We start from the raw sequence: 140,412 nt of genomic DNA on the forward strand, positions 1-140,412 counted from the left end.
GTTCTTGTCTTCTCCTTGTGTCCATGCATTCTGCACTACGCTTCTCTCTCATTCTTAACCCTTGATTCCTAGGGACATTTCGTTTTTCTCTGTTTTTCCGATGCTACACTTCAGCATTCTGTGACGAACAGAGTGGAAGGGAAAAGCCCCTCTAAGAAGGCAGCTAGAAGTTCCAGGAGCGACACACGTTGTGCTTTCAGAGAGGACGTTACAGAAAGTCGAGAGATGTGGATTCTTTCCTGCGGAGAAAAAACCACCTGTTTTCAGGAAATGCAGTATTCTGAAATCGCACGTTCTCGGCATAGCAATTTCGCTATTTCGCTCTCGTGGGTGGACGGCGCCACTCTCTGTTAACCGCTTCGGAGAGTTTGCAGTTGCTGGCCGTTAAATCGCGGTTCTCCCCGAATGCCGCTGTGTGCCTTCAGCAGCGGGCTCGTCTCTCTCGCATGCCGAGAAAGAGCGACTTCAGCCGGATGCTTTTCTCGGACGAGCGGCTTCTTCTGCGCACATCGCAAAGGAGCGGTTCTTGTCTTCTCCTTGTGTCCATGCATTCTGCACTACGCTTCTCTCTCATTCTTAACCCTTGATTCCTAGGGACATTTCGTTTTTCTCTGTTTTTCCGATGCTACACTTCAGCATTCTGTGACGAACAGAGTGGAAGGGAAAAGCCCCTCTAAGAAGGCAGCTAGAAGTTCCAGGAGCGACACACGTTGTGCTTTCAGAGAGGACGTTACAGAAAGTCGAGAGATGTGGATTCTTTCCTGCGGAGAAAAAACCACCTGTTTTCAGGAAATGCAGTATTCTGAAATCGCACGTTCTCGGCATAGCAATTTCGCTATTTCGCTCTCGTGGGTGGACGGCGCCACTCTCTGTTAACCGCTTCGGAGAGTTTGCAGTTGCTGGCCGTTAAATCGCGGTTCTCCCCGAATGCCGCTTTGTGCCTTCAGCAGCGGTCTCGTCTCTCTCGCATGCCGAGAAAGAGCGACTTCAGCCGGATGCTTTTCTCGGACGAGCGGCTTCTTCTGCGCACATCGCAAAGGAGCGGTTCTTGTCTTCTCCTTGTGTCCATGCATTCTGCACTACGCTTCTCTCTCATTCTTATGCCTTTCCGTTTATTCCTAGGGACATTTCGTTTTTCTCTGTTTTTCCGATGCTACACTTCAGCATTCTGTGACGAACAGAGTGGAAGGGAAAAGCCCCTCTAAGAAGGCAGCTAGAAGTTCCAGGAGCGACACACGTTGTGCTTTCAGAGAGGACGTTACAGAAAGTCGAGAGATGTGGATTCTTTCCTGCGGAGAAAAAACCACCTGTTTTCAGGAAATGCAGTATTCTGAAATCGCACGTTCTCGGCATAGCAATTTCGCTATTTCGCTCTCGTGGGTGGACAGCGCCACTCTCTGTTAACCGCTTCGGAGAGTTTGCAGTTGCTGGCCGTTAAATCGCTTTTCTCCCCGAATGCCGCTTTGTGCCTTCAGCAGCGGTCTCGTCTCTCTCGCATGCCGAGAAAGAGCGACTTCAGCCGGATGCTTTTCTCGGACGAGCGGCTTCTTCTGCGCACATCGCAAAGGAGCGGTTCTTGTCTTCTCCTTGTGTCCATGCATTCTGCACTACGCTTCTCTCTCATTCTTAACCCTTGATTCCTAGGGACATTTCGTTTTTCTCTGTTTTTCCGATGCTACACTTCAGCATTCTGTGACGAACAGAGTGGAAGGGAAAAGCCCCTCTAAGAAGGCAGCTAGAAGTTCCAGGAGCGACACACGTTGTGCTTTCAGAGAGGACGTTACAGAAAGTCGAGAGATGTGGATTCTTTCCTGCGGAGAAAAAACCACCTGTTTTCAGGAAATGCAGTATTCTGAAATCGCACGTTCTCGGCATAGCAATTTCGCTATTTCGCTCTCGTGGGTGGACGGCGCCACTCTCTGTTAACCGCTCCGGAGAGTTTGCAGTTGCTGGCCGTTAAATCGCGGTTCTCCCCGAATGCCGCTTTGTGCCTTCAGCAGCGGTCTCGTCTCTCTCGCATGCCGAGAAAGAGCGACTTCAGCCGGATGCTTTTCTCGGACGAGCGGCTTCTTCTGCGCACATCGCAAAGGAGCGGTTCTTGTCTTCTCCTTGTGTCCATGCATTCTGCACTACGCTTCTCTCTCATTCTTAACCCTTGATTCCTAGGGACATTTCGTTTTTCTCTGTTTTTCCGATGCTACACTTCAGCATTCTGTGACGAACAGAGTGGAAGGGAAAAGCCCCTCTAAGAAGGCAGCTAGAAGTTCCAGGAGCGACACACGTTGTGCTTTCAGAGAGGACGTTACAGAAAGTCGAGAGATGTGGATTCTTTCCTGCGGAGAAAAACCACCTGTTTTCAGGAAATGCAGTATTCTGAAATCGCACGTTCTCGGCATAGCAATTTCGCTATTTCGCTCTCGTGGGTGGACGGCGCCACTCTCTGTTAACCGCTTCGGAGAGTTTGCAGTTGCTGGCCGTTAAATCGCGGTTCTCCCCGAATGCCGCTTTGTGCCTTCAGCAGCGGTCTCGTCTCTCTCGCATGCCGAGAAAGAGCGACTTCAGCCGGATGCTTTTCTCGGACGAGCGGCTTCTTCTGCGCACATCGCAAAGGAGCGGTTCTTGTCTTCTCCTTGTGTCCATGCATTCTGCACTACGCTTCTCTCTCATTCTTAACCCTTGATTCCTAGGGACATTTCGTTTTTCTCTGTTTTTCCGATGCTACACTTCAGCATTCTGTGACGAACAGAGTGGAAGGGAAAAGCCCCTCTAAGAAGGCAGCTAGAAGTTCCAGGAGCGACACACGTTGTGCTTTCAGAGAGGACGTTACAGAAAGTCGAGAGATGTGGATTCTTTCCTGCGGAGAAAAAACCACCTGTTTTCAGGAAATGCAGTATTCTGAAATCGCACGTTCTCGGCATAGCAATTTCGCTATTTCGCTCTCGTGGGTGGACGGCGCCACTCTCTGTTAACCGCTTCGGAGAGTTTGCAGTTGCTGGCCGTTAAATCGCGGTTCTCCCCGAATGCCGCTGTGTGCCTTCAGCAGCGGGCTCGTCTCTCTCGCATGCCGAGAAAGAGCGACTTCAGCCGGATGCTTTTCTCGGACGAGCGGCTTCTTCTGCGCACATCGCAAAGGAGCGGTTCTTGTCTTCTCCTTGTGTCCATGCATTCTGCACTACGCTTCTCTCTCATTCTTAACCCTTGATTCCTAGGGACATTTCGTTTTTCTCTGTTTTTCCGATGCTACACTTCAGCATTCTGTGACGAACAGAGTGGAAGGGAAAAGCCCCTCTAAGAAGGCAGCTAGAAGTTCCAGGAGCGACACACGTTGTGCTTTCAGAGAGGACGTTACAGAAAGTCGAGAGATGTGGATTCTTTCCTGCGGAGAAAAAACCCCCTGTTTTCAGGCAATGCAGTATGTAGAATTCACACGTTCTTGGCATCACAGTTCCGTTATTTCGCTCACGCACGTCTAAATCGGCTCTCGCGTTGAACCGCTTCGGAGAGTTTGCAGTTGCTGGCCGTTAAATCGCGGTTCTCCCCGAATGCCGCTGTGTGCCTTCAGCAGCGGGCTCGTCTCTCTCGCATGCCGAGAAAGAGCGACTTCAGCCGGATGCTTTTCTCGGACGAGCGGCTTCTTCTGCGCACATCGCAAAGGAGCGGTTCTTGTCTTCTCCTTGTGTCCATGCATTCTGCACTACGCTTCTCTCTCATTCTTATGCCTTTCCGTTTATTCCTAAGGACATTTCGTTTTTCTCTGTTTTTCCGATGCTACACTTCAGCATTCTGTGACGAACAGAGTGGAAGGGAAAAGCCCCTCTAAGAAGGCAGCTAGAAGTTCCAGGAGCGACACACGTTGTGCTTTCAGAGAGGACGTTACAGAAAGTCGAGAGATGTGGATTCTTTCCTGCGGAGAAAAAAACCCCTGTTTTCAGGAAATGCAGTATTCTGAAATCGCACGTTCTCGGCATAGCAATTTCGCTATTTCGCTCTCGTGGGTGGACAGCGCCACTCTCTGTTAACCGCTTCGGAGAGTTTGCAGTTGCTGGCCGTTAAATCGCTTTTCTCCCCGAATGCCGCTGTGTGCCTTCAGCAGCGGTCTCGTCTCTCTCGCATGCCGAGAAAGAGCGACTTCAGCCGGATGCTTTTCTCGGACGAGCGGCTTCTTCTGCGCACATCGCAAAGGAGCGGTTCTTGTCTTCTCCTTGTGTCCATGCATTCTGCACTACGCTTCTCTCTCATTCTTAACCCTTGATTCCTAGGGACATTTCGTTTTTCTCTGTTTTTCCGATGCTACACTTCAGCATTCTGTGACGAACAGAGTGGAAGGGAAAAGCCCCTCTAAGAAGGCAGCTAGAAGTTCCAGGAGCGACACACGTTGTGCTTTCAGAGAGGACGTTACAGAAAGTCGAGAGATGTGGATTCTTTCCTGCGGAGAAAAAACCACCTGTTTTCAGGAAATGCAGTATTCTGAAATCGCACGTTCTCGGCATAGCAATTTCGCTATTTCGCTCTCGTGGGTGGACGGCGCCACTCTCTGTTAACCGCTTCGGAGAGTTTGCAGTTGCTGGCCGTTAAATCGCTTTTCTCCCCGAATGCCGCTGTGTGCCTTCAGCAGCGGGCTCGTCTCTCTCGCATGCCGAGAAAGAGCGACTTCAGCCGGATGCTTTTCTCGGACGAGCGGCTTCTTCTGCGCACATCGCAAAGGAGCGGTTCTTGTCTTCTCCTTGTGTCCATGCATTCTGCACTACGCTTCTCTCTCATTCTTAACCCTTGATTCCTAGGGACATTTCGTTTTTCTCTGTTTTTCCGATGCTACACTTCAGCATTCTGTGACGAACAGAGTGGAAGGGAAAAGCCCCTCTAAGAAGGCAGCTAGAAGTTCCAGGAGCGACACACGTTGTGCTTTCAGAGAGGACGTTACAGAAAGTCGAGAGATGTGGATTCTTTCCTGCGGAGAAAAAACCACCTGTTTTCAGGAAATGCAGTATTCTGAAATCGCACGTTCTCGGCATAGCAATTTCGCTATTTCGCTCTCGTGGGTGGACGGCGCCACTCTCTGTTAACCGCTTCGGAGAGTTTGCAGTTGCTGGCCGTTAAATCGCGGTTCTCCCCGAATGCCGCTGTGTGCCTTCAGCAGCGGGCTCGTCTCTCTCGCATGCCGAGAAAGAGCGACTTCAGCCGGATGCTTTTCTCGGACGAGCGGCTTCTTCTGCGCACATCGCAAAGGAGCGGTTCTTGTCTTCTCCTTGTGTCCATGCATTCTGCACTACGCTTCTCTCTCATTCTTAACCCTTGATTCCTAGGGACATTTCGTTTTTCTCTGTTTTTCCGATGCTACACTTCAGCATTCTGTGACGAACAGAGTGGAAGGGAAAAGCCCCTCTAAGAAGGCAGCTAGAAGTTCCAGGAGCGACACACGTTGTGCTTTCAGAGAGGACGTTACAGAAAGTCGAGAGATGTGGATTCTTTCCTGCGGAGAAAAAACCACCTGTTTTCAGGAAATGCAGTATTCTGAAATCGCACGTTCTCGGCATAGCAATTTCGCTATTTCGCTCTCGTGGGTGGACGGCGCCACTCTCTGTTAACCGCTTCGGAGAGTTTGCAGTTGCTGGCCGTTAAATCGCGGTTCTCCCCGAATGCCGCTGTGTGCCTTCAGCAGCGGGCTCGTCTCTCTCGCATGCCGAGAAAGAGCGACTTCAGCCGGATGCTTTTCTCGGACGAGCGGCTTCTTCTGCGCACATCGCAAAGGAGCGGTTCTTGTCTTCTCCTTGTGTCCATGCATTCTGCACTACGCTTCTCTCTCATTCTTAACCCTTGATTCCTAGGGACATTTCGTTTTTCTCTGTTTTTCCGATGCTACACTTCAGCATTCTGTGACGAACAGAGTGGAAGGGAAAAGCCCCTCTAAGAAGGCAGCTAGAAGTTCCAGGAGCGACACACGTTGTGCTTTCAGAGAGGACGTTACAGAAAGTCGAGAGATGTGGATTCTTTCCTGCGGAGAAAAAACCCCCTGTTTTCAGGCAATGCAGTATGCAGAATTCACACGTTCTTGGCATCACAGTTCCGTTATTTCGCTCACGCACGTCTAAATCGGCTCTCGCGTTGAACCGCTTCGGAGAGTTTGCAGTTGCTGGCCGTTAAATCGCGGTTCTCCCCGAATGCCGCTGTGTGCCTTCAGCAGCGGGCTCGTCTCTCTCGCATGCCGAGAAAGAGCGACTTCAGCCGGATGCTTTTCTCGGACGAGCGGCTTCTTCTGCGCACATCGCAAAGGAGCGGTTCTTGTCTTCTCCTTGTGTCCATGCATTCTGCACTACGCTTCTCTCTCATTCTTAACCCTTGATTCCTAGGGACATTTCGTTTTTCTCTGTTTTTCCGATGCTACACTTCAGCATTCTGTGACGAACAGAGTGGAAGGGAAAAGCCCCTCTAAGAAGGCAGCTAGAAGTTCCAGGAGCGACACACGTTGTGCTTTCAGAGAGGACGTTACAGAAAGTCGAGAGATGTGGATTCTTTCCTGCGGAGAAAAAACCACCTGTTTTCAGGAAATGCAGTATTCTGAAATCGCACGTTCTCGGCATAGCAATTTCGCTATTTCGCTCTCGTGGGTGGACAGCGCCACTCTCTGTTAACCGCTTCGGAGAGTTTGCAGTTGCTGGCCGTTAAATCGCGGTTCTCCCCGAATGCCGCTTTTTGCCTTCAGCAGCGGGCTCGTCTCTCTCGCATGCCGAGAAAGAGCGACTTCAGCCGGATGCTTTTCTCGGACGAGCGGCTTCTTCTGCGTACATCGCAAAGGAGCGGTTCTTGTCTTCTCCTTGTGTCCATGCATTCTGCACTACGCTTCTCTCTCATTCTTAACCCTTGATTCCTAGGGACATTTCGTTTTTCTCTGTTTTTCCGATGCTACACTTCAGCATTCTGTGACGAACAGAGTGGAAGGGAAAAGCCCCTCTAAGAAGGCAGCTAGAAGTTCCAGGAGCGACACACGTTGTGCTTTCAGAGAGGACGTTACAGAAAGTCGAGAGATGTGGATTCTTTCCTGCGGAGAAAAAACCCCCTGTTTTCAGGAAATGCAGTATTCTGAAATCGCACGTTCTCGGCATAGCAATTTCGCTATTTCGCTCTCGTGGGTGGACGGCGCCACTCTCTGTTAACCGCTTCGGAGAGTTTGCAGTTGCTGGCCGTTAAATCGCGGTTCTCCCCGAATGCCGCTTTTTGCCTTCAGCAGCGGGCTCGTCTCTCTCGCATGCCGTGAAAGAGCGACTTCAGCCGGATGCTTTTCTCGGACGAGCGGCTTCTTCTGCGCACATCGCAAAGGAGCGGTTCTTGTCTTCTCCTTGTGTCCATGCATTCTGCACTACGCTTCTCTCTCATTCTTATGCCTTTCCGTTTATTCCTAGGGACATTTCGTTTTTCTCTGTTTTTCCGATGCTACACTTCAGCATTCTGTGACGAACAGAGTGGAAGGGAAAAGCCCCTCTAAGAAGGCAGCTAGAAGTTCCAGGAGCGACACACGTTGTGCTTTCAGAGAGGACGTTACAGAAAGTCGAGAGATGTGGATTCTTTCCTGCGGAGAAAAAACCCCCTGTTTTCAGGCAATGCAGTATGCAGAATTCACACGTTCTTGGCATCACAGTTCCGTTATTTCGCTCACGCACGTCTAAATCGGCTCTCGCGTTGAACCGCTTCGGAGAGTTTGCAGTTGCTGGCCGTTAAATCGCGGTTCTCCCCGAATGCCGCTGTGTGCCTTCAGCAGCGGGCTCGTCTCTCTCGCATGCCGAGAAAGAGCGACTTCAGCCGGATGCTTTTCTCGGACGAGCGGCTTCTTCTGCGCACATCGCAAAGGAGCGGTTCTTGTCTTCTCCTTGTGTCCATGCATTCTGCACTACGCTTCTCTCTCATTCTTATGCCTTTCCGTTTATTCCTAGGGACATTTCGTTTTTCTCTGTTTTTCCGATGCTACACTTCAGCATTCTGTGACGAACAGAGTGGAAGGGAAAAGCCCCTCTAAGAAGGCAGCTAGAAGTTCCAGGAGCGACACACGTTGTGCTTTCAGAGAGGACGTTACAGAAAGTCGAGAGATGTGGATTCTTTCCTGCGGAGAAAAAAACCCCTGTTTTCAGGAAATGCAGTATTCTGAAATCGCACGTTCTCGGCATAGCAATTTCGCTATTTCGCTCTCGTGGGTGGACAGCGCCACTCTCTGTTAACCGCTTCGGAGAGTTTGCAGTTGCTGGCCGTTAAATCGCTTTTCTCCCCGAATGCCGCTGTGTGCCTTCAGCAGCGGTCTCGTCTCTCTCGCATGCCGAGAAAGAGCGACTTCAGCCGGATGCTTTTCTCGGACGAGCGGCTTCTTCTGCGCACATCGCAAAGGAGCGGTTCTTGTCTTCTCCTTGTGTCCATGCATTCTGCACTACGCTTCTCTCTCATTCTTAACCCTTGATTCCTAGGGACATTTCGTTTTTCTCTGTTTTTCCGATGCTACACTTCAGCATTCTGTGACGAACAGAGTGGAAGGGAAAAGCCCCTCTAAGAAGGCAGCTAGAAGATCCAGGAGCGACACACGTTGTGCTTTCAGAGAGGACGTTACAGAAAGTCGAGAGATGTGGATTCTTTCCTGCGGAGAAAAAACCACCTGTTTTCAGGAAATGCAGTATTCTGAAATCGCACGTTCTCGGCATAGCAATTTCGCTATTTCGCTCTCGTGGGTGGACGGCGCCACTCTCTGTTAACCGCTTCGGAGAGTTTGCAGTTGCTGGCCGTTAAATCGCGGTTCTCCCCGAATGCCGCTGTGTGCCTTCAGCAGCGGGCTCGTCTCTCTCGCATGCCGAGAAAGAGCGACTTCAGCCGGATGCTTTTCTCGGACGAGCGGCTTCTTCTGCGCACATCGCAAAGGAGCGGTTCTTGTCTTCTCCTTGTGTCCATGCATTCTGCACTACGCTTCTCTCTCATTCTTAACCCTTGATTCCTAGGGACATTTCGTTTTTCTCTGTTTTTCCGATGCTACACTTCAGCATTCTGTGACGAACAGAGTGGAAGGGAAAAGCCCCTCTAAGAAGGCAGCTAGAAGTTCCAGGAGCGACACACGTTGTGCTTTCAGAGAGGACGTTACAGAAAGTCGAGAGATGTGGATTCTTTCCTGCGGAGAAAAAACCCCCTGTTTTCAGGAAATGCAGTATTCTGAAATCGCACGTTCTCGGCATAGCAATTTCGCTATTTCGCTCTCGTGGGTGGACGGCGCCACTCTCTGTTAACCGCTTCGGAGAGTTTGCAGTTGCTGGCCGTTAAATCGCGGTTCTCCCCGAATGCCGCTTTTTGCCTTCAGCAGCGGGCTCGTCTCTCTCGCATGCCGAGAAAGAGCGACTTCAGCCGGATGCTTTTCTCGGACGAGCGGCTTCTTCTGCGCACATCGCAAAGGAGCGGTTCTTGTCTTCTCCTTGTGTCCATGCATTCTGCACTACGCTTCTCTCTCATTCTTATGCCTTTCCGTTTATTCCTAGGGACATTTCGTTTTTCTCTGTTTTTCCGATGCTACACTTCAGCATTCTGTGACGAACAGAGTGGAAGGGAAAAGCCCCTCTAAGAAGGCAGCTAGAAGTTCCAGGAGCGACACACGTTGTGCTTTCAGAGAGGACGTTACAGAAAGTCGAGAGATGTGGATTCTTTCCTGCGGAGAAAAAACCCCCTGTTTTCAGGCAATGCAGTATGCAGAATTCACACGTTCTTGGCATCACAGTTCCGTTATTTCGCTCACGCACGTCTAAATCGGCTCTCGCGTTGAACCGCTTCGGAGAGTTTGCAGTTGCTGGCCGTTAAATCGCGGTTCTCCCCGAATGCCGCTGTGTGCCTTCAGCAGCGGGCTCGTCTCTCTCGCATGCCGAGAAAGAGCGACTTCAGCCGGATGCTTTTCTCGGACGAGCGGCTTCTTCTGCGCACATCGCAAAGGAGCGGTTCTTGTCTTCTCCTTGTGTCCATGCATTCTGCACTACGCTTCTCTCTCATTCTTATGCCTTTCCGTTTATTCCTAGGGACATTTCGTTTTTCTCTGTTTTTCCGATGCTACACTTCAGCATTCTGTGACGAACAGAGTGGAAGGGAAAAGCCCCTCTAAGAAGGCAGCTAGAAGTTCCAGGAGAGACACACGTTGTGCTTTCAGAGAGGACGTTACAGAAAGTCGAGAGATGTGGATTCTTTCCTGCGGAGAAAAAACCCCCTGTTTTCAGGCAATGCAGTATGCAGAATTCACACGTTCTTGGCATCACAGTTCCGTTATTTCGCTCACGCACGTCTAAATCGGCTCTCGCGTTGAACCGCTTCGGAGAGTTTGCAGTTGCTGGCCGTTAAATCGCGGTTCTCCCCGAATGCCGCTGTGTGCCTTCAGCAGCGGGCTCGTCTCTCTCGCATGCCGAGAAAGAGCGACTTCAGCCGGATGCTTTTCTCGGACGAGCGGCTTCTTCTGCGCACATCGCAAAGGAGCGGTTCTTGTCTTCTCCTTGTGTCCATGCATTCTGCACTACGCTTCTCTCTCATTCTTATGCCTTTCCGTTTATTCCTAGGGACATTTCGTTTTTCTCTGTTTTTCCGATGCTACACTTCAGCATTCTGTGACGAACAGAGTGGAAGGGAAAAGCCCCTCTAAGAAGGCAGCTAGAAGTTCCAGGAGAGACACACGTTGTGCTTTCAGAGAGGACGTTACAGAAAGTCGAGAGATGTGGATTCTTTCCTGCGGAGAAAAAACCCCCTGTTTTCAGGCAATGCAGTATGCAGAATTCACACGTTCTTGGCATCACAGTTCCGTTATTTCGCTCACGCACGTCTAAATCGGCTCTCGCGTTGAACCGCTTCGGAGAGTTTGCAGTTGCTGGCCGTTAAATCGCGGTTCTCCCCGAATGCCGCTGTGTGCCTTCAGCAGCGGGCTCGTCTCTCTCGCATGCCGAGAAAGAGCGACTTCAGCCGGATGCTTTTCTCGGACGAGCGGCTTCTTCTGCGCACATCGCAAAGGAGCGGTTCTTGTCTTCTCCTTGTGTCCATGCATTCTGCACTACGCTTCTCTCTCATTCTTAACCCTTGATTCCTAGGGACATTTCGTTTTTCTCTGTTTTTCCGATGCTACACTTCAGCATTCTGTGACGAACAGAGTGGAAGGGAAAAGCCCCTCTAAGAAGGAAGCTAGAAGTTCCAGGAGCGACACACGTTGTGCTTTCAGAGAGGACGTTACAGAAAGTCGAGAGATGTGGATTCTTTCCTGCGGAGAAAAAACCCCCTGTTTTCAGGAAATGCAGTATTCTGAAATCGCACGTTCTCGGCATAGCAATTTCGCTATTTCGCTCTCGTGGGTGGACGGCGCCACTCTCTGTTAACCGCTTCGGAGAGTTTGCAGTTGCTGGCCGTTAAATCGCGGTTCTCCCCGAATGCCGCTTTTTGCCTTCAGCAGCGGGCTCGTCTCTCTCGCATGCCGAGAAAGAGCGACTTCAGCCGGATGCTTTTCTCGGACGAGCGGCTTCTTCTGCGCACATCGCAAAGGAGCGGTTCTTGTCTTCTCCTTGTGTCCATGCATTCTGCACTACGCTTCTCTCTCATTCTTATGCCTTTCCGTTTATTCCTAGGGACATTTCGTTTTTCTCTGTTTTTCCGATGCTACACTTCAGCATTCTGTGACGAACAGAGTGGAAGGGAAAAGCCCCTCTAAGAAGGCAGCTAGAAGTTCCAGGAGCGACACACGTTGTGCTTTCAGAGAGGACGTTACAGAAAGTCGAGAGATGTGGATTCTTTCCTGCGGAGAAAAAACCCCCTGTTTTCAGGCAATGCAGTATGCAGAATTCACACGTTCTTGGCATCACAGTTCCGTTATTTCGCTCACGCACGTCTAAATCGGCTCTCGCGTTGAACCGCTTCGGAGAGTTTGCAGTTGCTGGCCGTTAAATCGCGGTTCTCCCCGAATGCCGCTGTGTGCCTTCAGCAGCGGGCTCGTCTCTCTCGCATGCCGAGAAAGAGCGACTTCAGCCGGATGCTTTTCTCGGACGAGCGGCTTCTTCTGCGCACATCGCAAAGGAGCGGTTCTTGTCTTCTCCTTGTGTCCATGCATTCTGCACTACGCTTCTCTCTCATTCTTATGCCTTTCCGTTTATTCCTAGGGACATTTCGTTTTTCTCTGTTTTTCCGATGCTACACTTCAGCATTCTGTGACGAACAGAGTGGAAGGGAAAAGCCCCTCTAAGAAGGCAGCTAGAAGTTCCAGGAGAGACACACGTTGTGCTTTCAGAGAGGACGTTACAGAAAGTCGAGAGATGTGGATTCTTTCCTGCGGAGAAAAAACCCCCTGTTTTCAGGCAATGCAGTATGCAGAATTCACACGTTCTTGGCATCACAGTTCCGTTATTTCGCTCACGCACGTCTAAATCGGCTCTCGCGTTGAACCGCTTCGGAGAGTTTGCAGTTGCTGGCCGTTAAATCGCGGTTCTCCCCGAATGCCGCTGTGTGCCTTCAGCAGCGGGCTCGTCTCTCTCGCATGCCGAGAAAGAGCGACTTCAGCCGGATGCTTTTCTCGGACGAGCGGCTTCTTCTGCGCACATCGCAAAGGAGCGGTTCTTGTCTTCTCCTTGTGTCCATGCATTCTGCACTACGCTTCTCTCTCATTCTTATGCCTTTCCGTTTATTCCTAGGGACATTTCGTTTTTCTCTGTTTTTCCGATGCTACACTTCAGCATTCTGTGACGAACAGAGTGGAAGGGAAAAGCCCCTCTAAGAAGGCAGCTAGAAGTTCCAGGAGCGACACACGTTGTGCTTTCAGAGAGGACGTTACAGAAAGTCGAGAGATGTGGATTCTTTCCTGCGGAGAAAAAAACCCCTGTTTTCAGGAAATGCAGTATTCTGAAATCGCACGTTCTCGGCATAGCAATTTCGCTATTTCGCTCTCGTGGGTGGACAGCGCCACTCTCTGTTAACCGCTTCGGAGAGTTTGCAGTTGCTGGCTGTTAAATCGCTTTTCTCCCCGAATGCCGCTGTGTGCCTTCAGCAGCGGTCTCGTCTCTCTCGCATGCCGAGAAAGAGCGACTTCAGCCGGATGCTTTTCTCGGACGAGCGGCTTCTTCTGCGCACATCGCAAAGGAGCGGTTCTTGTCTTCTCCTTGTGTCCATGCATTCTGCACTACGCTTCTCTCTCATTCTTATGCCTTTCCGTTTATTTCTAGGGACATTTCGTTTTTCTCTGTTTTTCCGATGCTACACTTCAGCATTCTGTGACGAACAGAGTGGAAGGGAAAAGCCCCTCTAAGAAGGCAGCTAGAAGTTCCAGGAGCGACACACGTTGTGCTTTCAGAGAGGACGTTACAGAAAGTCGAGAGATGTGGATTCTTTCCTGCGGAGAAAAAACCCCCTGTTTTCAGGAAATGCAGTCTTCTGAAATCGCACGTTCTCGGCATAGCAATTTCGCTATTTCGCTCTCGTGGGTGGACAGCGCCACTCTCTGTTAACCGCTTCGGAGAGTTTGCAGTTGCTGGCCGTTAAATCGCTTTTCTCCCCGAATGCCGCTTTGTGCCTTCAGCAGCGGGCTCGTCTCTCTCGCATGCCGAGAAAGAGCGACTTCAGCCGGATGCTTTTCTCGGACGAGCGGCTTCTTCTGCGCACATCGCAAAGGAGCGGTTCTTGTCTTCTCCTTGTGTCCATGCATTCTGCACTACGCTTCTCTCTCATTCTTATGCCTTTCCGTTTATTCCTAGGGACATTTCGTTTTTCTCTGTTTTTCCGATGCTACACTTCAGCATTCTGTGACGAACAGAGTGGAAGGGAAAAGCCCCTCTAAGAAGGCAGCTAGAAGTTCCAGGAGCGACACACGTTGTGCTTTCAGAGAGGACGTTACAGAAAGTCGAGAGATGTGGATTCTTTCCTGCGGAGAAAAAACCACCTGTTTTCAGGAAATGCAGTATTCTGAAATCGCACGTTCTCGGCATAGCAATTTCGCTATTTCGCTCTCGTGGGTGGACGGCGCCACTCTCTGTTAACCGCTTCGGAGAGTTTGCAGTTGCTGGCCGTTAAATCGCTTTTCTCCCCGAATGCCGCTTTGTGCCTTCAGCAGCGGTCTCGTCTCTCTCGCATGCCGAGAAAGAGCGACTTCAGCCGGATGCTTTTCTCGGACGAGCGGCTTCTTCTGCGCACATCGCAAAGGAGCGGTTCTTGTCTTCTCCTTGTGTCCATGCATTCTGCACTACGCTTCTCTCTCATTCTTATGCCTTTCCGTTTATTCCTAGGGACATTTCGTTTTTCTCTGTTTTTCCGATGCTACACTTCAGCATTCTGTGACGAACAGAGTGGAAGGGAAAAGCCCCTCTAAGAAGGCAGCTAGAAGTTCCAGGAGCGACACACGTTGTGCTTTCAGAGAGGACGTTACAGAAAGTCGAGAGATGTGGATTCTTTCCTGCGGAGAAAAAACCACCTGTTTTCAGGAAATGCAGTATTCTGAAATCGCACGTTCTCGGCATAGCAATTTCGCTATTTCGCTCTCGTGGGTGGACAGCGCCACTCTCTGTTAACCGCTTCGGAGAGTTTGCAGTTGCTGGCCGTTAAATCGCTTTTCTCCCCGAATGCCGCTGTGTGCCTTCAGCAGCGGTCTCGTCTCTCTCGCATGCCGAGAAAGAGCGACTTCAGCCGGATGCTTTTCTCGGACGAGCGGCTTCTTCTGCGCACATCGCAAAGGAGCGGTTCTTGTCTTCTCCTTGTGTCCATGCATTCTGCACTACGCTTCTCTCTCATTCTTAACCCTTGATTCCTAGGGACATTTCGTTTTTCTCTGTTTTTCCGATGCTACACTTCAGCATTCTGTGACGAACAGAGTGGAAGGGAAAAGCCCCTCTAAGAAGGCAGCTAGAAGTTCCAGGAGCGACACACGTTGTGCTTTCAGAGAGGACGTTACAGAAAGTCGAGAGATGTGGATTCTTTCCTGCGGAGAAAAAACCCCCTGTTTTCAGGAAATGCAGTCTTCTGAAATCGCACGTTCTCGGCATAGCAATTTCGCTATTTCGCTCTCGTGGGTGGACGGCGCCACTCTCTGTTAACCGCTTCGGAGAGTTTGCAGTTGCTGGCCGTTAAATCGCGGTTCTCCCCGAATGCCGCTTTTTGCCTTCAGCAGCGGGCTCGTCTCTCTCGCATGCCGAGAAAGAGCGACTTCAGCCGGATGCTTTTCTCGGACGAGCGGCTTCTTCTGCGCACATCGCAAAGGAGCGGTTCTTGTCTTCTCCTTGTGTCCATGCATTCTGCACTACGCTTCTCTCTCATTCTTATGCCGTTCCGTTTATTCCTAGGGACATTTCGTTTTTCTCTGTTTTTCCGATGCTACACTTCAGCATTCTGTGACGAACAGAGTGGAAGGGAAAAGCCCCTCTAAGAAGGCAGCTAGAAGTTCCAGGAGCGACACACGTTGTGCTTTCAGAGAGGACGTTACAGAAAGTCGAGAGATGTGGATTCTTTCCTGCGGAGAAAAAACCCCCTGATTTCAGGCAATGCAGTATGCAGAATTCACACGTTCTTGGCATCACAGTTCCGTTATTTCGCTCACGCACTTCTAAATCGGCTCTCGCGTTGAACCGCTTCGGAGAGTTTGCAGTTGCTGGCCGTTAAATCGCGGTTCTCCCCGAATGCCGCTGTGTGCCTTCAGCAGCGGTCTCGTCTCTCTCGCATGCCGAGAAAGAGCGACTTCAGCCGGATGCTTTTCTCGGACGAGCGGCTTCTTCTGCGCACATCGCAAAGGAGCGGTTCTTGTCTTCTCCTTGTGTCCATGCATTCTGCACTACGCTTCTCTCTCATTCTTATGCCTTTCCGTTTATTCCTAGGGACATTTCGTTTTTCTCTGTTTTTCCGATGCTACACTTCAGCATTCTGTGACGAACAGAGTGGAAGGGAAAAGCCCCTCTAAGAAGGCAGCTAGAAGTTCCAGGAGCGACACACGTTGTGCTTTCAGAGAGGACGTTACAGAAAGTCGAGAGATGTGGATTCTTTCCTGCGGAGAAAAAACCCCCCGTTTTCAGGAAATGCAGTATTCTGAAATCGCACGTTCTCGGCATAGCAATTTCGCTATTTCGCTCTCGTGGGTGGACGGCGCCACTCTCTGTTAACCGCTTCGGAGAGTTTGCAGTTGCTGGCCGTTAAATCGCTTTTCTCCCCGAATGCCGCTTTGTGCCTTCAGCAGCGGGCTCGTCTCTCTCGCATGCCGAGAAAGAGCGACTTCAGCCGGATGCTTTTCTCGGACGAGCGGCTTCTTCTGCGCACATCGCAAAGGAGCGGTTCTTGTCTTCTCCTTGTGTCCATGCATTCTGCACTACGCTTCTCTCTCATTCTTAACCCTTGATTCCTAGGGACATTTCGTTTTTCTCTGTTTTTCCGATGCTACACTTCAGCATTCTGTGACGAACAGAGTGGAAGGGAAAAGCCCCTCTAAGAAGGCAGCTAGAAGTTCCAGGAGCGACACACGTTGTGCTTTCAGAGAGGACGTTACAGAAAGTCGAGAGATGTGGATTCTTTCCTGCGGAGAAAAAACCACCTGTTTTCAGGAAATGCAGTATTCTGAAATCGCACGTTCTCGGCATAGCAATTTCGCTATTTCGCTCTCGTGGGTGGACGGCGCCACTCTCTGTTAACCGCTTCGGAGAGTTTGCAGTTGCTGGCCGTTAAATCGCTTTTCTCCCCGAATGCCGCTTTGTACCATCAGCAGCGGGCTCGTCTCTCTCGCATGCCGAGAAAGAGCGACTTCAGCCAGATGCTTTTCTCGGACGAGCGGCTTCTTCTGCGCACATCGCAAAGGAGCGGTTCTTGTCTTCTCCTTGTGTCCATGCATTCTGCACTACGCTTCTCTCTCATTCTTAACCCTTGATTCCTAGGGACATTTCGTTTTTCTCTGTTTTTCCGATGCTACACTTCAGCATTCTGTGACAAACAGAGTGGAAGGGAAAAGCCCCTCTAAGAAGGCAGCTAGAAGTTCCAGGAGCGACACACGTTGTGCTTTCAGAGAGGACGTTACAGAAAGTCGAGAGATGTGGATTCTTTCCTGCGGAGAAAAAACCCCCCGTTTTCAGGAAATGCAGTATTCTGAAATCGCACGTTCTCGGCATAGCAATTTCGCTATTTCGCTCTCGTGGGTGGACAGCGCCACTCTCTGTTAACCGCTTCGGAGAGTTTGCAGTTGCTGGCCGTTAAATCGCTTTTCTCCCCGAATGCCGCTTTGTGCCTTCAGCAGCGGGCTCGTCTCTCTCGCATGCCGAGAAAGAGCGACTTCAGCCGGATGCTTTTCTCGGACGAGCGGCTTCTTCTGCGCACATCGCAAAGGAGCGGTTCTTGTCTTCTCCTTGTGTCCATGCATTCTGCACTACGCTTCTCTCTCATTCTTATGCCTTTCCGTTTATTCCTAGGGACATTTCGTTTTTCTCTGTGTTTCCGATGCTACACTTCAGCATTCTGTGACGAACAGAGTGGAAGGGAAAAGCCCCTCTAAGAAGGCAGCTAGAAGTTCCAGGAGCGACACACGTTGTGCTTTCAGAGAGGACGTTACAGAAAGTCGAGAGATGTGGATTCTTTCCTGCGGAGAAAAAACCCCCTGTTTTCAGGAAATGCAGTCTTCTGAAATCGCACGTTCTCGGCATAGCAATTTCGCTATTTCGCTCTCGTGGGTGGACAGCGCCACTCTCTGTTAACCGCTTCGGAGAGTTTGCAGTTGCTGGCCGTTAAATCGCTTTTCTCCCCGAATGCCGCTTTGTGCCTTCAGCAGCGGGCTCGTCTCTCTCGCATGCCGAGAAAGAGCGACTTCAGCCGGATGCTTTTCTCGGACGAGCGGCTTCTTCTGCGCACATCGCAAAGGAGCGGTTCTTGTCTTCTCCTTGTGTCCATGCATTCTGCACTACGCTTCTCTCTCATTCTTATGCCTTTCCGTTTATTCCTAGGGACATTTCGTTTTTCTCTGTTTTTCCGATGCTACACTTCAGCATTCTGTGACGAACAGAGTGGAAGGGAAAAGCCCCTCTAAGAAGGCAGCTAGAAGTTCCAGGAGAGACACACGTTGTGCTTTCAGAGAGGACGTTACAGAAAGTCGAGAGATGTGGATTCTTTCCTGCGGAGAAAAAACCACCTGTTTTCAGGAAATGCAGTATTCTGAAATCGCACGTTCTCGGCATAGCAATTTCGGTATTTCGCTCTCGTGGGTGGACAGCGCCACTCTCTGTTAACCGCTTCGGAGAGTTTGCAGTTGCTGGCCGTTAAATCGCTTTTCTCCCCGAATGCCGCTTTGTACCATCAGCAGCGGGCTCGTCTCTCTCGCATGCCGAGAAAGAGCGACTTCAGCCGGATGCTTTTCTCGGACGAGCGGCTTCTTCTGCGCACATCGCAAAGGAGCGGTTCTTGTCTTCTCCTTGTGTCCATGCATTCTGCACTACGCTTCTCTCTCATTCTTATGCCTTTCCGTTTATTCCTAGGGACATTTCGTTTTTCTCTGTTTTTCCGATGCTACACTTCAGCATTCTGTGACGAACAGAGTGGAAGGGAAAAGCCCCTCTAAGAAGGCAGCTAGAAGTTCCAGGAGCGACACACGTTGTGCTTTCAGAGAGGACGTTACAGAAAGTCGAGAGATGTGGATTCTTTCCTGCGGAGAAAAAACCACCTGTTTTCAGGAAATGCAGTATTCTGAAATCGCACGTTCTCGGCATAGCAATTTCGCTATTTCGCTCTCGTGGGTGGACAGCGCCACTCTCTGTTAACCGCTTCGGAGAGTTTGCAGTTGCTGGCCGTTAAATCGCTTTTCTCCCCGAATGCCGCTGTGTGCCTTCAGCAGCGGTCTCGTCTCTCTCGCATGCCGAGAAAGAGCGACTTCAGCCGGATGCTTTTCTCGGACGAGCGGCTTCTTCTGCGCACATCGCAAAGGAGCGGTTCTTGTCTTCTCCTTGTGTCCATGCATTCTGCACTACGCTTCTCTCTCATTCTTAACCCTTGATTCCTAGGGACATTTCGTTTTTCTCTGTTTTTCCGATGCTACACTTCAGCATTCTGTGACGAACAGAGTGGAAGGGAAAAGCCCCTCTAAGAAGGCAGCTAGAAGTTCCAGGAGCGACACACGTTGTGCTTTCAGAGAGGACGTTACAGAAAGTCGAGAGATGTGGATTCTTTCCTGCGGAGAAAAAACCCCCTGTTTTCAGGAAATGCAGTCTTCTGAAATCGCACGTTCTCGGCATAGCAATTTCGCTATTTCGCTCTCGTGGGTGGACGGCGCCACTCTCTGTTAACCGCTTCGGAGAGTTTGCAGTTGCTGGCCGTTAAATCGCGGTTCTCCCCGAATGCCGCTTTTTGCCTTCAGCAGCGGGCTCGTCTCTCTCGCATGCCGAGAAAGAGCGACTTCAGCCGGATGCTTTTCTCGGACGAGCGGCTTCTTCTGCGCACATCGCAAAGGAGCGGTTCTTGTCTTCTCCTTGTGTCCATGCATTCTGCACTACGCTTCTCTCTCATTCTTATGCCGTTCCGTTTATTCCTAGGGACATTTCGTTTTTCTCTGTTTTTCCGATGCTACACTTCAGCATTCTGTGACGAACAGAGTGGAAGGGAAAAGCCCCTCTAAGAAGGCAGCTAGAAGTTCCAGGAGCGACACACGTTGTGCTTTCAGAGAGGACGTTACAGAAAGTCGAGAGATGTGGATTCTTTCCTGCGGAGAAAAAACCCCCTGATTTCAGGCAATGCAGTATGCAGAATTCACACGTTCTTGGCATCACAGTTCCGTTATTTCGCTCACGCACTTCTAAATCGGCTCTCGCGTTGAACCGCTTCGGAGAGTTTGCAGTTGCTGGCCGTTAAATCGCGGTTCTCCCCGAATGCCGCTGTGTGCCTTCAGCAGCGGTCTCGTCTCTCTCGCATGCCGAGAAAGAGCGACTTCAGCCGGATGCTTTTCTCGGACGAGCGGCTTCTTCTGCGCACATCGCAAAGGAGCGGTTCTTGTCTTCTCCTTGTGTCCATGCATTCTGCACTACGCTTCTCTCTCATTCTTATGCCTTTCCGTTTATTCCTAGGGACATTTCGTTTTTCTCTGTTTTTCCGATGCTACACTTCAGCATTCTGTGACGAACAGAGTGGAAGGGAAAAGCCCCTCTAAGAAGGCAGCTAGAAGTTCCAGGAGCGACACACGTTGTGCTTTCAGAGAGGACGTTACAGAAAGTCGAGAGATGTGGATTCTTTCCTGCGGAGAAAAAACCCCCCGTTTTCAGGAAATGCAGTATTCTGAAATCGCACGTTCTCGGCATAGCAATTTCGCTATTTCGCTCTCGTGGGTGGACGGCGCCACTCTCTGTTAACCGCTTCGGAGAGTTTGCAGTTGCTGGCCGTTAAATCGCTTTTCTCCCCGAATGCCGCTTTGTGCCTTCAGCAGCGGGCTCGTCTCTCTCGCATGCCGAGAAAGAGCGACTTCAGCCGGATGCTTTTCTCGGACGAGCGGCTTCTTCTGCGCACATCGCAAAGGAGCGGTTCTTGTCTTCTCCTTGTGTCCATGCATTCTGCACTACGCTTCTCTCTCATTCTTAACCCTTGATTCCTAGGGACATTTCGTTTTTCTCTGTTTTTCCGATGCTACACTTCAGCATTCTGTGACGAACAGAGTGGAAGGGAAAAGCCCCTCTAAGAAGGCAGCTAGAAGTTCCAGGAGCGACACACGTTGTGCTTTCAGAGAGGACGTTACAGAAAGTCGAGAGATGTGGATTCTTTCCTGCGGAGAAAAAACCACCTGTTTTCAGGAAATGCAGTATTCTGAAATCGCACGTTCTCGGCATAGCAATTTCGCTATTTCGCTCTCGTGGGTGGACGGCGCCACTCTCTGTTAACCGCTTCGGAGAGTTTGCAGTTGCTGGCCGTTAAATCGCTTTTCTCCCCGAATGCCGCTTTGTACCATCAGCAGCGGGCTCGTCTCTCTCGCATGCCGAGAAAGAGCGACTTCAGCCAGATGCTTTTCTCGGACGAGCGGCTTCTTCTGCGCACATCGCAAAGGAGCGGTTCTTGTCTTCTCCTTGTGTCCATGCATTCTGCACTACGCTTCTCTCTCATTCTTAACCCTTGATTCCTAGGGACATTTCGTTTTTCTCTGTTTTTCCGATGCTACACTTCAGCATTCTGTGACAAACAGAGTGGAAGGGAAAAGCCCCTCTAAGAAGGCAGCTAGAAGTTCCAGGAGCGACACACGTTGTGCTTTCAGAGAGGACGTTACAGAAAGTCGAGAGATGTGGATTCTTTCCTGCGGAGAAAAAACCCCCCGTTTTCAGGAAATGCAGTATTCTGAAATCGCACGTTCTCGGCATAGCAATTTCGCTATTTCGCTCTCGTGGGTGGACAGCGCCACTCTCTGTTAACCGCTTCGGAGAGTTTGCAGTTGCTGGCCGTTAAATCGCTTTTCTCCCCGAATGCCGCTTTGTGCCTTCAGCAGCGGGCTCGTCTCTCTCGCATGCCGAGAAAGAGCGACTTCAGCCGGATGCTTTTCTCGGACGAGCGGCTTCTTCTGCGCACATCGCAAAGGAGCGGTTCTTGTCTTCTCCTTGTGTCCATGCATTCTGCACTACGCTTCTCTCTCATTCTTATGCCTTTCCGTTTATTCCTAGGGACATTTCGTTTTTCTCTGTGTTTCCGATGCTACACTTCAGCATTCTGTGACGAACAGAGTGGAAGGGAAAAGCCCCTCTAAGAAGGCAGCTAGAAGTTCCAGGAGCGACACACGTTGTGCTTTCAGAGAGGACGTTACAGAAAGTCGAGAGATGTGGATTCTTTCCTGCGGAGAAAAAACCCCCTGTTTTCAGGAAATGCAGTCTTCTGAAATCGCACGTTCTCGGCATAGCAATTTCGCTATTTCGCTCTCGTGGGTGGACAGCGCCACTCTCTGTTAACCGCTTCGGAGAGTTTGCAGTTGCTGGCCGTTAAATCGCTTTTCTCCCCGAATGCCGCTTTGTGCCTTCAGCAGCGGGCTCGTCTCTCTCGCATGCCGAGAAAGAGCGACTTCAGCCGGATGCTTTTCTCGGACGAGCGGCTTCTTCTGCGCACATCGCAAAGGAGCGGTTCTTGTCTTCTCCTTGTGTCCATGCATTCTGCACTACGCTTCTCTCTCATTCTTATGCCTTTCCGTTTATTCCTAGGGACATTTCGTTTTTCTCTGTTTTTCCGATGCTACACTTCAGCATTCTGTGACGAACAGAGTGGAAGGGAAAAGCCCCTCTAAGAAGGCAGCTAGAAGTTCCAGGAGAGACACACGTTGTGCTTTCAGAGAGGACGTTACAGAAAGTCGAGAGATGTGGATTCTTTCCTGCGGAGAAAAAACCACCTGTTTTCAGGAAATGCAGTATTCTGAAATCGCACGTTCTCGGCATAGCAATTTCGGTATTTCGCTCTCGTGGGTGGACAGCGCCACTCTCTGTTAACCGCTTCGGAGAGTTTGCAGTTGCTGGCCGTTAAATCGCTTTTCTCCCCGAATGCCGCTTTGTACCATCAGCAGCGGGCTCGTCTCTCTCGCATGCCGAGAAAGAGCGACTTCAGCCGGATGCTTTTCTCGGACGAGCGGCTTCTTCTGCGCACATCGCAAAGGAGCGGTTCTTGTCTTCTCCTTGTGTCCATGCATTCTGCACTACGCTTCTCTCTCATTCTTAACCCTTGATTCCTAGGGACATTTCGTTTTTCTCTGTTTTTCCGATGCTACACTTCAGCATTCTGTGACGAACAGAGTGGAAGGGAAAAGCCCCTCTAAGAAGGCAGCTAGAAGTTCCAGGAGCGACACACGTTGTGCTTTCAGAGAGGACGTTACAGAAAGTCGAGAGATGTGGATTCTTTCCTGCGGAGAAAAAACCACCTGTTTTCAGGAAATGCAGTATTCTGAAATCGCACGTTCTCGGCATAGCAATTTCGCTATTTCGCTCTCGTGGGTGGACGGCGCCACTCTCTGTTAACCGCTTCGGAGAGTTTGCAGTTGCTGGCCGTTAAATCGCGGTTCTCCCCGAATGCCGCTGTGTGCCTTCAGCAGCGGGCTCGTCTCTCTCGCATGCCGAGAAAGAGCGACTTCAGCCGGATGCTTTTCTCGGACGAGCGGCTTCTTCTGCGCACATCGCAAAGGAGCGGTTCTTGTCTTCTCCTTGTGTCCATGCATTCTGCACTACGCTTCTCTCTCATTCTTATGCCTTTCCGTTTATTCCTAGGGACATTTCGTTTTTCTCTGTTTTTCCGATGCTACACTTCAGCATTCTGTGACGAACAGAGTGGAAGGGAAAAGCCCCTCTAAGAAGGCAGCTAGAAGTTCCAGGAGCGACACACGTTGTGCTTTCAGAGAGGACGTTACAGAAAGTCGAGAGATGTGGATTCTTTCCTGCGGAGAAAAAACCCCCCGTTTTCAGGAAATGCAGTATTCTGAAATCGCACGTTCTCGGCATAGCAATTTCGCTATTTCGCTCTCGTGGGTGGACAGCGCCACTCTCTGTTAACCGCTTCGGAGAGTTTGCAGTTGCTGGCCGTTAAATCGCGGTTCTCCCCGAATGCCGCTTTGTACCATCAGCAGCGGGCTCGTCTCTCTCGCATGCCGAGAAAGAGCGACTTCAGCCGGATGCTTTTCTCGGACGAGCGGCTTCTTCTGCGCACATCGCAAAGGAGCGGTTCTTGTCTTCTCCTTGTGTCCATGCATTCTGCACTACGCTTCTCTCTCATTCTTATGCCTTTCCGTTTATTCCTAGGGACATTTCGTTTTTCTCTGTTTTTCCGATGCTACACTTCAGCATTCTGTGACGAACAGAGTGGAAGGGAAAAGCCCCTCTAAGAAGGCAGCTAGAAGTTCCAGGAGCGACACACGTTGTGCTTTCAGAGAGGACGTTACAGAAAGTCGAGAGATGTGGATTCTTTCCTGCGGAGAAAAAACCACCTGTTTTCAGGAAATGCAGTATTCTGAAATCGCACGTTCTCGGCATAGCAATTTCGCTATTTCGCTCTCGTGGGTGGACGGCGCCACTCTCTGTTAACCGCTTCGGAGAGTTTGCAGTTGCTGGCCGTTAAATCGCGGTTCTACCCGAATGCCGCTGTGTGCCTTCAGCAGCGGGCTCGTCTCTCTCGCATGCCGAGAAAGAGCGACTTCAGCCGGATGCTTTTCTCGGACGAGCGGCTTCTTCTGCGCACATCGCAAAGGAGCGGTTCTTGTCTTCTCCTTGTGTCCATGCATTCTGCACTACGCTTCTCTCTCATTCTTATGCCTTTCCGTTTATTCCTAGGGACATTTCGTTTTTCTCTGTTTTTCCGATGCTACACTTCAGCATTCTGTGACGAACAGAGTGGAAGGGAAAAGCCCCTCTAAGAAGGCAGCTAGAAGTTCCAGGAGCGACACACGTTGTGCTTTCAGAGAGGACGTTACAGAAAGTCGAGAGATGTGGATTCTTTCCTGCGGAGAAAAAACCCCCCGTTTTCAGGAAATGCAGTATTCTGAAATCGCACGTTCTCGGCATAGCAATTTCGCTATTTCGCTCTCGTGGGTGGACAGCGCCACTCTCTGTTAACCGCTTCGGAGAGTTTGCAGTTGCTGGCCGTTAAATCGCTTTTCTCCCCGAATGCCGCTTTGTACCATCAGCAGCGGGCTCGTCTCTCTCGCATGCCGAGAAAGAGCGACTTCAGCCGGATGCTTTTCTCGGACGAGCGGCTTCTTCTGCGCACATCGCAAAGGAGCGGTTCTTGTCTTCTCCTTGTGTCCATGCATTCTGCACTACGCTTCTCTCTCATTCTTAACCCTTGATTCCTAGGGACATTTCGTTTTTCTCTGTTTTTCCGATGCTACACTTCAGCATTCTGTGACGAACAGAGTGGAAGGGAAAAGCCCCTCTAAGAAGGCAGCTAGAAGTTCCAGGAGCGACACACGTTGTGCTTTCAGAGAGGACGTTACAGAAAGTCGAGAGATGTGGATTCTTTCCTGCGGAGAAAAAACCACCTGTTTTCAGGCAATGCAGTATGCAGAATTCACACGTTCTTGGCATCACAGTTCCGTTATTTCGCTCACGCACGTCTAAATCGGCTCTCGCGTTGAACCGCTTCGGAGAGTTTGCAGTTGCTGGCCGTTAAATCGCGGTTCTCCCCGAATGCCGCTGTGTGCCTTCAGCAGCGGGCTCGTCTCTCTCGCATGCCGAGAAAGAGCGACTTCAGCCGGATGCTTTTCTCGGACGAGCGGCTTCTTCTGCGCACATGCAAAGGAGCGGTTCTTGTCTTCTCCTTGTGTCCATGCATTCTGCACTATGCTTCTCTCTCATTCTTATGCCTTTCCGTTTATTCCTAGGGACATTTCGTTTTTCTCTGTTTTTCCGATGCTACACTTCAGCATTCTGTGACGAACAGAGTGGAAGGGAAAAGCCCCTCTAAGAAGGCAGCTAGAAGTTCCAGGAGAGACACACGTTGTGCTTTCAGAGAGGACGTTACAGAAAGTCGAGAGATGTGGATTCTTTCCTGCGGAGAAAAAACCACCTGTTTTCAGGAAATGCAGTATTCTGAAATCGCACGTTCTCGGCATAGCAATTTCGCTATTTCGCTCTCGTGGGTGGACAGCGCCACTCTCTGTTAACCGCTTCGGAGAGTTTGCAGTTGCTGGCCGTTAAATCGCTTTTCTCCCCGAATGCCGCTTTGTACCATCAGCAGCGGGCTCGTCTCTCTCGCATGCCGAGAAAGAGCGACTTCAGCCGGATGCTTTTCTCGGACGAGCGGCTTCTTCTGCGCACATCGCAAAGGAGCGGTTCTTGTCTTCTCCTTGTGTCCATGCATTCTGCACTACGCTTCTCTCTCATTCTTAACCCTTGATTCCTAGGGACATTTCGTTTTTCTCTGTTTTTCCGATGCTACACTTCAGCATTCTGTGACGAACAGAGTGGAAGGGAAAAGCCCCTCTAAGAAGGCAGCTAGAAGTTCCAGGAGCGACACACGTTGTGCTTTCAGAGAGGACGTTACAGAAAGTCGAGAGATGTGGATTCTTTCCTGCGGAGAAAAAACCCCCTGTTTTCAGGCAATGCAGTATGCAGAATTCACACGTTCTTGGCATCACAGTTCCGTTATTTCGCTCACGCACGTCTAAATCGGCTCTCGCGTTGAACCGCTTCGGAGAGTTTGCAGTTGCTGGCCGTTAAATCGCGGTTCTCCCCGAATGCCGCTGTGTGTCTTCAGCAGCGGGCTCGTCTCTCTCGCATGCCGAGAAAGAGCGACTTCAGCCGGATGCTTTTCTCGGACGAGCGGCTTCTTCTGCGCACATGCAAAGGAGCGGTTCTTGTCTTCTCCTTGTGTCCATGCATTCTGCACTATGCTTCTCTCTCATTCTTATGCCTTTCCGTTTATTCCTAGGGACATTTCGTTTTTCTCTGTTTTTCCGATGCTACACTTCAGCATTCTGTGACGAACAGAGTGGAAGGGAAAAGCCCCTCTAAGAAGGCAGCTAGAAGTTCCAGGAGAGACACACGTTGTGCTTTCAGAGAGGACGTTACAGAAAGTCGAGAGATGTGGATTCTTTCCTGCGGAGAAAAAAACCCCTGTTTTCAGGAAATGCAGTATTCTGAAATCGCACGTTCTCGGCATAGCAATTTCGCTATTTCGCTCTCGTGGGTGGACGGCGCCACTCTCTGTTAACCGCTTCGGAGAGTTTGCAGTTGCTGGCCGTTAAATCGCTTTTCTCCCCGAATGCCGCTGTGTGCCTTCAGCAGCGGGCTCGTCTCTCTCGCATGCCGAGAAAGAGCGACTTCAGCCGGATGCTTTTCTCGGACGAGCGGCTTCTTCTGCGCACATCGCAAAGGAGCGGTTCTTGTCTTCTCCTTGTGTCCATGCATTCTGCACTACGCTTCTCTCTCATTCTTAACCCTTGATTCCTAGGGACATTTCGTTTTTCTCTGTTTTTCCGATGCTACACTTCAGCATTCTGTGACGAACAGAGTGGAAGGGAAAAGCCCCTCTAAGAAGGCAGCTAGAAGTTCCAGGAGCGACACACGTTGTGCTTTCAGAGAGGACGTTACAGAAAGTCGAGAGATGTGGATTCTTTCCTGCGGAGAAAAAAACACCTGTTTTCAGGAAATGCAGTATTCTGAAATCGCACGTTCTCGGCATAGCAATTTCGCTATTTCGCTCTCGTGGGTGGACGGCGCCACTCTCTGTTAACCGCTTCGGAGAGTTTGCAGTTGCTGGCCGTTAAATCGCGGTTCTCCCCGAATGCCGCTTTTTGCCTTCAGCAGCAGGCTCGTCTCTCTCGCATGCCGAGAAAGAGCGACTTCAGCCGGATGCTTTTCTCGGACGAGCGGCTTCTTCTGCGCACATCGCAAAGGAGCGGTTCTTGTCTTCTCCTTGTGTCCATGCATTCTGCACTACGCTTCTCTCTCATTCTTATGCCTTTCCGTTTATTCCTAGGGACATTTCGTTTTTCTCTGTTTTTCCGATGCTACACTTCAGCATTCTGTGACGAACAGAGTGGAAGGGAAAAGCCCCTCTAAGAAGGCAGCTAGAAGTTCCAGGAGAGACACACGTTGTGCTTTCAGAGAGGACGTTACAGAAAGTCGAGAGATGTGGATTCTTTCCTGCGGAGAAAAAACCCCCTGTTTTCAGGAAATGCAGTATTCTGAAATCGCACGTTCTCGGCATAGCAATTTCGCTATTTCGCTCTCGTGGGTGGATGGCGCCACTCTCTGTTAACCGCTTCGGAGAGTTTGCAGTTGCTGGCCGTTAAATCGCTTTTCTCCCCGAATGCCGCTTTGTGCCTTCAGCAGCGGGCTCGTCTCTCTCGCATGCCGAGAAAGAGCGACTTCAGCCGGATGCTTTTCTCGGACGAGCGGCTTCTTCTGCGCACATCGCAAAGGAGCGGTTCCTGTCTTCTCCTTGTGTCCATGCATTCTGCACTACGCTTCTCTCTCATTCTTATGCCTTTCCGTTTATTCCTAGGGACATTTCGTTTTTCTCTGTTTTTCCGATGCTACACTTCAGCATTCTGTGACGAACAGAGTGGAAGGGAAAAGCCCCTCTAATAAGGCAGCTAGAAGTTCCAGGAGAGACACACGTTGTGCTTTCAGAGAGGACGTTACAGAAAGTCGAGAGATGTGGATTCTTTCCTGCGGAGAAAAAACCCCCTGTTTTCAGGAAATGCAGTCTTCTGAAATCGCACGTTCTCGGCATAGCAATTTCGCTATTTCGCTCTCGTGGGTGGACGGCGCCACTCTCTGTTAACCGCTTCGGAGAGTTTGCAGTTGCTGGCCGTTAAATCGCTTTTCTCCCCGAATGCCGCTGTGTGCCTTCAGCAGCGGGCTCGTCTCTCTCGCATGCCGAGAAAGAGCGACTTCAGCCGGATGCTTTTCTCGGACGAGCGGCTTCTTCTGCGCACATCGCAAAGGAGCGGTTCTTGTCTTCTCCTTGTGTCCATGCATTCTGCACTACGCTTCTCTCTCATTCTTAACCCTTGATTCCTAGGGACATTTCGTTTTTCTCTGTTTTTCCGATGCTACACTTCAGCATTCTGTGACGAACAGAGTGGAAGGGAAAAGCCCCTCTAAGAAGGCAGCTAGAAGTTCCAGGAGAGACACACGTTGTGCTTTCAGAGAGGACGTTACAGAAAGTCGAGAGATGTGGATTCTTTCCTGCGGAGAAAAAACCCCCTGTTTTCAGGAAATGCAGTATTCTGAAATCGCACGTTCTCGGCATAGCAATTTCGCTATTTCGCTCTCGTGGGTGGATGGCGCCACTCTCTGTTAACCGCTTCGGAGAGTTTGCAGTTGCTGGCCGTTAAATCGCTTTTCTCCCCGAATGCCGCTTTGTGCCTTCAGCAGCGGGCTCGTCTCTCTCGCATGCCGAGAAAGAGCGACTTCAGCCGGATGCTTTTCTCGGACGAGCGGCTTCTTCTGCGCACATCGCAAAGGAGCGGTTCCTGTCTTCTCCTTGTGTCCATGCATTCTGCACTACGCTTCTCTCTCATTCTTATGCCTTTCCGTTTATTCCTAGGGACATTTCGTTTTTCTCTGTTTTTCCGATGCTACACTTCAGCATTCTGTGACGAACAGAGTGGAAGGGAAAAGCCCCTCTAATAAGGCAGCTAGAAGTTCCAGGAGAGACACACGTTGTGCTTTCAGAGAGGACGTTACAGAAAGTCGAGAGATGTGGATTCTTTCCTGCGGAGAAAAAACCCCCTGTTTTCAGGAAATGCAGTCTTCTGAAATCGCACGTTCTCGGCATAGCAATTTCGCTATTTCGCTCTCGTGGGTGGACGGCGCCACTCTCTGTTAACCGCTTCGGAGAGTTTGCAGTTGCTGGCCGTTAAATCGCTTTTCTCCCCGAATGCCGCTGTGTGCCTTCAGCAGCGGGCTCGTCTCTCTCGCATGCCGAGAAAGAGCGACTTCAGCCGGATGCTTTTCTCGGACGAGCGGCTTCTTCTGCGCACATCGCAAAGGAGCGGTTCTTGTCTTCTCCTTGTGTCCATGCATTCTGCACTACGCTTCTCTCTCATTCTTAACCCTTGATTCCTAGGGACATTTCGTTTTTCTCTGTTTTTCCGATGCTACACTTCAGCATTCTGTGACGAACAGAGTGGAAGGGAAAAGCCCCTCTAAGAAGGCAGCTAGAAGTTCCAGGAGAGACACACGTTGTGCTTTCAGAGAGGACGTTACAGAAAGTCGAGAGATGTGGATTCTTTCCTGCGGAGAAAAAACCCCCTGTTTTCAGGAAATGCAGTATTCTGAAATCGCACGTTCTCGGCATAGCAATTTCGCTATTTCGCTCTCGTGGGTGGACGGCGCCACTCTCTGTTAACCGCTTCGGAGAGTTTGCAGTTGCTGGCCGTTAAATCGCTTTTCTCCCCGAATGCCGCTTTGTGCCTTCAGCAGCGGGCTCGTCTCTCTCGCATGCCGAGAAAGAGCGACTTCAGCCGGATGCTTTTCTCGGACGAGCGGCTTCTTCTGCGCACATCGCAAAGGAGCGGTTCCTGTCTTCTCCTTGTGTCCATGCATTCTGCACTACGCTTCTCTCTCATTCTTATGCCTTTCCGTTTATTCCTAGGGACATTTCGTTTTTCTCTGTTTTTCCGATGCTACACTTCAGCATTCTGTGACGAACAGAGTGGAAGGGAAAAGCCCCTCTAAGAAGGCAGCTAGAAGTTCCAGGAGAGACACACGTTGTGCTTTCAGAGAGGACGTTACAGAAAGTCGAGAGATGTGGATTCTTTCCTGCGGAGAAAAAACCCCCTGTTTTCAGGAAATGCAGTATTCTGAAATCGCACGTTCTCGGCATAGCAATTTCGCTATTTCGCTCTCGTGGGTGGACGGCGCCACTCTCTGTTAACCGCTTCGGAGAGTTTGCAGTTGCTGGCCGTTAAATCGCGGTTCTCCCCGAATGCCGCTTTGTACCTTCAGCAGCGGGCTCGTCTCTCTCGCATGCCGAGAAAGAGCGACTTCAGCCGGATGCTTTTCTCGGACGAGCGGCTTCTTCTGCGCACATCGCAAAGGAGCGGTTCTTGTCTTCTCCTTGTGTCCATGCATTCTGCACTACGCTTCTCTCTCATTCTTAACCCTTGATTCCTAGGGACATTTCGTTTTTCTCTGTTTTTCCGATGCTACACTTCAGCATTCTGTGACGAACAGAGTGGAAGGGAAAAGCCCCTCTAAGAAGGCAGCTAGAAGTTCCAGGAGCGACACACGTTGTGCTTTCAGAGAGGACGTTACAGAAAGTCGAGAGATGTGGATTCTTTCCTGCGGAGAAAAAACCCCCTGTTTTCAGGAAATGCAGTATTCTGAAATCGCACGTTCTCGGCATAGCAATTTCGCTATTTCGCTCTCGTGGGTGGACGGCGCCACTCTCTGTTAACCGCTTCGGAGAGTTTGCAGTTGCTGGCCGTTAAATCGCTTTTCTCCCCGAATGCCGCTTTGTGCCTTCAGCAGCGGGCTCATCTCTCTCGCATGCCGAGAAAGAGCGACTTCAGCCGGATGCTTTTCTCGGACGAGCGGCTTCTTCTGCGCACATCGCAAAGGAGCGGTTCTTGTCTTCTCCTTGTGTCCATGCATTCTGCACTACGCTTCTCTCTCATTCTTATGCCTTTCCGTTTATTCCTAGGGACATTTCGTTTTTCTCTGTTTTTCCGATGCTACACTTCAGCATTCTGTGACGAACAGAGTGGAAGGGAAAAGCCCCTCTAAGAAGGCAGCTAGAAGTTCCAGGAGAGACACACGTTGTGCTTTCAGAGAGGACGTTACAGAAAGTCGAGAGATGTGGATTCTTTCCTGCGGAGAAAAAAACCCCCCGTTTTCAGGAAATGCAGTATTCTGAAATCGCACGTTCTCGGCATAGCAATTTCGCTATTTCGCTCTCGTGGGTGGACAGCGCCACTCTCTGTTAACCGCTTCGGAGAGTTTGCAGTTGCTGGCCGTTAAATCGCTTTTCTCCCCGAATGCCGCTGTGTGCCTTCAGCAGCGGTCTCGTCTCTCTCGCATGCCGAGAAAGAGCGACTTCAGCCGGATGCTTTTCTCGGACGAGCGGCTTCTTCTGCGCACATCGCAAAGGAGCGGTTCTTGTCTTCTCCTTGTGTCCATGCATTCTGCACTACGCTTCTCTCTCATTCTTAACCCTTGATTCCTAGGGACATTTCGTTTTTCTCTGTTTTTCCGATGCTACACTTCAGCATTCTGTGACGAACAGAGTGGAAGGGAAAAGCCCCTCTAAGAAGGCAGCTAGAAGTTCCAGGAGCGACACACGTTGTGCTTTCAGAGAGGACGTTACAGAAAGTCGAGAGATGTGGATTCTTTCCTGCGGAGAAAAAACCACCTGTTTTCAGGAAATGCAGTATTCTGAAATCGCACGTTCTCGGCATAGCAATTTCGCTATTTCGCTCTCGTGGGTGGACGGCGCCACTCTCTGTTAACCGCTTCGGAGAGTTTGCAGTTGCTGGCCGTTAAATCGCTTTTCTCCCCGAATGCCGCTGTGTGCCTTCAGCAGCGGGCTCGTCTCTCTCGCATGCCGAGAAAGAGCGACTTCAGCCGGATGCTTTTCTCGGACGAGCGGCTTCTTCTGCGCACATCGCAAAGGAGCGGTTCTTGTCTTCTCCTTGTGTCCATGCATTCTGCACTACGCTTCTCTCTCATTCTTATGCCTTTCCGTTTATTCCTAGGGACATTTCGTTTTTCTCTGTTTTTCCGATGCTACACTTCAGCATTCTGTGACGAACAGAGTGGAAGGGAAAAGCCCCTCTAAGAAGGCAGCTAGAAGTTCCAGGAGCGACACACGTTGTGCTTTCAGAGAGGACGTTACAGAAAGTCGAGAGATGTGGATTCTTTCCTGCGGAGAAAAAAACCCCCCGTTTTCAGGAAATGCAGTATTCTGAAATCGCACGTTCTCGGCATAGCAATTTCGCTATTTCGCTCTCGTGGGTGGACAGCGCCACTCTCTGTTAACCGCTTCGGAGAGTTTGCAGTTGCTGGCCGTTAAATCGCTTTTCTCCCCGAATGCCGCTGTGTGCCTTCAGCAGCGGTCTCGTCTCTCTCGCATGCCGAGAAAGAGCGACTTCAGCCGGATGCTTTTCTCGGACGAGCGGCTTCTTCTGCGCACATCGCAAAGGAGCGGTTCTTGTCTTCTCCTTGTGTCCATGCATTCTGCACTACGCTTCTCTCTCATTCTTAACCCTTGATTCCTAGGGACATTTCGTTTTTCTCTGTTTTTCCGATGCTACACTTCAGCATTCTGTGACGAACAGAGTGGAAGGGAAAAGCCCCTCTAAGAAGGCAGCTAGAAGTTCCAGGAGCGACACACGTTGTGCTTTCAGAGAGGACGTTACAGAAAGTCGAGAGATGTGGATTCTTTCCTGCGGAGAAAAAACCACCTGTTTTCAGGAAATGCAGTATTCTGAAATCGCACGTTCTCGGCATAGCAATTTCGCTATTTCGCTCTCGTGGGTGGACGGCGCCACTCTCTGTTAACCGCTTCGGAGAGTTTGCAGTTGCTGGCCGTTAAATCGCTTTTCTCCCCGAATGCCGCTGTGTGCCTTCAGCAGCGGGCTCGTCTCTCTCGCATGCCGAGAAAGAGCGACTTCAGCCGGATGCTTTTCTCGGACGAGCGGCTTCTTCTGCGCACATCGCAAAGGAGCGGTTCTTGTCTTCTCCTTGTGTCCATGCATTCTGCACTACGCTTCTCTCTCATTCTTATGCCTTTCCGTTTATTCCTAGGGACATTTCGTTTTTCTCTGTTTTTCCGATGCTACACTTCAGCATTCTGTGACGAACAGAGTGGAAGGGAAAAGCCCCTCTAAGAAGGCAGCTAGAAGTTCCAGGAGCGACACACGTTGTGCTTTCAGAGAGGACGTTACAGAAAGTCGAGAGATGTGGATTCTTTCCTGCGGAGAAAAAACCCCCTGTTTTCAGGCAATGCAGTATGCAGAATTCACACGTTCTTGGCATCACAGTTCCGTTATTTCGCTCACGCACGTCTAAATCGGCTCTCGCGTTGAACCGCTTCGGAGAGTTTGCAGTTGCTGGCCGTTAAATCGCGGTTCTCCCCGAATGCCGCTGTGTGCCTTCAGCAGCGGGCTCGTCTCTCTCGCATGCCGAGAAAGAGCGACTTCAGCCGGATGCTTTTCTCGGACGAGCGGCTTCTTCTGCGCACATCGCAAAGGAGCGGTTCTTGTCTTCTCCTTGTGTCCATGCATTCTGCACTACGCTTCTCTCTCATTCTTATGCCTTTCCGTTTATTCCTAGGGACATTTCGTTTTTCTCTGTTTTTCCGATGCTACACTTCAGCATTCTGTGACGAACAGAGTGGAAGGGAAAAGCCCCTCTAAGAAGGCAGCTAGAAGTTCCAGGAGAGACACACGTTGTGCTTTCAGAGAGGACGTTACAGAAAGTCGAGAGATGTGGATTCTTTCCTGCGGAGAAAAAACCCCCTGTTTTCAGGAAATGCAGTATTCTGAAATCGCACGTTCTCGGCATAGCAATTTCGCTATTTCGCTCTCGTGGGTGGACAGCGCCACTCTCTGTTAACCGCTTCGGAGAGTTTGCAGTTGCTGGCCGTTAAATCGCTTTTCTCCCCGAATGCCGCTTTGTGCCTTCAGCAGCGGGCTCGTCTCTCTCGCATGCCGAGAAAGAGCGACTTCAGCCGGATGCTTTTCTCGGACGAGCGGCTTCTTCTGCGCACATGCAAAGGAGCGGTTCTTGTCTTCTCCTTGTGTCCATGCATTCTGCACTACGCTTCTTTCTCATTCTTAACCCTTGATTCCTAGGGACATTTCGTTTTTCTCTGTTTTTCCGATGCTACACTTCAGCATTCTGTGACGAACAGAGTGGAAGGGAAAAGCCCCTCTAAGAAGGCAGCTAGAAGTTCCAGGAGCGACACACGTTGTGCTTTCAGAGAGGACGTTACAGAAAGTCGAGAGATGTGGATTCTTTCCTGCGGAGAAAAAACCACCTGTTTTCAGGAAATGCAGTATTCTGAAATCGCACGTTCTCGGCATAGCAATTTCGCTATTTCGCTCTCGTGGGTGGACGGCGCCACTCTCTGTTAACCGCTTCGGAGAGTTTGCAGTTGCTGGCCGTTAAATCGCGGTTCTCCCCGAATGCCGCTTTGTGACTTCAGCAGCGGGCTCGTCTCTCTCGCATGCCGAGAAAGAGCGACTTCAGCCGGATGCTTTTCTCGGACGAGCGGCTTCTTCTGCGCACATCGCAAAGGAGCGGTTCTTGTCTTCTCCTTGTGTCCATGCATTCTGCACTACGCTTCTCTCTCATTCTTATGCCTTTCCGTTTATTCCTAGGGACATTTCGTTTTTCTCTGTTTTTCCGATGCTACACTTCAGCATTCTGTGACGAACAGAGTGGAAGGGAAAAGCCCCTCTAAGAAGGCAGCTAGAAGTTCCAGGAGAGACACACGTTGTGCTTTCAGAGAGGACGTTACAGAAAGTCGAGAGATGTGGATTCTTTCCTGCGGAGAAAAAACCCCCTGTTTTCAGGAAATGCAGTATTCTGAAATCGCACGTTCTCGGCATAGCAATTTCGCTATTTCGCTCTCGTGGGTGGACGGCGCCACTCTCTGTTAACCGCTTCGGAGAGTTTGCAGTTGCTGGCCGTTAAATCGCTTTTCTCCCCGAATGCCGCTTTGTACCTTCAGCAGCGGGCTCGTCTCTCTCGCATGCCGAGAAAGAGCGACTTCAGCCGGATGCTTTTCTCGGACGAGCGGCTTCTTCTGCGCACATCGCAAAGGAGCGGTTCTTGTCTTCTCCTTGTGTCCATGCATTCTGCACTACGCTTCTCTCTCATTCTTATGCCTTTCCGTTTATTCCTAGGGACATTTCGTTTTTCTCTGTTTTTCCGATGCTACACTTCAGCATTCTGTGACGAACAGAGTGGAAGGGAAAAGCCCCTCTAAGAAGGCAGCTAGAAGTTCCAGGAGCGACACACGTTGTGCTTTCAGAGAGGACGTTACAGAAAGTCGAGAGATGTGGATTCTTTCCTGCGGAGAAAAAACCACCTGTTTTCAGGAAATGCAGTATTCTGAAATCGCACGTTCTCGGCATAGCAATTTCGCTATTTCGCTCTCGTGGGTGGACGGCGCCACTCTCTGTTAACCGCTTCGGAGAGTTTGCAGTTGCTGGCCGTTAAATCGCTTTTCTCCCCGAATGCCGCTTTGTGCCTTCAGCAGCGGGCTCGTCTCTCTCGCATGCCGAGAAAGAGCGACTTCAGCCGGATGCTTTTCTCGGACGAGCGGCTTCTTCTGCGCACATCGCAAAGGAGCGGTTCTTGTCTTCTCCTTGTGTCCATGCATTCTGCACTACGCTTCTCTCTCATTCTTAACCCTTGATTCCTAGGGACATTTCGTTTTTCTCTGTTTTTCCGATGCTACACTTCAGCATTCTGTGACGAACAGAGTGGAAGGGAAAAGCCCCTCTAAGAAGGCAGCTAGAAGTTCCAGGAGCGACACACGTTGTGCTTTCAGAGAGGACGTTACAGAAAGTCGAGAGATGTGGATTCTTTCCTGCGGAGAAAAAACCCCCCGTTTTCAGGAAATGCAGTATTCTGAAATCGCACGTTCTCGGCATAGCAATTTCGCTATTTCGCTCTCGTGGGTGGACAGCGCCACTCTCTGTTAACCGCTTCGGAGAGTTTGCAGTTGCTGGCCGTTAAATCGCTTTTCTCCCCGAATGCCGCTTTGTACCATCAGCAGCGGGCTCGTCTCTCTCGCATGCCGAGAAAGAGCGACTTCAGCCGGATGCTTTTCTCGGACGAGCGGCTTCTTCTGCGCACATGCAAAGGAGCGGTTCTTGTCTTCTCCTTGTGTCCATGCATTCTGCACTACGCTTCTCTCTCATTCTTAACCCTTGATTCCTAGGGACATTTCGTTTTTCTCTGTTTTTCCGATGCTACACTTCAGCATTCTGTGACGAACAGAGTGGAAGGGAAAAGCCCCTCTAAGAAGGCAGCTAGAAGTTCCAGGAGCGACACACGTTGTGCTTTCAGAGAGGACGTTACAGAAAGTCGAGAGATGTGGATTCTTTCCTGCGGAGAAAAAACCACCTGTTTTCAGGAAATGCAGTATTCTGAAATCGCACGTTCTCGGCATAGCAATTTCGCTATTTCGCTCTCGTGGGTGGACGGCGCCACTCTCTGTTAACCGCTTCGGAGAGTTTGCAGTTGCTGGCCGTTAAATCGCGGTTCTCCCCGAATGCCGCTTTTTGCCTTCAGCAGCAGGCTCGTCTCTCTCGCATGCCGAGAAAGAGCGACTTCAGCCGGATGCTTTTCTCGGACGAGCGGCTTCTTCTGCGCACATCGCAAAGGAGCGGTTCTTGTCTTCTCCTTGTGTCCATGCATTCTGCACTACGCTTCTCTCTCATTCTTATGCCTTTCCGTTTATTCCTAGGGACATTTCGTTTTTCTCTGTTTTTCCGATGCTACACTTCAGCATTCTGTGACGAACAGAGTGGAAGGGAAAAGCCCCTCTAAGAAGGCAGCTAGAAGTTCCAGGAGAGACACACGTTGTGCTTTCAGAGAGGACGTTACAGAAAGTCGAGAGATGTGGATTCTTTCCTGCGGAGAAAAAACCCCCTGTTTTCAGGAAATGCAGTATTCTGAAATCGCACGTTCTCGGCATAGCAATTTCGCTATTTCGCTCTCGTGGGTGGATGGCGCCACTCTCTGTTAACCGCTTCGGAGAGTTTGCAGTTGCTGGCCGTTAAATCGCTTTTCTCCCCGAATGCCGCTTTGTGCCTTCAGCAGCGGGCTCGTCTCTCTCGCATGCCGAGAAAGAGCGACTTCAGCCGGATGCTTTTCTCGGACGAGCGGCTTCTTCTGCGCACATCGCAAAGGAGCGGTTCCTGTCTTCTCCTTGTGTCCATGCATTCTGCACTACGCTTCTCTCTCATTCTTATGCCTTTCCGTTTATTCCTAGGGACATTTCGTTTTTCTCTGTTTTTCCGATGCTACACTTCAGCATTCTGTGACGAACAGAGTGGAAGGGAAAAGCCCCTCTAATAAGGCAGCTAGAAGTTCCAGGAGAGACACACGTTGTGCTTTCAGAGAGGACGTTACAGAAAGTCGAGAGATGTGGATTCTTTCCTGCGGAGAAAAAAACCCCTGTTTTCAGGAAACGCAGTATTCTGAAATCGCACGTTCTCGGCATAGCAATTTCGCTATTTCGCTCTCGTGGGTGGACGGCGCCACTCTCTGTTAACCGCTTCGGAGAGTTTGCAGTTGCTGGCCGTTAAATCGCTTTTCTCCCCGAATGCCGCTTTGTACCTTCAGCAGCGGGCTCGTCTCTCTCGCATGCCGAGAAAGAGCGACTTCAGCCGGATGCTTTTCTCGGACGAGCGGCTTCTTCTGCGCACATCGCAAAGGAGCGGTTCTTGTCTTCTCCTTGTGTCCATGCATTCTGCACTACGCTTCTCTCTCATTCTTAACCCTTGATTCCTAGGGACATTTCGTTTTTCTCTGTTTTTCCGATGCTACACTTCAGCATTCTGTGACGAACAGAGTGGAAGGGAAAAGCCCCTCTAAGAAGGCAGCTAGAAGTTCCAGGAGAGACACACGTTGTGCTTTCAGAGAGGACGTTACAGAAAGTCGAGAGATGTGGATTCTTTCCTGCGGAGAAAAAACCCCCTGTTTTCAGGAAATGCAGTATTCTGAAATCGCACGTTCTCGGCATAGCAATTTCGCTATTTCGCTCTCGTGGGTGGACGGCGCCACTCTCTGTTAACCGCTTCGGAGAGTTTGCAGTTGCTGGCCGTTAAATCGCTTTTCTCCCCGAATGCCGCTTTGTACCTTCAGCAGCGGGCTCGTCTCTCTCGCATGCCGAGAAAGAGCGACTTCAGCCGGATGCTTTTCTCGGACGAGCGGCTTCTTCTGCGCACATCGCAAAGGAGCGGTTCTTGTCTTCTCCTTGTGTCCATGCATTCTGCACTACGCTTCTCTCTCATTCTTATGCCTTTCCGTTTATTCCTAGGGACATTTCGTTTTTCTCTGTTTTTCCGATGCTACACTTCAGCATTCTGTGACGAACAGAGTGGAAGGGAAAAGCCCCTCTAAGAAGGCAGCTAGAAGTTCCAGGAGAGACACACGTTGTGCTTTCAGAGAGGACGTTACAGAAAGTCGAGAGATGTGGATTCTTTCCTGCGGAGAAAAAACCCCCTGTTTTCAGGAAATGCAGTATTCTGAAATCGCACGTTCTCGGCATAGCAATTTCGCTATTTCGCTCTCGTGGGTGGACGGCGCCACTCTCTGTTAACCGCTTCGGAGAGTTTGCAGTTGCTGGCCGTTAAATCGCTTTTCTCCCCGAATGCCGCTTTGTGCCTTCAGCAGCGGGCTCGTCTCTCTCGCATGCCGAGAAAGAGCGACTTCAGCCGGATGCTTTTCTCGGACGAGCGGCTTCTTCTGCGCACATCGCAAAGGAGCGGTTCCTGTCTTCTCCTTGTGTCCATGCATTCTGCACTACGCTTCTCTCTCATTCTTATGCCTTTCCGTTTATTCCTAGGGACATTTCGTTTTTCTCTGTTTTTCCGATGCTACACTTCAGCATTCTGTGACGAACAGAGTGGAAGGGAAAAGCCCCTCTAATAAGGCAGCTAGAAGTTCCAGGAGAGACACACGTTGTGCTTTCAGAGAGGACGTTACAGAAAGTCGAGAGATGTGGATTCTTTCCTGCGGAGAAAAAACCCCCTGTTTTCAGGAAATGCAGTATTCTGAAATCGCACGTTCTCGGCATAGCAATTTCGCTATTTCGCTCTCGTGGGTGGACGGCGCCACTCTCTGTTAACCGCTTCGGAGAGTTTGCAGTTGCTGGCCGTTAAATCGCTTTTCTCCCCGAATGCCGCTTTGTACCTTCAGCAGCGGGCTCGTCTCTCTCGCATGCCGAGAAAGAGCGACTTCAGCCGGATGCTTTTCTCGGACGAGCGGCTTCTTCTGCGCACATCGCAAAGGAGCGGTTCTTGTCTTCTCCTTGTGTCCATGCATTCTGCACTACGCTTCTCTCTCATTCTTAACCCTTGATTCCTAGGGACATTTCGTTTTTCTCTGTTTTTCCGATGCTACACTTCAGCATTCTGTGACGAACAGAGTGGAAGGGAAAAGCCCCTCTAAGAAGGCAGCTAGAAGTTCCAGGAGCGACACACGTTGTGCTTTCAGAGAGGACGTTACAGAAAGTCGAGAGATGTGGATTCTTTCCTGCGGAGAAAAAACCCCCTGTTTTCAGGAAATGCAGTATTCTGAAATCGCACGTTCTCGGCATAGCAATTTCGCTATTTCGCTCTCGTGGGTGGACGGCGCCACTCTCTGTTAACCGCTTCGGAGAGTTTGCAGTTGCTGGCCGTTAAATCGCTTTTCTCCCCGAATGCCGCTTTGTGCCTTCAGCAGCGGGCTCGTCTCTCTCGCATGCCGAGAAAGAGCGACTTCAGCCGGATGCTTTTCTCGGACGAGCGGCTTCTTCTGCGCACATCGCAAAGGAGCGGTTCTTGTCTTCTCCTTGTGTCCATGCATTCTGCACTACGCTTCTCTCTCATTCTTATGCCTTTCCGTTTATTCCTAGGGACATTTCGTTTTTCTCTGTTTTTCCGATGCTACACTTCAGCATTCTGTGACGAACAGAGTGGAAGGGAAAAGCCCCTCTAAGAAGGCAGCTAGAAGTTCCAGGAGAGACACACGTTGTGCTTTCAGAGAGGACGTTACAGAAAGTCGAGAGATGTGGATTCTTTCCTGCGGAGAAAAAACCCCCTGTTTTCAGGCAATGCAGTATTCTGAAATCGCACGTTCTCGGCATAGCAATTTCGCTATTTCGCTCTCGTGGGTGGACGGCGCCACTCTCTGTTAACCGCTTCGGAGAGTTTGCAGTTGCTGGCCGTTAAATCGCTTTTCTCCCCGAATGCCGCTTTGTGCCTTCAGCAGCGGGCTTGTCTCTCTCGCATGCCGAGAAAGAGCAACTTCAGCCGGATGCTTTTCTCGGACGAGCGGCTTCTTCTGCGCACATGCAAAGGAGCGGTTCTTGTCTTCTCCTTGTGTCCATGCATTCTGCACTACGCTTCTCTCTCATTCTTAACCCTTGATTCCTAGGGACATTTCGTTTTTCTCTGTTTTTCCGATGCTACACTTCAGCATTCTGTGACGAACAGAGTGGAAGGGAAAAGCCCCTCTAAGAAGGCAGCTAGAAGTTCCAGGAGCGACACACGTTGTGCTTTCAGAGAGGACGTTACAGAAAGTCGAGAGATGTGGATTCTTTCCTGCGGAGAAAAAACCCCCTGTTTTCAGGAAATGCAGTATTCTGAAATCGCACGTTCTCGGCATAGTAATTTCGCTATTTCGCTCTCGTGGGTGGACGGCACCACTCTCTGTTAACCGCTTCGGAGAGTTTGCAGTTGCTGGCCGTTAAATCGCGGTTCTCCCCGAATGCCGCTTTGTGACTTCAGCAGCGGGCTCGTCTCTCTCGCATGCCGAGAAAGAGCGACTTCAGCCAGATGCTTTTCTCGGACGAGCGGCTTCTTCTGCGCACATCGCAAAGGAGCGGTTCTTGTCTTCTCCTTGTGTCCATGCATTCTGCACTACGCTTCTCTCTCATTCTTATGCCTTTCCGTTTATTCCTAGGGACATTTCGTTTTTCTCTGTTTTTCCGATGCTACACTTCAGCATTCTGTGACGAACAGAGTGGAAGGGAAAAGCCCCTCTAAGAAGGCAGCTAGAAGTTCCAGGAGAGACACACGTTGTGCTTTCAGAGAGGACGTTACAGAAAGTCGAGAGATGTGGATTCTTTCCTGCGGAGAAAAAACCCCCTGTTTTCAGGAAATGCAGTATTCTGAAATCGCACGTTCTCGGCATAGCAATTTCGCTATTTCGCTCTCGTGGGTGGACGGCGCCACTCTCTGTTAACCGCTTCGGAGAGTTTGCAGTTGCTGGCCGTTAAATCGCTTTTCTCCCCGAATGCCGCTTTGTGCCTTCAGCAGCGGGCTCGTCTCTCTCGCATGCCGAGAAAGAGCGACTTCAGCCGGATGCTTTTCTCGGACGAGCGGCTTCTTCTGCGCACATCGCAAAGGAGCGGTTCCTGTCTTCTCCTTGTGTCCATGCATTCTGCACTACGCTTCTCTCTCATTCTTATGCCTTTCCGTTTATTCCTAGGGACATTTTGTTTTTCTCTGTTTTTCCGATGCTACACTTCAGCATTCTGTGACGAACAGAGTGGAAGGGAAAAGCCCCTCTAATAAGGCAGCTAGAAGTTCCAGGAGAGACACACGTTGTGCTTTCAGAGAGGACGTTACAGAAAGTCGAGAGATGTGGATTCTTTCCTGCGGAGAAAAAACCCCCTGTTTTCAGGAAATGCAGTATTCTGAAATCGCACGTTCTCGGCATAGCAATTTCGCTATTTCGCTCTCGTGGGTGGACGGCGCCACTCTCTGTTAACCGCTTCGGAGAGTTTGCAGTTGCTGGCCGTTAAATCGCTTTTCTCCCCGAATGCCGCTTTGTACCTTCAGCAGCGGGCTCGTCTCTCTCGCATGCCGAGAAAGAGCGACTTCAGCCGGATGCTTTTCTCGGACAAGCGGCTTCTTCTGCGCACATCGCAAAGGAGCGGTTCTTGTCTTCTCCTTGTGTCCATGCATTCTGCACTACGCTTCTCTCTCATTCTTAACCCTTGATTCCTAGGGACATTTCGTTTTTCTCTGTTTTTCCGATGCTACACTTCAGCATTCTGTGACGAACAGAGTGGAAGGGAAAAGCCCCTCTAAGAAGGCAGCTAGAAGTTCCAGGAGCGACACACGTTGTGCTTTCAGAGAGGACGTTACAGAAAGTCGAGAGATGTGGATTCTTTCCTGCGGAGAAAAAACCCCCTGTTTTCAGGAAATGCAGTATTCTGAAATCGCACGTTCTCGGCATAGCAATTTCGCTATTTCGCTCTCGTGGGTGGACGGCGCCACTCTCTGTTAACCGCTTCGGAGAGTTTGCAGTTGCTGGCCGTTAAATCGCTTTTCTCCCCGAATGCCGCTTTGTGCCTTCAGCAGCGGGCTCGTCTCTCTCGCATGCCGAGAAAGAGCGACTTCAGCCGGATGCTTTTCTCGGACGAGCGGCTTCTTCTGCGCACATCGCAAAGGAGCGGTTCTTGTCTTCTCCTTGTGTCCATGCATTCTGCACTACGCTTCTCTCTCATTCTTATGCCTTTCCGTTTATTCCTAGGGACATTTCGTTTTTCTCTGTTTTTCCGATGCTACACTTCAGCATTCTGTGACGAACAGAGTGGAAGGGAAAAGCCCCTCTAAGAAGGCAGCTAGAAGTTCCAGGAGAGACACACGTTGTGCTTTCAGAGAGGACGTTACAGAAAGTCGAGAGATGTGGATTCTTTCCTGCGGAGAAAAAAACCCCCCGTTTTCAGGAAATGCAGTATTCTGAAATCGCACGTTCTCGGCATAGCAATTTCGCTATTTCGCTCTCGTGGGTGGACAGCGCCACTCTCTGTTAACCGCTTCGGAGAGTTTGCAGTTGCTGGCCGTTAAATCGCGGTTCTCCCCGAATGCCGCTGTGTGCCTTCAGCAGCGGTCTCGTCTCTCTCGCATGCCGAGAAAGAGCGACTTCAGCCGGATGCTTTTCTCGGACGAGCGGCTTCTTCTGCGCACATCGCAAAGGAGCGGTTCTTGTCTTCTCCTTGTGTCCATGCATTCTGCACTACGCTTCTCTCTCATTCTTAACCCTTGATTCCTAGGGACATTTCGTTTTTCTCTGTTTTTCCGATGCTACACTTCAGCATTCTGTGACGAACAGAGTGGAAGGGAAAAGCCCCTCTAAGAAGGCAGCTAGAAGTTCCAGGAGAGACACACGTTGTGCTTTCAGAGAGGACGTTACAGAAAGTCGAGAGATGTGGATTCTTTCCTGCGGAGAAAAAACCCCCTGTTTTCAGGAAATGCAGTATTCTGAAATCGCACGTTCTCGGCATAGCAATTTCGCTATTTCGCTCTCGTGGGTGGACGGCGCCACTCTCTGTTAACCGCTTCGGAGAGTTTGCAGTTGCTGGCCGTTAAATCGCTTTTCTCCCCGAATGCCGCTTTGTACCTTCAGCAGCGGGCTCGTCTCTCTCGCATGCCGAGAAAGAGCGACTTCAGCCGGATGCTTTTCTCGGACGAGCGGCTTCTTCTGCGCACATCGCAAAGGAGCGGTTCTTGTCTTCTCCTTGTGTCCATGCATTCTGCACTACGCTTCTCTCTCATTCTTATGCCTTTCCGTTTATTCCTAGGGACATTTCGTTTTTCTCTGTTTTTCCGATGCTACACTTCAGCATTCTGTGACGAACAGAGTGGAAGGGAAAAGCCCCTCTAAGAAGGCAGCTAGAAGTTCCAGGAGAGACACACGTTGTGCTTTCAGAGAGGACGTTACAGAAAGTCGAGAGATGTGGATTCTTTCCTGCGGAGAAAAAACCCCCTGTTTTCAGGCAATGCAGTATTCTGAAATCGCACGTTCTCGGCATAGCAATTTCGCTATTTCGCTCTCGTGGGTGGACAGCGCCACTCTCTGTTAACCGCTTCGGAGAGTTTGCAGTTGCTGGCCGTTAAATCGCTTTTCTCCCCGAATGCCGCTTTGTGCCTTCAGCAGCGGGCTCGTCTCTCTCGCATGCCGAGAAAGAGCGACTTCAGCCGGATGCTTTTCTCGGACGAGCGGCTTCTTCTGCGCACATCGCAAAGGAGCGGTTCTTGTCTTCTCCTTGTGTCCATGCATTCTGCACTACGCTTCTCTCTCATTCTTAACCCTTGATTCCTAGGGACATTTCGTTTTTCTCTGTTTTTCCGATGCTACACTTCAGCATTCTGTGACGAACAGAGTGGAAGGGAAAAGCCCCTCTAAGAAGGCAGCTAGAAGTTCCAGGAGCGACACACGTTGTGCTTTCAGAGAGGACGTTACAGAAAGTCGAGAGATGTGGATTCTTTCCTGCGGAGAAAAAACCACCTGTTTTCAGGAAATGCAGTATTCTGAAATCGCACGTTCTCGGCATAGCAATTTCGCTATTTCGCTCTCGTGGGTGGACGGCGCCACTCTCTGTTAACCGCTTCGGAGAGTTTGCAGTTGCTGGCCGTTAAATCGCGGTTCTCCCCGAATGCCGCTTTGTGACTTCAGCAGCGGGCTCGTCTCTCTCGCATGCCGAGAAAGAGCGACTTCAGCCAGATGCTTTTCTCGGACGAGCGGCTTCTTCTGCGCACATCGCAAAGGAGCGGTTCTTGTCTTCTCCTTGTGTCCATGCATTCTGCACTACGCTTCTCTCTCATTCTTATGCCTTTCCGTTTATTCCTAGGGACATTTTGTTTTTCTCTGTTTTTCCGATGCTACACTTCAGCATTCTGTGACGAACAGAGTGGAAGGGAAAAGCCCCTCTAAGAAGGCAGCTAGAAGTTCCAGGAGCGACACACGTTGTGCTTTCAGAGAGGACGTTACAGAAAGTCGAGAGATGTGGATTCTTTCCTGCGGAGAAAAAACCCCCTGTTTTCAGGCAATGCAGTATGCAGAATTCACACGTTCTTGGCATCACAGTTCCGTTATTTCGCTCACGCACGTCTAAATCGGCTCTCGCGTTGAACCGCTTCGGAGAGTTTGCAGTTGCTGGCCGTTAAATCGCGGTTCTCCCCGAATGCCGCTGTGTGCCTTCAGCAGCGGGCTCGTCTCTCTCGCATGCCGAGAAAGAGCGACTTCAGCCGGATGCTTTTCTCGGACGAGCGGCTTCTTCTGCGCACATCGCAAAGGAGCGGTTCTTGTCTTCTCCTTGTGTCCATGCATTCTGCACTACGCTTCTCTCTCATTCTTAACCCTTGATTCCTAGGGACATTTCGTTTTTCTCTGTTTTTCCGATGCTACACTTCAGCATTCTGTGACGAACAGAGTGGAAGGGAAAAGCCCCTCTAAGAAGGCAGCTAGAAGTTCCAGGAGAGACACACGTTGTGCTTTCAGAGAGGACGTTACAGAAAGTCGAGAGATGTGGATTCTTTCCTGCGGAGAAAAAACCCCCTGTTTTCAGGCAATGCAGTATTCTGAAATCGCACGTTCTCGGCATAGCAATTTCGCTATTTCGCTCTCGTGGGTGGACGGCGCCACTCTCTGTTAACCGCTTCGGAGAGTTTGCAGTTGCTGGCCGTTAAATCGCTTTTCTCCCCGAATGCCGCTGTGTGCCTTCAGCAGCGGGCTCGTCTCTCTCGCATGCCGAGAAAGAGCGACTTCAGCCGGATGCTTTTCTCGGACGAGCGGCTTCTTCTGCGCACATCGCAAAGGAGCGGTTCTTGTCTTCTCCTTGTGTCCATGCATTCTGCACTACGCTTCTCTCTCATTCTTATGCCTTTCCGTTTATTCCTAGGGACATTTCGTTTTTCTCTGTTTTTCCGATGCTACACTTCAGCATTCTGTGACGAACAGAGTGGAAGGGAAAAGCCCCTCTAAGAAGGCAGCTAGAAGTTCCAGGAGAGACACACGTTGTGCTTTCAGAGAGGACGTTACAGAAAGTCGAGAGATGTGGATTCTTTCCTGCGGAGAAAAAAACCCCCCGTTTTCAGGAAATGCAGTATTCTGAAATCGCACGTTCTCGGCATAGCAATTTCGCTATTTCGCTCTCGTGGGTGGACAGCGCCACTCTCTGTTAACCGCTTCGGAGAGTTTGCAGTTGCTGGCCGTTAAATCGCGGTTCTCCCCGAATGCCGCTGTGTGCCTTCAGCAGCGGTCTCGTCTCTCTCGCATGCCGAGAAAGAGCGACTTCAGCCGGATGCTTTTCTCGGACGAGCGGCTTCTTCTGCGCACATCGCAAAGGAGCGGTTCTTGTCTTCTCCTTGTGTCCATGCATTCTGCACTACGCTTCTCTCTCATTCTTAACCCTTGATTCCTAGGGACATTTCGTTTTTCTCTGTTTTTCCGATGCTACACTTCAGCATTCTGTGACGAACAGAGTGGAAGGGAAAAGCCCCTCTAAGAAGGCAGCTAGAAGTTCCAGGAGCGACACACGTTGTGCTTTCAGAGAGGACGTTACAGAAAGTCGAGAGATGTGGATTCTTTCCTGCGGAGAAAAAACCCCCTGTTTTCAGGCAATGCAGTATGCAGAATTCACACGTTCTTGGCATCACAGTTCCGTTATTTCGCTCACGCACGTCTAAATCGGCTCTCGCGTTGAACCGCTTCGGAGAGTTTGCAGTTGCTGGCCGTTAAATCGCGGTTCTCCCCGAATGCCGCTGTGTGCCTTCAGCAGCGGGCTCGTCTCTCTCGCATGCCGAGAAAGAGCGACTTCAGCCGGATGCTTTTCTCGGACGAGCGGCTTCTTCTGCGCACATCGCAAAGGAGCGGTTCTTGTCTTCTCCTTGTGTCCATGCATTCTGCACTACGCTTCTCTCTCATTCTTAACCCTTGATTCCTAGGGACATTTCGTTTTTCTCTGTTTTTCCGATGCTACACTTCAGCATTCTGTGACGAACAGAGTGGAAGGGAAAAGCCCCTCTAAGAAGGCAGCTAGAAGTTCCAGGAGAGACACACGTTGTGCTTTCAGAGAGGACGTTACAGAAAGTCGAGAGATGTGGATTCTTTCCTGCGGAGAAAAAACCCCCTGTTTTCAGGCAATGCAGTATTCTGAAATCGCACGTTCTCGGCATAGCAATTTCGCTATTTCGCTCTCGTGGGTGGACAGCGCCACTCTCTGTTAACCGCTTCGGAGAGTTTGCAGTTGCTGGCCGTTAAATCGCTTTTCTCCCCGAATGCCGCTGTGTGCCTTCAGCAGCGGGCTCGTCTCTCTCGCATGCCGAGAAAGAGCGACTTCAGCCGGATGCTTTTCTCGGACGAGCGGCTTCTTCTGCGCACATGCAAAGGAGCGGTTCTTGTCTTCTCCTTGTGTCCATGCATTCTGCACTACGCTTCTCTCTCATTCTTAACCCTTGATTCCTAGGGACATTTCGTTTTTCTCTGTTTTTCCGATGCTACACTTCAGCATTCTGTGACGAACAGAGTGGAAGGGAAAAGCCCCTCTAAGAAGGCAGCTAGAAGTTCCAGGAGAGACACACGTTGTGCTTTCAGAGAGGACGTTACAGAAAGTCGAGAGATGTGGATTCTTTCCTGCGGAGAAAAAACCCCCTGTTTTCAGGAAATGCAGTATTCTGAAATCTCACGTTCTCGGCATAGCAATTTCGCTATTTCGCTCTCGTGGGTGGACGGCGCCACTCTCTGTTAACCGCTTCGGAGAGTTTGCAGTTGCTGGCCGTTAAATCGCTTTTCTCCCCGAATGCCGCTTTTTGCCTTCAGCAGCGGGCTCGTCTCTCTCGCATGCCGAGAAAGAGCGACTTCAGCCGGATGCTTTTCTCGGACGAGCGGCTTCTTCTGCGCACATCGCAAAGGAGCGGTTCTTGTCTTCTCCTTGTGTCCATGCATTCTGCACTACGCTTCTCTCTCATTCTTATGCCTTTCCGTTTATTCCTAGGGACATTTCGTTTTTCTCTGTTTTTCCGATGCTACACTTCAGCATTCTGTGACGAACAGAGTGGAAGGGAAAAGCCCCTCTAAGAAGGCAGCTAGAAGTTCCAGGAGAGACACACGTTGTGCTTTCAGAGAGGACGTTACAGAAAGTCGAGAGATGTGGATTCTTTCCTGCGGAGAAAAAAACCCCCCGTTTTCAGGAAATGCAGTATTCTGAAATCGCACGTTCTCGGCATAGCAATTTCGCTATTTCGCTCTCGTGGGTGGACAGCGCCACTCTCTGTTAACCGCTTCGGAGAGTTTGCAGTTGCTGGCCGTTAAATCGCTTTTCTCCCCGAATGCCGCTGTGTGCCTTCAGCAGCGGTCTCGTCTCTCTCGCATGCCGAGAAAGAGCGACTTCAGCCGGATGCTTTTCTCGGACGAGCGGCTTCTTCTGCGCACATCGCAAAGGAGCGGTTCTTGTCTTCTCCTTGTGTCCATGCATTCTGCACTACGCTTCTCTCTCATTCTTATGCCTTTCCAATTATTCCTAGGGACATTTCGTTTTTCTCTGTTTTTCCGATGCTACACTTCAGCATTCTGTGACGAACAGAGTGGAAGGGAAAAGCCCCTCTAAGAAGGCAGCTAGAAGTTCCAGGAGCGACACACGTTGTGCTTTCAGAGAGGACGTTACAGAAAGTCGAGAGATGTGGATTCTTTCCTGCGGAGAAAAAACCCCCTGTTTTCAGGCAATGCAGTATGCAGAATTCACACGTTCTTGGCATCACAGTTCCGTTATTTCGCTCACGCACGTCTAAATCGGCTCTCGCGTTGAACCGCTTCGGAGAGTTTGCAGTTGCTGGCCGTTAAATCGCGGTTCTCCCCGAATGCCGCTGTGTGCCTTCAGCAGCGGGCTCGTCTCTCTCGCATGCCGAGAAAGAGCGACTTCAGCCGGATGCTTTTCTCGGACGAGCGGCTTCTTCTGCGCACATCGCAAAGGAGCGGTTCTTGTCTTCTCCTTGTGTCCATGCATTCTGCACTACGCTTCTCTCTCATTCTTAACCCTTGATTCCTAGGGACATTTCGTTTTTCTCTGTTTTTCCGATGCTACACTTCAGCATTCTGTGACGAACAGAGTGGAAGGGAAAAGCCCCTCTAAGAAGGCAGCTAGAAGTTCCAGGAGAGACACACGTTGTGCTTTCAGAGAGGACGTTACAGAAAGTCGAGAGATGTGGATTCTTTCCTGCGGAGAAAAAACCCCCTGTTTTCAGGCAATGCAGTATTCTGAAATCGCACGTTCTCGGCATAGCAATTTCGCTATTTCGCTCTCGTGGGTGGACGGCGCCACTCTCTGTTAACCGCTTCGGAGAGTTTGCAGTTGCTGGCCGTTAAATCGCTTTTCTCCCCGAATGCCGCTGTGTGCCTTCAGCAGCGGGCTCGTCTCTCTCGCATGCCGAGAAAGAGCGACTTCAGCCGGATGCTTTTCTCGGACGAGCGGCTTCTTCTGCGCACATGCAAAGGAGCGGTTCTTGTCTTCTCCTTGTGTCCATGCATTCTGCACTACGCTTCTCTCTCATTCTTAACCCTTGATTCCTAGGGACATTTCGTTTTTCTCTGTTTTTCCGATGCTACACTTCAGCATTCTGTGACGAACAGAGTGGAAGGGAAAAGCCCCTCTAAGAAGGCAGCTAGAAGTTCCAGGAGAGACACACGTTGTGCTTTCAGAGAGGACGTTACAGAAAGTCGAGAGATGTGGATTCTTTCCTGCGGAGAAAAAACCCCCTGTTTTCAGGAAATGCAGTATTCTGAAATCTCACGTTCTCGGCATAGCAATTTCGCTATTTCGCTCTCGTGGGTGGACGGCGCCACTCTCTGTTAACCGCTTCGGAGAGTTTGCAGTTGCTGGCCGTTAAATCGCTTTTCTCCCCGAATGCCGCTTTGTGCCTTCAGCAGCGGGCTCGTCTCTCTCGCATGCCGAGAAAGAGCGACTTCAGCCGGATGCTTTTCTCGGACGAGCGGCTTCTTCTGCGCACATCGCAAAGGAGCGGTTCCTGTCTTCTCCTTGTGTCCATGCATTCTGCACTACGCTTCTCTCTCATTCTTATGCCTTTCCGTTTATTCCTAGGGACATTTCGTTTTTCTCTGTTTTTCCGATGCTACACTTCAGCATTCTGTGACGAACAGAGTGGAAGGGAAAAGCCCCTCTAAGAAGGCAGCTAGAAGTTCCAGGAGAGACACACGTTGTGCTTTCAGAGAGGACGTTACAGAAAGTCGAGAGATGTGGATTCTTTCCTGCGGAGAAAAAAAACCCCCGTTTTCAGGAAATGCAGTATTCTGAAATCGCACGTTCTCGGCATAGCAATTTCGCTATTTCGCTCTCGTGGGTGGACAGCGCCACTCTCTGTTAACCGCTTCGGAGAGTTTGCAGTTGCTGGCCGTTAAATCGCTTTTCTCCCCGAATGCCGCTGTGTGCCTTCAGCAGCGGTCTCGTCTCTCTCGCATGCCGAGAAAGAGCGACTTCAGCCGGATGCTTTTCTCGGACGAGCGGCTTCTTCTGCGCACATCGCAAAGGAGCGGTTCTTGTCTTCTCCTTGTGTCCATGCATTCTGCACTACGCTTCTCTCTCATTCTTAACCCTTGATTCCTAGGGACATTTCGTTTTTCTCTGTTTTTCCGATGCTACACTTCAGCATTCTGTGACGAACAGAGTGGAAGGGAAAAGCCCCTCTAAGAAGGCAGCTAGAAGTTCCAGGAGCGACACACGTTGTGCTTTCAGAGAGGACGTTACAGAAAGTCGAGAGATGTGGATTCTTTCCTGCGGAGAAAAAACCCCCTGTTTTCAGGCAATGCAGTATGCAGAATTCACACGTTCTTGGCATCACAGTTCCGTTATTTCGCTCACGCACGTCTAAATCGGCTCTCGCGTTGAACCGCTTCGGAGAGTTTGCAGTTGCTGGCCGTTAAATCGCTTTTCTCCCCGAATGCCGCTTTGTGCCTTCAGCAGCGGGCTCGTCTCTCTCGCATGCCGAGAAAGAGCGACTTCAGCCGGATGCTTTTCTCGGACGAGCGGCTTCTTCTGCGCACATCGCAAAGGAGCGGTTCTTGTCTTCTCCTTGTGTCCATGCATTCTGCACTACGCTTCTCTCTCATTCTTATGCCTTTCCGTTTATTCCTAGGGACATTTCGTTTTTCTCTGTTTTTCCGATGCTACACTTCAGCATTCTGTGACGAACAGAGTGGAAGGGAAAAGCCCCTCTAAGAAGGCAGCTAGAAGTTCCAGGAGAGACACACGTTGTGCTTTCAGAGAGGACGTTACAGAAAGTCGAGAGATGTGGATTCTTTCCTGCGGAGAAAAAACCCCCTGTTTTCAGGCAATGCAGTATTCTGAAATCGCACGTTCTCGGCATAGCAATTTCGCTATTTCGCTCTCGTGGGTGGACAGCGCCACTCTCTGTTAACCGCTTCGGAGAGTTTGCAGTTGCTGGCCGTTAAATCGCTTTTCTCCCCGAATGCCGCTTTGTGCCTTCAGCAGCGGGCTCGTCTCTCTCGCATGCCGAGAAAGAGCGACTTCAGCCGGATGCTTTTCTCGGACGAGCGGCTTCTTCTGCGCACATGCAAAGGAGCGGTTCTTGTCTTCTCCTTGTGTCCATGCATTCTGCACTACGCTTCTCTCTCATTCTTAACCCTTGATTCCTAGGGACATTTCGTTTTTCTCTGTTTTTCCGATGCTACACTTCAGCATTCTGTGACGAACAGAGTGGAAGGGAAAAGCCCCTCTAAGAAGGCAGCTAGAAGTTCCAGGAGCGACACACGTTGTGCTTTCAGAGAGGACGTTACAGAAAGTCGAGAGATGTGGATTCTTTCCTGCGGAGAAAAAACCACCTGTTTTCAGGAAATGCAGTATTCTGAAATCGCACGTTCTCGGCATAGCAATTTCGCTATTTCGCTCTCGTGGGTGGACGGCGCCACTCTCTGTTAACCGCTTCGGAGAGTTTGCAGTTGCTGGCCGTTAAATCGCGGTTCTCCCCGAATGCCGCTTTGTGACTTCAGCAGCGGTCTCGTCTCTCTCGCATGCCGAGAAAGAGCGACTTCAGCCGGATGCTTTTCTCGGACGAGCGGCTTCTTCTGCGCACATCGCAAAGGAGCGGTTCTTGTCTTCTCCTTGTGTCCATGCATTCTGCACTACGCTTCTCTCTCATTCTTATGCCTTTCCGTTTATTCCTAGGGACATTTCGTTTTTCTCTGTTTTTCCGATGCTACACTTCAGCATTCTGTGACGAACAGAGTGGAAGGGAAAAGCCCCTCTAAGAAGGCAGCTAGAAGTTCCAGGAGAGACACACGTTGTGCTTTCAGAGAGGACGTTACAGAAAGTCGAGAGATGTGGATTCTTTCCTGCGGAGAAAAAACCCCCTGTTTTCAGGAAATGCAGTATTCTGAAATCGCACGTTCTCGGCATAGCAATTTCGCTATTTCGCTCTCGTGGGTGGACGGCGCCACTCTCTGTTAACCGCTTCGGAGAGTTTGCAGTTGCTGGCCGTTAAATCGCTTTTCTCCCCGAATGCCGCTTTGTACCTTCAGCAGCGGGCTCGTCTCTCTCGCATGCCGAGAAAGAGCGACTTCAGCCGGATGCTTTTCTCGGACGAGCGGCTTCTTCTGCGCACATCGCAAAGGAGCGGTTCTTGTCTTCTCCTTGTGTCCATGCATTCTGCACTACGCTTCTCTCTCATTCTTATGCCTTTCCGTTTATTCCTAGGGACATTTCGTTTTTCTCTGTTTTTCCGATGCTACACTTCAGCATTCTGTGACGAACAGAGTGGAAGGGAAAAGCCCCTCTAAGAAGGCAGCTAGAAGTTCCAGGAGAGACACACGTTGTGCTTTCAGAGAGGACGTTACAGAAAGTCGAGAGATGTGGATTCTTTCCTGCGGAGAAAAAACCCCCTGTTTTCAGGAAATGCAGTATTCTGAAATCGCACGTTCTCGGCATAGCAATTTCGCTATTTCGCTCTCGTGGGTGGACAGCGCCACTCTCTGTTAACCGCTTCGGAGAGTTTGCAGTTGCTGGCCGTTAAATCGCTTTTCTCCCCGAATGCCGCTTTGTGCCTTCAGCAGCGGGCTCGTCTCTCTCGCATGCCGAGAAAGAGCGACTTCAGCCGGATGCTTTTCTCGGACGAGCGGCTTCTTCTGCGCACATGCAAAGGAGCGGTTCTTGTCTTCTCCTTGTGTCCATGCATTCTGCACTACGCTTCTCTCTCATTCTTAACCCTTGATTCCTAGGGACATTTCGTTTTTCTCTGTTTTTCCGATGCTACACTTCAGCATTCTGTGACGAACAGAGTGGAAGGGAAAAGCCCCTCTAAGAAGGCAGCTAGAAGTTCCAGGAGCGACACACGTTGTGCTTTCAGAGAGGACGTTACAGAAAGTCGAGAGATGTGGATTCTTTCCTGCGGAGAAAAAACCACCTGTTTTCAGGAAATGCAGTATTCTGAAATCGCACGTTCTCGGCATAGCAATTTCGCTATTTCGCTCTCGTGGGTGGACGGCGCCACTCTCTGTTAACCGCTTCGGAGAGTTTGCAGTTGCTGGCCGTTAAATCGCGGTTCTCCCCGAATGCCGCTTTGTGACTTCAGCAGCGGGCTCGTCTCTCTCGCATGCCGAGAAAGAGCGACTTCAGCCGGATGCTTTTCTCGGACGAGCGGCTTCTTCTGCGCACATCGCAAAGGAGCGGTTCTTGTCTTCTCCTTGTGTCCATGCATTCTGCACTACGCTTCTCTCTCATTCTTATGCCTTTCCGTTTATTCCTAGGGACATTTCGTTTTTCTCTGTTTTTCCGATGCTACACTTCAGCATTCTGTGACGAACAGAGTGGAAGGGAAAAGCCCCTCTAAGAAGGCAGCTAGAAGTTCCAGGAGAGACACACGTTGTGCTTTCAGAGAGGACGTTACAGAAAGTCGAGAGATGTGGATTCTTTCCTGCGGAGAAAAAACCCCCTGTTTTCAGGAAATGCAGTATTCTGAAATCGCACGTTCTCGGCATAGCAATTTCGCTATTTCGCTCTCGTGGGTGGACGGCGCCACTCTCTGTTAACCGCTTCGGAGAGTTTGCAGCTGCTGGCCGTTAAATCGCTTTTCTCCCCGAATGCCGCTTTGTGCCTTCAGCAGCGGGCTCGTCTCTCTCGCATGCCGAGAAAGAGCGACTTCAGCCGGATGCTTTTCTCGGACGAGCGGCTTCTTCTGCGCACATCGCAAAGGAGCGGTTCCTGTCTTCTCCTTGTGTCCATGCATTCTGCACTACGCTTCTCTCTCATTCTTATGCCTTTCCGTTTATTCCTAGGGACATTTCGTTTTTCTCTGTTTTTCCGATGCTACACTTCAGCATTCTGTGACGAACAGAGTGGAAGGGAAAAGCCCCTCTAAGAAGGCAGCTAGAAGTTCCAGGAGAGACACACGTTGTGCTTTCAGAGAGGACGTTACAGAAAGTCGAGAGATGTGGATTCTTTCCTGCGGAGAAAAAACCACCTGTTTTCAGGAAATGCAGTATTCTGAAATCGCACGTTCTCGGCATAGCAATTTCGCTATTTCGCTCTCGTGGGTGGACGGCGCCACTCTCTGTTAACCGCTTCGGAGAGTTTGCAGTTGCTGGCCGTTAAATCGCTTTTCTCCCCGAATGCCGCTTTGTACCTTCAGCAGCGGGCTCGTCTCTCTCGCATGCCGAGAAAGAGCGACTTCAGCCGGATGCTTTTCTCGGACGAGCGGCTTCTTCTGCGCACATCGCAAAGGAGCGGTTCTTGTCTTCTCCTTGTGTCCATGCATTCTGCACTACGCTTCTCTCTCATTCTTAACCCTTGATTCCTAGGGACATTTCGTTTTTCTCTGTTTTTCCGATGCTACACTTCAGCATTCTGTGACGAACAGAGTGGAAGGGAAAAGCCCCTCTAAGAAGGCAGCTAGAAGTTCCAGGAGAGACACACGTTGTGCTTTCAGAGAGGACGTTACAGAAAGTCGAGAGATGTGGATTCTTTCCTGCGGAGAAAAAACCCCCTGTTTTCAGGAAATGCAGTATTCTGAAATCGCACGTTCTCGGCATAGCAATTTCGCTATTTCGCTCTCGTGGGTGGACGGCGCCACTCTCTGTTAACCGCTTCGGAGAGTTTGCAGTTGCTGGCCGTTAAATCGCTTTTCTCCCCGAATGCCGCTTTGTGCCTTCAGCAGCGGGCTCGTCTCTCTCGCATGCCGAGAAAGAGCGACTTCAGCCGGATGCTTTTCTCGGACGAGCGGCTTCTTCTGCGCACATCGCAAAGGAGCGGTTCCTGTCTTCTCCTTGTGTCCATGCATTCTGCACTACGCTTCTCTCTCATTCTTATGCCTTTCCGTTTATTCCTAGGGACATTTCGTTTTTCTCTGTTTTTCCGATGCTACACTTCAGCATTCTGTGACGAACAGAGTGGAAGGGAAAAGCCCCTCTAATAAGGCAGCTAGAAGTTCCAGGAGAGACACACGTTGTGCTTTCAGAGAGGACGTTACAGAAAGTCGAGAGATGTGGATTCTTTCCTGCGGAGAAAAAACCCCCTGTTTTCAGGAAATGCAGTATTCTGAAATCGCACGTTCTCGGCATAGCAATTTCGCTATTTCGCTCTCGTGGGTGGACGGCGCCACTCTCTGTTAACCGCTTCGGAGAGTTTGCAGTTGCTGGCCGTTAAATCGCTTTTCTCCCCGAATGCCGCTTTGTACCTTCAGCAGCGGGCTCGTCTCTCTCGCATGCCGAGAAAGAGCGACTTCAGCCGGATGCTTTTCTCGGACGAGCGGCTTCTTCTGCGCACATCGCAAAGGAGCGGTTCTTGTCTTCTCCTTGTGTCCATGCATTCTGCACTACACTTCTCTCTCATTCTTAACCCTTGATTCCTAGGGACATTTCGTTTTTCTCTGTTTTTCCGATGCTACACTTCAGCATTCTGTGACGAACAGAGTGGAAGGGAAAAGCCCCTCTAAGAAGGCAGCTAGAAGTTCCAGGAGCGACACACGTTGTGCTTTCAGAGAGGACGTTACAGAAAGTCGAGAGATGTGGATTCTTTCCTGCGGAGAAAAAAACCCCTGTTTTCAGGAAATGCAGTATTCTGAAATCGCACGTTCTCGGCATAGCAATTTCGCTATTTCGCTCTCGTGGGTGGACGGCGCCACTCTCTGTTAACCGCTTTGGAGAGTTTGCAGTTGCTGGCCGTTAAATCGCTTTTCTCCCCGAATGCCGCTTTGTGCCTTCAGCAGCGGGCTCGTCTCTCTCGCATGCCGAGAAAGAGCGACTTCAGCCGGATGCTTTTCTCGGACGAGCGGCTTCTTCTGCGCACATCGCAAAGGAGCGGTTCTTGTCTTCTCCTTGTGTCCATGCATTCTGCACTACGCTTCTCTCTCATTCTTATGCCTTTCCGTTTATTCCTAGGGACATTTCGTTTTTCTCTGTTTTTCCGATGCTACACTTCAGCATTCTGTGACGAACAGAGTGGAAGGAAAAGCCCCTCTAAGAAGGCAGCTAGAAGTTCCAGGAGAGACGCACGTTGTGCTTTCAGAGAGGACGTTACAGAAAGTCGAGAGATGTGGATTCTTTCCTGCGGAGAAAAAAAACCCCTGTTTTCAGGAAATGCAGTATTCTGAAATCGCACGTTCTCGGCATAGCAATTTCGCTATTTCGCTCTCGTGGGTGGACAGCGCCACTCTCTGTTAACCGCTTCGGAGAGTTTGCAGTTGCTGGCCGTTAAATCGCTTTTCTCCCCGAATGCCGCTGTGTGCCTTCAGCAGCGGTCTCGTCTCTCTCGCATGCCGAGAAAGAGCGACTTCAGCCGGATGCTTTTCTCGGACGAGCGGCTTCTTCTGCGCACATCCCAAAGGAGCGGTTCTTGTCTTCTCCTTGTGTCCATGCATTCTGCACTACGCTTCTCTCTCATTCTTAACCCTTGATTCCTAGGGACATTTCGTTTTTCTCTGTTTTTCCGATGCTACACTTCAGCATTCTGTGACGAACAGAGTGGAAGGGAAAAGCCCCTCTAAGAAGGCAGCTAGAAGTTCCAGGAGCGACACACGTTGTGCTTTCAGAGAGGACGTTACAGAAAGTCGAGAGATGTGGATTCTTTCCTGCGGAGAAAAAACCACCTGTTTTCAGGAAATGCAGTATTCTGAAATCGCACGTTCTCGGCATAGCAATTTCGCTATTTCGCTCTCGTGGGTGGACGGCGCCACTCTCTGTTAACCGCTTCGGAGAGTTTGCAGTTGCTGGCCATTAAATCGCTTTTCTCCCCGAATGCCGCTTTGTGCCTTCAGCAGCGGTCTCGTCTCTCTCGCATGCCGAGAAAGAGCGACTTCAGCCGGATGCTTTTCTCGGACGAGCGGCTTCTTCTGCGCACATCGCAAAGGAGCGGTTCTTGTCTTCTCCTTGTGTCCATGCATTCTGCACTACGCTTCTCTCTCATTCTTATGCCTTTCCGTTTATTCCTAGGGACATTTCGTTTTTCTCTGTTTTTCCGATGCTACACTTCAGCATTCTGTGACGAACAGAGTGGAAGGGAAAAGCCCCTCTAAGAAGGCAGCTAGAAGTTCCAGGAGCGACACACGTTGTGCTTTCAGAGAGGACGTTACAGAAAGTCGAGAGATGTGGATTCTTTCCTGCGGAGAAAAAACCCCCTGTTTTCAGGAAATGCAGTATTCTGAAATCGCACGTTCTCGGCATAGCAATTTCGCTATTTCGCTCTCGTGGGTGGACGGCGCCACTCTCTGTTAACCGCTTCGGAGAGTTTGCAGTTGCTGGCCATTAAATCGCTTTTCTCCCCGAATGCCGCTTTGTGCCTTCAGCAGCGGTCTCGTCTCTCTCGCATGCCGAGAAAGAGCGACTTCAGCCGGATGCTTTTCTCGGACGAGCGGCTTCTTCTGCGCACATCGCAAAGGAGCGGTTCTTGTCTTCTCCTTGTGTCCATGCATTCTGCACTACGCTTCTCTCTCATTCTTATGCCTTTCCGTTTATTCCTAGGGACATTTCGTTTTTCTCTGTTTTTCCGATGCTACACTTCAGCATTCTGTGACGAACAGAGTGGAAGGGAAAAGCCCCTCTAAGAAGGCAGCTAGAAGTTCCAGGAGCGACACACGTTGTGCTTTCAGAGAGGACGTTACAGAAAGTCGAGAGATGTGGATTCTTTCCTGCGGAGAAAAAACCCCCTGTTTTCAGGAAATGCAGTATTCTGAAATCGCACGTTCTCGGCATAGCAATTTCGCTATTTCGCTCTCGTGGGTGGACGGCGCCACTCTCTGTTAACCGCTTCGGAGAGTTTGCAGTTGCTGGCCGTTAAATCGCTTTTCTCCCCGAATGCCGCTTTGTGCCTTCAGCAGCGGGCTCGTCTCTCTCGCATGCCGAGAAAGAGCGACTTCAGCCGGATGCTTTTCTCGGACGAGCGGCTTCTTCTGCGCACATCGCAAAGGAGCGGTTCTTGTCTTCTCCTTGTGTCCATGCATTCTGCACTACGCTTCTCTCTCATTCTTATGCCTTTCCGTTTATTCCTAGGGACATTTCGTTTTTCTCTGTTTTTCCGATGCTACACTTCAGCATTCTGTGACGAACAGAGTGGAAGGGAAAAGCCCCTCTAAGAAGGCAGCTAGAAGTTCCAGGAGAGACACACGTTGTGCTTTCAGAGAGGACGTTACAGAAAGTCGAGAGATGTGGATTCTTTCCTGCGGAGAAAAAACCCCCTGTTTTCAGGAAATGCAGTATTCTGAAATCGCACGTTCTCGGCATAGCAATTTCGCTATTTCGCTCTCGTGGGTGGACGGCGCCACTCTCTGTTAACCGCTTCGGAGAGTTTGCAGTTGCTGGCCGTTAAATCGCTTTTCTCCCCGAATGCCGCTGTGTGCCTTCAGCAGCGGTCTCGTCTCTCTCGCATGCCGAGAAAGAGCGACTTCAGCCGGATGCTTTTCTCGGACGAGCGGCTTCTTCTGCGCACATTGCAAAGGAGCGGTTCTTGTCTTCTCCTTGTGTCCATGCATTCTGCACTACGCTTCTCTCTCATTCTTATGCCTTTCCGTTTATTCCTAGGGACATTTCGTTTTTCTCTGTTTTTCCGATGCTACACTTCAGCATTCTGTGACGAACAGAGTGGAAGGGAAAAGCCCCTCTAAGAAGGCAGCTAGAAGTTCCAGGAGAGACACACGTTGTGCTTTCAGAGAGGACGTTACAGAAAGTCGAGAGATGTGGATTCTTTCCTGCGGAGAAAAAACCCCCCGTTTTCAGGAAATGCAGTATTCTGAAATCGCACGTTCTCGGCATAGCAATTTCGCTATTTCGCTCTCGTGGGTGGACGGCGCCACTCTCTGTTAACCGCTTCGGAGAGTTTGCAGTTGCTGGCCGTTAAATCGCTTTTCTCCCCGAATGCCGCTGTGTGCCTTCAGCAGCGGGCTCGTCTCTCTCGCATGCCGAGAAAGAGCGACTTCAGCTGGATGCTTTTCTCGGACGAGCGGCTTCTTCTGCGCACATCGCAAAGGAGCGGTTCTTGTCTTCTCCTTGTGTCCATGCATTCTGCACTACGCTTCTCTCTCATTCTTATGCCTTTCCGTTTATTCCTAGGGACATTTCGTTTTTCTCTGTTTTTCCGATGCTACACTTCAGCATTCTGTGACGAACAGAGTGGAAGGGAAAAGCCCCTCTAAGAAGGCAGCTAGAAGTTCCAGGAGCGACACACGTTGTGCTTTCAGAGAGGACGTTACAGAAAGTCGAGAGATGTGGATTCTTTCCTGCGGAGAAAAAACCACCTGTTTTCAGGAAATGCAGTATTCTGAAATCGCACGTTCTCGGCATAGCAATTTCGCTATTTCGCTCTCGTGGGTGGACGGCGCCACTCTCTGTTAACCGCTTCGGAGAGTTTGCAGTTGCTGGCCGTTAAATCGCTTTTCTCCCCGAATGCCGCTGTGTGCCTTCAGCAGCGGTCTCGTCTCTCTCGCATGCCGAGAAAGAGCGACTTCAGCCGGATGCTTTTCTCGGACGAGCGGCTTCTTCTGCGCACATCGCAAAGGAGCGGTTCTTGTCTTCTCCTTGTGTCCATGCATTCTGCACTACGCTTCTCTCTCATTCTTATGCCTTTCCGTTTATTCCTAGGGACATTTCGTTTTTCTCTGTTTTTCCGATGCTACACTTCAGCATTCTGTGACGAACAGAGTGGAAGGGAAAAGCCCCTCTAAGAAGGCAGCTAGAAGTTCCAGGAGAGACACACGTTGTGCTTTCAGAGAGGACGTTACAGAAAGTCGAGAGATGTGGATTCTTTCCTGCGGAGAAAAAACCCCCCGTTTTCAGGAAATGCAGTCTTCTGAAATCGCACGTTCTCGGCATAGCAATTTCGCTATTTCGCTCTCGTGGGTGGACAGCGCCACTCTCTGTTAACCGCTTCGGAGAGTTTGCAGTTGCTGGCCGTTAAATCGCTTTTCTCCCCGAATGCCGCTGTGTGCCTTCAGCAGCGGGCTCGTCTCTCTCGCATGCCGAGAAAGAGCGACTTCAGCCGGATGCTTTTCTCGGACGAGCGGCTTCTTCTGCGCACATCGCAAAGGAGCGGTTCTTGTCTTCTCCTTGTGTCCATGCATTCTGCACTACGCTTCTCTCTCATTCTTATGCCTTTCCGTTTATTCCTAGGGACATTTCGTTTTTCTCTGTTTTTCCGATGCTACACTTCAGCATTCTGTGACGAACAGAGTGGAAGGGAAAAGCCCCTCTAAGAAGGCAGCTAGAAGTTCCAGGAGAGACACACGTTGTGCTTTCAGAGAGGACGTTACAGAAAGTCGAGAGATGTGGATTCTTTCCTGCGGAGAAAAAACCACCTGTTTTCAGGAAATGCAGTATTCTGAAATCGCACGTTCTCGGCATAGCAATTTCGCTATTTCGCTCTCGTGGGTGGACGGCGCCACTCTCTGTTAACCGCTTCGGAGAGTTTGCAGTTGCTGGCCGTTAAATCGCTTTTCTCCCCGAATGCCGCTGTGTGCCTTCAGCAGCGGTCTCGTCTCTCTCGCATGCCGAGAAAGAGCGACTTCAGCCGGATGCTTTTCTCGGACGAGCGGCTTCTTCTGCGCACATCGCAAAGGAGCGGTTCTTGTCTTCTCCTTGTGTCCATGCATTCTGCACTACGCTTCTCTCTCATTCTTATGCCTTTCCGTTTATTCCTAGGGACATTTCGTTTTTCTCTGTTTTTCCGATGCTACACTTCAGCATTCTGTGACGAACAGAGTGGAAGGGAAAAGCCCCTCTAAGAAGGCAGCTAGAAGTTCCAGGAGAGACACACGTTGTGCTTTCAGAGAGGACGTTACAGAAAGTCGAGAGATGTGGATTCTTTCCTGCGGAGAAAAAACCACCTGTTTTCAGGAAATGCAGTATTCTGAAATCGCACGTTCTCGGCATAGCAATTTCGCTATTTCGCTCTCGTGGGTGGACAGCGCCACTCTCTGTTAACCGCTTCGGAGAGTTTGCAGTTGCTGGCCGTTAAATCGCTTTTCTCCCCGAATGCCGCTGTGTGCCTTCAGCAGCGGTCTCGTCTCTCTCGCATGCCGAGAAAGAGCGACTTCAGCCGGATGCTTTTCTCGGACGAGCGGCTTCTTCTGCGCACATCGCAAAGGAGCGGTTCTTGTCTTCTCCTTGTGTCCATGCATTCTGCACTACGCTTCTCTCTCATTCTTAACCCTTGATTCCAAGGGACATTTCGTTTTTCTCTGTTTTTCCGATGCTACACTTCAGCATTCTGTGACGAACAGAGTGGAAGGGAAAAGCCCCTCTAAGAAGGCAGCTAGAAGTTCCAGGAGCGACACACGTTGTGCTTTCAGAGAGGACGTTACAGAAAGTCGAGAGATGTGGATTCTTTCCTGCGGAGAAAAAACCCCCTGTTTTCAGGAAATGCAGTATTCTGAAATCGCACGTTCTCGGCATAGCAATTTCGCTATTTCGCTCTCGTGGGTGGACGGCGCCACTCTCTGTTAACCGCTTCGGAGAGTTTGCAGTTGCTGGCCGTTAAATCGCGGTTCTCCCCAAATGCCGCTGTGTGCCTTCAGCAGCGGGCTCGTCTCTCTCGCATGCCGAGAAAGAGCGACTTCAGCCGGATGCTTTTCTCGGACGAGCGGCTTCTTCTGCGCACATCGCAAAGGAGCGGTTCTTGTCTTCTCCTTGTGTCCATGCATTCTGCACTACGCTTCTCTCTCATTCTTATGCCTTTCCGTTTATTCCTAGGGACATTTCGTTTTTCTCTGTTTTTCCGATGCTACACTTCAGCATTCTGTGACGAACAGAGTGGAAGGGAAAAGCCCCTCTAATAAGGCAGCTAGAAGTTCCAGGAGCGACACACGTTGTGCTTTCAGAGAGGACGTTACAGAAAGTCGAGAGATGTGGATTCTTTCCTGCGGAGAAAAAACCCCCTGTTTTCAGGCAATGCAGTATGCAGAATTCACACGTTCTTGGCATCACAGTTCCGTTATTTCGCTCACGCACGTCTAAATCGGCTCTCGCGTTGAACCGCTTCGGAGAGTTTGCAGTTGCTGGCCGTTAAATCGCGGTTCTCCCCGAATGCCGCTGTGTGCCTTCAGCAGCGGGCTCGTCTCTCTCGCATGCCGAGAAAGAGCGACTTCAGCCAGATGCTTTTCTCGGACGAGCGGCTTCTTCTGCGCACATCGCAAAGGAGCGGTTCTTGTCTTCTCCTTGTGTCCATGCATTCTGCACTACGCTTCTCTCTCATTCTTATGCCTTTCCGTTTATTCCTAGGGACATTTCGTTTTTCTCTGTTTTTCCGATGCTACACTTCAGCATTCTGTGACGAACAGAGTGGAAGGGAAAAGCCCCTCTAAGAAGGCAGCTAGAAGTTCCAGGAGAGACACACGTTGTGCTTTCAGAGAGGACGTTACAGAAAGTCGAGAGATGTGGATTCTTTCCTGCGGAGAAAAAAACCCCCGTTTTCAGGAAATGCAGTATTCTGAAATCGCACGTTCTCGGCATAGCAATTTCGCTATTTCGCTCTCGTGGGTGGACGGCGCCACTCTCTGTTAACCGCTTCGGAGAGTTTGCAGTTGCTGGCCGTTAAATCGCTTTTCTCCCCGAATGCCGCTGTGTGCCTTCAGCAGCGGGCTCGTCTCTCTCGCATGCCGAGAAAGAGCGACTTCAGCCGGATGCTTTTCTCGGACGAGCGGCTTCTTCTGCGCACATCGCAAAGGAGCGGTTCTTGTCTTCTCCTTGTGTCCATGCATTCTGCACTACGCTTCTCTCTCATTCTTAACCCTTGATTCCTAGGGACATTTCGTTTTTCTCTGTTTTTCCGATGCTACACTTCAGCATTCTGTGACGAACAGAGTGGAAGGGAAAAGCCCCTCTAAGAAGGCAGCTAGAAGTTCCAGGAGCGACACACGTTGTGCTTTCAGAGAGGACGTTACAGAAAGTCGAGAGATGTGGATTCTTTCCTGCGGAGAAAAAACCACCTGTTTTCAGGAAATGCAGTATTCTGAAATCGCACGTTCTCGGCATAGCAATTTCGCTATTTCGCTCTCGTGGTGGACAGCGCCACTCTCTGTTAACCGCTTCGGAGAGTTTGCAGTTGCTGGCCGTTAAATCGCTTTTCTCCCCGAATGCCGCTGTGTGCCTTCAGCAGCGGGCACGTCTCTCTCGCATGCCGAGAAAGAGCGACTTCAGCCGGATGCTTTTCTCGGACGAGCGGCTTCTTCTGCGCACATCGCAAAGGAGCGGTTCTTGTCTTCTCCTTGTGTCCATGCATTCTGCACTACGCTTCTCTCTCATTCTTATGCCTTTCCGTTTATTCCTAGGGACATTTCGTTTTTCTCTGTTTTTCCGATGCTACACTTCAGCATTCTGTGACGAACAGAGTGGAAGGGAAAAGCCCCTCTAAGAAGGCAGCTAGAAGTTCCAGGAGCGACACACGTTGTGCTTTCAGAGAGGACGTTACAGAAAGTCGAGAGATGTGGATTCTTTCCTGCGGAGAAAAAACCACCTGTTTTCAGGAAATGCAGTATTCTGAAATCGCACGTTCTCGGCATAGCAATTTCGCTATTTCGCTCTCGTGGTGGACAGCGCCACTCTCTGTTAACCGCTTCGGAGAGTTTGCAGTTGCTGGCCGTTAAATCGCTTTTCTCCCCGAATGCCGCTGTGTGCCTTCAGCAGCGGGCTCGTCTCTCTCGCATGCCGAGAAAGAGCGACTTCAGCCGGATGCTTTTCTCGGACGAGCGGCTTCTTCTGCGCACATCGCAAAGGAGCGGTTCTTGTCTTCTCCTTGTGTCCATGCATTCTGCACTACGCTTCTCTCTCATTCTTATGCCTTTCCGTTTATTCCTAGGGACATTTCGTTTTTCTCTGTTTTTCCGATGCTACACTTCAGCATTCTGTGACGAACAGAGTGGAAGGGAAAAGCCCCTCTAAGAAGGCAGCTAGAAGTTCCAGGAGAGACACACGTTGTGCTTTCAGAGAGGACGTTACAGAAAGTCGAGAGATGTGGATTCTTTCCTGCGGAGAAAAAACCCCCCGTTTTCAGGAAATGCAGTATTCTGAAATCGCACGTTCTCGGCATAGCAATTTCGCTATTTCGCTCTCGTGGGTGGACGGCGCCACTCTCTGTTAACCGCTTCGGAGAGTTTGCAGTTGCTGGCCGTTAAATCGCTTTTCTCCCCGAATGCCGCTTTGTGCCTTCAGCAGCGGTCTCGTCTCTCTCGCATGCCGAGAAAGAGCGACTTCAGCCGGATGCTTTTCTCGGACGAGCGGCTTCTTCTGCGCACATCGCAAAGGAGCGGTTCTTGTCTTCTCCTTGTGTCCATGCATTCTGCACTACGCTTCTCTCTCATTCTTAACCCTTGATTCCTAGGGACATTTCGTTTTTCTCTGTTTTTCCGATGCTACACTTCAGCATTCTGTGACGAACAGAGTGGAAGGGAAAAGCCCCTCTAAGAAGGCAGCTAGAAGTTCCAGGAGCGACACACGTTGTGCTTTCAGAGAGGACGTTACAGAAAGTCGAGAGATGTGGATTCTTTCCTGCGGAGAAAAAACCACCTGTTTTCAGGAAATGCAGTATTCTGAAATCGCACGTTCTCGGCATAGCAATTTCGCTATTTCGCTCTCGTGGGTGGACAGCGCCACTCTCTGTTAACCGCTTCGGAGAGTTTGCAGTTGCTGGCCGTTAAATCGCTTTTCTCCCCGAATGCCGCTGTGTGCCTTCAGCAGCGGGCTCGTCTCTCTCGCATGCCGAGAAAGAGCGACTTCAGCCGGATGCTTTTCTCGGACGAGCGGCTTCTTCTGCGCACATCGCAAAGGAGCGGTTCTTGTCTTCTCCTTGTGTCCATGCATTCTGCACTACGCTTCTCTCTCATTCTTAACCCTTGATTCCTAGGGACATTTCGTTTTTCTCTGTTTTTCCGATGCTACACTTCAGCATTCTGTGACGAACAGAGTGGAAGGGAAAAGCCCCTCTAAGAAGGCAGCTAGAAGTTCCAGGAGCGACACACGTTGTGCTTTCAGAGAGGACGTTACAGAAAGTCGAGAGATGTGGATTCTTTCCTGCGGAGAAAAAACCACCTGTTTTCAGGAAATGCAGTATTCTGAAATCGCACGTTCTCGGCATAGCAATTTCGCTATTTCGCTCTCGTGGGTGGACGGCGCCACTCTCTGTTAACCGCTTCGGAGAGTTTGCAGTTGCTGGCCGTTAAATCGCGGTTCTCCCCGAATGCCGCTTTTTGCCTTCAGCAGCGGGCTCGTCTCTCTCGCATGCCGAGAAAGAGCGACTTCACCCGGATGCTTTTCTCGGACGAGCGGCTTCTTCTGCGCACATCGCAAAGGAGCGGTTCTTGTCTTCTCCTTGTGTCCATGCATTCTGCACTACGCTTCTCTCTCATTCTTATGCCTTTCCGTTTATTCCTAGGGACATTTCGTTTTTCTCTGTTTTTCCGATGCTACACTTCAGCATTCTGTGACGAACAGAGTGGAAGGGAAAAGCCCCTCTAAGAAGGCAGCTAGAAGTTCCAGGAGCGACACACGTTGTGCTTTCAGAGAGGACGTTACAGAAAGTCGAGAGATGTGGATTCTTTCCTGCGGAGAAAAAACCCCCTGTTTTCAGGCAATGCAGTATGCAGAATTCACACGTTCTTGGCATCACAGTTCCGTTATTTCGCTCACGCACGTCTAAATCGGCTCTCGCGTTGAACCGCTTCGGAGAGTTTGCAGTTGCTGGCCGTTAAATCGCGGTTCTCCCCGAATGCCGCTTTGTGCCTTCAGCAGCGGGCTCGTCTCTCTCGCATGCCGAGAAAGAGCGACTTCAGCCGGATGCTTTTCTCGGACGAGCGGCTTCTTCTGCGCACATCGCAAAGGAGCGGTTCTTGTCTTCTCCTTGTGTCCATGCATTCTGCACTACGCTTCTCTCTCATTCTTAACCCTTGATTCCTAGGGACATTTCGTTTTTCTCTGTTTTTCCGATGCTACACTTCAGCATTCTGTGACGAACAGAGTGGAAGGGAAAAGCCCCTCTAAGAAGGCAGCTAGAAGTTCCAGGAGCGACACACGTTGTGCTTTCAGAGAGGACGTTACAGAAAGTCGAGAGATGTGGATTCTTTCCTGCGGAGAAAAAACCACCTGTTTTCAGGAAATGCAGTATTCTGAAATCGCACGTTCTCGGCATAGCAATTTCGCTATTTCGCTCTCGTGGGTGGACGGCGCCACTCTCTGTTAACCGCTTCGGAGAGTTTGCAGTTGCTGGCCGTTAAATCGCTTTTCTCCCCGAATGCCGCTTTGTGCCTTCAGCAGCGGGCTCGTCTCTCTCGCATGCCGAGAAAGAGCGACTTCAGCCGGATGCTTTTCTCGGACGAGCGTTTTTCCTTTTTTCTCTGTTTTTCCGATGCTACACTTCAGCATTCTGTGACGAACAGAGTGGAAGGGAAAAGCCCCTCTAAGAAGGCAGCTAGAAGTTCCAGGAGCGACACACGTTGTGCTTTCAGAGAGGACGTTACAGAACGTCGAGAGATGTGGATTCTTTCCTGCGGAGAAAAAACCCCCTGTTTTCAGGAAATGCAGTATTCTGAAATCGCACGTTCTCAGCATAGCAATTTCGCTATTTCGCTCTCGTGGGTGGACGGCGCCACTCTCTGTTAACCGCTTCGGAGAGTTTGCAGTTGCTGGCCGTTAAATCGCTTTTCTCCCCGAATGCCGCTTTGTACCTTCAGCAGCGGGCTCGTCTCTCTCGCATGCCGAGAAAGAGCGACTTCAGCCGGATGCTTTTCTCGGACGAGCGGCTTCTTCTGCGCACATCGCAAAGGAGCGGTTCTTGTCTTCTCCTTGTGTCCATGCATTCTGCACTACGCTTCTCTCTCATTCTTAACCCTTGATTCCTAGGGACATTTCGTTTTTCTCTGTTTTTCCGATGCTACACTTCAGCATTCTGTGACGAACAGAGTGGAAGGGAAAAGCCCCTCTAAGAAGGCAGCTAGAAGTTCCAGGAGCGACACACGTTGTGCTTTCAGAGAGGACGTTACAGAAAGTCGAGAGATGTGGATTCTTTCCTGCGGAGAAAAAAACCCCTGTTTTCAGGAAATGCAGTATTCTGAAATCGCACGTTCTTGGCATCACAGTTCCGTTATTTCGCTCACGCACGTCTAAATCGGCTCTCGCGTTGAACCGCTTCGGAGAGTTTGCAGTTGCTGGCCGTTAAATCGCGGTTCTCCCCGAATGCCGCTTTGTGCCTTCAGCAGCGGGCTCGTCTCTCTCGCATGCCGAGAAAGAGCGACTTCAGCCGGATGCTTTTCTCGGACGAGCGGCTTCTTCTGCGCACATCGCAAAGGAGCGGTTCTTGTCTTCTCCTTGTGTCCATGCATTCTGCACTACGCTTCTCTCTCATTCTTATGCCTTTCCGTTTATTCCTAGGGACATTTCGTTTTTCTCTGTTTTTCCGATGCTACACTTCAGCATTCTGTGACGAACAGAGTGGAAGGGAAAAGCCCCTCTAAGAAGGCAGCTAGAAGTTCCAGGAGCGACACACGTTGTGCTTTCAGAGAGGACGTTACAGAAAGTCGAGAGATGTGGATTCTTTCCTGCGGAGAAAAAACCACCTGTTTTCAGGAAATGCAGTATTCTGAAATCGCACGTTCTCGGCATAGCAATTTCGCTATTTCGCTCTCGTGGGTGGACGGCGCCACTCTCTGTTAACCGCTTCGGAGAGTTTGCAGTTGCTGGCCGTTAAATCGCGGTTCTCCCCGAATGCCGCTGTGTGCCTTCAGCAGCGGGCTCGTCTCTCTCGCATGCCGAGAAAGAGCGACTTCAGCCGGATGCTTTTCTCGGACGAGCGGCTTCTTCTGCGCACATCGCAAAGGAGCGGTTCTTGTCTTCTCCTTGTGTCCATGCATTCTGCACTACGCTTCTCTCTCATTCTTATGCCTTTCCGTTTATTCCTAGGGACATTTCGTTTTTCTCTGTTTTTCCGATGCTACACTTCAGCATTCTGTGACGAACAGAGTGGAAGGGAAAAGCCCCTCTAAGAAGGCAGCTAGAAGTTCCAGGAGCGACACACGTTGTGCTTTCAGAGAGGACGTTACAGAAAGTCGAGAGATGTGGATTCTTTCCTGCGGAGAAAAAACCCCCTGTTTTCAGGCAATGCAGTATGCAGAATTCACACGTTCTTGGCATCACAGTTCCGTTATTTCGCTCACGCACGTCTAAATCGGCTCTCGCGTTGAACCGCTTCGGAGAGTTTGCAGTTGCTGGCCGTTAAATCGCGGTTCTCCCCGAATGCCGCTGTGTGCCTTCAGCAGCGGGCTCGTCTCTCTCGCATGCCGAGAAAGAGCGACTTCAGCCGGATGCTTTTCTCGGACGAGCGGCTTCTTCTGCGCACATCGCAAAGGAGCGGTTCTTGTCTTCTCCTTGTGTCCATGCATTCTGCACTACGCTTCTCTCTCATTCTTATGCCTTTCCGTTTATTCCTAGGGACATTTCGTTTTTCTCTGTTTTTCCGATGCTACACTTCAGCATTCTGTGACGAACAGAGTGGAAGGGAAAAGCCCCTCGAAGAAGGCAGCTAGAAGTTCCAGGAGAGACACACGTTGTGCTTTCAGAGAGGACGTTACAGAAAGTCGAGAGATGTGGATTCTTTCCTGCGGAGAAAAAACCCCCCGTTTTCAGGAAATGCAGTCTTCTGAAATCGCACGTTCTCGGCATAGCAATTTCGCTATTTCGCTCTCGTGGGTGGACAGCGCCACTCTCTGTTAACCGCTTCGGAGAGTTTGCAGTTGCTGGCCGTTAAATCGCTTTTCTCCCCGAATGCCGCTTTGTGCCTTCAGCAGCGGGCTCGTCTCTCTCGCATGCCGAGAAAGAGCGACTTCAGCCGGATGCTTTTCTCGGACGAGCGGCTTCTTCTGCGCACATCGCAAAGGAGCGGTTCTTGTCTTCTCCTTGTGTCCATGCATTCTGCACTACGCTTCTCTCTCATTCTTAACCCTTGATTCCTAGGGACATTTCGTTTTTCTCTGTTTTTCCGATGCTACACTTCAGCATTCTGTGACGAACAGAGTGGAAGGGAAAAGCCCCTCTAAGAAGGCAGCTAGAAGTTCCAGGAGCGACACACGTTGTGCTTTCAGAGAGGACGTTACAGAAAGTCGAGAGATGTGGATTCTTTCCTGCGGAGAAAAAACCCCCTGTTTTCAGGAAATGCAGTATTCTGAAATCGCACGTTCTCGGCATAGCAATTTCGCTATTTCGCTCTCGTGGGTGGACGGCGCCACTCTCTGTTAACCGCTTCGGAGAGTTTGCAGTTGCTGGCCGTTAAATCGCGGTTCTCCCCGAATGCCGCTGTGTGCCTTCAGCAGCGGGCTCGTCTCTCTCGCATGCCGAGAAAGAGCGACTTCACCCGGATGCTTTTCTCGGACGAGCGGCTTCTTCTGCGCACATCGCAAAGGAGCGGTTCTTGTCTTCTCCTTGTGTCCATGCATTCTGCACTACGCTTCTCTCTCATTCTTATGCCTTTCCGTTTATTCCTAGGGACATTTCGTTTTTCTCTGTTTTTCCGATGCTACACTTCAGCATTCTGTGACGAACAGAGTGGAAGGGAAAAGCCCCTCTAAGAAGGCAGCTAGAAGTTCCAGGAGCGACACACGTTGTGCTTTCAGAGAGGACGTTACAGAAAGTCGAGAGATGTGGATTCTTTCCTGCGGAGAAAAAACCCCCTGTTTTCAGGCAATGCAGTATGCAGAATTCACACGTTCTTGGCATCACAGTTCCGTTATTTCGCTCACGCACGTCTAAATCGGCTCTCGCGTTGAACCGCTTCGGAGAGTTTGCAGTTGCTGGCCGTTAAATCGCGGTTCTCCCCGAATGCCGCTTTGTGCCTTCAGCAGCGGGCTCGTCTCTCTCGCATGCCGAGAAAGAGCGACTTCAGCCGGATGCTTTTCTCGGACGAGCGGCTTCTTCTGCGCACATCGCAAAGGAGCGGTTCTTGTCTTCTCCTTGTGTCCATGCATTCTGCACTACGCTTCTCTCTCATTCTTAACCCTTGATTCCTAGGGACATTTCGTTTTTCTCTGTTTTTCCGATGCTACACTTCAGCATTCTGTGACGAACAGAGTGGAAGGGAAAAGCCCCTCTAAGAAGGCAGCTAGAAGTTCCAGGAGCGACACACGTTGTGCTTTCAGAGAGGACGTTACAGAAAGTCGAGAGATGTGGATTCTTGCCTGCGGAGAAAAAACCCCCTGTTTTCAGGAAATGCAGTATTCTGAAATCGCACGTTCTCGGCATAGCAATTTCGCTATTTCGCTCTCGTGGGTGGACGGCGCCACTCTCTGTTAACCGCTTCGGAGAGTTTGCAGTTGCTGGCCGTTAAATCGCTTTTCTCCCCGAATGCCGCTTTGTGCCTTCAGCAGCGGGCTCGTCTCTCTCGCATGCCGAGAAAGAGCGACTTCAGCCGGATGCTTTTCTCGGACGAGCGGCTTCTTCTGCGCACATCGCAAAGGAGCGGTTCCTGTCTTCTCCTTGTGTCCATGCATTCTGCACTACGCTTCTCTCTCATTCTTATGCCTTTCCGTTTATTCCTAGGGACATTTCGTTTTTCTCTGTTTTTCCGATGCTACACTTCAGCATTCTGTGACGAACAGAGTGGAAGGGAAAAGCCCCTCTAAGAAGGCAGCTAGAAGTTCCAGGAGAGACACACGTTGTGCTTTCAGAGAGGACGTTACAGAAAGTCGAGAGATGTGGATTCTTTCCTGCGGAGAAAAAACCCCCTGTTTTCAGGAAATGCAGTATTCTGAAATCGCACGTTCTCGGCATAGCAATTTCGCTATTTCGCTCTCGTGGGTGGACGGCGCCACTCTCTGTTAACCGCTTCGGAGAGTTTGCAGTTGCTGGCCGTTAAATCGCTTTTCTCCCCGAATGCCGCTTTGTACCTTCAGCAGCGGGCTCGTCTCTCTCGCATGCCGAGAAAGAGCGACTTCAGCCGGATGCTTTTCTCGGACGAGCGGCTTCTTCTGCGCACATCGCAAAGGAGCGGTTCTTGTCTTCTCCTTGTGTCCATGCATTCTGCACTACGCTTCTCTCTCATTCTTAACCCTTGATTCCTAGGGACATTTCGTTTTTCTCTGTTTTTCCGATGCTACACTTCAGCATTCTGTGACGAACAGAGTGGAAGGGAAAAGCCCCTCTAAGAAGGCAGCTAGAAGTTCCAGGAGCGACACACGTTGTGCTTTCAGAGAGGACGTTACAGAAAGTCGAGAGATGTGGATTCTTTCCTGCGGAGAAAAAACCCCCTGTTTTCAGGAAATGCAGTATTCTGAAATCGCACGTTCTTGGCATCACAGTTCCGTTATTTCGCTCACGCACGTCTAAATCGGCTCTCGCGTTGAACCGCTTCGGAGAGTTTGCAGTTGCTGGCCGTTAAATCGCGGTTCTCCCCGTATGCCGCTTTGTGCCTTCAGCAGCGGGCTCGTCTCTCTCGCATGCCGAGAAAGAGCGACTTCAGCCGGATGCTTTTCTCGGACGAGCGGCTTCTTCTGCGCACATCGCAAAGGAGCGGTTCTTGTCTTCTCCTTGTGTCCATGCATTCTGCACTACGCTTCTCTCTCATTCTTATGCCTTTCCGTTTATTCCTAGGGACATTTCGTTTTTCTCTGTTTTTCCGATGCTACACTTCAGCATTCTGTGACGAACAGAGTGGAAGGGAAAAGCCCCTCTAAGAAGGCAGCTAGAAGTTCCAGGAGAGACACACGTTGTGCTTTCAGAGAGGACGTTACAGAAAGTCGAGAGATGTGGATTCTTTCCTGCGGAGAAAAAACCCCCTGTTTTCAGGCAATGCAGTATGCAGAATTCACACGTTCTTGGCATCACAGTTCCGTTATTTCGCTCACGCACGTCTAAATCGGCTCTCGCGTTGAACCGCTTCGGAGAGTTTGCAGTTGCTGGCCGTTAAATCGCGGTTCTCCCCGAATGCCGCTGTGTGCCTTCAGCAGCGGGCTCGTCTCTCTCGCATGCCGAGAAAGAGCGACTTCAGCCGGATGCTTTTCTCGGACGAGCGGCTTCTTCTGCGCACATCGCAAAGGAGCGGTTCTTGTCTTCTCCTTGTGTCCATGCATTCTGCACTACGCTTCTCTCTCATTCTTATGCCTTTCCGTTTATTCCTAGGGACATTTCGTTTTTCTCTGTTTTTCCGATGCTACACTTCAGCATTCTGTGACGAACAGAGTGGAAGGGAAAAGCCCCTCGAAGAAGGCAGCTAGAAGTTCCAGGAGAGACACACGTTGTGCTTTCAGAGAGGACGTTACAGAAAGTCGAGAGATGTGGATTCTTTCCTGCGGAGAAAAAACCCCCCGTTTTCAGGAAATGCAGTATTCTGAAATCGCACGTTCTCGGCATAGCAATTTCGCTATTTCGCTCTCGTGGGTGGACGGCGCCACTCTCTGTTAACCGCTTCGGAGAGTTTGCAGTTGCTGGCCGTTAAATCGCTTTTCTCCCCGAATGCCGCTGTGTGCCTTCAGCAGCGGGCTCGTCTCTCTCGCATGCCGAGAAAGAGCGACTTCAGCCGGATGCTTTTCTCGGACGAGCGGCTTCTTCTGCGCACATCGCAAAGGAGCGGTTCTTGTCTTCTCCTTGTGTCCATGCATTCTGCACTACGCTTCTCTCTCATTCTTAACCCTTGATTCCTAGGGACATTTCGTTTTTCTCTGTTTTTCCGATGCTACACTTCAGCATTCTGTGACGAACAGAGTGGAAGGGAAAAGCCCCTCTAAGAAGGCAGCTAGAAGTTCCAGGAGCGACACACGTTGTGCTTTCAGAGAGGACGTTACAGAAAGTCGAGAGATGTGGATTCTTTCCTGCGGAGAAAAAACCACCTGTTTTCAGGAAATGCAGTATTCTGAAATCGCACGTTCTCGGCATAGCAATTTCGCTATTTCGCTCTCGTGGTGGACAGCGCCACTCTCTGTTAACCGCTTCGGAGAGTTTGCAGTTGCTGGCCGTTAAATCGCGGTTCTCCCCGAATGCCGCTGTGTGCCTTCAGCAGCGGGCTCGTCTCTCTCGCATGCCGAGAAAGAGCGACTTCAGCCGGATGCTTTTCTCGGACGAGCGGCTTCTTCTGCGCACATCGCAAAGGAGCGGTTCTTGTCTTCTCCTTGTGTCCATGCATTCTGCACTACGCTTCTCTCTCATTCTTATGCCTTTCCGTTTATTCCTAGGGACATTTCGTTTTTCTCTGTTTTTCCGATGCTACACTTCAGCATTCTGTGACGAACAGAGTGGAAGGGAAAAGCCCCTCTAAGAAGGCAGCTAGAAGTTCCAGGAGCGACACACGTTGTGCTTTCAGAGAGGACGTTACAGAAAGTCGAGAGATGTGGATTCTTTCCTGCGGAGAAAAAACCACCTGTTTTCAGGAAATGCAGTATTCTGAAATCGCACGTTCTCGGCATAGCAATTTCGCTATTTCGCTCTCGTGGGTGGACGGCGCCACTCTCTGTTAACCGCTTCGGAGAGTTTGCAGTTGCTGGCCGTTAAATCGCGGTTCTCCCCGAATGCCGCTTTTTGCCTTCAGCAGCGGGCTCGTCTCTCTCGCATGCCGAGAAAGAGCGACTTCACCCGGATGCTTTTCTCGGACGAGCGGCTTCTTCTGCGCACATCGCAAAGGAGCGGTTCTTGTCTTCTCCTTGTGTCCATGCATTCTGCACTACGCTTCTCTCTCATTCTTATGCCTTTCCGTTTATTCCTAGGGACATTTCGTTTTTCTCTGTTTTTCCGATGCTACACTTCAGCATTCTGTGACGAACAGAGTGGAAGGGAAAAGCCCCTCTAAGAAGGCAGCTAGAAGTTCCAGGAGCGACACACGTTGTGCTTTCAGAGAGGACGTTACAGAAAGTCGAGAGATGTGGATTCTTTCCTGCGGAGAAAAAACCCCCTGTTTTCAGGCAATGCAGTATGCAGAATTCACACGTTCTTGGCATCACAGTTCCGTTATTTCGCTCACGCACGTCTAAATCGGCTCTCGCGTTGAACCGCTTCGGAGAGTTTGCAGTTGCTGGCCGTTAAATCGCGGTTCTCCCCGAATGCCGCTGTGTGCCTTCAGCAGCGGGCTCGTCTCTCTCGCATGCCGAGAAAGAGCGACTTCAGCCGGATGCTTTTCTCGGACGAGCGGCTTCTTCTGCGCACATCGCAAAGGAGCGGTTCTTGTCTTCTCCTTGTGTCCATGCATTCTGCACTACGCTTCTCTCTCATTCTTATGCCTTTCCGTTTATTCCTAGGGACATTTCGTTTTTCTCTGTTTTTCCGATGCTACACTTCAGCATTCTGTGACGAACAGAGTGGAAGGGAAAAGCCCCTCGAAGAAGGCAGCTAGAAGTTCCAGGAGAGACACACGTTGTGCTTTCAGAGAGGACGTTACAGAAAGTCGAGAGATGTGGATTCTTTCCTGCGGAGAAAAAACCCCCCGTTTTCAGGAAATGCAGTATTCTGAAATCGCACGTTCTCGGCATAGCAATTTCGCTATTTCGCTCTCGTGGGTGGACGGCGCCACTCTCTGTTAACCGCTTCGGAGAGTTTGCAGTTGCTGGCCGTTAAATCGCTTTTCTCCCCGAATGCCGCTGTGTGCCTTCAGCAGCGGGCTCGTCTCTCTCGCATGCCGAGAAAGAGCGACTTCAGCCGGATGCTTTTCTCGGACGAGCGGCTTCTTCTGCGCACATCGCAAAGGAGCGGTTCTTGTCTTCTCCTTGTGTCCATGCATTCTGCACTACGCTTCTCTCTCATTCTTAACCCTTGATTCCTAGGGACATTTCGTTTTTCTCTGTTTTTCCGATGCTACACTTCAGCATTCTGTGACGAACAGAGTGGAAGGGAAAAGCCCCTCTAAGAAGGCAGCTAGAAGTTCCAGGAGCGACACACGTTGTGCTTTCAGAGAGGACGTTACAGAAAGTCGAGAGATGTGGATTCTTTCCTGCGGAGAAAAAACCACCTGTTTTCAGGAAATGCAGTATTCTGAAATCGCACGTTCTCGGCATAGCAATTTCGCTATTTCGCTCTCGTGGTGGACAGCGCCACTCTCTGTTAACCGCTTCGGAGAGTTTGCAGTTGCTGGCCGTTAAATCGCTTTTCTCCCCGAATGCCGCTGTGTGCCTTCAGCAGCGGGCTCGTCTCTCTCGCATGCCGAGAAAGAGCGACTTCAGCCGGATGCTTTTCTCGGACGAGCGGCTTCTTCTGCGCACATCGCAAAGGAGCGGTTCTTGTCTTCTCCTTGTGTCCATGCATTCTGCACTACGCTTCTCTCTCATTCTTATGCCTTTCCGTTTATTCCTAGGGACATTTCGTTTTTCTCTGTTTTTCCGATGCTACACTTCAGCATTCTGTGACGAACAGAGTGGAAGGGAAAAGCCCCTCTAAGAAGGCAGCTAGAAGTTCCAGGAGCGACACACGTTGTGCTTTCAGAGAGGACGTTACAGAAAGTCGAGAGATGTGGATTCTTTCCTGCGGAGAAAAAACCACCTGTTTTCAGGAAATGCAGTATTCTGAAATCGCACGTTCTCGGCATAGCAATTTCGCTATTTCGCTCTCGTGGGTGGACGGCGCCACTCTCTGTTAACCGCTTCGGAGAGTTTGCAGTTGCTGGCCGTTAAATCGCGGTTCTCCCCGAATGCCGCTTTTTGCCTTCAGCAGCGGGCTCGTCTCTCTCGCATGCCGAGAAAGAGCGACTTCAGCCGGATGCTTTTCTCGGACGAGCGGCTTCTTCTGCGCACATCGCAAAGGAGCGGTTCTTGTCTTCTCCTTGTGTCCATGCATTCTGCACTACGCTTCTCTCTCATTCTTATGCCTTTCCGTTTATTCCTAGGGACATTTCGTTTTTCTCTGTTTTTCCGATGCTACACTTCAGCATTCTGTGACGAACAGAGTGGAAGGGAAAAGCCCCTCTAAGAAGGCAGCTAGAAGTTCCAGGAGCGACACACGTTGTGCTTTCAGAGAGGACGTTACAGAAAGTCGAGAGATGTGGATTCTTTCCTGCGGAGAAAAAACCCCCTGTTTTCAGGCAATGCAGTATGCAGAATTCACACGTTCTTGGCATCACAGTTCCGTTATTTCGCTCACGCACGTCTAAATCGGCTCTCGCGTTGAACCGCTTCGGAGAGTTTGCAGTTGCTGGCCGTTAAATCGCGGTTCTCCCCGAATGCCGCTGTGTGCCTTCAGCAGCGGGCTCGTCTCTCTCGCATGCCGAGAAAGAGCGACTTCAGCCGGATGCTTTTCTCGGACGAGCGGCTTCTTCTGCGCACATCGCAAAGGAGCGGTTCTTGTCTTCTCCTTGTGTCCATGCATTCTGCACTACGCTTCTCTCTCATTCTTAACCCTTGATTCCTAGGGACATTTCGTTTTTCTCTGTTTTTCCGATGCTACACTTCAGCATTCTGTGACGAACAGAGTGGAAGGGAAAAGCCCCTCTAAGAAGGCAGCTAGAAGTTCCAGGAGCGACACACGTTGTGCTTTCAGAGAGGACGTTACAGAAAGTCGAGAGATGTGGATTCTTTCCTGCGGAGAAAAAACCCCCTGTTTTCAGGAAATGCAGTATTCTGAAATCGCACGTTCTCGGCATAGCAATTTCGCTATTTCGCTCTCGTGGGTGGACGGCGCCACTCTCTGTTAACCGCTTCGGAGAGTTTGCAGTTGCTGGCCGTTAAATCGCTTTTCTCCCCGAATGCCGCTTTGTGCCTTCAGCAGCGGGCTCGTCTCTCTCGCATGCCGAGAAAGAGCGACTTCAGCCGGATGCTTTTCTCGGACGAGCGGCTTCTTCTGCGCACATCGCAAAGGAGCGGTTCTTGTCTTCTCCTTGTGTCCATGCATTCTGCACTACGCTTCTCTCTCATTCTTAACCCTTGATTCCTAGGGACATTTCGTTTTTCTCTGTTTTTCCGATGCTACACTTCAGCATTCTGTGACGAACAGAGTGGAAGGGAAAAGCCCCTCTAAGAAGGCAGCTAGAAGTTCCAGGAGCGACACACGTTGTGCTTTCAGAGAGGACGTTACAGAAAGTCGAGAGATGTGGATTCTTTCCTGCGGAGAAAAAACCCCCTGTTTTCAGGAAATGCAGTATTCTGAAATCGCACGTTCTCGGCATAGCAATTTCGCTATTTCGCTCTCGTGGGTGGACGGCGCCACTCTCTGTTAACCGCTTCGGAGAGTTTGCAGTTGCTGGCCGTTAAATCGCGGTTCTCCCCGAATGCCGCTGTGTGCCTTCAGCAGCGGGCTCGTCTCTCTCGCATGCCGAGAAAGAGCGACTTCAGCCGGATGCTTTTCTCGGACGAGCGGCTTCTTCTGCGCACATTGCAAAGGAGCGGTTCTTGTCTTCTCCTTGTGTCCATGCATTCTGCACTACGCTTCTCTCTCATTCTTATGCCTTTCCGTTTATTCCTAGGGACATTTCGTTTTTCTCTGTTTTTCCGATGCTACACTTCAGCATTCTGTGACGAACAGAGTGGAAGGGAAAAGCCCCTCTAAGAAGGCAGCTAGAAGTTCCAGGAGCGACACACGTTGTGCTTTCAGAGAGGACGTTACAGAAAGTCGAGAGATGTGGATTCTTTCCTGCGGAGAAAAAACCAACTGTTTTCAGGAAATGCAGTATTCTGAAATCGCACGTTCTCGGCATAGCAATTTCGCTATTTCGCTCTCGTGGGTGGACGGCGCCACTCTCTGTTAACCGCTTCGGAGAGTTTGCAGTTGCTGGCCGTTAAATCGCGGTTCTCCCCGAATGCCGCTTTGTGCCTTTAGCAGCGGGCTCGTCTCTCTCGCATGCCGAGAAAGAGCGACTTCAGCCGGATGCTTTTCTCGGACGAGCGGCTTCTTCTGCGCACATCGCAAAGGAGCGGTTCTTGTCTTCTCCTTGTGTCCATGCATTCTGCACTACGCTTCTCTCTCATTCTTATGCCTTTCCGTTTATTCCTAGGGACATTTCGTTTTTCTCTGTTTTTCCGATGCTACACTTCAGCATTCTGTGACGAACAGAGTGGAAGGGAAAAGCCCCTCTAAGAAGGCAGCTAGAAGTTCCAGGAGCGACACACGTTGTGCTTTCAGAGAGGACGTTACAGAAAGTCGAGAGATGTGGATTCTTTCCTGCGGAGAAAAAACCCCCTGTTTTCAGGCAATGCAGTATGCAGAATTCACACGTTCTTGGCATCACAGTTCCGTTATTTCGCTCACGCACGTCTAAATCGGCTCTCGCGTTGAACCGCTTCGGAGAGTTTGCAGTTGCTGGCCGTTAAATCGCGGTTCTCCCCGAATGCCGCTGTGTGCCTTCAGCAGCGGGCTCGTCTCTCTCGCATGCCGAGAAAGAGCGACTTCAGCCGGATGCTTTTCTCGGACGAGCGGCTTCTTCTGCGCACATCGCAAAGGAGCGGTTCTTGTCTTCTCCTTGTGTCCATGCATTCTGCACTACGCTTCTCTCTCATTCTTAACCCTTGATTCCTAGGGACATTTCGTTTTTCTCTGTTTTTCCGATGCTACACTTCAGCATTCTGTGACGAACAGAGTGGAAGGGAAAAGCCCCTCTAAGAAGGCAGCTAGAAGTTCCAGGAGCGACACACGTTGTGCTTTCAGAGAGGACGTTACAGAAAGTCGAGAGATGTGGATTCTTTCCTGCGGAGAAAAAACCACCTGTTTTCAGGAAATGCAGTATTCTGAAATCGCACGTTCTCGGCATAGCAATTTCGCTATTTCGCTCTCGTGGGTGGACGGCGCCACTCTCTGTTAACCGCTTCGGAGAGTTTGCAGTTGCTGGCCGTTAAATCGCGGTTCTCCCCGAATGCCGCTGTGTGCCTTCAGCAGCGGGCTCGTCTCTCTCGCATGCCGAGAAAGAGCGACTTCAGCCGGATGCTTTTCTCGGACGAGCGGCTTCTTCTGCGCACATTGCAAAGGAGCGGTTCTTGTCTTCTCCTTGTGTCCATGCATTCTGCACTACGCTTCTCTCTCATTCTTATGCCTTTCCGTTTATTCCTAGGGACATTTCGTTTTTCTCTGTTTTTCCGATGCTACACTTCAGCATTCTGTGACGAACAGAGTGGAAGGGAAAAGCCCCTCTAAGAAGGCAGCTAGAAGTTCCAGGAGCGACACACGTTGTGCTTTCAGAGAGGACGTTACAGAAAGTCGAGAGATGTGGATTCTTTCCTGCGGAGAATAAACCCCCTGTTTTCAGGAAATGCAGTATGCAGAATACACACGTTCTTGGCATCACAGTTCCGTTATTTCGCTCACGCACGTCTAAATCGGCTCTCGCGTTGAACCGCTTCGGAGAGTTTGCAGTTGCTGGCCGTTAAATCGCGGTTCTCCCCGAATGCCGCTGTGTGCCTTCAGCAGCGGGCTCGTCTCTCTCGCATGCCGAGAAAGAGCGACTTCAGCCGGATGCTTTTCTCGGACGAGCGGCTTCTTCTGCGCACATCGCAAAGGAGCGGTTCTTGTCTTCTCCTTGTGTCCATGCATTCTGCACTACGCTTCTCTCTCATTCTTATGCCTTTCCGTTTATTCCTAGGGACATTTCGTTTTTCTCTGTTTTTCCGATGCTACACTTCAGCATTCTGTGACGAACAGAGTGGAAGGGAAAAGCCCCTCTAAGAAGGCAGCTAGAAGTTCCAGGAGCGACACACGTTGTGCTTTCAGAGAGGACGTTACAGAAAGTCGAGAGATGTGGATTCTTTCCTGCGGAGAAAAAACCACCTGTTTTCAGGAAATGCAGTATTCTGAAATCGCACGTTCTCGGCATAGCAATTTCGCTATTTCGCTCTCGTGGGTGGACGGCGCCACTCTCTGTTAACCGCTTCGGAGAGTTTGCAGTTGCTGGCCGTTAAATCGCGGTTCTCCCCGAATGCCGCTGTGTGCCTTCAGCAGCGGGCTCGTCTCTCTCGCATGCCGAGAAAGAGCGACTTCAGCCGGATGCTTTTCTCGGACGAGCGGCTTCTTCTGCGCACATCGCAAAGGAGCGGTTCTTGTCTTCTCCTTGTGTCCATGCATTCTGCACTACGCTTCTCTCTCATTCTTATGCCTTTCCGTTTATTCCTAGGGACATTTCGTTTTTCTCTGTTTTTCCGATGCTACACTTCAGCATTCTGTGACGAACAGAGTGGAAGGGAAAAGCCCCTCTAAGAAGGCAGCTAGAAGTTCCAGGAGCGACACACGTTGTGCTTTCAGAGAGGACGTTACAGAAAGTCGAGAGATGTGGATTCTTTCCTGCGGAGAAAAAACCCCCTGTTTTCAGGCAATGCAGTATGCAGAATTCACACGTTCTTGGCATCACAGTTCCGTTATTTCGCTCACGCACGTCTAAATCGGCTCTCGCGTTGAACCGCTTCGGAGAGTTTGCAGTTGCTGGCCGTTAAATCGCGGTTCTCCCCGAATGCCGCTGTGTGCCTTCAGCAGCGGGCTCGTCTCTCTCGCATGCCGAGAAAGAGCGACTTCAGCCGGATGCTTTTCTCGGACGAGCGGCTTCTTCTGCGCACATCGCAAAGGAGCGGTTCTTGTCTTCTCCTTGTGTCCATGCATTCTGCACTACGCTTCTCTCTCATTCTTATGCCTTTCCGTTTATTCCTAGGGACATTTCGTTTTTCTCTGTTTTTCCGATGCTACACTTCAGCATTCTGTGACGAACAGAGTGGAAGGGAAAAGCCCCTCTAAGAAGGCAGCTAGAAGTTCCAGGAGCGACACACGTTGTGCTTTCAGAGAGGACGTTACAGAAAGTCGAGAGATGTGGATTCTTTCCTGCGGAGAAAAAACCCCCTGTTTTCAGGAAATGCAGTATTCTGAAATCGCACGTTCTCGGCATAGCAATTTCGCTATTTCGCTCTCGTGGGTGGACGGCGCCACTCTCTGTTAACCGCTTCGGAGAGTTTGCAGTTGCTGGCCGTTAAATCGCTTTTCTCCCCGAATGCCGCTTTGTGCCTTCAGCAGCGGGCTCGTCTCTCTCGCATGCCGAGAAAGAGCGACTTCAGCCGGATGCTTTTCTCGGACGAGCGGCTTCTTCTGCGCACATCGCAAAGGAGCGGTTCTTGTCTTCTCCTTGTGTCCATGCATTCTGCACTACGCTTCTCTCTCATTCTTATGCCTTTCCGTTTATTCCTAGGGACATTTCGTTTTTCTCTGTTTTTCCGATGCTACACTTCAGCATTCTGTGACGAACAGAGTGGAAGGGAAAAGCCCCTCTAAGAAGGCAGCTAGAAGTTCCAGGAGAGACACACGTTGTGCTTTCAGAGAGGACGTTACAGAAAGTCGAGAGATGTGGATTCTTTCCTGCGGAGAAAAAACCCCCCGTTTTCAGGAAATGCAGTATTCTGAAATCGCACGTTCTCGGCATAGCAATTTCGCTATTTCGCTCTCGTGGGTGGACAGCGCCACTCTCTGTTAACCGCTTCGGAGAGTTTGCAGTTGCTGGCCGTTAAATCGCTTTTCTCCCCGAATGCCGCTTTGTGCCTTCAGCAGCGGTCTCGTCTCTCTCGCATGCCGAGAAAGAGCGACTTCAGCCGGATGCTTTTCTCGGACGAGCGGCTTCTTCTGCGCACATCGCAAAGGACCGGTTCTTGTCTTCTCCTTGTGTCCATGCATTCTGCACTACGCTTCTCTCTCATTCTTAACCCTTGATTCCTAGGGACATTTCGTTTTTCTCTGTTTTTCCGATGCTACACTTCAGCATTCTGTGACGAACAGAGTGGAAGGGAAAAGCCCCTCTAAGAAGGCAGCTAGTAGTTCCAGGAGCGACACACGTTGTGCTTTCAGAGAGGACGTTACAGAAAGTCGAGAGATGTGGATTCTTTCCTGCGGAGAAAAAACCACCTGTTTTCAGGAAATGCAGTATTCTGAAATCGCACGTTCTCGGCATAGCAATTTCGCTATTTCGCTCTCGTGGGTGGACGGCGCCACTCTCTGTTAACCGCTTCGGAGAGTTTGCAGTTGCTGGCCGTTAAATCGCTTTTCTCCCCGAATGCCGCTTTGTGCCTTCAGCAGCGGGCTCGTCTCTCTCGCATGCCGAGAAAGAGCGACTTCAGCCGGATGCTTTTCTCGGACGAGCGGCTTCTTCTGCGCACATCGCAAAGGAGCGGTTCTTGTCTTCTCCTTGTGTCCATGCATTCTGCACTACGCTTCTCTCTCATTCTTATGCCTTTCCGTTTATTCCTAGGGACATTTCGTTTTTCTCTGTTTTTCCGATGCTACACTTCAGCATTCTGTGACGAACAGAGTGGAAGGGAAAAGCCCCTCTAAGAAGGCAGCTAGGAGTTCCAGGAGAGACACACGTTGTGCTTTCAGAGAGGACGTTACAGAAAGTCGAGAGATGTGGATTCTTTCCTGCGGAGAAAAAACCCCCTGTTTTCAGGCAATGCAGTATGCAGAATTCACACGTTCTTGGCATCACAGTTCCGTAATTTCGCTCACGCACGTCTAAATCGGCTCTCGCGTTGAACCGCTTCGGAGAGTTTGCAGTTGCTGGCCGTTAAATCGCGGTTCTCCCCGAATGCCGCTGTGTGCCTTCAGCAGCGGGCTCGTCTCTCTCGCATGCCGAGAAAGAGCGACTTCAGCCGGATGCTTTTCTCGGACGAGCGGCTTCTTCTGCGCACATCGCAAAGGAGCGGTTCTTGTCTTCTCCTTGTGTCCATGCATTCTGCACTACGCTTCTCTCTCATTCTTATGCCTTTCCGTTTATTCCTAGGGACATTTCGTTTTTCTCTGTTTTTCCGATGCTACACTTCAGCATTCTGTGACGAACAGAGTGGAAGGGAAAAGCCCCTCTAAGAAGGCAGCTAGAAGTTCCAGGAGCGACACACGTTGTGCTTTCAGAGAGGACGTTACAGAAAGTCGAGAGATGTGGATTCTTTCCTGCGGAGAAAAAACCCCCTGTTTTCAGGAAATGCAGTATTCTGAAATCGCACGTTCTCGGCATAGCAATTTCGCTATTTCGCTCTCGTGGGTGGACGGCGCCACTCTCTGTTAACCGCTTCGGAGAGTTTGCAGTTGCTGGCCGTTAAATCGCTTTTCTCCCCGAATGCCGCTTTGTGCCTTCAGCAGCGGGCTCGTCTCTCTCGCATGCCGAGAAAGAGCGACTTCAGCCGGATGCTTTTCTCGGACGAGCGGCTTCTTCTGCGCACATCCCAAAGGAGCGGTTCTTGTCTTCTCCTTGTGTCCATGCATTCTGCACTACGCTTCTCTCTCATTCTTAACCCTTGATTCCTAGGGACATTTCGTTTTTCTCTGTTTTTCCGATGCTACACTTCAGCATTCTGTGACGAACAGAGTGGAAGGGAAAAGCCCCTCTAAGAAGGCAGCTAGGAGTTCCAGGAGCGACACACGTTGTGCTTTCAGAGAGGACGTTACAGAAAGTCGAGAGATGTGGATTCTTTCCTGCGGAGAAAAAACCACCTGTTTTCAGGAAATGCAGTATTCTGAAATCGCACGTTCTCGGCATAGCAATTTCGCTATTTCGCTCTCGTGGGTGGACGGCGCCACTCTCTGTTAACCGCTTCGGAGAGTTTGCAGTTGCTGGCCGTTAAATCGCGGTTCTCCCCGAATGCCGCTTTTTGCCTTCAGCAGCGGGCTCGTCTCTCTCGCATGCCGAGAAAGAGCGACTTCAGCCGGATGCTTTTCTCGGACGAGCGGCTTCTTCTGCGCACATCGCAAAGGAGCGGTTCTTGTCTTCTCCTTGTGTCCATGCATTCTGCACTACGCTTCTCTCTCATTCTTATGCCTTTCCGTTTATTCCTAGGGACATTTCGTTTTTCTCTGTTTTTCCGATGCTACACTTCAGCATTCTGTGACGAACAGAGTGGAAGGGAAAAGCCCCTCTAAGAAGGCAGCTAGAAGTTCCAGGAGAGACACACGTTGTGCTTTCAGAGAGGACGTTACAGAAAGTCGAGAGATGTGGATTCTTTCCTGCGGAGAAAAAACCCCCTGTTTTCAGGAAATGCAGTATTCTGAAATCGCACGTTCTCGGCATAGCAATTTCGCTATTTCGCTCTCGTGGGTGGACGGCGCCACTCTCTGTTAACCGCTTCGGAGAGTTTGCAGTTGCTGGCCGTTAAATCGCTTTTCTCCCCGAATGCCGCTTTGTACCTTCAGCAGCGGGCTCGTCTCTCTCGCATGCCGAGAAAGAGCGACTTCAGCCGGATGCTTTTCTCGGACGAGCGGCTTCTTCTGCGCACATCGCAAAGGAGCGGTTCTTGTCTTCTCCTTGTGTCCATGCATTCTGCACTACGCTTCTCTCTCATTCTTAACCCTTGATTCCTAGGGACATTTCGTTTTTCTCTGTTTTTCCGATGCTACACTTCAGCATTCTGTGACGAACAGAGTGGAAGGGAAAAGCCCCTCTAAGAATGCAGCTAGAAGTTCCAGGAGCGACACACGTTGTGCTTTCAGAGAGGACGTTACAGAAAGTCGAGAGATGTGGATTCTTTCCTGCGGAGAAAAAACCCCCCGTTTTCAGGAAATGCAGTATTCTGAAATCGCACGTTCTCGGCATAGCAATTTCGCTATTTCGCTCTCGTGGGTGAACAGCGCCACTCTCTGTTAACCGCTTCGGAGAGTTTGCAGTTGCTGGCCGTTAAATCGCTTTTCTCCCCGAATGCCGCTTTGTACCATCAGCAGCGGGCTCGTCTCTCTCGCATGCCGAGAAAGAGCGACTTCAGCCGGATGCTTTTCTCGGACGAGCGGCTTCTTCTGCGCACATCGCAAAGGAGCGGTTCTTGTCTTCTCCTTGTGTCCATGCATTCTGCACTACGCTTCTCTCTCATTCTTAACCCTTGATTCCTAGGGACATTTCGTTTTTCTCTGTTTTTCCGATGCTACACTTCAGCATTCTGTGACGAACAGAGTGGAAGGGAAAAGCCCCTCTAAGAAGGCAGCTAGAAGTTCCAGGAGCGACACACGTTGTGCTTTCAGAGAGGACGTTACAGAAAGTCGAGAGATGTGGATTCTTTCCTGCGGAGAAAAAACCCCCTGTTTTCAGGCAATGCAGTATGCAGAATTCACACGTTCTTGGCATCACAGTTCCGTTATTTCGCTCACGCACGTCTAAATCGGCTCTCGCGTTGAACCGCTTCGGAGAGTTTGCAGTTGCTGGCCGTTAAATCGCGGTTCTCCCCGAATGCCGCTGTGTGCCTTCAGCAGCGGGCTCGTCTCTCTCGCATGCCGAGAAAGAGCGACTTCAGCCGGATGCTTTTCTCGGACGAGCGGCTTCTTCTGCGCACATCGCAAAGGAGCGGTTCTTGTCTTCTCCTTGTGTCCATGCATTCTGCACTACGCTTCTCTCTCATTCTTAACCCTTGATTCCTAGGGACATTTCGTTTTTCTCTGTTTTTCCGATGCTACACTTCAGCATTCTGTGACGAACAGAGTGGAAGGGAAAAGCCCCTCTAATAAGGCAGCTAGAAGTTCCAGGAGAGACACACGTTGTGCTTTCAGAGAGGACGTTACAGAAAGTCGAGAGATGTGGATTCTTTCCTGCGGAGAAAAAACCCCCTGTTTTCAGGCAATGCAGTATTCTGAAATCGCACGTTCTCGGCATAGCAATTTCGCTATTTCGCTCTCGTGGGTGGACAGCGCCACTCTCTGTTAACCGCTTCGGAGAGTTTGCAGTTGCTGGCCGTTAAATCGCTTTTCTCCCCGAATGCCGCTTTTTGCCTTCAGCAGCGGGCTCGTCTCTCTCGCATGCCGAGAAAGAGCGACTTCAGCCGGATGCTTTTCTCGGACGAGCGGCTTCTTCTGCGCACATGCAAAGGAGCGGTTCTTGTCTTCTCCTTGTGTCCATGCATTCTGCACTACGCTTCTCTCTCATTCTTAACCCTTGATTCCTAGGGACATTTCGTTTTTCTCTGTTTTTCCGATGCTACACTTCAGCATTCTGTGACGAACAGAGTGGAAGGGAAAAGCCCCTCTAAGAAGGCAGCTAGAAGTTCCAGGAGAGACACACGTTGTGCTTTCAGAGAGGACGTTACAGAAAGTCGAGAGATGTGGATTCTTTCCTGCGGAGAAAAAACCCCCTGTTTTCAGGCAATGCAGTATTCTGAAATCGCACGTTCTCGGCATAGCAATTTCGCTATTTCGCTCTCGTGGGTGGACGGCGCCACTCTCTGTTAACCGCTTCGGAGAGTTTGCAGTTGCTGGCCGTTAAATCGCGGTTCTCCCCGAATGCCGCTTTTTGCCTTCAGCAGCAGGCTCGTCTCTCTCGCATGCCGAGAAAGAGCGACTTCAGCCGGATGCTTTTCTCGGACGAGCGGCTTCTTCTGCGCACATCGCAAAGGAGCGGTTCTTGTCTTCTCCTTGTGTCCATGCATTCTGCACTACGCTTCTCTCTCATTCTTATGCCTTTCCGTTTATTCCTAGGGACATTTCGTTTTTCTCTGTTTTTCCGATGCTACACTTCAGCATTCTGTGACGAACAGAGTGGAAGGGAAAAGCCCCTCTAATAAGGCAGCTAGAAGTTCCAGGAGAGACACACGTTGTGCTTTCAGAGAGGACGTTACAGAAAGTCGAGAGATGTGGATTCTTTCCTGCGGAGAAAAAACCCCCTGTTTTCAGGAAATGCAGTATTCTGAAATCGCACGTTCTCGGCATAGCAATTTCGCTATTTCGCTCTCGTGGGTGGATGGCGCCACTCTCTGTTAACCGCTTCGGAGAGTTTGCAGTTGCTGGCCGTTAAATCGCTTTTCTCCCCGAATGCCGCTTTGTGCCTTCAGCAGCGGGCTCGTCTCTCTCGCATGCCGAGAAAGAGCGACTTCAGCCGGATGCTTTTCTCGGACGAGCGGCTTCTTCTGCGCACATCGCAAAGGAGCGGTTCCTGTCTTCTCCTTGTGTCCATGCATTCTGCACTACGCTTCTCTCTCATTCTTATGCCTTTCCGTTTATTCCTAGGGACATTTCGTTTTTCTCTGTTTTTCCGATGCTACACTTCAGCATTCTGTGACGAACAGAGTGGAAGGGAAAAGCCCCTCTAAGAAGGCAGCTAGAAGTTCCAGGAGAGACACACGTTGTGCTTTCAGAGAGGACGTTACAGAAAGTCGAGAGATGTGGATTCTTTCCTGCGGAGAAAAAACCCCCTGTTTTCAGGAAACGCAGTATTCTGAAATCGCACGTTCTCGGCATAGCAATTTCGCTATTTCGCTCTCGTGGGTGGACGGCGCCACTCTCTGTTAACCGCTTCGGAGAGTTTGCAGTTGCTGGCCGTTAAATCGCTTTTCTCCCCGAATGCCGCTTTGTACCTTCAGCAGCGGGCTCGTCTCTCTCGCATGCCGAGAAAGAGCGACTTCAGCCGGATGCTTTTCTCGGACGAGCGGCTTCTTCTGCGCACATCGCAAAGGAGCGGTTCTTGTCTTCTCCTTGTGTCCATGCATTCTGCACTACGCTTCTCTCTCATTCTTATGCCTTTCCGTTTATTCCTAGGGACATTTCGTTTTTCTCTGTTTTTCCGATGCTACACTTCAGCATTCTGTGACGAACAGAGTGGAAGGGAAAAGCCCCTCTAAGAAGGCAGCTAGAAGTTCCAGGAGAGACACACGTTGTGCTTTCAGAGAGGACGTTACAGAAAGTCGAGAGATGTGGATTCTTTCCTGCGGAGAAAAAACCCCCTGTTTTCAGGCAATGCAGTATTCTGAAATCGCACGTTCTCGGCATAGCAATTTCGCTATTTCGCTCTCGTGGGTGGACAGCGCCACTCTCTGTTAACCGCTTCGGAGAGTTTGCAGTTGCTGGCCGTTAAATCGCTTTTCTCCCCGAATGCCGCTTTGTGCCTTCAGCAGCGGGCTCGTCTCTCTCGCATGCCGAGAAAGAGCGACTTCAGCCGGATGCTTTTCTCGGACGAGCGGCTTCTTCTGCGCACATGCAAAGGAGCGGTTCTTGTCTTCTCCTTGTGTCCATGCATTCTGCACTACGCTTCTCTCTCATTCTTAACCCTTGATTCCTAGGGACATTTCGTTTTTCTCTGTTTTTCCGATGCTACACTTCAGCATTCTGTGACGAACAGAGTGGAAGGGAAAAGCCCCTCTAAGAAGGCAGCTAGAAGTTCCAGGAGCGACACACGTTGTGCTTTCAGAGAGGACGTTACAGAAAGTCGAGAGATGTGGATTCTTTCCTGCGGAGAAAAAACCACCTGTTTTCAGGAAATGCAGTATTCTGAAATCGCACGTTCTCGGCATAGCAATTTCGCTATTTCGCTCTCGTGGGTGGACGGCGCCACTCTCTGTTAACCGCTTCGGAGAGTTTGCAGTTGCTGGCCGTTAAATCGCGGTTCTCCCCGAATGCCGCTTTGTGACTTCAGCAGCGGGCTCGTCTCTCTCGCATGCCGAGAAAGAGCGACTTCAGCCAGATGCTTTTCTCGGACGAGCGGCTTCTTCTGCGCACATCGCAAAGGAGCGGTTCTTGTCTTCTCCTTGTGTCCATGCATTCTGCACTACGCTTCTCTCTCATTCTTATGCCTTTCCGTTTATTCCTAGGGACATTTCGTTTTTCTCTGTTTTTCCGATGCTACACTTCAGCATTCTGTGACGAACAGAGTGGAAGGGAAAAGCCCCTCTAAGAAGGCAGCTAGAAGTTCCAGGAGAGACACACGTTGTGCTTTCAGAGAGGACGTTACAGAAAGTCGAGAGATGTGGATTCTTTCCTGCGGAGAAAAAACCCCCTGTTTTCAGGAAATGCAGTATTCTGAAATCGCACGTTCTCGGCATAGCAATTTCGCTATTTCGCTCTCGTGGGTGGACGGCGCCACTCTCTGTTAACCGCTTCGGAGAGTTTGCAGTTGCTGGCCGTTAAATCGCTTTTCTCCCCGAATGCCGCTTTGTGCCTTCAGCAGCGGGCTCGTCTCTCTCGCATGCCGAGAAAGAGCGACTTCAGCCGGATGCTTTTCTCGGACGAGCGGCTTCTTCTGCGCACATCGCAAAGGAGCGGTTCCTGTCTTCTCCTTGTGTCCATGCATTCTGCACTACGCTTCTCTCTCATTCTTATGCCTTTCCGTTTATTCCTAGGGACATTTTGTTTTTCTCTGTTTTTCCGATGCTACACTTCAGCATTCTGTGACGAACAGAGTGGAAGGGAAAAGCCCCTCTAAGAAGGCAGCTAGAAGTTCCAGGAGCGACACACGTTGTGCTTTCAGAGAGGACGTTACAGAAAGTCGAGAGATGTGGATTCTTTCCTGCGGAGAAAAAAACCCCTGTTTTCAGGAAATGCAGTATTCTGAAATCGCACGTTCTCGGCATAGCAATTTCGCTATTTCGCTCTCGTGGGTGGACGGCGCCACTCTCTGTTAACCGCTTCGGAGAGTTTGCAGTTGCTGGCCGTTAAATCGCTTTTCTCCCCGAATGCCGCTTTGTACCTTCAGCAGCGGGCTCGTCTCTCTCGCATGCCGAGAAAGAGCGACTTCAGCCGGATGCTTTTCTCGGACGAGCGGCTTCTTCTGCGCACATCGCAAAGGAGCGGTTCTTGTCTTCTCCTTGTGTCCATGCATTCTGCACTACGCTTCTCTCTCATTCTTAACCCTTGATTCCTAGGGACATTTCGTTTTTCTCTGTTTTTCCGATGCTACACTTCAGCATTCTGTGACGAACAGAGTGGAAGGGAAAAGCCCCTCTAAGAAGGCAGCTAGAAGTTCCAGGAGCGACACACGTTGTGCTTTCAGAGAGGACGTTACAGAAAGTCGAGAGATGTGGATTCTTTCCTGCGGAGAAAAAACCCCCTGTTTTCAGGAAATGCAGTATTCTGAAATCGCACGTTCTCGGCATAGCAATTTCGCTATTTCGCTCTCGTGGGTGGACGGCGCCACTCTCTGTTAACCGCTTCGGAGAGTTTGCAGTTGCTGGCCGTTAAATCGCTTTTCTCCCCGAATGCCGCTTTGTGCCTTCAGCAGCGGGCTCGTCTCTCTCGCATGCCGAGAAAGAGCGACTTCAGCCGGATGCTTTTCTCGGACGAGCGGCTTCTTCTGCGCACATCGCAAAGGAGCGGTTCTTGTCTTCTCCTTGTGTCCATGCATTCTGCACTACGCTTCTCTCTCATTCTTATGCCTTTCCGTTTATTCCTAGGGACATTTCGTTTTTCTCTGTTTTTCCGATGCTACACTTCAGCATTCTGTGACGAACAGAGTGGAAGGGAAAAGCCCCTCTAAGAAGGCAGCTAGAAGTTCCAGGAGCGACACACGTTGTTCTTTCAGAGAGGACGTTACAGAAAGTCGAGAGATGTGGATTCTTTCCTGCGGAGAAAAAACCACCTGTTTTCAGGAAATGCAGTATTCTGAAATCGCACGTTCTCGGCATAGCAATTTCGCTATTTCGCTCTCGTGGGTGGACGGCGCCACTCTCTGTTAACCGCTTCGGAGAGTTTGCAGTTGCTGGCCGTTAAATCGCGGTTCTCCCCGAATGCCGCTGTGTGCCTTCAGCAGCGGGCTCGTCTCTCTCGCATGCCGAGAAAGAGCGACTTCAGCCGGATGCTTTTCTCGGACGAGCGGCTTCTTCTGCGCACATCGCAAAGGAGCGGTTCTTGTCTTCTCCTTGTGTCCATGCATTCTGCACTACGCTTCTCTCTCATTCTTATGCCTTTCCAATTATTCCTAGGGACATTTCGTTTTTCTCTGTTTTTCCGATGCTACACTTCAGCATTCTGTGACGAACAGAGTGGAAGGGAAAAGCCCCTCTAAGAAGGCAGCTAGAAGTTCCAGGAGCGACACACGTTGTGCTTTCAGAGAGGACGTTACAGAAAGTCGAGAGATGTGGATTCTTTCCTGCGGAGAAAAAACCCCCTGTTTTCAGGCAATGCAGTATGCAGAATTCACACGTTCTTGGCATCACAGTTCCGTTATTTCGCTCACGCACGTCTAAATCGGCTCTCGCGTTGAACCGCTTCGGAGAGTTTGCAGTTGCTGGCCGTTAAATCGCTTTTCTCCCCGAATGCCGCTGTGTGCCTTCAGCAGCGGGCTCGTCTCTCTCGCATGCCGAGAAAGAGCGACTTCAGCCGGATGCTTTTCTCGGACGAGCGGCTTCTTCTGCGCACATCGCAAAGGAGCGGTTCTTGTCTTCTCCTTGTGTCCATGCATTCTGCACTACGCTTCTCTCTCATTCTTATGCCTTTCCGTTTATTCCTAGGGACATTTCGTTTTTCTCTGTTTTTCCGATGCTACACTTCAGCATTCTGTGACGAACAGAGTGGAAGGGAAAAGCCCCTCTAAGAAGGCAGCTAGAAGTTCCAGGAGAGACACACGTTGTGCTTTCAGAGAGGACGTTACAGAAAGTCGAGAGATGTGGATTCTTTCCTGCGGAGAAAAAACCCCCTGTTTTCAGGCAATGCAGTATTCTGAAATCGCACGTTCTCGGCATAGCAATTTCGCTATTTCGCTCTCGTGGGTGGACAGCGCCACTCTCTGTTAACCGCTTCGGAGAGTTTGCAGTTGCTGGCCGTTAAATCGCTTTTCTCCCCGAATGCCGCTTTGTGCCTTCAGCAGCGGGCTCGTCTCTCTCGCATGCCGAGAAAGAGCGACTTCAGCCGGATGCTTTTCTCGGACGAGCGGCTTCTTCTGCGCACATGCAAAGGAGCGGTTCTTGTCTTCTCCTTGTGTCCATGCATTCTGCACTACGCTTCTCTCTCATTCTTAACCCTTGATTCCTAGGGACATTTCGTTTTTCTCTGTTTTTCCGATGCTACACTTCAGCATTCTGTGACGAACAGAGTGGAAGGGAAAAGCCCCTCTAAGAAGGCAGCTAGAAGTTCCAGGAGAGACACACGTTGTGCTTTCAGAGAGGACGTTACAGAAAGTCGAGAGATGTGGATTCTTTCCTGCGGAGAAAAAACCACCTGTTTTCAGGAAATGCAGTATTCTGAAATCTCACGTTCTCGGCATAGCAATTTCGCTATTTCGCTCTCGTGGGTGGACGGCGCCACTCTCTGTTAACCGCTTCGGAGAGTTTGCAGTTGCTGGCCGTTAAATCGCTTTTCTCCCCGAATGCCGCTTTGTGACTTCAGCAGCGGGCTCGTCTCTCTCGCATGCCGAGAAAGAGCGACTTCAGCCGGATGCTTTTCTCGGACGAGCGGCTTCTTCTGCGCACATCGCAAAGGAGCGGTTCCTGTCTTCTCCTTGTGTCCATGCATTCTGCACTACGCTTCTCTCTCATTCTTATGCCTTTCCGTTTATTCCTAGGGACATTTCGTTTTTCTCTGTTTTTCCGATGCTACACTTCAGCATTCTGTGACGAACAGAGTGGAAGGGAAAAGCCCCTCTAAGAAGGCAGCTAGAAGTTCCAGGAGAGACACACGTTGTGCTTTCAGAGAGGACGTTACAGAAAGTCGAGAGATGTGGATTCTTTCCTGCGGAGAAAAAAACCCCCCGTTTTCAGGAAATGCAGTATTCTGAAATCGCACGTTCTCGGCATAGCAATTTCGCTATTTCGCTCTCGTGGGTGGACAGCGCCACTCTCTGTTAACCGCTTCGGAGAGTTTGCAGTTGCTGGCCGTTAAATCGCTTTTCTCCCCGAATGCCGCTGTGTGCCTTCAGCAGCGGTCTCGTCTCTCTCGCATGCCGAGAAAGAGCGACTTCAGCCGGATGCTTTTCTCGGACGAGCGGCTTCTTCTGCGCACATCGCAAAGGAGCGGTTCTTGTCTTCTCCTTGTGTCCATGCATTCTGCACTACGCTTCTCTCTCATTCTTAACCCTTGATTCCTAGGGACATTTCGTTTTTCTCTGTTTTTCCGATGCTACACTTCAGCATTCTGTGACGAACAGAGTGGAAGGGAAAAGCCCCTCTAAGAAGGCAGCTAGAAGTTCCAGGAGCGACACACGTTGTGCTTTCAGAGAGGACGTTACAGAAAGTCGAGAGATGTGGATTCTTTCCTGCGGAGAAAAAACCCCCTGTTTTCAGGCAATGCAGTATGCAGAATTCACACGTTCTTGGCATCACAGTTCCGTTATTTCGCTCACGCACGTCTAAATCGGCTCTCGCGTTGAACCGCTTCGGAGAGTTTGCAGTTGCTGGCCGTTAAATCGCTTTTCTCCCCGAATGCCGCTTTGTGCCTTCAGCAGCGGGCTCGTCTCTCTCGCATGCCGAGAAAGAGCGACTTCACCCGGATGCTTTTCTCGGACGAGCGGCTTCTTCTGCGCACATCGCAAAGGAGCGGTTCTTGTCTTCTCCTTGTGTCCATGCATTCTGCACTACGCTTCTCTCTCATTCTTATGCCTTTCCGTTTATTCCTAGGGACATTTCGTTTTTCTCTGTTTTTCCGATGCTACACTTCAGCATTCTGTGACGAACAGAGTGGAAGGGAAAAGCCCCTCTAAGAAGGCAGCTAGAAGTTCCAGGAGAGACACACGTTGTGCTTTCAGAGAGGACGTTACAGAAAGTCGAGAGATGTGGATTCTTTCCTGCGGAGAAAAAACCCCCTGTTTTCAGGCAATGCAGTATTCTGAAATCGCACGTTCTCGGCATAGCAATTTCGCTATTTCGCTCTCGTGGGTGGACAGCGCCACTCTCTGTTAACCGCTTCGGAGAGTTTGCAGTTGCTGGCCGTTAAATCGCTTTTCTCCCCGAATGCCGCTTTGTGCCTTCAGCAGCGGGCTCGTCTCTCTCGCATGCCGAGAAAGAGCGACTTCAGCCGGATGCTTTTCTCGGACGAGCGGCTTCTTCTGCGCACATGCAAAGGAGCGGTTCTTGTCTTCTCCTTGTGTCCATGCATTCTGCACTACGCTTCTCTCTCATTCTTAACCCTTGATTCCTAGGGACATTTCGTTTTTCTCTGTTTTTCCGATGCTACACTTCAGCATTCTGTGACGAACAGAGTGGAAGGGAAAAGCCCCTCTAAGAAGGCAGCTAGAAGTTCCAGGAGCGACACACGTTGTGCTTTCAGAGAGGACGTTACAGAAAGTCGAGAGATGTGGATTCTTTCCTGCGGAGAAAAAACCACCTGTTTTCAGGAAATGCAGTATTCTGAAATCGCACGTTCTCGGCATAGCAATTTCGCTATTTCGCTCTCGTGGGTGGACGGCGCCACTCTCTGTTAACCGCTTCGGAGAGTTTGCAGTTGCTGGCCGTTAAATCGCGGTTCTCCCCGAATGCCGCTTTGTGACTTCAGCAGCGGGCTCGTCTCTCTCGCATGCCGAGAAAGAGCGACTTCAGCCGGATGCTTTTCTCGGACGAGCGGCTTCTTCTGCGCACATCGCAAAGGAGCGGTTCTTGTCTTCTCCTTGTGTCCATGCATTCTGCACTACGCTTCTCTCTCATTCTTATGCCTTTCCGTTTATTCCTAGGGACATTTCGTTTTTCTCTGTTTTTCCGATGCTACACTTCAGCATTCTGTGACGAACAGAGTGGAAGGGAAAAGCCCCTCTAAGAAGGCAGCTAGAAGTTCCAGGAGAGACACACGTTGTGCTTTCAGAGAGGACGTTACAGAAAGTCGAGAGATGTGGATTCTTTCCTGCGGAGAAAAAACCCCCTGTTTTCAGGAAATGCAGTATTCTGAAATCGCACGTTCTCGGCATAGCAATTTCGCTATTTCGCTCTCGTGGGTGGACGGCGCCACTCTCTGTTAACCGCTTCGGAGAGTTTGCAGTTGCTGGCCGTTAAATCGCTTTTCTCCCCGAATGCCGCTTTGTACCTTCAGCAGCGGGCTCGTCTCTCTCGCATGCCGAGAAAGAGCGACTTCAGCCGGATGCTTTTCTCGGACGAGCGGCTTCTTCTGCGCACATCGCAAAGGAGCGGTTCTTGTCTTCTCCTTGTGTCCATGCATTCTGCACTACGCTTCTCTCTCATTCTTAACCCTTGATTCCTAGGGACATTTCGTTTTTCTCTGTTTTTCCGATGCTACACTTCAGCATTCTGTGACGAACAGAGTGGAAGGGAAAAGCCCCTCTAAGAAGGCAGCTAGAAGTTCCAGGAGAGACACACGTTGCGCTTTCAGAGAGGACGTTACAGAAAGTCGAGAGATGTGGATTCTTTCCTGCGGAGAAAAAACCCCCTGTTTTCAGGAAATGCAGTATTCTGAAATCGCACGTTCTCGGCATAGCAATTTCGCTATTTCGCTCTCGTGGGTGGACGGCGCCACTCTCTGTTAACCGCTTCGGAGAGTTTGCAGTTGCTGGCCGTTAAATCGCTTTTCTCCCCGAATGCCGCTTTGTACCTTCAGCAGCGGGCTCGTCTCTCTCGCATGCCGAGAAAGAGCGACTTCAGCCGGATGCTTTTCTCGGACGAGCGGCTTCTTCTGCGCACATCGCAAAGGAGCGGTTCTTGTCTTCTCCTTGTGTCCATGCATTCTGCACTACGCTTCTCTCTCATTCTTAACCCTTGATTCCTAGGGACATTTCGTTTTTCTCTGTTTTTCCGATGCTACACTTCAGCATTCTGTGACGAACAGAGTGGAAGGGAAAAGCCCCTCTAAGAAGGCAGCTAGAAGTTCCAGGAGAGACACACGTTGTGCTTTCAGAGAGGACGTTACAGAAAGTCGAGAGATGTGGATTCTTTCCTGCGGAGAAAAAACCCCCTGTTTTCAGGAAATGCAGTATTCTGAAATCGCACGTTCTCGGCATAGCAATTTCGCTATTTCGCTCTCGTGGGTGGACGGCGCCACTCTCTGTTAACCGCTTCGGAGAGTTTGCAGTTGCTGGCCGTTAAATCGCTTTTCTCCCCGAATGCCGCTTTGTACCTTCAGCAGCGGGCTCGTCTCTCTCGCATGCCGAGAAAGAGCGACTTCAGCCGGATGCTTTTCTCGGACGAGCGGCTTCTTCTGCGCACATCGCAAAGGAGCGGTTCTTGTCTTCTCCTTGTGTCCATGCATTCTGCACTACGCTTCTCTCTCATTCTTAACCCTTGATTCCTAGGGACATTTCGTTTTTCTCTGTTTTTCCGATGCTACACTTCAGCATTCTGTGACGAACAGAGTGGAAGGGAAAAGCCCCTCTAAGAAGGCAGCTAGAAGTTCCAGGAGCGACACACGTTGTGCTTTCAGAGAGGACGTTACAGAAAGTCGAGAGATGTGGATTCTTTCCTGCGGAGAAAAAACCACCTGTTTTCAGGAAATGCAGTATTCTGAAATCGCACGTTCTCGGCATAGCAATTTCGCTATTTCGCTCTCGTGGGTGGACGGCGCCACTCTCTGTTAACCGCTTCGGAGAGTTTGCAGTTGCTGGCCGTTAAATCGCGGTTCTCCCCGAATGCCGCTTTGTGACTTCAGCAGCGGGCTCGTCTCTCTCGCATGCCGAGAAAGAGCGACTTCAGCCGGATGCTTTTCTCGGACGAGCGGCTTCTTCTGCGCACATCGCAAAGGAGCGGTTCTTGTCTTCTCCTTGTGTCCATGCATTCTGCACTACGCTTCTCTCTCATTCTTATGCCTTTCCGTTTATTCCTAGGGACATTTCGTTTTTCTCTGTTTTTCCGATGCTACACTTCAGCATTCTGTGACGAACAGAGTGGAAGGGAAAAGCCCCTCTAAGAAGGCAGCTAGAAGTTCCAGGAGCGACACACGTTGTGCTTTCAGAGAGGACGTTACAGAAAGTCGAGAGATGTGGATTCTTTCCTGCGGAGAAAAAACCCCCTGTTTTCAGGAAATGCAGTATTCTGAAATCGCACGTTCTCGGCATAGCAATTTCGCTATTTCGCTCTCGTGGGTGGACGGCGCCACTCTCTGTTAACCGCTTCGGAGAGTTTGCAGTTGCTGGCCGTTAAATCGCTTTTCTCCCCGAATGCCGCTTTGTGCCTTCAGCAGCGGGCTCGTCTCTCTCGCATGCCGAGAAAGAGCGACTTCAGCCGGATGCTTTTCTCGGACGAGCGGCTTCTTCTGCGCACATCGCAAAGGAGCGGTTCTTGTCTTCTCCTTGTGTCCATGCATTCTGCACTACGCTTCTCTCTCATTCTTATGCCTTTCCGTTTATTCCTAGGGACATTTCGTTTTTCTCTGTTTTTCCGATGCTACACTTCAGCATTCTGTGACGAACAGAGTGGAAGGGAAAAGCCCCTCTAAGAAGGCAGCTAGAAGTTCCAGGAGAGACACACGTTGTGCTTTCAGAGAGGACGTTACAGAAAGTCGAGAGATGTGGATTCTTTCCTGCGGAGAAAAAACCACCTGTTTTCAGGCAATGCAGTATTCTGAAATCGCACGTTCTCGGCATAGCAATTTCGCTATTTCGCTCTCGTGGGTGGACGGCGCCACTCTCTGTTAACCGCTTCGGAGAGTTTGCAGTTGCTGGCCGTTAAATCGCTTTTCTCCCCGAATGCCGCTTTGTACCTTCAGCAGCGGGCTCGTCTCTCTCGCATGCCGAGAAAGAGCGACTTCAGCCGGATGCTTTTCTCGGACGAGCGGCTTCTTCTGCGCACATCGCAAAGGAGCGGTTCCTGTCTTCTCCTTGTGTCCATGCATTCTGCACTACGCTTCTCTCTCATTCTTATGCCTTTCCGTTTATTCCTAGGGACATTTCGTTTTTCTCTGTTTTTCCGATGCTACACTTCAGCATTCTGTGACGAACAGAGTGGAAGGGAAAAGCCCCTCTAATAAGGCAGCTAGAAGTTCCAGGAGAGACACACGTTGTGCTTTCAGAGAGGACGTTACAGAAAGTCGAGAGATGTGGATTCTTTCCTGCGGAGAAAAAACCACCTGTTTTCAGGAAATGCAGTATTCTGAAATCGCACGTTCTCGGCATAGCAATTTCGCTATTTCGCTCTCGTGGGTGGACGGCGCCACTCTCTGTTAACCGCTTCGGAGAGTTTGCAGTTGCTGGCCGTTAAATCGCTTTTCTCCCCGAATGCCGCTTTGTACCTTCAGCAGCGGGCTCGTCTCTCTCGCATGCCGAGAAAGAGCGACTTCAGCCGGATGCTTTTCTCGGACGAGCGGCTTCTTCTGCGCACATCGCAAAGGAGCGGTTCTTGTCTTCTCCTTGTGTCCATGCATTCTGCACTACGCTTCTCTCTCATTCTTAACCCTTGATTCCTAGGGACATTTCGTTTTTCTCTGTTTTTCCGATGCTACACTTCAGCATTCTGTGACGAACAGAGTGGAAGGGAAAAGCCCCTCTAAGAAGGCAGCTAGAAGTTCCAGGAGCGACACACGTTGTGCTTTCAGAGAGGACGTTACAGAAAGTCGAGAGATGTGGATTCTTTCCTGCGGAGAAAAAACCCCCTGTTTTCAGGAAATGCAGTATTCTGAAATCGCACGTTCTCGGCATAGCAATTTCGCTATTTCGCTCTCGTGGGTGGACGGCGCCACTCTCTGTTAACCGCTTCGGAGAGTTTGCAGTTGCTGGCCGTTAAATCGCTTTTCTCCCCGAATGCCGCTTTGTGCCTTCAGCAGCGGGCTCGTCTCTCTCGCATGCCGAGAAAGAGCGACTTCAGCCGGATGCTTTTCTCGGACGAGCGGCTTCTTCTGCGCACATCGCAAAGGAGCGGTTCTTGTCTTCTCCTTGTGTCCATGCATTCTGCACTACGCTTCTCTCTCATTCTTATGCCTTTCCGTTTATTCCTAGGGACATTTCGTTTTTCTCTGTTTTTCCGATGCTACACTTCAGCATTCTGTGACGAACAGAGTGGAAGGGAAAAGCCCCTCTAAGAAGGCAGCTAGAAGTTCCAGGAGAGACACACGTTGTGCTTTCAGAGAGGACGTTACAGAAAGTCGAGAGATGTGGATTCTTTCCTGCGGAGAAAAAAACCCCCCGTTTTCAGGAAATGCAGTATTCTGAAATCGCACGTTCTCGGCATAGCAATTTCGCTATTTCGCTCTCGTGGTGGACAGCGCCACTCTCTGTTAACCGCTTCGGAGAGTTTGCAGTTGCTGGCCGTTAAATCGCTTTTCTCCCCGAATGCCGCTGTGTGCCTTCAGCAGCGGTCTCGTCTCTCTCGCATGCCGAGAAAGAGCGACTTCAGCCGGATGCTTTTCTCGGACGAGCGGCTTCTTCTGCGCACATCGCAAAGGAGCGGTTCTTGTCTTCTCCTTGTGTCCATGCATTCTGCACTACGCTTCTCTCTCATTCTTAACCCTTGATTCCTAGGGACATTTCGTTTTTCTCTGTTTTTCCGATGCTACACTTCAGCATTCTGTGACGAACAGAGTGGAAGGGAAAAGCCCCTCTAAGAAGGCAGCTAGAAGTTCCAGGAGCGACACACGTTGTGCTTTCAGAGAGGACGTTACAGAAAGTCGAGAGATGTGGATTCTTTCCTGCGGAGAAAAAACCACCTGTTTTCAGGAAATGCAGTATTCTGAAATCGCACGTTCTCGGCATAGCAATTTCGCTATTTCGCTCTCGTGGGTGGACGGCGCCACTCTCTGTTAACCGCTTCGGAGAGTTTGCAGTTGCTGGCCGTTAAATCGCTTTTCTCCCCGAATGCCGCTTTGTGCCTTCAGCAGCGGTCTCGTCTCTCTCGCATGCCGAGAAAGAGCGACTTCAGCCGGATGCTTTTCTCGGACGAGCGGCTTCTTCTGCGCACATCGCAAAGGAGCGGTTCTTGTCTTCTCCTTGTGTCCATGCATTCTGCACTACGCTTCTCTCTCATTCTTATGCCTTTCCGTTTATTCCTAGGGACATTTCGTTTTTCTCTGTTTTTCCGATGCTACACTTCAGCATTCTGTGTTGAACAGAGTGGAAGGGAAAAGCCCCTCTAAGAAGGCAGCTAGAAGTTCCAGGAGCGACACACGTTGTGCTTTCAGAGAGGACGTTACAGAAAGTCGAGAGATGTGGATTCTTTCCTGCGGAGAAAAAACCCCCTGTTTTCAGGAAATGCAGTATTCTGAAATCGCACGTTCTCGGCATAGCAATTTCGCTATTTCGCTCTCGTGGGTGGACGGCGCCACTCTCTGTTAACCGCTTCGGAGAGTTTGCAGTTGCTGGCCGTTAAATCGCTTTTCTCCCCGAATGCCGCTTTGTGCCTTCAGCAGCGGGCTCGTCTCTCTCGCATGCCGAGAAAGAGCGACTTCAGCCGGATGCTTTTCTCGGACGAGCGGCTTCTTCTGCGCACATCGCAAAGGAGCGGTTCTTGTCTTCTCCTTGTGTCCATGCATTCTGCACTACGCTTCTCTCTCATTCTTATGCCTTTCCGTTTATTCCTAGGGACATTTCGTTTTTCTCTGTTTTTCCGATGCTACACTTCAGCATTCTGTGACGAACAGAGTGGAAGGGAAAAGCCCCTCTAAGAAGGCAGCTAGAAGTTCCAGGAGAGACACACGTTGTGCTTTCAGAGAGGACGTTACAGAAAGTCGAGAGATGTGGATTCTTTCCTGCGGAGAAAAAACCACCTGTTTTCAGGAAATGCAGTATTCTGAAATCGCACGTTCTCGGCATAGCAATTTCGCTATTTCGCTCTCGTGGGTGGACGGCGCCACTCTCTGTTAACCGCTTCGGAGAGTTTGCAGTTGCTGGCCGTTAAATCGCTTTTCTCCCCGAATGCCGCTGTGTGCCTTCAGCAGCGGTCTCGTCTCTCTCGCATGCCGAGAAAGAGCGACTTCAGCCGGATGCTTTTCTCGGACGAGCGGCTTCTTCTGCGCACATCGCAAAGGAGCGGTTCTTGTCTTCTCCTTGTGTCCATGCATTCTGCACTACGCTTCTCTCTCATTCTTATGCCTTTCCGTTTATTCCTAGGGACATTTCGTTTTTCTCTGTTTTTCCGATGCTACACTTCAGCATTCTGTGACGAACAGAGTGGAAGGGAAAAGCCCCTCTAAGAAGGCAGCTAGAAGTTCCAGGAGAGACACACGTTGTGCTTTCAGAGAGGACGTTACAGAAAGTCGAGAGATGTGGATTCTTTCCTGCGGAGAAAAAACCCCCCGTTTTCAGGAAATGCAGTATTCTGAAATCGCACGTTCTTGGCATAGCAATTTCGCTATTTCGCTCTCGTGGGTGGACGGCGCCACTCTCTGTTAACCGCTTCGGAGAGTTTGCAGTTGCTGGCCGTTAAATCGCTTTTCTCCCCGAATGCCGCTGTGTGCCTTCAGCAGCGGTCTCGTCTCTCTCGCATGCCGAGAAAGAGCGACTTCAGCCGGATGCTTTTCTCGGACGAGCGGCTTCTTCTGCGCACATCGCAAAGGAGCGGTTCTTGTCTTCTCCTTGTGTCCATGCATTCTGCACTACGCTTCTCTCTCATTCTTATGCCTTTCCGTTTATTCCTAGGGACATTTCGTTTTTCTCTGTTTTTCCGATGCTACACTTCAGCATTCTGTGACGAACAGAGTGGAAGGGAAAAGCCCCTCTAAGAAGGCAGCTAGAAGTTCCAGGAGAGACACACGTTGTGCTTTCAGAGAGGACGTTACAGAAAGTCGAGAGATGTGGATTCTTTCCTGCGGAGAAAAAACCACCTGTTTTCAGGCAATGCAGTATTCTGAAATCGCACGTTCTCGGCATAGCAATTTCGCTATTTCGCTCTCGTGGGTGGACGGCGCCACTCTCTGTTAACCGCTTCGGAGAGTTTGCAGTTGCTGGCCGTTAAATCGCTTTTCTCCCCGAATGCCGCTGTGTGCCTTCAGCAGCGGTCTCGTCTCTCTCGCATGCCGAGAAAGAGCGACTTCAGCCGGATGCTTTTCTCGGACGAGCGGCTTCTTCTGCGCACATCGCAAAGGAGCGGTTCTTGTCTTCTCCTTGTGTCCATGCATTCTGCACTACGCTTCTCTCTCATTCTTAACCCTTGATTCCTAGGGACATTTCGTTTTTCTCTGTTTTTCCGATGCTACACTTCAGCATTCTGTGACGAACAGAGTGGAAGGGAAAAGCCCCTCTAAGAAGGCAGCTAGAAGTTCCAGGAGCGACACACGTTGTGCTTTCAGAGAGGACGTTACAGAAAGTCGAGAGATGTGGATTCTTTCCTGCGGAGAAAAAACCACCTGTTTTCAGGAAATGCAGTATTCTGAAATCGCACGTTCTCGGCATAGCAATTTCGCTATTTCGCTCTCGTGGGTGGACGGCGCCACTCTCTGTTAACCGCTTCGGAGAGTTTGCAGTTGCTGGCCGTTAAATCGCTTTTCTCCCCGAATGCCGCTGTGTGCCTTCAGCAGCGGTCTCGTCTCTCTCGCATGCCGAGAAAGAGCGACTTCAGCCGGATGCTTTTCTCGGACGAGCGGCTTCTTCTGCGCACATCGCAAAGGAGCGGTTCTTGTCTTCTCCTTGTGTCCATGCATTCTGCACTACGCTTCTCTCTCATTCTTATGCCTTTCCGTTTATTCCTAGGGACATTTCGTTTTTCTCTGTTTTTCCGATGCTACACTTCAGCAATCTGTGACGAACAGATGGAAGGGAAAAGCCCCTCTAAGAAGGCAGCTAGAAGTTCCAGGAGAGACACACGTTGTGCTTTCAGAGAGGACGTTACAGAAAGTCGAGAGATGTGGATTCTTTCCTGCGGAGAAAAAACCCCCCGTTTTCAGGAAATGCAGTCTTCTGAAATCGCACGTTCTCGGCATAGCAATTTCGCTATTTCGCTCTCGTGGGTGGACAGCGCCACTCTCTGTTAACCGCTTCGGAGAGTTTGCAGTTGCTGGCCGTTAAATCGCGGTTCTCCCCGAATGCCGCTGTGTGCCTTCAGCAGCGGGCTCGTCTCTCTCGCATGCCGAGAAAGAGCGACTTCAGCCGGATGCTTTTCTCGGACGAGCGGCTTCTTCTGCGCACATCGCAAAGGAGCGGTTCTTGTCTTCTCCTTGTGTCCATGCATTCTGCACTACGCTTCTCTCTCATTCTTATGCCTTTCCGTTTATTCCTAGGGACATTTCGTTTTTCTCTGTTTTTCCGATGCTACACTTCAGCATTCTGTGACGAACAGAGTGGAAGGGAAAAGCCCCTCTAAGAAGGCAGCTAGAAGTTCCAGGAGAGACACACGTTGTGCTTTCAGAGAGGACGTTACAGAAAGTCGAGAGATGTGGATTCTTTCCTGCGGAGAAAAAACCACCTGTTTTCAGGAAATGCAGTATTCTGAAATCGCACGTTCTCGGCATAGCAATTTCGCTATTTCGCTCTCGTGGGTGGACGGCGCCACTCTCTGTTAACCGCTTCGGAGAGTTTGCAGTTGCTGGCCGTTAAATCGCTTTTCTCCCCGAATGCCGCTGTGTGCCTTCAGCAGCGGTCTCGTCTCTCTCGCATGCCGAGAAAGAGCGACTTCAGCCGGATGCTTTTCTCGGACGAGCGGCTTCTTCTGCGCACATCGCAAAGGAGCGGTTCTTGTCTTCTCCTTGTGTCCATGCATTCTGCACTACGCTTCTCTCTCATTCTTATGCCTTTCCGTTTATTCCTAGGGACATTTCGTTTTTCTCTGTTTTTCCGATGCTACACTTCAGCATTCTGTGACGAACAGAGTGGAAGGGAAAAGCCCCTCTAAGAAGGCAGCTAGAAGTTCCAGGAGAGACACACGTTGTGCTTTCAGAGAGGACGTTACAGAAAGTCGAGAGATGTGGATTCTTTCCTGCGGAGAAAAAACCCCCCGTTTTCAGGAAATGCAGTATTCTGAAATCGCACGTTCTCGGCATAGCAATTTCGCTATTTCGCTCTCGTGGGTGGACGGCGCCACTCTCTGTTAACCGCTTCGGAGAGTTTGCAGTTGCTGGCCGTTAAATCGCTTTTCTCCCCGAATGCCGCTGTGTGCCTTCAGCAGCGGTCTCGTCTCTCTCGCATGCCGAGAAAGAGCGACTTCAGCCGGATGCTTTTCTCGGACGAGCGGCTTCTTCTGCGCACATCGCAAAGGAGCGGTTCTTGTCTTCTCCTTGTGTCCATGCATTCTGCACTACGCTTCTCTCTCATTCTTATGCCTTTCCGTTTATTCCTAGGGACATTTCGTTTTTCTCTGTTTTTCCGATGCTACACTTCAGCATTCTGTGACGAACAGAGTGGAAGGGAAAAGCCCCTCTAAGAAGGCAGCTAGAAGTTCCAGGAGAGACACACGTTGTGCTTTCAGAGAGGACGTTACAGAAAGTCGAGAGATGTGGATTCTTTCCTGCGGAGAAAAAACCACCTGTTTTCAGGCAATGCAGTATTCTGAAATCGCACGTTCTCGGCATAGCAATTTCGCTATTTCGCTCTCGTGGGTGGACGGCGCCACTCTCTGTTAACCGCTTCGGAGAGTTTGCAGTTGCTGGCCGTTAAATCGCTTTTCTCCCCGAATGCCGCTGTGTGCCTTCAGCAGCGGTCTCGTCTCTCTCGCATGCCGAGAAAGAGCGACTTCAGCCGGATGCTTTTCTCGGACGAGCGGCTTCTTCTGCGCACATCGCAAAGGAGCGGTTCTTGTCTTCTCCTTGTGTCCATGCATTCTGCACTACGCTTCTCTCTCATTCTTAACCCTTGATTCCTAGGGACATTTCGTTTTTCTCTGTTTTTCCGATGCTACACTTCAGCATTCTGTGACGAACAGAGTGGAAGGGAAAAGCCCCTCTAAGAAGGCAGCTAGAAGTTCCAGGAGCGACACACGTTGTGCTTTCAGAGAGGACGTTACAGAAAGTCGAGAGATGTGGATTCTTTCCTGCGGAGAAAAAACCACCTGTTTTCAGGAAATGCAGTATTCTGAAATCGCACGTTCTCGGCATAGCAATTTCGCTATTTCGCTCTCGTGGGTGGACGGCGCCACTCTCTGTTAACCGCTTCGGAGAGTTTGCAGTTGCTGGCCGTTAAATCGCTTTTCTCCCCGAATGCCGCTGTGTGCCTTCAGCAGCGGTCTCGTCTCTCTCGCATGCCGAGAAAGAGCGACTTCAGCCGGATGCTTTTCTCGGACGAGCGGCTTCTTCTGCGCACATCGCAAAGGAGCGGTTCTTGTCTTCTCCTTGTGTCCATGCATTCTGCACTACGCTTCTCTCTCATTCTTATGCCTTTCCGTTTATTCCTAGGGACATTTCGTTTTTCTCTGTTTTTCCGATGCTACACTTCAGCATTCTGTGACGAACAGAGTGGAAGGGAAAAGCCCCTCTAAGAAGGCAGCTAGAAGTTCCAGGAGAGACACACGTTGTGCTTTCAGAGAGGACGTTACAGAAAGTCGAGAGATGTGGATTCTTTCCTGCGGAGAAAAAACCCCCCGTTTTCAGGAAATGCAGTATTCTGAAATCGCACGTTCTCGGCATAGCAATTTCGCTATTTCGCTCTCGTGGGTGGACGGCGCCACTCTCTGTTAACCGCTTCGGAGAGTTTGCAGTTGCTGGCCGTTAAATCGCTTTTCTCCCCGAATGCCGCTGTGTGCCTTCAGCAGCGGTCTCGTCTCTCTCGCATGCCGAGAAAGAGCGACTTCAGCCGGATGCTTTTCTCGGACGAGCGGCTTCTTCTGCGCACATCGCAAAGGAGCGGTTCTTGTCTTCTCCTTGTGTCCATGCATTCTGCACTACGCTTCTCTCTCATTCTTATGCCTTTCCGTTTATTCCTAGGGACATTTCGTTTTTCTCTGTTTTTCCGATGCTACACTTCAGCATTCTGTGACGAACAGAGTGGAAGGGAAAAGCCCCTCTAAGAAGGCAGCTAGAAGTTCCAGGAGAGACACACGTTGTGCTTTCAGAGAGGACGTTACAGAAAGTCGAGAGATGTGGATTCTTTCCTGCGGAGAAAAAACCACCTGTTTTCAGGCAATGCAGTATTCTGAAATCGCACGTTCTCGGCATAGCAATTTCGCTATTTCGCTCTCGTGGGTGGACGGCGCCACTCTCTGTTAACCGCTTCGGAGAGTTTGCAGTTGCTGGCCGTTAAATCGCTTTTCTCCCCGAATGCCGCTGTGTGCCTTCAGCAGCGGTCTCGTCTCTCTCGCATGCCGAGAAAGAGCGACTTCAGCCGGATGCTTTTCTCGGACGAGCGGCTTCTTCTGCGCACATCGCAAAGGAGCGGTTCTTGTCTTCTCCTTGTGTCCATGCATTCTGCACTACGCTTCTCTCTCATTCTTAACCCTTGATTCCTAGGGACATTTCGTTTTTCTCTGTTTTTCCGATGCTACACTTCAGCATTCTGTGACGAACAGAGTGGAAGGGAAAAGCCCCTCTAAGAAGGCAGCTAGAAGTTCCAGGAGCGACACACGTTGTGCTTTCAGAGAGGACGTTACAGAAAGTCGAGAGATGTGGATTCTTTCCTGCGGAGAAAAAACCACCTGTTTTCAGGAAATGCAGTATTCTGAAATCGCACGTTCTCGGCATAGCAATTTCGCTATTTCGCTCTCGTGGGTGGACGGCGCCACTCTCTGTTAACCGCTTCGGAGAGTTTGCAGTTGCTGGCCGTTAAATCGCTTTTCTCCCCGAATGCCGCTGTGTGCCTTCAGCAGCGGTCTCGTCTCTCTCGCATGCCGAGAAAGAGCGACTTCAGCCGGATGCTTTTCTCGGACGAGCGGCTTCTTCTGCGCACATCGCAAAGGAGCGGTTCTTGTCTTCTCCTTGTGTCCATGCATTCTGCACTACGCTTCTCTCTCATTCTTATGCCTTTCCGTTTATTCCTAGGGACATTTCGTTTTTCTCTGTTTTTCCGATGCTACACTTCAGCAATCTGTGACGAACAGATGGAAGGGAAAAGCCCCTCTAAGAAGGCAGCTAGAAGTTCCAGGAGAGACACACGTTGTGCTTTCAGAGAGGACGTTACAGAAAGTCGAGAGATGTGGATTCTTTCCTGCGGAGAAAAAACCCCCCGTTTTCAGGAAATGCAGTCTTCTGAAATCGCACGTTCTCGGCATAGAAATTTCGCTATTTCGCTCTCGTGGGTGGACAGCGCCACTCTCTGTTAACCGCTTCGGAGAGTTTGCAGTTGCTGGCCGTTAAATCGCGGTTCTCCCCGAATGCCGCTGTGTGCCTTCAGCAGCGGGCTCGTCTCTCTCGCATGCCGAGAAAGAGCGACTTCAGCCGGATGCTTTTCTCGGACGAGCGGCTTCTTCTGCGCACATCGCAAAGGAGCGGTTCTTGTCTTCTCCTTGTGTCCATGCATTCTGCACTACGCTTCTCTCTCATTCTTATGCCTTTCCGTTTATTCCTAGGGACATTTCGTTTTTCTCTGTTTTTCCGATGCTACACTTCAGCATTCTGTGACGAACAGAGTGGAAGGGAAAAGCCCCTCTAAGAAGGCAGCTAGAAGTTCCAGGAGAGACACACGTTGTGCTTTCAGAGAGGACGTTACAGAAAGTCGAGAGATGTGGATTCTTTCCTGCGGAGAAAAAACCACCTGTTTTCAGGAAATGCAGTATTCTGAAATCGCACGTTCTCGGCATAGCAATTTCGCTATTTCGCTCTCGTGGGTGGACGGCGCCACTCTCTGTTAACCGCTTCGGAGAGTTTGCAGTTGCTGGCCGTTAAATCGCTTTTCTCCCCGAATGCCGCTGTGTGCCTTCAGCAGCGGTCTCGTCTCTCTCGCATGCCGAGAAAGAGCGACTTCAGCCGGATGCTTTTCTCGGACGAGCGGCTTCTTCTGCGCACATCGCAAAGGAGCGGTTCTTGTCTTCTCCTTGTGTCCATGCATTCTGCACTACGCTTCTCTCTCATTCTTATGCCTTTCCGTTTATTCCTAGGGACATTTCGTTTTTCTCTGTTTTTCCGATGCTACACTTCAGCATTCTGTGACGAACAGAGTGGAAGGGAAAAGCCCCTCTAAGAAGGCAGCTAGAAGTTCCAGGAGAGACACACGTTGTGCTTTCAGAGAGGACGTTACAGAAAGTCGAGAGATGTGGATTCTTTCCTGCGGAGAAAAAACCCCCCGTTTTCAGGAAATGCAGTATTCTGAAATCGCACGTTCTCGGCATAGCAATTTCGCTATTTCGCTCTCGTGGGTGGACGGCGCCACTCTCTGTTAACCGCTTCGGAGAGTTTGCAGTTGCTGGCCGTTAAATCGCTTTTCTCCCCGAATGCCGCTGTGTGCCTTCAGCAGCGGTCTCGTCTCTCTCGCATGCCGAGAAAGAGCGACTTCAGCCGGATGCTTTTCTCGGACGAGCGGCTTCTTCTGCGCACATCGCAAAGGAGCGGTTCTTGTCTTCTCCTTGTGTCCATGCATTCTGCACTACGCTTCTCTCTCATTCTTATGCCTTTCCGTTTATTCCTAGGGACATTTCGTTTTTCTCTGTTTTTCCGATGCTACACTTCAGCATTCTGTGACGAACAGAGTGGAAGGGAAAAGCCCCTCTAAGAAGGCAGCTAGAAGTTCCAGGAGAGACACACGTTGTGCTTTCAGAGAGGACGTTACAGAAAGTCGAGAGATGTGGATTCTTTCCTGCGGAGAAAAAACCACCTGTTTTCAGGCAATGCAGTATTCTGAAATCGCACGTTCTCGGCATAGCAATTTCGCTATTTCGCTCTCGTGGGTGGACGGCGCCACTCTCTGTTAACCGCTTCGGAGAGTTTGCAGTTGCTGGCCGTTAAATCGCTTTTCTCCCCGAATGCCGCTGTGTGCCTTCAGCAGCGGTCTCGTCTCTCTCGCATGCCGAGAAAGAGCGACTTCAGCCGGATGCTTTTCTCGGACGAGCGGCTTCTTCTGCGCACATCGCAAAGGAGCGGTTCTTGTCTTCTCCTTGTGTCCATGCATTCTGCACTACGCTTCTCTCTCATTCTTAACCCTTGATTCCTAGGGACATTTCGTTTTTCTCTGTTTTTCCGATGCTACACTTCAGCATTCTGTGACGAACAGAGTGGAAGGGAAAAGCCCCTCTAAGAAGGCAGCTAGAAGTTCCAGGAGCGACACACGTTGTGCTTTCAGAGAGGACGTTACAGAAAGTCGAGAGATGTGGATTCTTTCCTGCGGAGAAAAAACCACCTGTTTTCAGGAAATGCAGTATTCTGAAATCGCACGTTCTCGGCATAGCAATTTCGCTATTTCGCTCTCGTGGGTGGACGGCGCCACTCTCTGTTAACCGCTTCGGAGAGTTTGCAGTTGCTGGCCGTTAAATCGCTTTTCTCCCCGAATGCCGCTGTGTGCCTTCAGCAGCGGTCTCGTCTCTCTCGCATGCCGAGAAAGAGCGACTTCAGCCGGATGCTTTTCTCGGACGAGCGGCTTCTTCTGCGCACATCGCAAAGGAGCGGTTCTTGTCTTCTCCTTGTGTCCATGCATTCTGCACTACGCTTCTCTCTCATTCTTATGCCTTTCCGTTTATTCCTAGGGACATTTCGTTTTTCTCTGTTTTTCCGATGCTACACTTCAGCAATCTGTGACGAACAGATGGAAGGGAAAAGCCCCTCTAAGAAGGCAGCTAGAAGTTCCAGGAGAGACACACGTTGTGCTTTCAGAGAGGACGTTACAGAAAGTCGAGAGATGTGGATTCTTTCCTGCGGAGAAAAAACCCCCCGTTTTCAGGAAATGCAGTCTTCTGAAATCGCACGTTCTCGGCATAGAAATTTCGCTATTTCGCTCTCGTGGGTGGACGGCGCCACTCTCTGTTAACCGCTTCGGAGAGTTTGCAGTTGCTGGCCGTTAAATCGCTTTTCTCCCCGAATGCCGCTGTGTGCCTTCAGCAGCGGTCTCGTCTCTCTCGCATGCCGAGAAAGAGCGACTTCAGCCGGATGCTTTTCTCGGACGAGCGGCTTCTTCTGCGCACATCGCAAAGGAGCGGTTCTTGTCTTCTCCTTGTGTCCATGCATTCTGCACTACGCTTCTCTCTCATTCTTATGCCTTTCCGTTTATTCCTAGGGACATTTCGTTTTTCTCTGTTTTTCCGATGCTACACTTCAGCAATCTGTGACGAACAGATGGAAGGGAAAAGCCCCTCTAAGAAGGCAGCTAGAAGTTCCAGGAGAGACACACGTTGTGCTTTCAGAGAGGACGTTACAGAAAGTCGAGAGATGTGGATTCTTTCCTGCGGAGAAAAAACCCCCCGTTTTCAGGAAATGCAGTCTTCTGAAATCGCACGTTCTCGGCATAGAAATTTCGCTATTTCGCTCTCGTGGGTGGACAGCGCCACTCTCTGTTAACCGCTTCGGAGAGTTTGCAGTTGCTGGCCGTTAAATCGCGGTTCTCCCCGAATGCCGCTGTGTGCCTTCAGCAGCGGGCTCGTCTCTCTCGCATGCCGAGAAAGAGCGACTTCAGCCGGATGCTTTTCTCGGACGAGCGGCTTCTTCTGCGCACATCGCAAAGGAGCGGTTCTTGTCTTCTCCTTGTGTCCATGCATTCTGCACTACGCTTCTCTCTCATTCTTATGCCTTTCCGTTTATTCCTAGGGACATTTCGTTTTTCTCTGTTTTTCCGATGCTACACTTCAGCATTCTGTGACGAACAGAGTGGAAGGGAAAAGCCCCTCTAAGAAGGCAGCTAGAAGTTCCAGGAGAGACACACGTTGTGCTTTCAGAGAGGACGTTACAGAAAGTCGAGAGATGTGGATTCTTTCCTGCGGAGAAAAAACCACCTGTTTTCAGGAAATGCAGTATTCTGAAATCGCACGTTCTCGGCATAGCAATTTCGCTATTTCGCTCTCGTGGGTGGACGGCGCCACTCTCTGTTAACCGCTTCGGAGAGTTTGCAGTTGCTGGCCGTTAAATCGCTTTTCTCCCCGAATGCCGCTGTGTGCCTTCAGCAGCGGTCTCGTCTCTCTCGCATGCCGAGAAAGAGCGACTTCAGCCGGATGCTTTTCTCGGACGAGCGGCTTCTTCTGCGCACATCGCAAAGGAGCGGTTCTTGTCTTCTCCTTGTGTCCATGCATTCTGCACTACGCTTCTCTCTCATTCTTATGCCTTTCCGTTTATTCCTAGGGACATTTCGTTTTTCTCTGTTTTTCCGATGCTACACTTCAGCATTCTGTGACGAACAGAGTGGAAGGGAAAAGCCCCTCTAAGAAGGCAGCTAGAAGTTCCAGGAGAGACACACGTTGTGCTTTCAGAGAGGACGTTACAGAAAGTCGAGAGATGTGGATTCTTTCCTGCGGAGAAAAAACCCCCCGTTTTCAGGAAATGCAGTATTCTGAAATCGCACGTTCTCGGCATAGCAATTTCGCTATTTCGCTCTCGTGGGTGGACGGCGCCACTCTCTGTTAACCGCTTCGGAGAGTTTGCAGTTGCTGGCCGTTAAATCGCTTTTCTCCCCGAATGCCGCTGTGTGCCTTCAGCAGCGGTCTCGTCTCTCTCGCATGCCGAGAAAGAGCGACTTCAGCCGGATGCTTTTCTCGGACGAGCGGCTTCTTCTGCGCACATCGCAAAGGAGCGGTTCTTGTCTTCTCCTTGTGTCCATGCATTCTGCACTACGCTTCTCTCTCATTCTTATGCCTTTCCGTTTATTCCTAGGGACATTTCGTTTTTCTCTGTTTTTCCGATGCTACACTTCAGCATTCTGTGACGAACAGAGTGGAAGGGAAAAGCCCCTCTAAGAAGGCAGCTAGAAGTTCCAGGAGAGACACACGTTGTGCTTTCAGAGAGGACGTTACAGAAAGTCGAGAGATGTGGATTCTTTCCTGCGGAGAAAAAACCACCTGTTTTCAGGCAATGCAGTATTCTGAAATCGCACGTTCTCGGCATAGCAATTTCGCTATTTCGCTCTCGTGGGTGGACGGCGCCACTCTCTGTTAACCGCTTCGGAGAGTTTGCAGTTGCTGGCCGTTAAATCGCTTTTCTCCCCGAATGCCGCTGTGTGCCTTCAGCAGCGGTCTCGTCTCTCTCGCATGCCGAGAAAGAGCGACTTCAGCCGGATGCTTTTCTCGGACGAGCGGCTTCTTCTGCGCACATCGCAAAGGAGCGGTTCTTGTCTTCTCCTTGTGTCCATGCATTCTGCACTACGCTTCTCTCTCATTCTTAACCCTTGATTCCTAGGGACATTTCGTTTTTCTCTGTTTTTCCGATGCTACACTTCAGCATTCTGTGACGAACAGAGTGGAAGGGAAAAGCCCCTCTAAGAAGGCAGCTAGAAGTTCCAGGAGCGACACACGTTGTGCTTTCAGAGAGGACGTTACAGAAAGTCGAGAGATGTGGATTCTTTCCTGCGGAGAAAAAACCACCTGTTTTCAGGAAATGCAGTATTCTGAAATCGCACGTTCTCGGCATAGCAATTTCGCTATTTCGCTCTCGTGGGTGGACGGCGCCACTCTCTGTTAACCGCTTCGGAGAGTTTGCAGTTGCTGGCCGTTAAATCGCTTTTCTCCCCGAATGCCGCTGTGTGCCTTCAGCAGCGGTCTCGTCTCTCTCGCATGCCGAGAAAGAGCGACTTCAGCCGGATGCTTTTCTCGGACGAGCGGCTTCTTCTGCGCACATCGCAAAGGAGCGGTTCTTGTCTTCTCCTTGTGTCCATGCATTCTGCACTACGCTTCTCTCTCATTCTTATGCCTTTCCGTTTATTCCTAGGGACATTTCGTTTTTCTCTGTTTTTCCGATGCTACACTTCAGCAATCTGTGACGAACAGATGGAAGGGAAAAGCCCCTCTAAGAAGGCAGCTAGAAGTTCCAGGAGAGACACACGTTGTGCTTTCAGAGAGGACGTTACAGAAAGTCGAGAGATGTGGATTCTTTCCTGCGGAGAAAAAACCCCCCGTTTTCAGGAAATGCAGTCTTCTGAAATCGCACGTTCTCGGCATAGCAATTTCGCTATTTCGCTCTCGTGGGTGGACAGCGCCACTCTCTGTTAACCGCTTCGGAGAGTTTGCAGTTGCTGGCCGTTAAATCGCGGTTCTCCCCGAATGCCGCTGTGTGCCTTCAGCAGCGGGCTCGTCTCTCTCGCATGCCGAGAAAGAGCGACTTCAGCCGGATGCTTTTCTCGGACGAGCGGCTTCTTCTGCGCACATCGCAAAGGAGCGGTTCTTGTCTTCTCCTTGTGTCCATGCATTCTGCACTACGCTTCTCTCTCATTCTTATGCCTTTCCGTTTATTCCTAGGGACATTTCGTTTTTCTCTGTTTTTCCGATGCTACACTTCAGCATTCTGTGACGAACAGAGTGGAAGGGAAAAGCCCCTCTAAGAAGGCAGCTAGAAGTTCCAGGAGAGACACACGTTGTGCTTTCAGAGAGGACGTTACAGAAAGTCGAGAGATGTGGATTCTTTCCTGCGGAGAAAAAACCACCTGTTTTCAGGAAATGCAGTATTCTGAAATCGCACGTTCTCGGCATAGCAATTTCGCTATTTCGCTCTCGTGGGTGGACAGCGCCACTCTCTGTTAACCGCTTCGGAGAGTTTGCAGTTGCTGGCCGTTAAATCGCTTTTCTCCCCGAATGCCGCTGTGTGCCTTCAGCAGCGGTCTCGTCTCTCTCGCATGCCGAGAAAGAGCGACTTCAGCCGGATGCTTTTCTCGGACGAGCGGCTTCTTCTGCGCACATCCCAAAGGAGCGGTTCTTGTCTTCTCCTTGTGTCCATGCATTCTGCACTACGCTTCTCTCTCATTCTTAACCCTTGATTCCTAGGGACATTTCGTTTTTCTCTGTTTTTCCGATGCTACACTTCAGCATTCTGTGACGAACAGAGTGGAAGGGAAAAGCCCCTCTAAGAAGGCAGCTAGAAGTTCCAGGAGCGACACACGTTGTGCTTTCAGAGAGGACGTTACAGAAAGTCGAGAGATGTGGATTCTTTCCTGCGGAGAAAAAACCACCTGTTTTCAGGAAATGCAGTATTCTGAAATCGCACGTTCTCGGCATAGCAATTTCGCTATTTCGCTCTCGTGGGTGGACGGCGCCACTCTCTGTTAACCGCTTCGGAGAGTTTGCAGTTGCTGGCCGTTAAATCGCTTTTCTCCCCGAATGCCGCTGTGTGCCTTCAGCAGCGGGCTCGTCTCTCTCGCATGCCGAGAAAGAGCGACTTCAGCCGGATGCTTTTCTCGGACGAGCGGCTTCTTCTGCGCACATCGCAAAGGAGCGGTTCTTGTCTTCTCCTTGTGTCCATGCATTCTGCACTACGCTTCTCTCTCATTCTTATGCCTTTCCGTTTATTCCTAGGGACATATCGTTTTTCTCTGTTTTTCCGATGCTACACTTCAGCATTCTGTGACGAACAGAGTGGAAGGGAAAAGCCCCTCTAAGAAGGCAGCTAGAAGTTCCAGGAGCGACACACGTTGTGCTTTCAGAGAGGACGTTACAGAAAGTCGAGAGATGTGGATTCTTTCCTGCGGAGAAAAAACCACCTGTTTTCAGGAAATGCAGTATTCTGAAATCGCACGTTCTCGGCATAGCAATTTCGCTATTTCGCTCTCGTGGGTGGACGGCGCCACTCTCTGTTAACCGCTTCGGAGAGTTTGCAGTTGCTGGCCGTTAAATCGCTTTTCTCCCCGAATGCCGCTGTGTGCCTTCAGCAGCGGGCTCGTCTCTCTCGCATGCCGAGAAAGAGCGACTTCAGCCGGATGCTTTTCTCGGACGAGCGGCTTCTTCTGCGCACATCGCAAAGGAGCGGTTCTTGTCTTCTCCTTGTGTCCATGCATTCTGCACTACGCTTCTCTCTCATTCTTAACCCTTGATTCCTAGGGACATTTCGTTTTTCTCTGTTTTTCCGATGCTACACTTCAGCATTCTGTGACGAACAGAGTGGAAGGGAAAAGCCCCTCTAAGAAGGCAGCTAGAAGTTCCAGGAGCGACACACGTTGTGCTTTCAGAGAGGACGTTACAGAAAGTCGAGAGATGTGGATTCTTTCCTGCGGAGAAAAAACCACCTGTTTTCAGGAAATGCAGTATTCTGAAATCGCACGTTCTCGGCATAGCAATTTCGCTATTTCGCTCTCGTGGGTGGACGGCGCCACTCTCTGTTAACCGCTTCGGAGAGTTTGCAGTTGCTGGCCGTTAAATCGCTTTTCTCCCCGAATGCCGCTGTGTGCCTTCAGCAGCGGTCTCGTCTCTCTCGCATGCCGAGAAAGAGCGACTTCAGCCGGATGCTTTTCTCGGACGAGCGGCTTCTTCTGCGCACATCGCAAAGGAGCGGTTCTTGTCTTCTCCTTGTGTCCATGCATTCTGCACTACGCTTCTCTCTCATTCTTAACCCTTGATTCCTAGGGACATTTCGTTTTTCTCTGTTTTTCCGATGCTACACTTCAGCATTCTGTGACGAACAGAGTGGAAGGGAAAAGCCCCTCTAATAAGGCAGCTAGAAGTTCCAGGAGCGACACACGTTGTGCTTTCAGAGAGGACGTTACAGAAAGTCGAGAGATGTGGATTCTTTCCTGCGGAGAAAAAACCACCTGTTTTCAGGAAATGCAGTATTCTGAAATCGCACGTTCTCGGCATAGCAATTTCGCTATTTCGCTCTCGTGGGTGGACGGCGCCACTCTCTGTTAACCGCTTCGGAGAGTTTGCAGTTGCTGGCCGTTAAATCGCTTTTCTCCCCGAATGCCGCTGTGTGCCTTCAGCAGCGGGCTCGTCTCTCTCGCATGCCGAGAAAGAGCGACTTCAGCCGGATGCTTTTCTCGGACGAGCGGCTTCTTCTGCGCACATCGCAAAGGAGCGGTTCTTGTCTTCTCCTTGTGTCCATGCATTCTGCACTACGCTTCTCTCTCATTCTTATGCCTTTCCGTTTATTCCTAGGGACATTTCGTTTTTCTCTGTTTTTCCGATGCTACACTTCAGCATTCTGTGACGAACAGAGTGGAAGGGAAAAGCCCCTCTAATAAGGCAGCTAGAAGTTCCAGGAGCGACACACGTTGTGCTTTCAGAGAGGACGTTACAGAAAGTCGAGAGATGTGGATTCTTTCCTGCGGAGAAAAAACCCCCTGTTTTCAGGCAATGCAGTATGCAGAATTCACACGTTCTTGGCATCACAGTTCCGTTATTTCGCTCACGCACGTCTAAATCGGCTCTCGCGTTGAACCGCTTCGGAGAGTTTGCAGTTGCTGGCCGTTAAATCGCGGTTCTCCCCGAATGCCGCTGTGTGCCTTCAGCAGCGGGCTCGTCTCTCTCGCATGCCGAGAAAGAGCGACTTCAGCCGGATGCTTTTCTCGGACGAGCGGCTTCTTCTGCGCACATCGCAAAGGAGCGGTTCTTGTCTTCTCCTTGTGTCCATGCATTCTGCACTACGCTTCTCTCTCATTCTTATGCCTTTCCGTTTATTCCTAGGGACATTTCGTTTTTCTCTGTTTTTCCGATGCTACACTTCAGCATTCTGTGACGAACAGAGTGGAAGGGAAAAGCCCCTCTAAGAAGGCAGCTAGAAGTTCCAGGAGTGACACACGTTGTGCTTTCAGAGAGGACGTTACAGAAAGTCGAGAGATGTGGATTCTTTCCTGCGGAGAAAAAACCACCTGTTTTCAGGAAATGCAGTATTCTGAAATCGCACGTTCTCGGCATAGCAATTTCGCTATTTCGCTCTCGTGGGTGGACGGCGCCACTCTCTGTTAACCGCTTCGGAGAGTTTGCAGTTGCTGGCCGTTAAATCGCTTTTCTCCCCGAATGCCGCTTTGTGCCTTCAGCAGCGGGCTCGTCTCTCTCGCATGCCGAGAAAGAGCGACTTCAGCCGGATGCTTTTCTCGGACGAGCGGCTTCTTCTGCGCACATCGCAAAGGAGCGGTTCTTGTCTTCTCCTTGTGTCCATGCATTCTGCACTACGCTTCTCTCTCATTCTTATGCCTTTCCGTTTATTCCTAGGGACATTTCGTTTTTCTCTGTTTTTCCGATGCTACACTTCAGCATTCTGTGACGAACAGAGTGGAAGGGAAAAGCCCCTCTAAGAAGGCAGCTAGAAGTTCCAGGAGAGACACACGTTGTGCTTTCAGAGAGGACGTTACAGAAAGTCGAGAGATGTGGATTCTTTCCTGCGGAGAAAAAACCCCCTGTTTTCAGGAAATGCAGTATTCTGAAATCGCACGTTCTCGGCATAGCAATTTCGCTATTTCGCTCTCGTGGGTGGACGGCGCCACTCTCTGTTAACCGCTTCGGAGAGTTTGCAGTTGCTGGCCGTTAAATCGCTTTTCTCCCCGAATGCCGCTGTGTGCCTTCAGCAGCGGTCTCGTCTCTCTCGCATGCCGAGAAAGAGCGACTTCAGCCGGATGCTTTTCTCGGACGAGCGGCTTCTTCTGCGCACATCGCAAAGGAGCGGTTCTTGTCTTCTCCTTGTGTCCATGCATTCTGCACTACGCTTCTCTCTCATTCTTATGCCTTTCCGTTTATTCCTAGGGACATTTCGTTTTTCTCTGTTTTTCCGATGCTACACTTCAGCATTCTGTGACGAACAGAGTGGAAGGGAAAAGCCCCTCTAAGAAGGCAGCTAGAAGTTCCAGGAGAGACACACGTTGTGCTTTCAGAGAGGACGTTACAGAAAGTCGAGAGATGTGGATTCTTTCCTGCGGAGAAAAAACCACCTGTTTTCAGGAAATGCAGTATTCTGAAATCGCACGTTCTCGGCATAGCAATTTCGCTATTTCGCTCTCGTGGGTGGACGGCGCCACTCTCTGTTAACCGCTTCGGAGAGTTTGCAGTTGCTGGCCGTTAAATCGCTTTTCTCCCCGAATGCCGCTGTGTGCCTTCAGCAGCGGTCTCGTCTCTCTCGCATGCCGAGAAAGAGCGACTTCAGCCGGATGCTTTTCTCGGACGAGCGGCTTCTTCTGCGCACATCGCAAAGGAGCGGTTCTTGTCTTCTCCTTGTGTCCATGCATTCTGCACTACGCTTCTCTCTCATTCTTAACCCTTGATTCCTAGGGACATTTCGTTTTTCTCTGTTTTTCCGATGCTACACTTCAGCATTCTGTGACGAACAGAGTGGAAGGGAAAAGCCCCTCTAAGAAGGCAGCTAGAAGTTCCAGGAGCGACACACGTTGTGCTTTCAGAGAGGACGTTACAGAAAGTCGAGAGATGTGGATTCTTTCCTGCGGAGAAAAAACCACCTGTTTTCAGGAAATGCAGTATTCTGAAATCGCACGTTCTCGGCATAGCAATTTCGCTATTTCGCTCTCGTGGGTGGACGGCGCCACTCTCTGTTAACCGCTTCGGAGAGTTTGCAGTTGCTGGCCGTTAAATCGCTTTTCTCCCCGAATGCCGCTGTGTGCCTTCAGCAGCGGTCTCGTCTCTCTCGCATGCCGAGAAAGAGCGACTTCAGCCGGATGCTTTTCTCGGACGAGCGGCTTCTTCTGCGCACATCGCAAAGGAGCGGTTCTTGTCTTCTCCTTGTGTCCATGCATTCTGCACTACGCTTCTCTCTCATTCTTAACCCTTGATTCCTAGGGACATTTCGTTTTTCTCTGTTTTTCCGATGCTACACTTCAGCATTCTGTGACGAACAGAGTGGAAGGGAAAAGCCCCTCTAATAAGGCAGCTAGAAGTTCCAGGAGCGACACACGTTGTGCTTTCAGAGAGGACGTTACAGAAAGTCGAGAGATGTGGATTCTTTCCTGCGGAGAAAAAACCACCTGTTTTCAGGAAATGCAGTATTCTGAAATCGCACGTTCTCGGCATAGCAATTTCGCTATTTCGCTCTCGTGGGTGGACGGCGCCACTCTCTGTTAACCGCTTCGGAGAGTTTGCAGTTGCTGGCCGTTAAATCGCTTTTCTCCCCGAATGCCGCTGTGTGCCTTCAGCAGCGGGCTCGTCTCTCTCGCATGCCGAGAAAGAGCGACTTCAGCCGGATGCTTTTCTCGGACGAGCGGCTTCTTCTGCGCACATCGCAAAGGAGCGGTTCTTGTCTTCTCCTTGTGTCCATGCATTCTGCACTACGCTTCTCTCTCATTCTTATGCCTTTCCGTTTATTCCTAGGGACATTTCGTTTTTCTCTGTTTTTCCGATGCTACACTTCAGCATTCTGTGACGAACAGAGTGGAAGGGAAAAGCCCCTCTAATAAGGCAGCTAGAAGTTCCAGGAGCGACACACGTTGTGCTTTCAGAGAGGACGTTACAGAAAGTCGAGAGATGTGGATTCTTTCCTGCGGAGAAAAAACCCCCTGTTTTCAGGCAATGCAGTATGCAGAATTCACACGTTCTTGGCATCACAGTTCCGTTATTTCGCTCACGCACGTCTAAATCGGCTCTCGCGTTGAACCGCTTCGGAGAGTTTGCAGTTGCTGGCCGTTAAATCGCGGTTCTCCCCGAATGCCGCTGTGTGCCTTCAGCAGCGGGCTCGTCTCTCTCGCATGCCGAGAAAGAGCGACTTCAGCCGGATGCTTTTCTCGGACGAGCGGCTTCTTCTGCGCACATCGCAAAGGAGCGGTTCTTGTCTTCTCCTTGTGTCCATGCATTCTGCACTACGCTTCTCTCTCATTCTTATGCCTTTCCGTTTATTCCTAGGGACATTTCGTTTTTCTCTGTTTTTCCGATGCTACACTTCAGCATTCTGTGACGAACAGAGTGGAAGGGAAAAGCCCCTCTAAGAAGGCAGCTAGAAGTTCCAGGAGAGACACACGTTGTGCTTTCAGAGAGGACGTTACAGAAAGTCGAGAGATGTGGATTCTTTCCTGCGGAGAAAAAACCCCCTGTTTTCAGGCAATGCAGTATGCAGAATTCACACGTTCTTGGCATCACAGTTCCGTTATTTCGCTCACGCACGTCTAAATCGGCTCTCGCGTTGAACCGCTTCGGAGAGTTTGCAGTTGCTGGCCGTTAAATCGCGGTTCTCCCCGAATGCCGCTGTGTGCCTTCAGCAGCGGGCTCGTCTCTCTCGCATGCCGAGAAAGAGCGACTTCAGCCGGATGCTTTTCTCGGACGAGCGGCTTCTTCTGCGCACATCGCAAAGGAGCGGTTCTTGTCTTCTCCTTGTGTCCATGCATTCTGCACTACGCTTCTCTCTCATTCTTATGCCTTTCCGTTTATTCCTAGGGACATTTCGTTTTTCTCTGTTTTTCCGATGCTACACTTCAGCATTCTGTGACGAACAGAGTGGAAGGGAAAAGCCCCTCTAAGAAGGCAGCTAGAAGTTCCAGGAGTGACACACGTTGTGCTTTCAGAGAGGACGTTACAGAAAGTCGAGAGATGTGGATTCTTTCCTGCGGAGAAAAAACCCCCTGTTTTCAGGAAATGCAGTATTCTGAAATCGCACGTTCTCGGCATAGCAATTTCGCTATTTCGCTCTCGTGGGTGGACGGCGCCACTCTCTGTTAACCGCTTCGGAGAGTTTGCAGTTGCTGGCCGTTAAATCGCTTTTCTCCCCGAATGCCGCTGTGTGCCTTCAGCAGCGGGCTCGTCTCTCTCGCATGCCGAGAAAGAGCGACTTCAGCCGGATGCTTTTCTCGGACGAGCGGCTTCTTCTGCGCACATCGCAAAGGAGCGGTTCTTGTCTTCTCCTTGTGTCCATGCATTCTGCACTACGCTTCTCTCTCATTCTTATGCCTTTCCGTTTATTCCTAGGGACATTTCGTTTTTCTCTGTTTTTCCGATGCTACACTTCAGCATTCTGTGACGAACAGAGTGGAAGGGAAAAGCCCCTCTAAGAAGGCAGCTAGAAGTTCCAGGAGAGACACACGTTGTGCTTTCAGAGAGGACGTTACAGAAAGTCGAGAGATGTGGATTCTTTCCTGCGGAGAAAAAACCACCTGTTTTCAGGAAATGCAGTATTCTGAAATCGCACGTTCTCGGCATAGCAATTTCGCTATTTCGCTCTCGTGGGTGGACAGCGCCACTCTCTGTTAACCGCTTCGGAGAGTTTGCAGTTGCTGGCCGTTAAATCGCTTTTCTCCCCGAATGCCGCTGTGTGCCTTCAGCAGCGGGCTCGTCTCTCTCGCATGCCGAGAAAGAGCGACTTCAGCTGGATGCTTTTCTCGGACGAGCGGCTTCTTCTGCGCACATCGCAAAGGAGCGGTTCTTGTCTTCTCCTTGTGTCCATGCATTCTGCACTACGCTTCTCTCTCATTCTTATGCCTTTCCGTTTATTCCTAGGGACATTTCGTTTTTCTCTGTTTTTCCGATGCTACACTTCAGCATTCTGTGACGAACAGAGTGGAAGGGAAAAGCCCCTCTAAGAAGGCAGCTAGAAGTTCCAGGAGAGACACACGTTGTGCTTTCAGAGAGGACGTTACAGAAAGTCGAGAGATGTGGATTCTTTCCTGCGGAGAAAAAACCCCCCGTTTTCAGGAAATGCAGTCTTCTGAAATCGCACGTTCTCGGCATAGCAATTTCGCTATTTCGCTCTCGTGGGTGGACGGCGCCACTCTCTGTTAACCGCTTCGGAGAGTTTGCAGTTGCTGGCCGTTAAATCGCTTTTCTCCCCGAATGCCGCTTTGTACCATCAGCAGCGGGCTCGTCTCTCTCGCATGCCGAGAAAGAGCGACTTCAGCCGGATGCTTTTCTCGGACGAGCGGCTTCTTCTGCGCACATCGCAAAGGAGCGGTTCTTGTCTTCTCCTTGTGTCCATGCATTCTGCACTACGCTTCTCTCTCATTCTTATGCCTTTCCGTTTATTCCTAGGGACATTTCGTTTTTCTCTGTTTTTCCGATGCTACACTTCAGCATTCTGTGACGAACAGAGTGGAAGGGAAAAGCCCCTCTAAGAAGGCAGCTAGAAGTTCCAGGAGAGACACACGTTGTGCTTTCAGAGAGGACGTTACAGAAAGTCGAGAGATGTGGATTCTTTCCTGCGGAGAAAAAACCACCTGTTTTCAGGAAATGCAGTATTCTGAAATCGCACGTTCTCGGCATAGCAATTTCGCTATTTCGCTCTCGTGGGTGGACAGCGCCACTCTCTGTTAACCGCTTCGGAGAGTTTGCAGTTGCTGGCCGTTAAATCGCTTTTCTCCCCGAATGCCGCTTTGTACCATCAGCAGCGGGCTCGTCTCTCTCGCATGCCGAGAAAGAGCGACTTCAGCCGGATGCTTTTCTCGGACGAGCGGCTTCTTCTGCGCACATCGCAAAGGAGCGGTTCTTGTCTTCTCCTTGTGTCCATGCATTCTGCACTACGCTTCTCTCTCATTCTTAACCCTTGATTCCTAGGGACATTTCGTTTTTCTCTGTTTTTCCGATGCTAAACTTCAGCATTCTGTGACGAACAGAGTGGAAGGGAAAAGCCCCTCTAAGAAGGCAGCTAGAAGTTCCAGGAGAGACACACGTTGTGCTTTCAGAGAGGACGTTACAGAAAGTCGAGAGATGTGGATTCTTTCCTGCGGAGAAAAAACCCCCTGTTTTCAGGCAATGCAGTATGCAGAATTCACACGTTCTTGGCATCACAGTTCCGTTATTTCGCTCACGCACGTCTAAATCGGCTCTCGCGTTGAACCGCTTCGGAGAGTTTGCAGTTGCTGGCCGTTAAATCGCGGTTCTCCCCGAATGCCGCTGTGTGCCTTCAGCAGCGGGCTCGTCTCTCTCGCATGCCGAGAAAGAGCGACTTCAGCCGGATGCTTTTCTCGGACGAGCGGCTTCTTCTGCGCACATCGCAAAGGAGCGGTTCTTGTCTTCTCCTTGTGTCCATGCATTCTGCACTACGCTTCTCTCTCATTCTTAACCCTTGATTCCTAGGGACATTTCGTTTTTCTCTGTTTTTCCGATGCTACACTTCAGCATTCTGTGACGAACAGAGTGGAAGGGAAAAGCCCCTCTAAGAAGGCAGCTAGAAGTTCCAGGAGCGACACACGTTGTGCTTTCAGAGAGGACGTTACAGAAAGTCGAGAGATGTGGATTCTTTCCTGCGGAGAAAAAACCACCTGTTTTCAGGAAATGCAGTATTCTGAAATCGCACGTTCTCGGCATAGCAATTTCGCTATTTCGCTCTCGTGGGTGGACGGCGCCACTCTCTGTTAACCGCTTCAGAGAGTTTGCAGTTGCTGGCCGTTAAATCGCTTTTCTCCCCGAATGCCGCTGTGTGCCTTCAGCAGCGGGCTCGTCTCTCTCGCATGCCGAGAAAGAGCGACTTCAGCCGGATGCTTTTCTCGGACGAGCGGCTTCTTCTGCGCACATCGCAAAGGAGCGGTTCTTGTCTTCTCCTTGTGTCCATGCATTCTGCACTACGCTTCTCTCTCATTCTTATGCCTTTCCGTTTATTCCTAGGGACATTTCATTTTTCTCTGTTTTTCCGATGCTACACTTCAGCATTCTGTGACGAACAGAGTGGAAGGGAAAAGCCCCTCTAAGAAGGCAGCTAGAAGTTCCAGGAGAGACACACGTTGTGCTTTCAGAGAGGACGTTACAGAAAGTCGAGAGATGTGGATTCTTTCCTGCGGAGAAAAAACCCCCTGTTTTCAGGCAATGCAGTATGCAGAATTCACACGTTCTTGGCATCACAGTTCCGTTATTTCGCTCACGCACGTCTAAATCGGCTCTCGCGTTGAACCGCTTCGGAGAGTTTGCAGTTGCTGGCCGTTAAATCGCGGTTCTCCCCGAATGCCGCTGTGTGCCTTCAGCAGCGGGCTCGTCTCTCTCGCATGCCGAGAAAGAGCGACTTCAGCCGGATGCTTTTCTCGGACGAGCGGCTTCTTCTGCGCACATCGCAAAGGAGCGGTTCTTGTCTTCTCCTTGTGTCCATGCATTCTGCACTACGCTTCTCTCTCATTCTTATGCCTTTCCGTTTATTCCTAGGGACATTTCGTTTTTCTCTGTTTTTCCGATGCTACACTTCAGCATTCTGTGACGAACAGAGTGGAAGGGAAAAGCCCCTCTAAGAAGGCAGCTAGAAGTTCCAGGAGCGACACACGTTGTGCTTTCAGAGAGGACGTTACAGAAAGTCGAGAGATGTGGATTCTTTCCTGCGGAGAAAAAACCCCCTGTTTTCAGGAAATGCAGTATTCTGAAATCGCACGTTCTCGGCATAGCAATTTCGCTATTTCGCTCTCGTGGGTGGACGGCGCCACTCTCTGTTAACCGCTTCGGAGAGTTTGCAGTTGCTGGCCGTTAAATCGCTTTTCTCCCCGAATGCCGCTTTGTGCCTTCAGCAGCGGGCTCGTCTCTCTCGCATGCCGAGAAAGAGCGACTTCAGCCGGATGCTTTTCTCGGACGAGCGGCTTCTTCTGCGCACATCGCAAAGGAGCGGTTCTTGTCTTCTCCTTGTGTCCATGCATTCTGCACTACGCTTCTCTCTCATTCTTAACCCTTGATTCCTAGGGACATTTCGTTTTTCTCTGTTTTTCCGATGCTACACTTCAGCATTCTGTGACGAACAGAGTGGAAGGGAAAAGCCCCTCTAAGAAGGCAGCTAGAAGTTCCAGGAGCGACACACGTTGTGCTTTCAGAGAGGACGTTACAGAAAGTCGAGAGATGTGGATTCTTTCCTGCGGAGAAAAAACCCCCTGTTTTCAGGAAATGCAGTCTTCTGAAATCGCACGTTCTCGGCATAGCAATTTCGCTATTTCGCTCTCGTGGGTGGACAGCGCCACTCTCTGTTAACCGCTTCGGAGAGTTTGCAGTTGCTGGCCGTTAAATCGCTTTTCTCCCCGAATGCCGCTGTGTGCCTTCAGCAGCGGGCTCGTCTCTCTCGCATGCCGAGAAAGAGCGACTTCAGCCGGATGCTTTTCTCGGACGAGCGGCTTCTTCTGCGCACATCGCAAAGGAGCGGTTCTTGTCTTCTCCTTGTGTCCATGCATTCTGCACTACGCTTCTCTCTCATTCTTATGCCTTTCCATTTATTCCTAGGGACATTTCGTTTTTCTCTGTTTTTCCGATGCTACACTTCAGCATTCTGTGACGAACAGAGTGGAAGGGAAAAGCCCCTCTAAGAAGGCAGCTAGAAGTTCCAGGAGCGACACACGTTGTGCTTTCAGAGAGGACGTTACAGAAAGTCGAGAGATGTGGATTCTTTCCTGCGGAGAAAAAACCCCCCGTTTTCAGGAAATGCAGTCTTCTGAAATCGCACGTTCTCGGCATAGCAATTTCGCTATTTCGCTCTCGTGGGTGGACAGCGCCACTCTCTGTTAACCGCTTCGGAGAGTTTGCAGTTGCTGGCCGTTAAATCGCTTTTCTCCCCGAATGCCGCTGTGTGCCTTCAGCAGCGGGCTCGTCTCTCTCGCATGCCGAGAAAGAGCGACTTCAGCCGGATGCTTTTCTCGGACGAGCGGCTTCTTCTGCGCACATCGCAAAGGAGCGGTTCTTGTCTTCTCCTTGTGTCCATGCATTCTGCACTACGCTTCTCTCTCATTCTTATGCCTTTCCGTTTATTCCTAGGGACATTTCGTTTTTCTCTGTTTTTCCGATGCTACACTTCAGCATTCTGTGACGAACAGAGTGGAAGGGAAAAGCCCCTCTAAGAAGGCAGCTAGAAGTTCCAGGAGAGACACACGTTGTGCTTTCAGAGAGGACGTTACAGAAAGTCGAGAGATGTGGATTCTTTCCTGCGGAGAAAAAACCCCCTGTTTTCAGGCAATGCAGTATTCTGAAATCGCACGTTCTCGGCATAGCAATTTCGCTATTTCGCTCTCGTGGGTGGACAGCGCCACTCTCTGTTAACCGCTTCGGAGAGTTTGCAGTTGCTGGCCGTTAAATCGCTTTTCTCCCCGAATGCCGTTTTGTACCATCAGCAGCGGGCTCGTCTCTCTCGCATGCCGAGAAAGAGCGACTTCAGCCGGATGCTTTTCTCGGACGAGCGGCTTCTTCTGCGCACATCGCAAAGGAGCGGTTCTTGTCTTCTCCTTGTGTCCATGCATTCTGCACTACGCTTCTCTCTCATTCTTAACCCTTGATTCCTAGGGACATTTCGTTTTTCTCTGTTTTTCCGATGCTACACTTCAGCATTCTGTGACGAACAGAGTGGAAGGGAAAAGCCCCTCTAAGAAGGCAGCTAGAAGTTCCAGGAGCGACACACGTTGTGCTTTCAGAGAGGACGTTACAGAAAGTCGAGAGATGTGGATTCTTTCCTGCGGAGAAAAAACCACCTGTTTTCAGGAAATGCAGTATTCTGAAATCGCACGTTCTCGGCATAGCAATTTCGCTATTTCGCTCTCGTGGGTGGACAGCGCCACTCTCTGTTAACCGCTTCGGAGAGTTTGCAGTTGCTGGCCGTTAAATCGCGGTTCTCCCCGAATGCCGCTTTGTGCCTTCAGCAGCGGGCTCGTCTCTCTCGCATGCCGAGAAAGAGCGACTTCAGCCGGATGCTTTTCTCGGACGAGCGGCTTCTTCTGCGCACATCGCAAAGGAGCGGTTCTTGTCTTCTCCTTGTGTCCATGCATTCTGCACTACGCTTCTCTCTCATTCTTATGCCTTTCCGTTTATTCCTAGGGACATTTCGTTTTTCTCTGTTTTTCCGATGCTACACTTCAGCATTCTGTGACGAACAGAGTGGAAGGGAAAAGCCCCTCTAAGAAGGCAGCTAGAAGTTCCAGGAGAGACACACGTTGTGCTTTCAGAGAGGACGTTACAGAAAGTCGAGAGATGTGGATTCTTTCCTGCAGAGAAAAAAAACCCTGTTTTCAGGCAATGCAGTATTCTGAAATCGCACGTTCTCGGCATAGCAATTTCGCTATTTCGCTCTCGTGGGTGGACGGCGCCACTCTCTGTTAACCGCTTCGGAGAGTTTGCAGTTGCTGGCCGTTAAATCGCTTTTCTCCCCGAATGCCGCTGTGTGCCTTCAGCAGCGGGCTCGTCTCTCTCGCATGCCGAGAAAGAGCGACTTCAGCCGGATGCTTTTCTCGGACGAGCGGCTTCTTCTGCGCACATCGCAAAGGAGCGGTTCTTGTCTTCTCCTTGTGTCCATGCATTCTGCACTACGCTTCTCTCTCATTCTTATGCCTTTCCGTTTATTCCTAGGGACATTTCGTTTTTCTCTGTTTTTCCGATGCTACACTTCAGCATTCTGTGACGAACAGAGTGGAAGGGAAAAGCCCCTCTAAGAAGGCAGCTAGAAGTTCCAGGAGAGACACACGTTGTGCTTTCAGAGAGGACGTTACAGAAAGTCGAGAGATGTGGATTCTTTCCTGCGGAGAAAAAACCCCCTGTTTTCAGGCAATGCAGTATTCTGAAATCGCACGTTCTCGGCATAGCAATTTCGCTATTTCGCTCTCGTGGGTGGACAGCGCCACTCTCTGTTAACCGCTTCGGAGAGTTTGCAGTTGCTGGCCGTTAAATCGCTTTTCTCCCCGAATGCCGTTTTGTACCATCAGCAGCGGGCTCGTCTCTCTCGCATGCCGAGAAAGAGCGACTTCAGCCGGATGCTTTTCTCGGACGAGCGGCTTCTTCTGCGCACATCGCAAAGGAGCGGTTCTTGTCTTCTCCTTGTGTCCATGCATTCTGCACTACGCTTCTCTCTCATTCTTAACCCTTGATTCCTAGGGACATTTCGTTTTTCTCTGTTTTTCCGATGCTACACTTCAGCATTCTGTGACGAACAGAGTGGAAGGGAAAAGCCCCTCTAAGAAGGCAGCTAGAAGTTCCAGGAGCGACACACGTTGTGCTTTCAGAGAGGACGTTACAGAAAGTCGAGAGATGTGGATTCTTTCCTGCGGAGAAAAAACCACCTGTTTTCAGGAAATGCAGTATTCTGAAATCGCACGTTCTCGGCATAGCAATTTCGCTATTTCGCTCTCGTGGGTGGACAGCGCCACTCTCTGTTAACCGCTTCGGAGAGTTTGCAGTTGCTGGCCGTTAAATCGCGGTTCTCCCCGAATGCCGCTGTGTGCCTTCAGCAGCGGGCTCGTCTCTCTCGCATGCCGAGAAAGAGCGACTTCAGCCGGATGCTTTTCTCGGACGAGCGGCTTCTTCTGCGCACATCGCAAAGGAGCGGTTCTTGTCTTCTCCTTGTGTCCATGCATTCTGCACTACGCTTCTCTCTCATTCTTAACCCTTGATTCCTAGGGACATTTCGTTTTTCTCTGTTTTTCCGATGCTACACTTCAGCATTCTGTGACGAACAGAGTGGAAGGGAAAAGCCCCTCTAAGAAGGCAGCTAGAAGTTCCAGGAGCGACACACGTTGTGCTTTCAGAGAGGACGTTACAGAAAGTCGAGAGATGTGGATTCTTTCCTGCGGAGAAAAAACCACCTGTTTTCAGGAAATGCAGTATTCTGAAATCGCACGTTCTCGCCATAGCAATTTCGCTATTTCGCTCTCGTGGGTGGACAGCACCACTCTCTGTTAACCGCTTCGGAGAGTTTGCAGTTGCTGGCCGTTAAATCGCGGTTCTCCCCGAATGCCGCTTTGTGCCTTCAGCAGCAGGCTCGTCTCTCTCGCATGCCGAGAAAGAGCGACTTCAGCCGGATGCTTTTCTCGGACGAGCGGCTTCTTCTGCGCACATCGCAAAGGAGCGGTTCTTGTCTTCTCCTTGTGTCCATGCATTCTGCACTACGCTTCTCTCTCATTCTTATGCCTTTCCGTTTATTCCTAGGGACATTTCGTTTTTCTCTGTTTTTCCGATGCTACACTTCAGCATTCTGTGACGAACAGAGTGGAAGGGAAAAGCCCCTCTAAGAAGGCAGCTAGAAGTTCCAGGAGAGACACACGTTGTGCTTTCAGAGAGGACGTTACAGAAAGTCGAGAGATGTGGATTCTTTCCTGCGGAGAAAAAACCCCCTGTTTTCAGGAAATGCAGTATGCAGAATTCACACGTTCTTGGCATCACAGTTCCGTTATTTCGCTCACGCACGTCTATTCGGCTCTCGCGTTGAACCGCTTCGGAGAGTTTGCAGTTGCTGGCCGTTAAATCGCGGTTCTCCCCGAATGCCGCTGTGTGCCTTCAGCAGCGGGCTCGTCTCTCTCGCATGCCGAGAAAGAGCGACTTCAGCCGGATGCTTTTCTCGGACGAGCGGCTTCTTCTGCGCACATCGCAAAGGAGTGGTTCTTGTCTTCTCCTTGTGTCCATGCATTCTGCACTACGCTTCTCTCTCATTCTTATGCCTTTCCGTTTATTCCTAGGGACATTTCGTTTTTCTCTGTTTTTCCGATGCTACACTTCAGCATTCTGTGACGAACAGAGTGGAAGGGAAAAGCCCCTCTAAGAAGGCAGCTAGAAGTTCCAGGAGCGACACACGTTGTGCTTTCAGAGAGGACGTTACAGAAAGTCGAGAGATGTGGATTCTTTCCTGCGGAGAAAAAACCACCTGTTTTCAGGAAATGCAGTATTCTGAAATCGCACGTTCTCGGCATAGCAATTTCGCTATTTCGCTCTCGTGGGTGGACGGCGCCACTCTCTGTTAACCGCTTCGGAGAGTTTGCAGTTGCTGGCCGTTAAATCGCTTTTCTCCCCGAATGCCGCTTTGTGCCTTCAGCAGCGGGCTCGTCTCTCTCGCATGCCGAGAAAGAGCGACTTCAGCCGGATGCTTTTCTCGGACAAGCGGCTTCTTCTGCGCACATCGCAAAGGAGCGGTTCTTGTCTTCTCCTTGTGTCCATGCATTCTGCACTACGCTTCTCTCTCATTCTTAACCCTTGATTCCTAGGGACATTTCGTTTTTCTCTGTTTTTCCGATGCTACACTTCAGCATTCTGTGACGAACAGAGTGGAAGGGAAAAGCCCCTCTAAGAAGGCAGCTAGAAGTTCCAGGAGAGACACACGTTGTGCTTTCAGAGAGGACGTTACAGAAAGTCGAGAGATGTGGATTCTTTCCTGCGGAGAAAAAACCCCCTGTTTTCAGGCAATGCAGTATGCAGAATTCACACGTTCTTGGCATCACAGTTCCGTTATTTCGCTCACGCACGTCTAAATCGGCTCTCGCGTTGAACCGCTTCGGAGAGTTTGCAGTTGCTGGCCGTTAAATCGCGGTTCTCCCCGAATGCCGCTGTGTGCCTTCAGCAGCGGGCTCGTCTCTCTCGCATGCCGAGAAAGAGCGACTTCAGCCGGATGCTTTTCTCGGACGAGCGGCTTCTTCTGCGCACATCGCAAAGGAGCGGTTCTTGTCTTCTCCTTGTGTCCATGCATTCTGCACTACGCTTCTCTCTCATTCTTAACCCTTGATTCCTAGGGACATTTCGTTTTTCTCTGTTTTTCCGATGCTACACTTCAGCATTCTGTGACGAACAGAGTGGAAGGGAAAAGCCCCTCTAAGAAGGCAGCTAGAAGTTCCAGGAGCGACACACGTTGTGCTTTCAGAGAGGACGTTACAGAAAGTCGAGAGATGTGGATTCTTTCCTGCGGAGAAAAAACCCCCCGTTTTCAGGAAATGCAGTATTCTGAAATCGCACGTTCTCGGCATAGCAATTTCGCTATTTCGCTCTCGTGGGTGGACGGCGCCACTCTCTGTTAACCGCTTCGGAGAGTTTGCAGTTGCTGGCCGTTAAATCGCTTTTCTCCCCGAATGCCGCTTTGTGCCTTCAGCAGCGGGCTCGTCTCTCTCGCATGCCGAGAAAGAGCGACTTCAGCCGGATGCTTTTCTCGGACGAGCGGCTTCTTCTGCGCACATCGCAAAGGAGCGGTTCTTGTCTTCTCCTTGTGTCCATGCATTCTGCACTACGCTTCTCTCTCATTCTTAACCCTTGATTCCTAGGGACATTTCGTTTTTCTCTGTTTTTCCGATGCTACACTTCAGCATTCTGTGACGAACAGAGTGGAAGGGAAAAGCCCCTCTAAGAAGGCAGCTAGAAGTTCCAGGAGCGACACACGTTGTGCTTTCAGAGAGGACGTTACAGAAAGTCGAGAGATGTGGATTCTTTCCTGCGGAGAAAAAACCCCCTGTTTTCAGGAAATGCAGTCTTCTGAAATCGCACGTTCTCGGCATAGCAATTTCGCTATTTCGCTCTCGTGGGTGGACAGCGCCACTCTCTGTTAACCGCTTCGGAGAGTTTGCAGTTGCTGGCCGTTAAATCGCTTTTCTCCCCGAATGCCGCTGTGTGCCTTCAGCAGCGGGCTCGTCTCTCTCGCATGCCGAGAAAGAGCGACTTCAGCCGGATGCTTTTCTCGGACGAGCGGCTTCTTCTGCGCACATCGCAAAGGAGCGGTTCTTGTCTTCTCCTTGTGTCCATGCATTCTGCACTACGCTTCTCTCTCATTCTTATGCCTTTCCGTTTATTCCTAGGGACATTTCGTTTTTCTCTGTTTTTCCGATGCTACACTTCAGCATTCTGTGACGAACAGAGTGGAAGGGAAAAGCCCCTCTAAGAAGGCAGCTAGAAGTTCCAGGAGCGACACACGTTGTGCTTTCAGAGAGGACGTTACAGAAAGTCGAGAGATGTGGATTCTTTCCTGCGGAGAAAAAACCCCTGTTTTCAGGCAATGCAGTATGCAGAATTCACACGTTCTTGGCATCACAGTTCCGTTATTTCGCTCACGCACGTCTAAATCGGCTCTCGCGTTGAACCGCTTCGGAGAGTTTGCAGTTGCTGGCCGTTAAATCGCGGTTCTCCCCGAATGCCGCTGTGTGCCTTCAGCAGCGGGCTCGTCTCTCTCGCATGCCGAGAAAGAGCGACTTCAGCCGGATGCTTTTCTCGGACGAGCGGCTTCTTCTGCGCACATCGCAAAGGAGCGGTTCTTGTCTTCTCCTTGTGTCCATGCATTCTGCACTACGCTTCTCTCTCATTCTTATGCCTTTCCGTTTATTCCTAGGGACATTTCGTTTTTCTCTGTTTTTCCGATGCTACACTTCAGCATTCTGTGACGAACAGAGTGGAAGGGAAAAGCCCCTCTAAGAAGGCAGCTAGAAGTTCCAGGAGAGACACACGTTGTGCTTTCAGAGAGGACGTTACAGAAAGTCGAGAGATGTGGATTCTTTCCTGCGGAGAAAAAACCCCCCGTTTTCAGGAAATGCAGTATTCTGAAATCGCACGTTCTCGGCATAGCAATTTCGCTATTTCGCTCTCGTGGGTGGACGGCGCCACTCTCTGTTAACCGCTTCGGAGAGTTTGCAGTTGCTGGCCGTTAAATCGCTTTTCTCCCCGAATGCCGCTGTGTGCCTTCAGCAGCGGGCTCGTCTCTCTCGCATGCCGAGAAAGAGCGACTTCAGCCGGATGCTTTTCTCGGACGAGCGGCTTCTTCTGCGCACATCGCAAAGGAGCGGTTCTTGTCTTCTTCTTGTGTCCATGCATTCTGCACTACGCTTCTCTCTCATTCTTAACCCTTGATTCCTAGGGACATTTCGTTTTTCTCTGTTTTTCCGATGCTACACTTCAGCATTCTGTGACGAACAGAGTGGAAGGGAAAAGCCCCTCTAAGAAGGCAGCTAGAAGTTCCAGGAGCGACACACGTTGTGCTTTCAGAGAGGACGTTACAGAAAGTCGAGAGATGTGGATTCTTTCCTGCGGAGAAAAAACCACCTGTTTTCAGGAAATGCAGTATTCTGAAATCGCACGTTCTCGGCATAGCAATTTCGCTATTTCGCTCTCGTGGTGGACAGCGCCACACTCTGTTAACCGCTTCGGAGAGTTTGCAGTTGCTGGCCGTTAAATCGCTTTTCTCCCCGAATGCCGCTGTGTGCCTTCAGCAGCGGGCTCGTCTCTCTCGCATGCCGAGAAAGAGCGACTTCAGCCGGATGCTTTTCTCGGACGAGCGGCTTCTTCTGCGCACATCGCAAAGGAGCGGTTCTTGTCTTCTCCTTGTGTCCATGCATTCTGCACTACGCTTCTCTCTCATTCTTATGCCTTTCCGTTTATTCCTAGGGACATTTCGTTTTTCTCTGTTTTTCCGATGCTACACTTCAGCATTCTGTGACGAACAGAGTGGAAGGGAAAAGCCCCTCTAAGAAGGCAGCTAGAAGTTCCAGGAGCGACACACGTTGTGCTTTCAGAGAGGACGTTACAGAAAGTCGAGAGATGTGGATTCTTTCCTGCGGAGAAAAAACCACCTGTTTTCAGGAAATGCAGTATTCTGAAATCGCACGTTCTCGGCATAGCAATTTCGCTATTTCGCTCTCGTGGTGGACAGCGCCACTCTCTGTTAACCGCTTCGGAGAGTTTGCAGTTGCTGGCCGTTAAATCGCTTTTCTCCCCGAATGCCGCTGTGTGCCTTCAGCAGCGGGCTCGTCTCTCTCGCATGCCGAGAAAGAGCGACTTCAGCCGGATGCTTTTCTCGGACGAGCGGCTTCTTCTGCGCACATCGCAAAGGAGCGGTTCTTGTCTTCTCCTTGTGTCCATGCATTCTGCACTACGCTTCTCTCTCATTCTTAACCCTTGATTCCTAGGGACATTTCGTTTTTCTCTGTTTTTCCGATGCTACACTTCAGCATTCTGTGACGAACAGAGTGGAAGGGAAAAGCCCCTCTAAGAAGGCAGCTAGAAGTTCCAGGAGCGACACACGTTGTGCTTTCAGAGAGGACGTTACAGAAAGTCGAGAGATGTGGATTCTTTCCTGCGGAGAAAAAACCACCTGTTTTCAGGAAATGCAGTATTCTGAAATCGCACGTTCTCGGCATAGCAATTTCGCTATTTCGCTCTCGTGGGTGGACAGCGCCACTCTCTGTTAACCGCTTCGGAGAGTTTGCAGTTGCTGGCCGTTAAATCGCGGTTCTCCCCGAATGCCGCTTTGTGCCTTCAGCAGCGGGCTCGTCTCTCTCGCATGCCGAGAAAGAGCGACTTCAGCCGGATGCTTTTCTCGGACGAGCGGCTTCTTCTGCGCACATCGCAAAGGAGCGGTTCTTGTCTTCTCCTTGTGTCCATGCATTCTGCACTACGCTTCTCTCTCATTCTTATGCCTTTCCGTTTATTCCTAGGGACATTTCGTTTTTCTCTGTTTTTCCGATGCTACACTTCAGCATTCTGTGACGAACAGAGTGGAAGGGAAAAGCCCCTCTAAGAAGGCAGCTAGAATTTCCAGGAGAGACACACGTTGTGCTTTCAGAGAGGACGTTACAGAAAGTCGAGAGATGTGGATTCTTTCCTGCAGAGAAAAAAACCCCTGTTTTCAGGCAATGCAGTATTCTGAAATCGCACGTTCTCGGCATAGCAATTTCGCTATTTCGCTCTCGTGGGTGGACAGCGCCACTCTCTGTTAACCGCTTCGGAGAGTTTGCAGTTGCTGGCCGTTAAATCGCTTTTCTCCCCGAATGCCGCTTTTTGCCTTCAGCAGCGGGCTCGTCTCTCTCGCATGCCGAGAAAGAGCGACTTCAGCCGGATGCTTTTCTCGGACGAGCGGCTTCTTCTGCGCACATCGCAAAGGAGCGGTTCTTGTCTTCTCCTTGTGTCCATGCATTCTGCACTACGCTTCTCTCTCATTCTTATGCCTTTCCGTTTATTCCTAGGGACATTTCGTTTTTCTCTGTTTTTCCGATGCTACACTTCAGCATTCTGTGACGAACAGAGTGGAAGGGAAAAGCCCCTCTAAGAAGGCAGCTAGAAGTTCCAGGAGAGACACACGTTGTGCTTTCAGAGAGGACGTTACAGAAAGTCGAGAGATGTGGATTCTTTCCTGCGGAGAAAAAACCCCCTGTTTTCAGGAAATGCAGTATTCTGAAATCGCACGTTCTCGGCATAGCAATTTCGCTATTTCGCTCTCGTGGGTGGACGGCGCCACTCTCTGTTAACCGCTTCGGAGAGTTTGCAGTTGCTGGCCGTTAAATCGCTTTTCTCCCCGAATGCCGCTTTGTACCATCAGCAGCGGGCTCGTCTCTCTCGCATGCCGAGAAAGAGCGACTTCAGCCGGATGCTTTTCTCGGACGAGCGGCTTCTTCTGCGCACATCGCAAAGGAGCGGTTCTTGTCTTCTCCTTGTGTCCATGCATTCTGCACTACGCTTCTCTCTCATTCTTATGCCGTTCCGTTTATTCCTAGGGACATTTCGTTTTTCTCTGTTTTTCCGATGCTACACTTCAGCATTCTGTGACGAACAGAGTGGAAGGGAAAAGCCCCTCTAAGAAGGCAGCTAGAAGTTCCAGGAGCGACACACGTTGTGCTTTCAGAGAGGACGTTACAGAAAGTCGAGAGATGTGGATTCTTTCCTGCGGAGAAAAAACCCCCTGTTTTCAGGCAATGCAGTATGCAGAATTCACACGTTCTTGGCATCACAGTTCCGTTATTTCGCTCACGCACGTCTAAATCGGCTCTCGCGTTGAACCGCTTCGGAGAGTTTGCAGTTGCTGGCCGTTAAATCGCGGTTCTCCCCGAATGCCGCTGTGTGCCTTCAGCAGCGGGCTCGTCTCTCTCGCATGCCGAGAAAGAGCGACTTCAGCCGGATGCTTTTCTCGGACGAGCGGCTTCTTCTGCGCACATCGCAAAGGAGCGGTTCTTGTCTTCTCCTTGTGTCCATGCATTCTGCACTACGCTTCTCTCTCATTCTTATGCCGTTCCGTTTATTCCTAGGGACATTTCGTTTTTCTCTGTTTTTCCGATGCTACACTTCAGCATTCTGTGACGAACAGAGTGGAAGGGAAAAGCCCCTCTAAGAAGGCAGCTAGAAGTTCCAGGAGAGACACACGTTGTGCTTTCAGAGAGGACGTTACAGAAAGTCGAGAGATGTGGATTCTTTCCTGCGGAGAAAAAACCCCCCGTTTTCAGGAAATGCAGTATTCTGAAATCGCACGTTCTCGGCATAGCAATTTCGCTATTTCGCTCTCGTGGGTGGACGGCGCCACTCTCTGTTAACCGCTTCGGAGAGTTTGCAGTTGCTGGCCGTTAAATCGCTTTTCTCCCCGAATGCCGCTGTGTGCCTTCAGCAGCGGGCTCGTCTCTCTCGCATGCCGAGAAAGAGCGACTTCAGCCGGATGCTTTTCTCGGACGAGCGGCTTCTTCTGCGCACATCGCAAAGGAGCGGTTCTTGTCTTCTCCTTGTGTCCATGCATTCTGCACTACGCTTCTCTCTCATTCTTAACCCTTGATTCCTAGGGACATTTCGTTTTTCTCTGTTTTTCCGATGCTACACTTCAGCATTCTGTGACGAACAGAGTGGAAGGGAAAAGCCCCTCTAAGAAGGCAGCTAGAAGTTCCAGGAGCGACACACGTTGTGCTTTCAGAGAGGACGTTACAGAAAGTCGAGAGATGTGGATTCTTTCCTGCGGAGAAAAAACCACCTGTTTTCAGGAAATGCAGTATTCTGAAATCGCACGTTCTCGGCATAGCAATTTCGCTATTTCGCTCTCGTGGTGGACAGCGCCACACTCTGTTAACCGCTTCGGAGAGTTTGCAGTTGCTGGCCGTTAAATCGCTTTTCTCCCCGAATGCCGCTGTGTGCCTTCAGCAGCGGGCTCGTCTCTCTCGCATGCCGAGAAAGAGCGACTTCAGCCGGATGCTTTTCTCGGACGAGCGGCTTCTTCTGCGCACATCGCAAAGGAGCGGTTCTTGTCTTCTCCTTGTGTCCATGCATTCTGCACTACGCTTCTCTCTCATTCTTATGCCTTTCCGTTTATTCCTAGGGACATTTCGTTTTTCTCTGTTTTTCCGATGCTACACTTCAGCATTCTGTGACGAACAGAGTGGAAGGGAAAAGCCCCTCTAAGAAGGCAGCTAGAAGTTCCAGGAGCGACACACGTTGTGCTTTCAGAGAGGACGTTACAGAAAGTCGAGAGATGTGGATTCTTTCCTGCGGAGAAAAAACCACCTGTTTTCAGGAAATGCAGTATTCTGAAATCGCACGTTCTCGGCATAGCAATTTCGCTATTTCGCTCTCGTGGTGGACAGCGCCACTCTCTGTTAACCGCTTCGGAGAGTTTGCAGTTGCTGGCCGTTAAATCGCTTTTCTCCCCGAATGCCGCTGTGTGCCTTCAGCAGCGGGCTCGTCTCTCTCGCATGCCGAGAAAGAGCGACTTCAGCCGGATGCTTTTCTCGGACGAGCGGCTTCTTCTGCGCACATCGCAAAGGAGCGGTTCTTGTCTTCTCCTTGTGTCCATGCATTCTGCACTACGCTTCTCTCTCATTCTTATGCCTTTCCGTTTATTCCTAGGGACATTTCGTTTTTCTCTGTTTTTCCGATGCTACACTTCAGCATTCTGTGACGAACAGAGTGGAAGGGAAAAGCCCCTCTAAGAAGGCAGCTAGAAGTTCCAGGAGAGACACACGTTGTGCTTTCAGAGAGGACGTTACAGAAAGTCGAGAGATGTGGATTCTTTCCTGCGGAGAAAAAACCCCCTGTTTTCAGGCAATGCAGTATTCTGAAATCGCACGTTCTCGGCATAGCAATTTCGCTATTTCGCTCTCGTGGGTGGACAGCGCCACTCTCTGTTAACCGCTTCGGAGAGTTTGCAGTTGCTGGCCGTTAAATCGCTTTTCTCCCCGAATGCCGTTTTGTACCATCAGCAGCGGGCTCGTCTCTCTCGCATGCCGAGAAAGAGCGACTTCAGCCGGATGCTTTTCTCGGACGAGCGGCTTCTTCTGCGCACATCGCAAAGGAGCGGTTCTTGTCTTCTCCTTGTGTCCATGCATTCTGCACTACGCTTCTCTCTCATTCTTAACCCTTGATTCCTAGGGACATTTCGTTTTTCTCTGTTTTTCCGATGCTGCACTTCAGCATTCTGTGACGAACAGAGTGGAAGGGAAAAGCCCCTCTAAGAAGGCAGCTAGAAGTTCCAGGAGCGACACACGTTGTGCTTTCAGAGAGGACGTTACAGAAAGTCGAGAGATGTGGATTCTTTCCTGCGGAGAAAAAACCACCTGTTTTCAGGAAATGCAGTATTCTGAAATCGCACGTTCTCGGCATAGCAATTTCGCTATTTCGCTCTCGTGGGTGGACAGCGCCACTCTCTGTTAACCGCTTCGGAGAGTTTGCAGTTGCTGGCCGTTAAATCGCGGTTCTCCCCGAATGCCGCTTTGTGCCTTCAGCAGCGGGCTCGTCTCTCTCGCATGCCGAGAAAGAGCGACTTCAGCCGGATGCTTTTCTCGGACGAGCGGCTTCTTCTGCGCACATCGCAAAGGAGCGGTTCTTGTCTTCTCCTTGTGTCCATGCATTCTGCACTACGCTTCTCTCTCATTCTTATGCCTTTCCGTTTATTCCTAGGGACATTTCGTTTTTCTCTGTTTTTCCGATGCTACACTTCAGCATTCTGTGACGAACAGAGTGGAAGGGAAAAGCCCCTCTAAGAAGGCAGCTAGAAGTTCCAGGAGAGACACACGTTGTGCTTTCAGAGAGGACGTTACAGAAAGTCGAGAGATGTGGATTCTTTCCTGCAGAGAAAAAAACCCCTGTTTTCAGGCAATGCAGTATTCTGAAATCGCACGTTCTCGGCATAGCAATTTCGCTATTTCGCTCTCGTGGGTGGACGGCGCCACTCTCTGTTAACCGCTTCGGAGAGTTTGCAGTTGCTGGCCGTTAAATCGCTTTTCTCCCCGAATGCCGCTTTGTGCCTTCAGCAGCGGGCTCGTCTCTCTCGCATGCCGAGAAAGAGCGACTTCAGCCGGATGCTTTTCTCGGACGAGCGGCTTCTTCTGCGCACATCGCAAAGGAGCGGTTCTTGTCTTCTCCTTGTGTCCATGCATTCTGCACTACGCTTCTCTCTCATTCTTATGCCTTTCCGTTTATTCCTAGGGACATTTCGTTTTTCTCTGTTTTTCCGATGCTACACTTCAGCATTCTGTGACGAACAGAGTGGAAGGGAAAAGCCCCTCTAAGAAGGCAGCTAGAAGTTCCAGGAGAGACACACGTTGTGCTTTCAGAGAGGACGTTACAGAAAGTCGAGAGATGTGGATTCTTTCCTGCGGAGAAAAAACCCCCTGTTTTCAGGCAATGCAGTATGCAGAATTCACACGTTCTTGGCATCACAGTTCCGTTATTTCGCTCACGCACGTCTATTCGGCTCTCGCGTTGAACCGCTTCGGAGAGTTTGCAGTTGCTGGCCGTTAAATCGCGGTTCTCCCCGAATGCCGCTGTGTGCCTTCAGCAGCGGGCTCGTCTCTCTCGCATGCCGAGAAAGAGCGACTTCAGCCGGATGCTTTTCTCGGACGAGCGGCTTCTTCTGCGCACATTGCAAAGGAGCGGTTCTTGTCTTCTCCTTGTGTCCATGCATTCTGCACTACGCTTCTCTCTCATTCTTATGCCTTTCCGTTTATTCCTAGGGACATTTCGTTTTTCTCTGTTTTTCCGATGCTACACTTCAGCATTCTGTGACGAACAGAGTGGAAGGGAAAAGCCCCTCTAAGAAGGCAGCTAGAAGTTCCAGGAGCGACACACGTTGTGCTTTCAGAGAGGACGTTACAGAAAGTCGAGAGATGTGGATTCTTTCCTGCGGAGAAAAAACCACCTGTTTTCAGGAAATGCAGTATTCTGAAATCGCACGTTCTCGGCATAGCAATTTCGCTATTTCGCTCTCGTGGGTGGACGGCGCCACTCTCTGTTAACCGCTTCGGAGAGTTTGCAGTTGCTGGCCGTTAAATCGCTTTTCTCCCCGAATGCCGCTTTGTGCCTTCAGCAGCGGGCTCGTCTCTCTCGCATGCCGAGAAAGAGCGACTTCAGCCGGATGCTTTTCTCGGACGAGCGGCTTCTTCTGCGCACATCGCAAAGGAGCGGTTCTTGTCTTCTCCTTGTGTCCATGCATTCTGCACTACGCTTCTCTCTCATTCTTATGCCGTTCCGTTTATTCCTAGGGACATTTCGTTTTTCTCTGTTTTTCCGATGCTACACTTCAGCATTCTGTGACGAACAGAGTGGAAGGGAAAAGCCCCTCTAAGAAGGCAGCTAGAAGTTCCAGGAGCGACACACGTTGTGCTTTCAGAGAGGACGTTACAGAAAGTCGAGAGATGTGGATTCTTTCCTGCGGAGAAAAAACCCCCTGTTTTCAGGAAATGCAGTATGCAGAATTCACACGTTCTTGGCATCACAGTTCCGTTATTTCGCTCACGCACGTCTAAATCGGCTCTCGCGTTGAACCGCTTCGGAGAGTTTGCAGTTGCTGGCCGTTAAATCGCGGTTCTCCCCGAATGCCGCTGTGTGCCTTCAGCAGCGGGCTCGTCTCTCTCGCATGCCGAGAAAGAGCGACTTCAGCCGGATGCTTTTCTCGGACGAGCGGCTTCTTCTGCGCACATCGCAAAGGAGCGGTTCTTGTCTTCTCCTTGTGTCCATGCATTCTGCACTACGCTTCTCTCTCATTCTTATGCCGTTCCGTTTATTCCTAGGGACATTTCGTTTTTCTCTGTTTTTCCGATGCTACACTTCAGCATTCTGTGACGAACAGAGTGGAAGGGAAAAGCCCCTCTAAGAAGGCAGCTAGAAGTTCCAGGAGAGACACACGTTGTGCTTTCAGAGAGGACGTTACAGAAAGTCGAGAGATGTGGATTCTTTCCTGCGGAGAAAAAACCCCCCGTTTTCAGGAAATGCAGTATTCTGAAATCGCACGTTCTCGGCATAGCAATTTCGCTATTTCGCTCTCGTGGGTGGACGGCGCCACTCTCTGTTAACCGCTTCGGAGAGTTTGCAGTTGCTGGCCGTTAAATCGCTTTTCTCCCCGAATGCCGCTGTGTGCCTTCAGCAGCGGGCTCGTCTCTCTCGCATGCCGAGAAAGAGCGACTTCAGCCGGATGCTTTTCTCGGACGAGCGGCTTCTTCTGCGCACATCGCAAAGGAGCGGTTCTTGTCTTCTCCTTGTGTCCATGCATTCTGCACTACGCTTCTCTCTCATTCTTAACCCTTGATTCCTAGGGACATTTCGTTTTTCTCTGTTTTTCCGATGCTACACTTCAGCATTCTGTGACGAACAGAGTGGAAGGGAAAAGCCCCTCTAAGAAGGCAGCTAGAAGTTCCAGGAGCGACACACGTTGT

This window comes from Phasianus colchicus, chromosome 2, assembly GCF_987193195.1.
Source record: "Phasianus colchicus chromosome 2, bPhaCol1.hap1.1, whole genome shotgun sequence".
Classification (NCBI taxonomy): Eukaryota; Metazoa; Chordata; class Aves; order Galliformes; family Phasianidae; genus Phasianus; species Phasianus colchicus.